Source organism: Lithobates pipiens, unplaced genomic scaffold (assembly GCF_037356315.1).
Source record: "Lithobates pipiens isolate NorthernLeopardFrog02 unplaced genomic scaffold, aLitPip1_a1.2 Scaffold_16, whole genome shotgun sequence".
NCBI classification, from domain to species: domain Eukaryota; kingdom Metazoa; phylum Chordata; class Amphibia; order Anura; family Ranidae; genus Lithobates; species Lithobates pipiens.
Genome location: NW_027507748.1, coordinates 7,879,184 through 8,023,362, shown reverse-complemented (window position 1 = coordinate 8,023,362; position 144,179 = coordinate 7,879,184). Strand labels below are relative to the sequence as shown.

Below are 144,179 nucleotides of genomic sequence, written 5' to 3'. Positions count from 1 at the left end.
CGTGCCATTGTGCCGACGTAGATTTACATGTGGCGGTCCTAAAGTGGTTAATGACCAGGCCATTTTTTTGCGATACGGCACTACATCGCTTTAACTGACAATTGCACGGTCGTGCCTGGCGCTTAGGAAGAGGAGCGGAGGAGACATGCTGGAGTAGCTGCTGCGGTAAGTCCCCTCTGTCAGAGCCACACGCGGGGGGGTTCAGTGCTGCCAGAGCCATGCGAGGGGGTGATGGTACTGCCAGAGCTGCACACGGGGGGTGCTGCCAGAGACGTGTGGGGGTTGGGTGCTGTCAGAGATGCGAGTCGGGGGGTCAGTGGGCACAGTGGCTGCATATGATGGGCAAAGTGGCTGCATATGACGGGCACAGGTGGCTGCATTAAACGGGCACAGGTGGCTGCATTTGACGGGCACAGTGGCTGCATTTGATGGGCACAGTGGCTGCATTTGATGGGCACAAGTGGCTGCATATGATGGGTACAGTGAGCCTGCAATTTAAAGGGGGTTTCATTATTTTTCAAATAATTTTGAGCACCAGCTGCCACTGTTATAGAATACTGTACAAATAATGGAAAAGGTCAAGTGTTAATAGTGAAATAAAACAAAAAAGAAAAGAATACTCTATCATCACCTCTTTATAATGTTCTTACATACCTGTGCCTGGACAGAGAAGAGCCCACAGGAGGAGGACACGGAGGGGACACAGGAGGAGGACACGGAGGGGACACAGGAGGAGGACACGGAGGGGACACAGGAGGAGGACACGGAGGGGACACAGGAGGACACGGAGGGGACACATCGCTGCAGTCGGGGTCTCTGGTCTGTGTGGATGAAGAATGAGAATTTGCAGAAAATAATAAAAGAGGAAGAAGATTCTGCATTGTGTGACTTGTATTTCCTTTTGTTTATATATAAACCTGATGTGTTAATACACCCACAACCAATATTGCTCTGACTGGTAGATGCTGAAGAGATGAGTTCTCGGCTCCTCATAGCTCTGAACATTTCAAATCTCCTCTTTTTTTCTATTGTAGGAGATTATGACCTCAGGAGGGTATCTGACTGTCTTATATAAGAGGTACCAACATCCCTATCAGGAGTTCTATCAATATACCAACGTGGGACTTTTTAGGTAATAATACACAAAAAATTTTGTAAGTTTATTTGATCTCCATAGAAGTTTTGATTAGAATATTGAGGCTGTACAGACTTTTTAAACATGAAACCAAAAATATTCCATCCCTTCTCTCTCTTTGCCCCCCCTGAATGGTATCACATATCTCAGATTTATACTTGGATTTCTAAGAATCCTCAATGTACACAGTTTCATGGACTATATTTCCCACTTCCTCAGGACAGGAGGCGGTCAGTGAAGGAACAACAAGGATGTCCATAGAATCAGCAAATAATCCCATGTAGATAATTTGAGACATATGAGGTTATGAGAATTCCTTATATAGTGGCCTCAGAACTTCTACTGGCAGGATAACTATAGACTGTATCTCTGCTGGTTGTTTGGTTGTTCCGCCACAATAAATGCCGTATCCAATCCAAAAATCCACCATGGTCACTAGTTTGTTCCATGATGGCAGAAAGGAGACAAATGGCCACAACATCCTCTCGGGTCACTCAGGAGAATCCCCTGAAGAAATGGCAAATGGCCCAACTAAATGGGTGTTTGCCTGAACCTATCCTCCAGCTGCAATGGGAATTGAATGATTTAGCAGCAGTATTACTACCGCCACTAAATGTGACAGCTTCTTGCTCAGGGCTTCTGGTTGTTAGGGAGCTGGTGGCTGCCAGTGTCCTTACAACCCACAATGTATCCGCACCCGGCCTATTCAGCAGTCAGCTGACAGGCAGTGCAAAAAAGGTGGAGTCTCCCCAATATTCATACCAGGACCTTCATCAACAATCACATCATCCAGCGATGCAGAATGATGACAGCCACTGAAAAACAAAAACCTGCCAACTGACAGACACATACAATCTTGTTGTTTACTGGCACTGAATTGCATCTCTTGTTCCCACCATTAAGAGCAACCAAAGGCATGGGGTCTCCTGGGTGATGTCATTGCCTAAATGTGGGCCATAATCGGTCAGTGATGTCACACTAACCATGCCTTTGTTTAAATGATGGGTTATTCTCAGCCATTAAATGGATGTGGCCAGGTGACATCACTGGTTCTATCATGTACCTGGTGAAGACTGGAATGTTGTGGTGGCCTCCCTTCCACCTCATGCCCAACACTACTGGAAGACAAAGAGTGTGAAGACAACGAGTAGCATGAGTGCTGGACTAGCTGGCTGATGATGTCCACTCTCCAAGTAGGTAGATCTGCTAGTCGCAGCCATCAGAATAGATGCAGAAGCAGCTTGGCACCAGAGCAGGAGACAGAAGCAGGACCAGGAGACAGGCAGAAGTCAGCAACAACTGGGCAGCAAAGGAACCAAATCAGCAGGGCAGAGCAAGTCCAGGAGTCAGGCTAAGGTCAGTAACAGCTGGTAAAAGCAGTACAGAATGAGCAGGCAAACACAAGTCCAGTAAACAGGCCGGGGTCAGGATAGTCAGGGAAACAGAGTTGAGGCTGGAGCAGAAGTGAAGTCCAAAGGCAAGCCAAGACATACACAGGTAAGCAGATACAGCTGATCAGGTCTCAGGAAAACAGGAACAAGCTGAAGACCATTGAGAATCTGCTCATATTAACAGACCTCAGGATGACAGGCTCAGCAATAACATGCAATGCCAAGCTGCAGCAAGCAAAGCCAGCAGAGTATAAAAAATGGGATTTACCCAATAGATAAAACTACAGTTCTAACACTTTACAAGACTCTGGTTTGGCCACATCTGGAGAATTCCTTCCAGTTCGGGTTACCAGTTCTCTATAAGGATTAGGGATGAGCTTCGTGTTCGAGTCGAACCCATGTTCAATTCGAACATCGGCTGTTGGTGGCTGATGATTGGCTGATGATTTTCCAAGCATGAATCACAGCGCCGTCTGTTCAGCGAGCTGTAATTGGCCAAAGCCAGGGTGGCTTTAGACAATTATGGCTCAGGGGGTTTAGTACACGCCCCACACTATATAAGGCCCGCCTCTCGGCGGAGAGAGATAGACGGAGAGACAGTGGGGGTAATTTACTAAGAGGAATGCGCTGCGCTGGTTCATACCTTAAATTGTGCACCAGATAAATTATTAATTGGGCGTGTGAACCGGCGCAACAGATAATATGCAAGTGCGCGCGACAAATATATGCCATTGATAATAGCGCACACCTTATCATTAACAGTCCATTCACAAGGGGGCAGCACAACTTCCAGCGTGACTTTGGGAGGCAACTTGGACACAACTTGAGTAGGAATCACAGCGCGACTTGGGGCGACATACAACACATGTGCAGGGTGCTGCCTCTGTGCGTTATTCCAAAAGTTCTTTGGTGTGGGCCTTTTTTGAGATGCATCAGATCGCACTGCTGCTATTTACAACATATGTCTCAAGCGTATCTCACGTGGCCAAAACATCAGCCGCTTGGGCACTGCATGCTTGACCAGACATATATCGACCTGGCATGTAGTTCGTTGGCAAGCGTACCTAAAAGACCCACATCAGGTGTGTCACAGCCAACTACTTGCAGGCAATCTGCTATCGGTACACCGACATCCAATTGTACCAGGCAAATTTCCCTGCCCCAGCTGCTGTATCGTCGAAAGAAGTTCACTCCCAGCCATACACATGCCCAGCGGTTGAATGCTAGCTTGGCTAAATTGGTAGCACTTCAACTGCTGCCTTTTCAGTTGGTAGACTCTGCCCCCTTCCGTGAGTTTGTGCAATGTGCGGTTCCTCAGTGGCAGGTCCCCAAATGTCACTTTTTCATGTGGAAGGCAATGTCCTTGCCTCGCTGGACAGGGCGGTCAGTGATAAGGTGCATATTACTGCTGACTCATGGTCCAGCAGGCATGGACTGGGACGTTACCTATCTTTCATGGCGCTTTGGGTGACTCTTCTGGCAGCTGGGATGGATGCAGGACAAGGTGCAGTAGTGTTGGAGGTTGTTCCGCCACCACGCCTCCAAAATGTTACTACTGGTGATTGTGACATACCTTTCTCCTCCACCCCTCCTCTTCTTCTTCCTCCATGGCCTCTTCCTGTGCATTGTCCTTGGAACCAGAGGTGCTCCGTAGGCGTTCAAGGGGCTACGCAAGTATGCAGGCAAAAAGATGCCATGCCGTGCTTGCGCTGGTGTGCTTGGGGGACAGGAGCCACACTGGGTCAGAGATTCTGTCAGCTCTGCAGGGGCAGGCTGAGAGGTGGTTGATGCCACGCTAGCTTAAGCCAGGAATGCTGGTTTGCGACAATGGTACCAACCTCCTCTCCACCCTCCATCAGGGACAACTGACCCATGTGCCCTGTGTGGCTCACGTCCTAAACTTGGTGGTGTGGCGGTTCTTGGGCAGGTATCTGGGCTTACAGCATGTCCTGAGTCAGGCCAGGAAAGTCTGTGTGCATTTCCGCAGGTCATATAATGCCAGTGCTTGGCTGGCTGACCTCCAAAAGGAATGGAACCTGCCCAAGAACTGCCTAATCTGTGACATGCCCACCAGGTGGATCTCAACATTGGCCATGCTGCAGCGGCTACACACGCAGCAGAGGGCCATCAATGAGTACCTGTGCGACTACGGCACCAGGACTGGGTCAAGGGAGCTTGTTTTTTTCCCCACGCCAGTGGGCCATGATTAGGGATGCATGCACTGTTCTGTCACCATTTGAGGAGGCCACAAGGATGGTGAGCAGTGACAGTGCATGCATCAGTGACACTGTCCCTCTTGTACACCTGTTGGAGCACACGCTGCGTGGAATAATGGACAGGGCACTTGAGGCAGAACAGAGGCATAAAGAGGAGGACTTCCTTGCTTCTCAAGGCCCCCTTTATCCAGGCAGTGTTCCTGTTGGCCCACCGTTCACACAGGGTGAGGAGGATTGTGTCCGCATGGAGGTGGAGCTTGGCCCTCAGCTCATTGTCAGGGCTGGCTTAGCCCTTCCTTCTCTGGGCTGGCCACTTAGCTGTCGGCTAATTGCCAGCTCTCTTCTCTCTCAACAGTTACCAGCTATTCCCGATGATGCTCGTCTGACCTGCCTATTAAAAGCCTTCCAGCTCACTTCACCTTTGCCTTCGCATTGGTCACATCACAAGGAACCATCTCCTGCGTTTTGTTTCAACACTGGCTTGCTGACATCCCTCCTGGATTCTTATCCTGCTTGCAGTTGCTCTTATTGGATCCCTGACTTCAGCCCTGGCTGATTACCCGATCTGGTTATTGAACTTTGGACTGGCTGACTACCCGATCTGGTTACTGGACTCTGGCTATGCTTGACTACTCTTTTTCTATTTATCTTTTTATTTTTTATTAATAAACGAGTGTGATTTAATTGTACTCCTGTCTCAGTCTGATTCATGGTTTCTGACACTCATTTACAGGGATCATTTACAGTCCCAAGAAACCCATGGACTTGTACGTGACTTGGAGGAGGTGGCTGCAGATCATGTCCTCCTTAGTGACCCAGAGGACGCTGGACTGAATGCCTCAGCTAGCCATTCCTTGTCCTGGACAATGTGTTGCTGAGGCTTCAGTCAGTCACAGAAGGAGCGATGGAGAAGGCAGCCATCTGACCAATGCGTTCAGACAATTTTTTAGTCCACAGCCCCAAGGTATGATCGGTTCCAGCAACCATCACCAGCATCTGATTTATATGGTGCAAGAATACCTAAGGGCAAGATCAGAGTTGGACACCTTTCCCACCGAAAATCCTCTGGGTTACTTGATCTTGAGGATGGATCACTGGCCAGAGCTTGCACAGTATGCAATTGAGCTACTGGCCTGTCCTGAATCCAGCGTTCTCTCGGAACGCACAATCAGTTCTGCTGGAGGCTTTGTAACCGATCACAGGGTATGCCTGTCCACCGACTCGGTTGATCGACTGACCTTCATAAAAATGAATCAGTCTTGGATCACCACCAGCTACCAAGCACCTAATGCTGATGTAACCGAATATTTTTTTTTTAAATGTCAGATCCCTTCAAGACTGCCTATGCTGATGCTGAGTGACTATCCTGTTATGCTGAGTGACTATCCTCTTCCTCCTCAATGATCATGCTGATAGCTTGGAAGAACATTTTTTGTTCTGGGCACCGTCACCGGTGGCTAAGGCCCAATTTTTCAGCCCCTGTTTAACGGGGGCGTGTAATAAAAGATTTTGATGCAATACTTTGCAGCAGGGCTCATTCCTGCGCTCCAGCTAGAGTATCTGTGAGGGGTTGCACTGTTGTGGCACCAGCACCAGTGCCTAAGGCCCAATTTTCAGCCCCTGTTTAACAGGGGCGTGTAATTGCAATTTTTGATGCAATACTTTGCAGCAGGGCTCATTCCTACACGCCATCTAGAGTTTCTGTGAGGTGTTGCAGTGTTGTGGCACCAGTGCCTAAGGCCCAATTTTTGTGCCCCTGTTCAACAGGTGCATGTAATTACAATTCTTGATATAATATTTCACAGCAGGACCCGTTCCAGCGCCCACCAAGAGTAACTGTGAGGACTTACAGTGTTATGGCAGCAGCAGCACCACCACCACCAAAGACCCAATCTTTCTATCACTGTTCAACAATGGCATGCAATTACAATTCTTGATATAATAGTTGATAGCAGGGCATTCCAGCACCCACCAAGAGTCACTTTGAGGGCTTACAGTGTTGTGGCAACACCAACACCTTAGGTTCAAATTTCTGCAGAGCATATAGGGCAGGCCCCTACTTTCAAATATCCAACTCACAAACGTCTCCTACTTGCAAACAGAAGGAGACAGCAGGAAGTGAGATGAAATCTACACCTAGGAAGGGAAATTCTCTCCTGTAAGAGTTAATATGGGAAAAATGTGTCTCCTCTCCACTCCTCTCCTATCCCAATCCTTGTTTTACTAAAAACCCCAAATTTTCAAAAAACATTTGTCATTGGGACAGAAAGTGAGGTGAAATCTTCTAAAGAGGTGCACAGACAGCAAAAGAAAAAATGTTACAGGGATGATAACCCTTCCATATGTTTTCCAAAAAGCTTAAAAATAGATTTTTTGACTGGAACTACACTTTAAAAATGTACCAGTTCAAAAATTACAAACAGATCCTACTTAAGACAAAAAACCTACACAGTCCCTGTCTTGTTTGCACTGCCTGTATACTGCTGTTCTGAGTATATAGGGCCTGGGGGCCCCATGCCTTTCCTTTTTTTTTATTTGGGTACGGGGTTCCCCTTAATATCCGTACAAGACCCAAAGGGGCTGGTAATGGGCAGGGGGGTACCCATGCCATTTTTCTCAATGATTTTCATCCATATTGCCAGGATTAGACATTACATTAAAACCGCAAGCAGTTTTAAATGACTTTTTTTCCATTAGAAATGTCATTTTGTGCAAAGACTGTTCTAAACACGGGAAACATGTGCCACTTAACAGGCATACTATAGACATCCCCCAGGCACCATATTTAAAGGAATATTACATTTTTTTTCACTTAAAGCATCATTAATCAGTGCTCCCGAAAAAACGGTTGTTTTTAAAACTTTTTTATACATTGATACATGTTCCCTGGGGCAGGAGCCAGGTCCCCAAACCCTTTTTAGGACAATAACTTGCATATTAGCCTTTAAAATTATCACTTTTTATTTTGAACGTTTGAGTCCCATAGACTTTAACGGGGTTCTAAAGTTCACGCATATTTTCGGTCCGTTCGCAGGTTCTGGTGCGAACCGAACCGTGGGGTGTTCAGGTCATCTCTATTGAACAGTGGTAGAAAAATTGGGCCTTTGGTGGTGTTGCCATAGCACTGTTAGCCCTCACAGTTACTCTTGGTTGGCGCAGGAACGGGTCCTGCTTTGAAATATTATATCAAGATTTGTAATTACACGCACCTGTTGAACAGGGGCAGAAAAATTGGGCCTTTGGTGATGGTGGTGTTGCCACAACACTGAAAGCCCTCATAGCTACTCTTGGTGGGTGCAGGATAGGGCCCTGCTGAGCAATATTACATCAAGAATTGTAATTACATGTCCCTGTTAAACAGGGGCTAAAAAATTGGGCCTTAGGCACTGGTGCCACAACACTGCAACACCTCACAGATACTCTAGTTGGAGTGCAGGAATGAGCCCTGCTGCAAAGTATTGCATAAAAAAATGTAATTGCACGCGCCTGTTAAACAGGGCTGAAAAATTGGGCCTTAGCCACTGGTTGTGGCACCCAGAACCAAAAATGTTCTTCGAAGCTATCAGCATGATCATTGAAGAGGGTAGTCACTCAGCATTACAGTATAGTCACTCAGCATCAGCATAGGTAGTCTTGAAGGGATCTGACATTTAAAAAAAAATATTCGGTTACATCAGCTTCAGGTGCTTGGTAGCTGTGGGTGATCCAAGACTGATTCATCTTTATGAAGGTCAGTCGATCAACCGAGTCGGACAGGCGCACCCTGTGATCGGTTACAAAGCCTCCAGCAGCACTGAATGTGCGTTCTGAAGGAACGCTGGATGCAGGACAGGCCAGTAGCTCAATTGCATACTGGGCAAGCTCCAGTGATCCATCCTCAAGACCCAGTAACCCAGAGGATTTTCGGTGGGAAAGGTGTCCAAGTATGATCTTGTCCCTAGGTATTCCTGCACCATGTAAATCAGATGCTGGCGATGGTTGCTGGAACCGATCATATCTTGGGATTGCAGACTAAAAAAAAAAAATGTCTGAACGCATTGGTCAGACGGCCACCTTCTCCACCGCTCTTTCTGTGACTGATCAAAGCCTCAGCAATACATTGTCCAGGACCAGGATTTTCTAACTTTCCAGTCTCTGTGAATGCGTTGCACAGACCTTTCTGCAAGGCCTCCTGGAGATGTCTCATCCTCTGCTCCCTCAGCGATGGCAAGATAAGGTCCGCAATCTTACTCTTGTAACGTGGATCAAGGAGGGTTGCCAGCCAGTAATGATCCCTCTCCTTGATCCGAGGAATACGAAGATCCTTCCGCAGGCTTTGCAGGATCAGGGAGGCCATGCAGCGTAGGTTAGCTGAGGCATTCTGGGTCACTAAGGAAGACATGATTCGCAGCCACCTTCTCCCAGCCACATACAAGTCCACAGGTTTCTTGGGACAGTAAATGATCCCTAAAAGACTGCTGCTGCTGATGCTGAGTTCCAGGCTCCACCTCCATGCTAACACAATCCTCCTCCTCTTCCTGTGTGATCAGCAGGCCAGCAGGAACACTATCTGGATATCTATCACTATCTCAAGGGGGCCTTGAGAGATAAGGAAGTCCTCCTCTTTCTGCCTCAAGTGCCCTGTCCATTATTCCACACAGTGTATGCTCCAACAGGTGAACAAGAGGGACAGTGTCACTGATGCATGCACTGTCACTGCTCACCATCCTTGTGGCCTCCTCAAATGGTGACAGGACAGTGCATGAATCCCTGATCATGGCATGGGGAAAAAAACAAGCTCCCCTGACCCTGTCCTGGTGCCGTAGTCGCACAGGTACTCATTGATGGCCCTCTGCTGCATGTGCAGCTGCTGCAGCATGACCAACGTTGAGTTCCACCTGGTGGGCATGTCACAGATTAGGCGGTTCTTGGGCAGGTTAAATTCCTTTTGGAGGTCAGCCAGCCGAGCACTGGCATTATATGACCAGCAGAAATGCACACAAACTTTCCTGGCCTGCCTCAGGACATCCTGTAAGCCCGGGTACCTGCACAGGAACCACTGCACCACCAAGTTAAGGACTGTCAGGCTAGGAGCAGATAACAGGTAACAGTTCAGGTGTGCTGATTATACAAAGAGTTCAAAGAACAAGAGCACATACCATGAGCAAGACTAAGCAGAGCAGGTCAGCTGGGACTTGTAGTTCACCGATGCAGATGAAGGTAGATGTTTGCTGGACCTTGTAGTTCACTGCTGCAGATGAGGGTACTACAGTAGAATCAGGCAAAGCATAGTCTAGGCAAGCTGGGTCATACACAGGTAGATCAGAGTCCAAATGGTACCAAATCAGAAGCGAGCAAGGAGGGTCAAACAAGCCGGGTTATACATGAAAGACACAGAGCAAATGTAAGCTGGATCAAACACAAATGTAAATTCTAACATGAGCACTGACTGAATGCTGATACAGGTGATTTAAAGGTGAGCTGGCCAATCACTGTTTCCCAGACAAAGGCTGTGTCAGGTGAGTTGTGCTGGGTCCTAAAGGGATTCTAGTACTGACAAGGACGTGAGCCAAACAGGGCACATGGGTCAGTTGTTCCTGTCGGAGGGCGGAGAGGAGGTTGGTACCATTGTTACAAACCACCATTCCTGGCTTAAGCTAGCATGGTGTCAACCACCTCTCAGCCTGCCCCTGCAGAGCTGACAGTCTCTGACCCAGTGTGGCTCCTGTCCCCCAAGCACACCAGTGCAAGCACCATGTGGCATCTTTTTGCCTGTGCACTTGCGTAGCTCCTTGAACACCCACGAAGCACTGCTGGTTCCGAGGATAAAGCACAGGATGAGGCCATGGAGGAAGAAGAAGAGGAGGGGGTGGAGGAGAGAGGTGTATCAGAATCACCAGTAGTATCATTTTGGAGGCGTGGTGGCGGAACAACCTCCAACACTACTGCACCTTGTCCTGCATCCTTCCCAGCTGCCAGAAGAGTGACCCAATGTTCCGTGAAAGATAGGTAACGTCCCTGTCCATGCCCACTGGACCATGAGTCAGTGGTAATATGCATCTTGCCGCTGATCGCCCTGTCCAGCGAGGCATGGACATTGCCTTCCACATGCCGGTAGAGATCCGGAATCGCCTTCGAACTGCATGGCAGATCGACATATATCTGGTCAAGCATGTGGTGCCCAAGCGGCTGGTGTTTTGGCCACACAGGATACGCTTGAGACATATCTTGCAAATAGCAGCGGTGCGATCTGATGCACTCGTCTCAAAAAAGGCCCACACCAAAGAACTTTTGGAATAACGCGTAGAGGCAGCGCCCTGCACATGCGGAGCTCTGCGGTGTGATGCAGTCGGTGTGCTGCCCTTAAGCTGGCCCCTGCCTCATTGGAGATGTGCCTCCTCCTCTCTCCTATCAGGCACCCACATGGAGTTAGTGGCCTCATCATCCCCTCCCTCCTCATCACTGGAGCAAACCTGGCAGTATGCTGTAGCTGGGGGAACATGACTGCCAGATTGCTGTCCTTATTGGGCATCCCCTCTCTCTGGACTCACGTTACTGCCTTCCTTCAGCTGGGTATCATCATCAGAGCCTTCAAAATGCTGGGCATCCTCATGGAGCATGTACCCAACACTGTGCTCAAACTTTTTGGGGGACTCCTCAGGAGGACATGGTGGGGCTAGGGAAGGAGTGACTGATGCCATTGAGCAGAGGGAAGAGGCCACGTTGGCAGCTACTTTGCCAGTACCCTGAGCCTGGATGAGAGAGGATGAGGAGGATGAGGACGGCTTGGTCATCCACTCTACCAAGTCTTTGGCATGTTGCTGCTCAACATGTCCAGCTGCCAAAAAAAAGGACAAGCAACTCCCACGGCCATGTGCTGATGAGAATGCACTGTGTCAATGACCAGCGCTGTTGTCTCTAGACACAGAGCCCGCTTGCCCTCTTTTATTGGCTTGTGACTGTCTGTCTCTCCTTGATGGCCTTTCAGACATACTAATGGCCTGTAGGGAAATATAGCTGCACAAAGCTGGGACGTACAGTGGTGTGAAAAAGTGTTTGCCCCCTTCCTCATTTCCTGTTCCTTTGCATGTTTGTCACACTTAAGTGTTTCGGAACATCAAACCAATTTAAACAATAGTCAAGGACAACACAAGTAAACACAAAATGCAATTTGTAAATGAAGGTGTTTATTATTAAAGGTGAAAAAAAATCCAAACCATCATGGCCCTGTGTGAAAAAGTGATTGCCCCCTAAACCTAATAACTGGTTGGGCCACCCTTAGCAGCAACAACTGCAACCAAGCGTTTGCGATAACGTGCAATGAGGCTTTTACAGCGTCCTGGAGGAATTTTGGCCCACTCATCTTTGCAGAATTGTCCTAATTCAGTTACATTAGAGGGTTTTCGAGCATGAACGGCCTTTTTAAGGTCATACCACAACATCTCAATAGGATTCAGGTCAGGACTTTGGCTAGGCCACTCCAAAGTCTTAATTTTGTTTTTCTTCAGCCATTCGGTGGTGGACTTGCTGGTGTGTTTAGGATCATTGTCCTGCTGCAGAACCCAAGTTCGTTTCAGCTTGAGTACACGAACAGATGGTCGGACATTCTCCTTCAGGATCTCTTGGTAGACAGCAGAATTCATAGTTCCTTTTATCACGGCAAGTCTTCCAGGTCCTGAAGCAGCAAAACAGCCCCAGACCATCACACTACCACCACCATATTTTACTTTTGGTATAATGTTCTTTTTATGAAATGCAGTGTTCCTTCTACGCCAGATATACTTGGACACACACCTTCCAAAGAGTTCCACTTTTGTCTCATCGGTCCACAGAATGCTGTCCCAAAAGTCTTGGGGATCATCAAGATGTGTTGTGGAGAAATTGAGACGAGCTTTGATGTTCTTTTTGCTCAGCAGTGGTTTTCTCCTTGGAACTCTGCCATGCAGGCCATTTTTGCCCAGTCTTTTTCTGATGGTGGAGGCATGAACGCTGACCTTAACTGAGGCAAGTGAGGCCTGCAGTTCCTTGGACGTTGTTGTGGGGTCTTTTGTGACCTCTTGGATGAGTCGTCGCTGCGCTCTTGGGGTAATTTTGGGCGGCCGGCCACTCCTGGGAAGGTTCACCACTGTTCCATGTCTTCGCCATATGTGGATAATGGCTCTCACTGTGGTTCGCTGGATTCCCAAAGCTTTGGAAATGGCTTTATAACCCTTTCCAGACTGATAGATCTCAATTACTTTCTTTCTCAATTGTTCCTGAATTTCTTTGGGTCTCGGCATGATGTGTAGCTTTTAAGGATCTTCTGGTGGACCTTACTGTGTCAAGCAGCTCCTATTTAAGTGATGCCTTGATTGTGAACAGGTGTGGCAATAATCAGGCCTGTGTGTGGCTAGAGAAATTGAACTCAGGTGTGGACAACCACAGTTATAGTATGTTTTAACAAGGGGGGCAATCACTTTTTCACACAGGGCCATGATGGTTTGGATTTTTTTTCACCTTTAATAATAAACACCTTCATTTACAAATTGCATTTTGTGTTTACTTGTGTTGTCCTTGACTATTGTTTAAATTGGTTTGATGTTCCGAAACACTTAAGTGTGACAAACATGCAAAGGAACAGGAAATGAGGAAGGGGGCAAACACTTTTTCACACCACTGTATATACTGATATACTGCAAAGGCAGCGATTTTACCAAGCTGGTATTGAGATGATGGGTATGAGGTTAGCTAGAGGTGTACTTTTCCATTTGTTCTAGTAGCTGGGACATAGAAACCTGCCTGCTTAATACTGGAGATGGCAGGGCATTGATGGCTGAATCTGAGCATGGTTGCAGCCTATACTTGCCCCCACCCTTCATATACTGATACCCCCCCTCCCCCCAAGAAGTGCTGTAAGGAAAACCACTGACACTCCTTGAAATACTTTCATCCCTATTGTTTGAGGTTGATGATAGTTAATCTTGTATAGGAGGGGGAGGGGTGGAAATGGAGGAGCTTGAAGTAGCAGAAGAGTAGAGTGGTTCTTTTACTCTCTATCACAAGTCTTTGTAAGTTGCAATCAGGACAACATTTGGATACTTTACTCATCTCTCTTCTCCTAGTAGAGATTGTGGTCTCCTCAGGTCAGTCAAAGCTCTTCATCTTTGTTAGTGATTGTCAGGAAGGTGGGGGGATTATCAGGGTGGTATACCAATGAGTCCTAGGGGAAGGAAATGAGATGGAAAGGAGGTGGAACTGAACCAGAAATGGGTAATATTGGCATAAGAATAGTTTATTGAGAATACACAAGAAAAAAATAATATGTATGTTAATCAATAATAAAGATCTACTGTATCTTCTAAGGTGGTTGTCAGATAAAAAGAAACAAAAGCTGCATTTAAAAAATAATATATTGTATATAGAAAGTAAAAAAGCAGCTGTTGAATAATACGACTAAGCACAAATAAAATCAGAAAACATTCAGATACAGCCACCAATGGTCACCAATCCTTCAAGTCACTTGTCAACTTTGAGCCGGAGACTTAAGCTGGCCCTAGATGGCTCCCATTTCTACCAATACCTGCTGAATCAGCTGAAATTGGAGAAGTTGGTGGCCTTGTAATGCCGGGTACACGCGTATCAGACTATCTGGCGGACAAACCGCCGGACTGTCCGCCGGACTTTCTGAACGAGCTACCTGCCCACACACGGTACTTTTGCGGCGGACTAGGTCCGGCGGACTTAGTCCGCCGTACTATCCTTTTAAAATGAATGGACTCACCCACACACACGGAGGAAAGTCTGTTCATTTTGAGCGTGGCTCCAGGTAGCCGGGACCAGCGAAGGAAGCGTCGCTGGCCCCATCACCTAGTATGGACTTAAAAGGGAATCCCTACACTGAAAAAACAGCATAGGGGTCCCCCCCAGGTCCATATCAGACCCTTATCCGAGCACGCTACCCGGCCTGTCAGGAAAGGGGGTGGGGACGAGCGAGCGCCACCTCCTGAGCCGTACCAGGCCGCGTGCCCTCAACATGGGGGGGAGCTTTGGGAAAGGGGGGGCCACGCGCCCCCCACCCCAAATCACCTTGTCCCCATGTTGATGAGGACAAGGGCCTCTTCGTCGCTGTCTCTGGTCACAATGACAGGCACGCAGCGGACTAGCACACATACGCCGGATTGTCCGCCGAAATGTGAGTCCGGTGGACATATTGATGTGCAAAACTACTTTTTTAGTCCGCCGGACTTTTGGGTAAAAAAAGTCCGCCGGAGCCCACACACGGGTGGATTATCCGGTGGACTTGAGTTCGTCGGACTTTTCTACCGGATTGTTTGATCGTGTGTACGCGGCTTTAGTTTCAACAGTTGGAGTTCTTTACATACGTTGTGCTTTGTTCTCATACAATTTCCAGGCTGACAATCTGGGGAGACGTTTCAATTCCAGTCATTATAGTAAGTTGGTTCCATTTCCATCTCCATCTGATCCCTTCTCCTTGTCTTCCTCTCACTCCGATCCTTCTCATCCTTCATCTTCCTCAGGTCATTGACTATAAAGATGAGGAGAACAGTGTAGAGGACAAAGACCGCAATGGGGGACAGGAGGTGACGTATCCCAGGCCAAACTTCTCCTAAATGGAGATAATGGGGTACAATGAGAGAGTTGTACAGAATAGTAAATATAAGATATGAAATCCAGTCAGATCTTCAGTACAGCAGTGTCAGTATAACAGGACAGAACACAATATTATAGGGCTGCGCCATCTTTAATGCATCTTTTAGGGTGCGCCCCCCAAATCTCTGTTAGTATAACAGGACAGTCACACTGGTAACAGGGCAGAGATTCTGGTTGTCTTGATAAGGACATAGCCGGCCATTTAATAACTCATCCAGTAAACATGGAGGATAGAAGAAGGTCAGATTATCATCACACAATGACAGCGGGCCGAGTGAGGACATGACTATGTGAGAGAGTCACCAGCCATTGTTCTATGTTTACCCAGTTGGCTCCGAGCGGCCGCATATTTGCATGCAATAGAACCAGCAGTGCTGTGATGAGAGCGCGTGCCGTGTGCGCTCCCGGTACAGTCACCGGCAGACACAGAAAGTTCCCAATCTCTCATTGCAATCCGGAGTCTTCCAATCATGTGGCCTCCATGACAGCCAATCACAGTGGTCACATGGCCAAAAGCCCTGCCCCCACCTACCAGAATAGCAAACCCCAGCGATAGCTAGCACCAAGGGGTTAAACCTTATAGCAGGGTCCCACATACAGCATGGTGGGTTATGTTTTATTGGGTTTGCTGATACCATGGTGTGTTCTTCCCTTTAGTTTTCTATGTAAGGTGTTTTTGACTATATGGCTGTGTGTTAATTGTATAGAATTATTGTTAGATAAGTGATATGTTTCTGTTCTAGGTTCTCAGCGGCAGTCTGTCCAGCTGTGTTTTCATATTTCTTTTGGATTATACCAGTGGCGGCCTGTCTATAGGGGCACACGGGTGTCGCCCCCCCCCCCCCTCCCCCCCCAAGTCACAATTTTTTTTTAAACTGGCCCTTTAAAAAAATACAACAAAAAGGGCCTTAAGTGCACTGTGTTCAGACGCCGGACACAGTGCACTTATGGGAAGCGCTGTGTTTATGCAATCACGAGATTGCAGACGCGGTGCTTCATTTGCTGGCTTTTATCCCGCCTTGCGGAGATTTCCGAAGTGCCGAGTAGCTTCCGTCCGGCGCTCGTAGTATCTATTACTACGGCCGATTGGTTTGATTGAAATCTGAGATGTCACTTCCTGTTTTTTTTCTCTTCCATTGAGCCGGGAGAGAGAAAACCGGAAGTATGAGAGCGGACGCCTCCATCACCGCTGCCAGTGCCCATGTGAAGGAGACACTGCAGGAAAGGACAACACAGCAAGGCAAGTACGAGAAGGGGGGTTTAATGGGACACACGCTGCATTTAATAGGACAAACACTGCATTTGGACACAGGCTGCATTTAATGGGACACACTCTGCATTTGGACACAGGATGCATTTTATGGGACACAGGCTGCATTTGATGGCACACAGGCTGCATCTAAGGAGGGACTCTGCTTGAGGCACCTGATGTAAGGACAGACTCCGCTGGGGACACCTGATGGCATCTGGTGACAAGCTCAGGGCTCCCACTGATCCTGCATTATGACAAGTTGAATGATTTCCTTTTATATTACAATGTAATAATAGAAATAATGCACTTCAATCATCCTGACACCATAACAACCATGGTGCCGGGATGATTTAAGTGCTAACACCAGGTGTTTGGAGTATCTTTATCTGCTGACTGTTAAACTTTCTAGAATACACATATCTATTGTTGTGTAGGATCTGGGCCTGCTGTCCCTCCATCCCTCTCCCTCCATCCCTCGTTCATCTCAGACGCTAACCACACCACCTTAGAGCCACGCCCACTATTTTGCTGAAACCATGTCCATTTTCACCAAGTGGGAGGGGCCAAAAAGTAAGGGTGGGGTCTGGCATCCCTCCATCCTAAAACTTCACCAGCCACCACTAGATTACACAATTTTGTAGATACCGGAGACTCCAGAGTGAAAAGCATAATTGGTGGCACCTTTATTTTCAGTTATGTGAGCTAAAGATGAATATAATTCACATCCATGTAAACACTGGAAGGGGATAGTTAAAAAAAACATTCTCACCATGGGAGGGTGCCTTGTCAGCAGGGACAACCCTAGCAAAGCACATTGTCAAGATGTTAATGAGGACAACAGTCTCTTCCCTGGCTTAGTGGTTGTGGGGGTCTGCAGGCAGGAGGCTTATTCCCATTTAGAAGCCCCCAATAAATTCAGGGGGCACCCAGATAACACCCTCCCTCTTTGTGAATAAGTAAAGGGTGATACCCTACTCAATAACAAACACATTGTAGAGTGTACTGACCGCTCTGGTGGATAGCAGCTGATATATACAAAGGGGCGGGTGTTCTGGGTGATATCATTTACCATACATGGATATGACCATATTTGGTCAATGACATCATGGGATCTCAGCTATTCCTAACCAGCCTGGGGGATCTGACAGATTTCTAATCTATAATGGGTTAAATAAGAGTTAATAGATGGGTCTCAGAAGGGACAGGACACACGTCACTCACCTGGACAAGCATCTTGTGTCTGATTGGTGGATCTCTCACTTTTGTTGTTCTTTGCTGAACATCTGATATTCCAGGAATGGGGTGGTGACACAGGAGGCACAGTGACACGGACTGTCCGCTCTGAGCTGGTGACATTATATACCTCCAATCCTCCTCTCCCAGTCAGGTAGATGGAGGGGTCAATCCCGTTCTCCACCCAGCAGGAGATCTCGGCGCTGCCATTCTGGTGACACCTCACATCCAGGACTGGATCTGATACCGGAACTGAGAGACACAGAGATGGGGAGATCTGTAACATTGTACTATAATGAAATATGATTTCCCCTGTAATACCCCGTCCACCCCAATCCATTACAGTCATAAAAAGTCACAGAAATCCTGAAATATCTTTGCTGCAGAAACTTTTATTGCAAGATCCTAAAGGGGCCAATTGTGTGACTGGGAATCCTAGGCTTTGAGTGATCTCTACAGGAGGGGACCAGCAGCCAGTAAAAATCTACTCCTTCCTATGGGGGGGGGGGGGGGTGGCCGGTCATGGAGCAAGATGGCTGCTTAACCACCCAGATCTGCTCAGTCCGTGACAAACAGCGGTTCCCATCACTTACCAGCAGCAGCTCCCTCTCCCTGATGCACCGGAGGGGAGCCCTCATCCTCAGCGACTGGACGGTATGTCCAAGAAGAAATACCTCAGCCTCCACAAACCGCGCCGCCTCACCGATTATTTCCCACAGCTGGCCATGCAATCATCCAAAGATGCGGGGCTTCATGATTCCTCACAGAACACAGGCGTCATGCAGGGACCTGCAGACAATTCGGAGCCCATGGAAAGTCTCACATCAGAGCCTACCTCTCCCAGCAATCACCTTCAGATAGAGGTAAGCGGACTGCACTGTCCCCAGCACTTTCCCCTGCTAAGGAACCTCTGCTAAAGAAGCAGCACTGGGATGTCCAGACACGCACAAACCCTGAGGAAATCCCTCAGACTCCCTAGCAGCCCTCCCTGCCAGTGACCAGCCAGCATCTGAGCACACACTAAAGCTCATTCTGCTTTCTCTGCAAAGAGACTTTCAGAACTGCGCTCCTCTATTTCTGCATAAATAAAACATAGATGCACATCCAAAAATGATACCAATATGTGCAAACCCAAACAAATACATTTACAACTCCTATACAAACAGTTTTGTTCAAACAAAACAAGGAAAAAGCAAAAAGGTAAATATTCATACATTTAAACCCATGCTGAACCAATACCGCCCTAGCCTCCTTTCCCTGTGGATGCCTATTATGGAGAAATGCAGCATCAGGTGGAGCTAGTAGACAGGACGTCACATCCCACCACCCAACAGTCAGCTGGCGTGAGCCGTGGCTGTGTCTTTCACTTGAAAGTATCTGTTCGTTGTTTTTACTTGGTGGTGCAGAGTTTGTATCTTTTTGAAAAATAAAGAAACTTTGATTTTATTTTTACAAAATCCACTGCACTATGAAACCCTCTTTTTACATTTTATGACTCACCCTTCTGAAAGTCCTTACCCTTAAATGCGGGTTCCATGATTAGATTAGAGTCTGGACCTACTAGTGGAGGAGAGGATCCAAACAGATGGAGGTTTGAAAATGCCGCTCTTGCCCAAATGATCCCTCCTGTCTGTACCTGTCTGGTCTCTGTAATAGAGATCCTACGGTTCTGGTAAGCGGCCATCTGGCATTTTATTATTCCATGGCTACCGGGTGGGACTGTATTGTGAGAAGAACTTCAGGTTTGGATCTCACGGCTAAATATCTACCATTTGGACTATTTGTGAACACCTTATTGACTTTTTTCTTTTAGTACGGTGTTAGTTCACCACGGGTTTAAATTTATGAATATTGCATCTATTTTTTATTTATACATACCTTCAAAGTTGAATATTCCGGTTTTTTTAGATTGCAGCACCTTCATTTATATATCACTTATCAGTATTTAGTATTTTTATATATACTTATTTTCACCAATCCATATTGGGGTTAGCGTGGATTTTTCACATTACACTCCTCTATTTCTACCTTACACAAAAGAAATGATCGGGTAGAGGAACGCACGACTGACCTGGAAAAAGTGGTGACAAAACATACCTCAGTTTATAACGAAATTGTGGACGCCTATGACCATCAAACTGAAGAAATATGATTCTTCCAAGTGATAGTGGCTGATTTAGAGGATCGCTCCAGGGGGAATAATATCAAATTTAGGGGCATACCACTATCTCTGTACGGAGAGATATTGTAATTTATATTAACCACTTGCCGACCACCTCACGCAGATATACTGCAGCAGAATGGCATGGGCAGGCAGAGTAACGTATGGGTACGTTACTCCCCTCCCACGGGCTGGGGCACAATCACACCTCCCGGTGCCTGAGGCGATCCGTGCTGAGGGGGAGGCCACTGATTCATGTTCACCCATTCGCGATCGCTCCTGACAAATGAGAAGCTTCCTCTGCTTCTGAAATGTAAACAGAAGCAGAGGAAGTGATGTCATCTTGCCTCGTGCAGCCTTTTCATTCCAGTGCCCGAGGAGAGAAGACATCAATGTGAGTTTGCACCAACACTACGCTAAAACTAGTACACATAGGCAGATAACCCCCCCCCCCCCTGATCACCCCCCTGCACCCCCTGTCAGTAGTATAGTGTCTGAACGGATCGAGATCTGATCAGGCCTATATTAGCGTCCCCAGAAGTTTAGGGTTCCCAAAAACGCAGCGTTAGCGGGATCAGCCCAGATACCTGCTGGCATCTGCATTTTGCCCCTCCGCCCAGCCGATTGATGGATCTATCAATGTCACTTACAAAACACTAAACACATAACTGCAGCGTTCGCAGAGTCAGGCCTGATCCCTTCGATCGCTAACAGTTTTTTTGGTAGCGTTTGATACAGTTGCTAACAGCCTAGGAGCTTTTTTACCTGTGAGTACAGTAGTGAAGAGACCTACACGTTTCTAAGCATGACAGATAGTGAAGAGGAAGTCACTCATCTGACAGATTCAGGCTCAGAATACGATCCTGTAGAGGACAGCGGCTCCAAGACAGATAGCTCTGACGACGGAGCTGTGGTCCCTGCCAAGGTCAGACATACCAGACCCCGATCTTCTTCTGCTGTCATTGAGGTACAAGAACCGCAGGTCCCTCGTATAGAGCAGAGAATTACTAGTGCCGCTATTCCAGTGGAAACAGTTGATTATACATTACTTGATTTGTTTTCGCTGTTTTTCACCGAAGAGCTCTATAGATCTATTGTGGACCAAAGCAATTTGTATGCTGATCAATACATCACCGCTAATCCCCAGTCCTCCCTTGCCAGAGATTGCAAACCAATTACGGTTTGCAAATTTAAGACCTTTCTGAGCCTATCCTTCGACATGGGCATAGTTAAAATGAGTATGTTGCGGTCATATTGGTCCATTGACCCAATTCACCATATGCTTGTGTTCTCTGCCTCCATGACCAGGGCACAATATGAGCAGATCTTGCGGTTCATGCACTTCAACAAAATTGAACTCTGTCATCCTCGTGGTGACATACTGAGCACAGCAGGGGTACAGCCCCAGGAGGAAGTCAGCGTAGCACAGGGAGGGATGGTGGGAGCCCCTTATAATGAGCACATGGCTGCCATGCACAGCTGCTCCAGTTTTTGCCTGCTCCAGTTTTGATCGCCCGCACTGTACGGGGTCACCGGGATGTGCGGGGTCACTGGAAATCGTTTGGTGTTACCACGCATGTACTCTCACATCCCTGGTGACCCCAAACAGTGTGGGGGATCTATCGAAACTGGAACAGGCAAAAACTGGACCAGCGGTGCATGGCAGACAATCCGCTTCTCTCTTTCATTTTCAAATCTTAACGGAACGAACTGAAGAGAAGCTGATTGGTTGCCATGGGCAACTGCTCCAGATTCTGTTCGCTCCAATTTTGATCAATTTCCCTAAATGTCTTTTTATCTGTTCTAGCAGTCATGTGTGTAAATGAGAAGAATGGTGGGGGCACATCAGGTCACATTGGAGCACATTGGGACACATTGGGGAACATCAGGGCACATTGGGGCACATCAGGGCACAGTGTTTACCAGCCAGCATGCAGAGTAGCGCAAGAACTTCTCGTCCATCCCAGATGATGTCACAAGTAAATGGGGGTAGATGAGAAGCGAGGGGAGGCATTGTGTGGAGGGACAGGGACCAACTACTAAGACCAAATGGCTATCTCTGCTGCAGACAGTCAGTTCAAGGAATGTTCAGAGTGAGGGAGGGGTACCCCAGCTTTGGCAAATAGATTTTCAAAAATGCTAACTGCTCCATTAGCTGGGGGGACAACTGGGATCTTTGGATGTTTCCCGTCACAGAAAACACCCGCTCACTCTGGACACTTGTTGGAGGGCAGGACGGTAGCTCCTTGGCAATATCTCCGAGGGCAGGCCACTCCTCGCTCTTCTCCTGCCAAAAAACATTGGATCTGTGGTGGGGTGCACTGGTGGGGCTGACAAATAGGACATGACAACCTCCTTTGCTGATATGGGTTTCTTGGGGCGCACTATGCTGAAGGTTCCCATTAGGGTATCAAGTGCCTCAGCAAAGACAGAAGATGCTTCGCTGGCAGGAGCTCTGCTCACTTCACTAGATGATGCATGGGAGAGGGGGTCTTCAATATCTTCTTCCTCTTCCCCCAGCCTTACCATCTGCCTTTCCCTCTGACGCACCCCGCCGATTAGTCTGTCCCACCATGTTGTCAGAGCACTACACTGCACAGCCATTTTGCCCTTGATGCGAGGGTCACACATGGCAGCCAGCATCAGTTCTGGGCAAGAGGCGGTCAACTCTTGCGTGCGCCTGCCCAAATCCATCAGAAATGTGTTTAGCAGAGCCAACACATCAGGTTGAGGGCCACCACCAGGCAAAGGTTCCTCAGGTGACTTGAACCGCTCCAATTTGCTCTGAAGGTGGTTGAAGAGTGGGAGCACATGACCAATGCTGGCATCCTCGCGGCTTAGGTGTTCTATGGCAGAGAGGAAAGGTTTGAGGACTGCCACAATCTGCTCGATTAGGAAATTTTTGATTTGTAGGTATCTAAACATTTCTGAGGGTGGGACATGTTTTGCAGAGAGTTGGATAGGGTGTGATAACCCGGGTTTTATAGAAATTATATGCCCTCGTTAATCCTGCTTTTGACCAAGCTAGGAAAGATGTTGGGGAAGACCAGGCCGGGTAGAATATTGGGTTATGCAAGAACGAGAGGAGAGGATTGTGTGAAGATTGGAGGCCAAATCGAGTTTTCAGTCTATCCCAGATTGAAAGGCTGTGTTTGGGAATTGGATTAGTAAACTTCCGACATTGTGATGGAGAAAGCCATAAAGATTTACTGTAGAAAGAGGATCACAGTCGACCAATTCCAATGCCACCCATAGTGGAATTTCAGCTGTAGCATGGTATTTAGTTAATTGTGACAGTTGTGCTGCATAATAGTATTTGGTAAAGTCTGGTACACCCAGACCCCCTCAGATTCTGAGGGAATACAGGGTAGGTTTAATCGAGGTTTGGCATTGCCCCAAATGTATTGTAAAGTTTTCCGTTGTAAAATACGCAAGAAATGTGATGGGATAGCGATAGAAAGAGCCCTAAATAGATATAACATTTTTGGAAGGATAGACATTTTTATTGCTGCAATCCTACCCATCCATGACAGAGGTAAATTTGACCAGTTGGAGAGGAGTTTAGAGAGTTGTGATAGCATTGGCAGGTAGTTTGTAGCATATAGATCCATTGGGTTAGAAGTAAAGTTGACTCCCAAGTAGGATATAGAAATTGGTGACTATGCAAATAGTAAGGAATTAATTATTTGGGTGTGAAGATCAGGAGTTAGTGAAATATTTAGGGCTTTTGATTTGTGTAGATTAACTGAGAGGCCTGATATTCGTTCAAATTTTGAGAGGATATCAAGAAGAGTTGGTGCTGATATTATAGGGGGATGTTAAAAATATTAGGACATCGTCCACAAACATTCATAATTTATGATGGTAGCCGCCAAGTTCTAGACCTTTAATGTTTGGTTTAGTTCTGATAAGTTGGGCTAGGGGGTTCTATTGCTAAAGCAAAAAGAAGAGGGGGAAGGGGGCAACCTTGCCTAGTTCCTCTTTCTATACTAAAAGAATCAGATTTAAGTCCTGAGTATGCAATATGTGCTTTCGGATTATGGTATAAGGTAGTGATCCATCTGAGGAAATGTGGACCAAATCCCCATCGGTTAAAAATAAAATGTAGGTAAGGCCATGATAGGAAGTCAAATGCCTTTCGTATGTCTAATGAAAGGAAACATGTAGGAATACGGCGGGAACGTGCTATATGAGCTAGAATTGTGGCTCGGTGTATACTGTCGTCTGCTTGTCTTAAGGGTCAAACTGGATTTATTCCCTCATGTATCAAAGAACCAATTATAGGTTTGAGTCTGGAAGAGAGAATCTTGGCTAAAATTTTGATATCAATGTTAAGGATAGATATTGGTCTGTAATTAGTCCAAGAAGTGTCGTCCGTATTGGGCTTAGGGATCATGGAGATGGAGGCGGTGAGTGATTCCGTACGGAAATAGTGATCATTAAGAAGAAGGTTAAAGGCATCAACCATGAGGGGTGACAATAGTGAAGTAAATCGTTTGTAGTAAGTGGCTGATAAACCATCAACACCAGGGCGTTTGCGTAGTTTAACTGGTTGCTGACAGCCAGGCGGCACACCTATTGTGGCGAGAGGCCGTCATATGACGGCCTCCCGTTTAAACAAGGAATGCGCACGATCGTGCGTGCACTTCCCTGTTTCTTCGGTGGCGGCGTGTCACGGAGACACCGCTCGCCACCGAAGGGGGTGAACAGCCATTGGTTATGGCTGTTTACCACGTGATCGGCCATGATGAAGCCACGGCCGATCACAGATGGTCACACCCCGGCTGTGCACGGCGCATGCGCGCGATCGCGTTGCGTGTGCACGACGGTGGCGGCGTGTTCCCGGGGAACACTGCTCGTCACCGACACTGGTAAACAGCCATTGGCCGGCTGTTTACCCACGTGATCGGCTATGATCCTTTCACAGTCGATCACTAAAATGTAAACAAACCGCGGTAACGAGATGTTACCGGGTTGTTCTCCTCACACACCGATCGTGTGTGAGGAGGAGATTGCGGTAACATCTCATTACCCCCTAGTGTACACCAATCACACTGATTATTGGGGGGGCAAAGAGGACCTGTCACCACCCCTCATAGTACCTGTCAATCACAGTCCATCAGAGTACCTGTCACAGTCCATCAGAGTATTTGAGTACCTGTCACAGTCCATCAGAGTATTTGAGTACCTGTCTCGGTCCATCAGAGTACCCGAGTTCCTGTCTCGGTCCATCAGAGTACCCGAGTTCCTGTCTCGGTCCATCAGAGTACCCGAGTTCCTGTCTCGGTCCATCAGAGTACCCGAGTTCTTGTCTCGGTCCATCAGAGTACCCGAGTTCTTGTCTCGGTCCATCAGAGTACCCGAGTACCTGTCCCGGCCCATCAGAGTACCCGAGTACCTGTCCCGGCCCATCAGAGTACCCGAGTACCTGTCCCGGCCCATCAGAGTACCCGAGTACCTGTCCCGGCCCATCAGAGTACCCGAGTACCTGTCATGGCCCATCAGAGTACCTGTCACGGCCCATCAGAGTACCCGAGTACCTGTCCCGGCCCATCAGAGTACCCGAGTACCTGTCATGGCCCATCAGAGTACCTGTCACGGCCCATCAGAGTACCCGAGTACCTGTCACGGTCCATCAGAGTACCCGAGTACCTGTCACGGGCCATCAGAGTACCCGAGTACCTGTCACGGCCCATCAGAGTACCCAAGTACCTGTCACGGCCCATCAGAGTACCCGAGTACCTGTCACGGCCCATCAGAGTACCTGTCACGGTCCATCAGAGTACCCGAGTACCTGTCACGGGCCATCAGAGTACCCGAGTACCTGTCACGGGCCATCAGAGTACCCGAGTACCTGTCACGGCCCATCAGAGTACCCGAGTACCTGTCACGGCCCATCAGAGTACCCGAGTACCTGTCACGGCCCATCAGAGTACCCGAGTACCTGTCACGGCCCATCAGAGTACCCGAGTACCTGTCACGGTCCATCAGAGTACCCGAGTACCTGTCACAGTCCATCAGGGTACCCGAGTACCTGTCACAGTCCATCAGAGTACCCGAGTACCTGTCACAGTCCATCATGGTACCCAAGTACCTGTCACAGCCCTTCAAAGTACCCGAGTACCTGTCGCAGCCCTTCAAAGTACCCGAGTACCTGTCACAGCCCATCAAAGTACCCGAGTACCTGTCACAGCCCATCTGAGTACCCGAGTACCTGTCACAGCCCATCAGAGTACCCGAGTACCTCTCACAGTTCATCTAGGTACCCGAGTACCTGTCATAGTTGATCTGAGTACCCGAGTACCTGTCACAGTTCATCTGAGTACCTGTCACAGTTCATCTGAGTACCCGAGTACCTGTCATAGTTCATCTGAGTACCCGAGTACCTGTCACAGTTCATCTCAGTACCCGAGTACCTGTCACAGTCCATATGAGTACCTGTCACCGCCCTTCAGAGTACCCAAATACCAGTCACCAAGCCATGAGACTACCTGTCACCAGGCCATCAGAGTACCCGAGTACCTGTCACCAGGCCATCAGAATACCCCGAGTACCTGTCACTAGGCCATCAGAGTACCTGTCACCAGGCCATCAGAGTACCCGAGTACCTGTCACCAGGCCATCAGAATACCCGAGTACCTGTCACCAGGCCATCAGAGTACCCGAGTACCTATCTCCAGCCCATCAGAGTACCCCAGTACCTATTTGCAGCCCATGTCTCATAGAATATACGTTGGGGTGTTTGCTTTCCAAAATGGGGTCATTTTGTGGGTAATTTCACTGTCCTGGTGGTCCAGGACCTTCAAAAGTGTGATAGGTAGGAATGAAATGAGATGTGTCATTTATGCTCCTAGAACGCCTGAACGTACTACTTCAATGTTCAGCCTCTCTATGTGGCCAGGCTGTGTAAAAGTCCTACACATGTGGTATCGCCATACTTGGGAGGAGTAGCAGAATGTGTTTTGGGTTGTAATTTTTGCTATATACATGCTATGTGTTAGAAATATCTTATAAATTGACAATTTTGTGTAAAAAAAATGTGTTTTAATTTTTTTCCACATATTACAAAAACTTCTGGAAAAAAAATGAACCATTCAAAAGACTCATTCTGCCTCACAGATTATACGTTGGGGTGTTTGCTTTCCAAAATGGGGTCATTTTATGGGAAATTCCATTGTCCTGGTACTCCAGGGCCTTCAAAAGTGTAATAGGTGGTTGAGAAATGAGAAGTGTCATTTTTGCTTGTAGAACGTCTGAAGGTACTACATCAACGTTGGTGCTCTGTATGTGGCCAGGCTGTGTAAAAGTCTCACACATGTGGTATTGCCGTACTCGGGAAAATTAGCAGAATGTATTTTGGGGTGTAATTTGTTGTATGCATATGCTGTGTGTGAGAAATAACCTGATAATATGACAATTTTGTAAAAAAAAAAAATAATAAAAAAAAATCTTCATTTTGCAAAGAATTGTGGGAAAAAATGACAGCTTAAAAAAAACTCACCATGCTACTTACTTAATACCTTGGAATGTCTACTTTGTAAAAAGGGGTCATTTGGGGGGTATTTGTACTTTCCTGACTTGTTAGTGTCTCAAGAAATGAGATACACCTGATGTACTGAAGGCCTGATCAGAAGTGATCAATTTTCAGTGATTGGCACCATAGATTGTAGACTCTATAACTTTCACAAAGACCAAATAATATCCACTAATGTGGGTTATTTTTTACCAAAGATATGTAGCAGTATAAATTTTGGCCAAAATGTATGAAGAAAAATTACTAATTAGCAAAAATTGATGACAGAAACAAAGAAAAAGGCATTTTTTTTTCAGAAAATTTACGTTTTATTTTATTTATAGCACAAAAAATAAAAAACCCACTAGTGATTAAATACCACTAAAAGAAAGCTCTATTTGTGTGGAAAAAAGGACGCAAGATTCATATGGATACAGTGTTGCATGACTGAGTAATTGTCATTCAAACTGTGAGAGCGCTGAAAGCTGAAAATTGGTCTGGTCAGGAAGGGGGTGTAACTGCACTGTATTGAGGTGGTTAAGTGATTTAATGGCAGTTTGTATTTCTATCTCAGTAATAGGTTTCTCTAGTAAGTCTTGTTGAGTTTGAGAGAGTGAAGGAAGGTGAATCGTAGATAAGAGATTGTTTAGGTGTGATTGGTTAATTTGTATAGTTCTGTTAATTTTTTTTTCTTGAATTCATTAAGGATTTTCAGTGGGTTGCAAGTAAAGATATCTTTAGCAATTTTTAGGCGGATAGGTTTTGGGGTGCAATTCGTCTTTTGTAGTGCTAAAGCTGGAAATGTAGTTGGCTTGTTAGCTTTCATGTAAAAGGTGTGTTTAGTTTTGCGTAGTTTTCTTGGCTGATTCTGTTAAAAAAAAGGTAAATTTCTATGCGTTATTTATCATAATTTAGTTTATGTGGGGATGGTGAAGCTTGAAAAGTTTCAGAAGCTTTGTAAAATGCTTCCTCTAGGCGTTTATGAAGTTGTTGTATTTGCTTACGTATATAGCCGCGTACACACGAGCGGACTGTATGGCGTACTTAGTCCGTCGAAACACATTTCAGCGGACAGTCCGCTCGTGTGTGGGCTTCAGTGGACTTTTTCAGCGTGCAGTCTGGCGGACTAAGTATTTCGGATTTTTCGAAATTCTGTCCGTCGTACTTTGGTTTCAGCGGACAATCCGCTCGTCAGTAGGTTAGTTAGACGGACTAAGAATGGCGCATGCCCAGAAAGGATTTACACGGCGGAAGGGTGCATTGCTGTGTATTGGACGTCCTATTTCTAGTCCCGTTGTACGTGCTGTACACGTCATCGCGCAAGCTTTCGACGGACTGTTTGGGTATCCGTGTGTGGTCAAGTCCGTTCAGTCGAAAGTATGACGGACTGTCCGTCGGATTGTATGACGGACTAAGTACGCCATACAGTCCGCTCGTGTGTACGCGGCATTTGAGATGCTTGACTAATACAGACCCCTCTAACATAGGGTTTGAGAGCTTCCCACCGAGTTAAAGGATCTGTATCAGAGGCCTTGTTGTGAATAAGATAGTCTTTTATGGCTTCCTATAAGCTTAATCTAAATGTAGAAGAGCCTGTCATTTATGCACCATGTTTTATGATTGGGTTTCGGAACCAATGAGGAGAGAGTTGTTATGACTGAGTTATGGTCTGACCAAGTACAAGGTATAATATTGGAGTTCAGAATGAATGCAGAGGTGCTAACTGGAACAAAAAGATGATCTATATGGGAAAATTGTTTATGAGGATGAGAGTAATGTGTATACGGTCTTCTTGCAGGATTATGTTCTCGCCAGGTATCACGTAGTGAGTGTTGGTTCAGTAGTCTCTGATAGTTTAGGTGTGGTATGAGGGGTTGGGGGATTTGTCAAGGAATGGGTATATTGTTTGATTTGAGCCTCCTCCAATAATAAGGGTACCTTGTTTATGTGAATCAATCACTGAAAAAAGGTGAGAGGAATAGTAGAGGATTTTTATTAGGAGCATAATAGGAGACTATAGTAACTTCATTATCTAATAACAATCCAGATAAGATTAGGTATCTCCCTTCAGGGTCTTTGAGCTCTTTGGTGAGGGTGAATGGTGTCGTGCGGTGGAACGCTATTAGAACTCCCCTTTGTTTAGTATTGGCTGATGCTGTATAAACTTGTGGGTATTTACGGCTGAAATATTTCGGTGTGGACTGTGGGATAAAATGTGTCTCTTGTAGGCACACCACATGTGCCAATTGTTTGGAGAAAAAAAATTAAAGGCTTTAGTGCGCTTTGGAGGAGAGTTGAGATCTTGTACATTAAAGCGGAGGTCCACCCTAAAGTGGAACTTCCGCTCATTGGAATCCTCCTCCACCTCCGGCGCCACAATTGGCACCTTTCAGGGGGGAGGGGAGTGCAGATGCCTGTACAGTACAGGTATCTGCACCCACTTCTGGCATAGCTATCTGCGGAAAGGGGCGTAGATTACGCCCCTTTCCGAAGGTCCCCCGCTGTCTGCTGGGAAACACACGGATCCCAGAGGCAGCGGGGACCGTCCTTATTGCGCAGCGCGACTCGCGCATGCGCAGTAGGGAACCGGGAAATGAAGCCGCAAGGCTCCACTTCCTGATTCCCATACCCAAGATGGCGGCAGCAGCACCCGAGAGACGATAGAGAGAGATCGGCTTCAGGTGCCGACATCACAGGCGCGCTGGGCGGGTAAGTGTCATTATTTTAAAAGTCAGCAGCTGCAGTATTTGTAGCTGCTGGCTTTAAAAAAAAAAAAAACGGCAGAACTCCCGTTTTAAGCGTTAATATATTCAGGAAAGAGTCTAATTTTTATGTGGAGGTCACACCCCAAACCTCTGACTTCTCATGACTCCCCTCTTATGAGTCCTATGGTGGGTGAGAGCACTATTATACTTTTTATAATCTTCAGATGGTTTTGGAATTCAACTTACATTTAAACATTTTCTTTTTCTTACAAGATTTTTAACCAACTTAAGGGACTGCAGATCAAACCAAAATCAGGTATTTTTTTTTTTTGGTGTATTTCCTTTTCATAAATGAATTTTATTAATTTGCATCGTGGTTCTGAGCCAACTAGAAACTGTGATTTCTGCAGAAAGAGTCAATTATCTAGAAGAGCCTTGTACATCATAGCCCCCTCCTTTTCTAGAACTGCCTAATTACTGTCTGTGCTGGCCCAGCTCCCCTGTCACTCCCCCTCATCTGCTTACATATCATTAAATAGCTGCTAAATAATACTATAGAGCAGTGATGGGGAACCTCGGCACCCCAGATGTTTTGGAACTACATTTCCCATGATGCTCATGCACTCTGCAGTGTAGTTTAGCATCATGGGAAATGTAGTTACAAAACATCTGGGGTGCCGAGGTTCACCATCACTGCTATAGAGAGTCACAACTCTTAGCCCTTGTACACACGGTCGGAGATTTCCACAACCAAATCCGTCGGATTTTGCCCGAAACTGTTGCATACACACGGTCGGACTAAGTTGTCGAAAAATGCGATCTTTCAGAACGTGATGACGTTATTTCGTTACGATGGGACTACATTCAGGCTAGTAGCCAATAGCTTTGATGTAGGAATTTGATCTGAACATGCTTGGCACTTGGTCCGATCAAAATTTGCTACACATGATCGGAGTATGTCCGATCGAACCAGTTGGTCGGGAAATATTTCCAACATGTTGGAAAATTGGGTCCGACGGAATCAGTCCGATGCATACCACACACAGTCGGATTATCCGACAACACGGTCCGATAGGACACATTCCGACGGATTCTCCGACCGTTTGTACAAGGGCTTAATCTGGGGCTGCCAAATCCAATTCAAGATGGTGGCACCCAGCGGCAGTGTCACATCATAGGTAGTCAGGAAACGAGATGCCTAATATAAGCCCCCTAAAAGCTTGAAGGTGCTCCTTGGATTTTGGGCCCCATTATGCTGGTAGGATGCAAAAATAGTCAGACACGTGGTATCCCCATGCTCAAGAGGAGTAGCAAAATGTGTTTTGGGGTGTATCTATAAGTTTGTCCATACTGTGTGTTATAAATATCTTATTAACCACTTGAAGTCCTAAAGGTTTTACCCCTTCATGACCAGGGCATTTTTGATTTTCAGCACTACGCTACTTTAACTGGTAACGCTGTCATTCAACACCGTACCCAAATTACATTTTATATAATTTTCTTTACACAAATAGAGCTTTCTTTTGGTGGTATTTTATCACCACTGGTTTTAAAATTTTTATTATATAAACAAAAAAAAACAAAAGATTAAAAAAAATGAAGGTTTTGAAAAAAATGATATTTTCAACTTTCTGTTATAAAAGAAAATGTCCAATGAACTAAAATGCCATCATACATTGAGCCCAAAATGTATTCTGCTACATGACTTTGGAAACACAAATCCCAATAAGTGTATATTAACCGCTTTAGCCACAGAAGAATTTACCCCCTTCTGACCAGAGCACTTTCTGCGTTTTCTCACTGCATCGTTTTAACTGACAATTGCACGGTCGTTCAACGTTGCACCCAAACAAACTTGACGTCCTTTTTTTCCCACAAATAGAGCTTTCTTTTGGTGGTATTTGATCGCCTCTGCCATTTTTATTTTTTTGCACTTTAAAACAAACAAAAAAAAAAAGCGACAATTTTGAAAAAAAAAAAGCAATAAGTTTTTACTTTTTGCTATAATAAATATCCCCCAAAAATATATATATATAAAAAAACAATTTCCTCAGTTTAGGCCGATATGTATTCTACATATTTTTGGTAAAAAAAATAAAAATCACAATAAGCTTACGATTGGTTTGCGCAAAATTTGTAGCGTCTACAAAATAGGGGATAGTTTTATGGTATTTTTATTAGTAATGGCGGTGATCTGCGATTTTTATCAAGACTGCGACATTATGGCGGACACAATTTTGTGACCATTGCCATTTATACAGCAATCAGTGCTATAAAAATGCATTGATTACGGTGTAAATTACACTGGCAGTGAAGGGGTTAACCACTAGGGGGCAGTGAAGGTGTTAAGTGTGTCCTAGGGAGTGATTCTAACTGTGGGGGGAGGGGCTTCACCTCACATGACAGTGATCACTGATCACAATGACAGAGAGCAGTATTTTCTGTCCTGTCACTAGGCAACACAGGGACATGCTGTTTACAAAAGCATCTCCCCATTCTACCACCCCGTGACATGATCGCGGGCACCCGGCGGACATCAAGTCCGTGGCGGGCGCACCCGCAGCACCGTTTCTTAAAGGGGATGTACCTGTACTCCCTTTTACAGGTCCAGCCATTCTGCTGACGTAAATCTGCGTGTACAGGTCGGCAAGCGGTTAATTGGTTTGTGGGAAAGTTATAGTGTCTACAAACTATGGGATATATACTGGAATTTATGCAGCTCTCACTTTCTGACTGCCTCCCACCTTTGATGAGGTGCTAAAATGCCCGGAGAATACAAAAACTCCCCAAATGCCCCCTTTTTGGAGGGTAGACAGTCGAAGGAATTTGCCCCAAGAGGCATGTTGAACCCAAGGAAGATTTCATTTTTTGTCACAAGTTGGATTCTTCCTTCCTTTTTTTTTCCACAAAGTTGTCAAAATTAATTAGATATTTCTCACACATGCCATGGGTAGATGTGGAATTACACCCCAAAATACATTCCGCTACTTCTCCCAAGTATGAAAATACCACATGTGAGAAAGACTTTTTGGTCGCATACATGGAACCAAAATCCAATGATCACCTTCAGGGCTTTGAAAAGGTGGAATTTCCTCATGTCGCTTCCTATCACGTTTCAGTGGCCTTGAAATGCCAAGAGAGTACAAAACACCACCCCCCCCCCCCCCCAAAAAAAATAACAATTTGGAAAGCAGACATGCCAAGGTATGTGCTAAGAGGCATGGCAAGTATTTTGCAGATCTCATTTGTTGCCACCCACCCCTATGTGCTGCTGAAAGAGGAAGAAAGATTTTTAACACAATATGCAATTTTAAGAGTGTAGAAAGGTATAGAGAGCAGAGCAACAGGTACAACTTATGTAGGGAGATTTGTTTCATCTCTGTGTATCATCTGAGGCTGTTCACTTTACTGGGTACATGAGAGGATTTTCATCCACTTTATGTCTAATAGTTGCTATAAGGCTAGAGTAACGGTCTGATGATAGGACAAACCCATCCTATCTTCTTTACAAGCCGCTGGTTCCATTAATAGTTTAGGTTTTGCTCATCATAGTAGGCATATCCCCCCCCCCCCTCCAGGATCTTCTTGGGTTTGGGAACCAGTGATGGACTATTACCTTGGACCTGTATAGCACCCTGCTGTTAAATAAACATATAGCACACATTGATGAGGTGATCACTCTAGCAGGATTCAGTGTCTGAATCCTCATTAGTCCCTACCACATGGGACCAGGTCTTCCAATATATTACGGATGTAGCACTTATCTAGATGCATTGCTTCCATTGCTACAGTAGAAGGCAGTGAAGTGTTAAAGAATTCAAAGCTCCGAGTTGCACCCATTTTTTTTTTTTTAGTTTATTAACAGTCAGTAGCTACAAAAAGCATAGCTGCGGACTTTTAATAAATCAACACTTACCTGCCTCACGGTCCAGCGATGTGGCCGCCCGGAGGCTAGCTCCTCTCCCCGGCACCATCATGGTAACTGTGGGCACCCGGCCGCGACAGCTTACGGCTTCTTACAGGCCTATTGGCAAGCTGATCTTCTGGGACCCGAGTTGGGTTCCAGAAAATTGCTGGCAGGGAGGGGCCGCCTAGGGCGAGAGGAGTCGCCACCTAGGCGGCCGAAGATAGTAAACAGGAAGTGGTACAGGAAGTCCCACGAAAAAAGGGTACACTCTCCTCCCCCGCCCCCCCTCAAAAAAAAATTGCATGCCAAATGTGGCGAGGAGTGCTTAAAGCGGAAGATCCGCTTTTGGGAAAAATTTCTGCACAGAGGGAAAGAGGGCCATTACCATAGGACTGTAGCCAAAAACTGAGATGTCATGGGGTGGGGGTAGGGGTCTAAGGGGACACTGATGTGTGTCCAAAAGCTTTGCTAGTGGCCGATTACCCAAAAGGTAGCAGACTGTAATCCAGTATCTATGAATTTCCAGCCTGTGCTGTACAATTAACATACAATCTTATATTCCCCCTGTAAACCACCAATACCCGCTATGCAAATGAAGAGCGTCAGGCATGTTTGTAGACCTTCCATAGATACAGCAGAGGAGCGAGTGTTGTCACCCTAGGAAAGGAAGCGTGTTACTGTGGCAGGATCACAGGGGGAAAACAAAAGGGGTGAAAAAAGCCTAAAAAAAATCCCCAAAACAAATGCAGCCCCCCACACCTGAGGATTGGCATCCAGCAATATATTATTTTTCTGGGGTTTAGATACATTTTAAGGCAGAAGAGACACAAAGTGAGGAATACAACCACCTTCAATGGGAGATGTGTACATTTACAACATTACAAATATCAGAAATTTGGAGTAAATTTCATTTTAAAAGCAAAACGTAAAATCTTTCTATGTACAATGGTGGCCTCTAGAATAACAATGTTGTCACACTGATAGCAATATGGAAAGCAATGAATATTCCTTGGCTCTGGGTGCAGCAAATATGAAGGTGCAGAGGATTCCATTTTATAAAAGATATATAAAAACTACAAAATGTTACAATGTAATAAATAATGAGAAGAAAAGGAAAGCTATGGTTGGTGCTCCAAGGCCTTTGAGGTGCGTCGCTCCTTCGGATGACCGGGTGGCAATGCAGTCACCAAAACATTCCACGGTCCGGAATAACAGTAAGTGCAATGAAAAGAAGCCGCCGGCACACTATAAAATACCCCCCCCCCAAAAAAAAGATTAAATGGTAAAACTTTATTGTTCCAGACAAGCAACACAAAGTGATCTTCATTTGTTGTGGAGGGTGGAGAAGGGGCGGGAGCGGCACTTATACATTTATAAGGCAACTGTGAACATTCCTAAAGGGTTAAAAAATTATAAAAACCCTGGGGCCCTTTTTTTTTCTTCTCCTTTTTGGCCCAGAGGGTTTCTCTTATTTCGGTGAGGTCTTGAACCCGTACATGATACTCTTTGGAATATGTATACAGGGATGCACTGATATATCGTCCGTCAAAAATAGGTTTATCAGTGTTTTGTCCATAAAAGAAAAAGAAAAGAAGGATAGTGACATGCGGTGTTCCACTGAGTGCAATGCAAAATCACGCTCCCGTTGGCCGCAATGCAAACATGGCAGCTACATTAATTAAATTAACCACTTCCTGACCACCCGCCATCATACTGCGGCAAGGTGGCTGTAAAGCGCGAACCTCCGTAGGCATACGCCGGTCTGTACATGCCATATATATGCCTCCCTATACTGCATCCGCAGGCATGAACCCGCCCCCAGGTCCGGCGGACTCGAGGTCTAAGTAAACCAGGCAGATCCCCGTTCTGACAGGGGACATCTCATAGATCTGCTGTTCCCAGCGCTCTCTGTGATGGCCCAGGCAGCCCATCCCCCCTACAGTTAGAACACGCTGAGGGAACACAGTTAACCCCTTGATTGTCCTCAGTGTGCCAGTGTCATTTATACATTGATCAGTGCTTTTTTTTTGTATTATGTAATAAATGTCACTGGTCCCCCAAAAAGTGTAATTTGAGGGTCAGATTTATCCGCCGCAATACCACAAAAAAAACAAACAAAAAAACAAATAAACAAAAAAACAAACAAACAAAAAAAAACACAACACCTACACTGGCCCCTAGTGGTTAACTCCTTCACTGCCAGTGTAATTTACACAAGAACCAGTGCATTTAAATAGCACTGATTGCTGTATAAATGACAATGGTCCCAAAAATGTGTCAAAAATGTGCGATGTGTCCGCCGTAATGTTGCAGTAATTAAAAAAATTTAAAAAAAATAAAACGGTGATCGCCGTCATTACTAGTAGAAAAAAAAAACAATATTAATAAAAATGCTGTTTTGTAAACGCTATAACTTTTGCGCAAACAATAAATAACCGCTAATTGTGATTTTTTTTTTTTTAACAAAAATATGTAGAAGAATACGTATCGGCCTAAACTGAGGGGGGAAAAAAAAATTTATATATTTTTTGGGGATATTTATTATAGCAAAAAGTAAAAAATAATGTATTTTTTTCAAAATTATTGCTCTTTTTTTGTTTATAGAGCAAAAAATAAAAACCACAGAGGTGATCAAATACCACCAAAAGAAAGCTCTATTTGTGGGGGGGGGGGGGGGAAGTTCGCCAATTTTGTTTGGGAGCCACGTCGCATGACCGCGCAATTGTCAGTTAAAGCGACGTAGGGGTGAATCGCAAAAAGGGGGGCCCGGTCCTTTGGCTGTAAATTGGTCCGGGGGGGCTTAAGTGGTTAAAGGGTTAAGTAGAGTTGACAAGGACACAAATTAGCACAATGACATTTTTTTTTACAGGGTTGCGGAAAATATGAATTAACTTGCGTTGGCTTTTGTGATCATTTGATGATTGCAGGGGGAACGCAAATGTTACCCACGTCATCCAACACCATTGTGGAAATTAGGGGGGGGGGCGTACTCAGGGAGGAATGTCTTTAAAATTCTATATATATCCATTATTTACACATTGTACATTTATGTTTTTTTCCCTTAAAATAAAATATATATATATTTTTAAAGGTGGCTGAATCTGCGAGGTGGAGATCAGATTCAGACACCCAAATGCAGTGATCTATTACTGCAGGCAGAAGAGAGAGTGAGAGAGCGGCGATAGCCCTCTGCAGACCTCAATAGTGAATGGCAATGGAATGAATGCAGGAACCTGGCTTACGATGTCACAGTGGTTTTTTTTTGTTTTTCTTGGCAAAAATGATACACCTGCTCTATTGTAGACCTCCTATTCTGGATCCAGTCTTATTTCCATCGCTACTTTCTCAAACCCCTCGAATACGGAACAGTTACATCTGCCTCTTATGATCTGGGGTGGCTCTGATCACGAGGTGGGCTCCACCAATGCTCAACGTGAAGCAGAGGTTTACCATAGGATCGTACAAACATCTTACCACCTTTACAGGAACCCCTTTTGGGTCAGATCCAACAGGGGATGGAGGGAATTAAAGTACAAAAACATGAAATAAAAGTATGAACATTGTAAAAAAATAAATAAAAATAAGACTATGGTAAATACTGCATAAGATCGAGATAAAGCCAACTGCTCCCCAGAACAATCAACAGCTGCTGTTCTCCAGGAGATACAAAGATGGAGGCCACACATGGTGAGACCATATTGTGACAAAATAGTTGGCTAAAGAGCTGTGAGAGAAGCCAATACTTTGTGGTGTATCCGTGTCATCCTCCAAATATACCCCATCATCCTCCAAATATACCCCATCATACTCCTCAGTGTCCTCCAGTTACACCCATCATCCTCAGTGTCCTCCAGTTACACCCCATCATCCTCAGTGTCCTCCAGTTACACCCCATCATCCTCAGTGTCCTCCAGTTACACCCCATCATCCTCAGTGTCCTCCAGTTACACCCCATCATCCTCAGTGTCCTCCAGTTACACCCCATCATCCTCCTATTACACCCATCATCCTCAGTGTCCTCCAGTTACACCCCATCATCCTCAGTGTCCTCCAGTTACACCCCATCATCCTCAGTGTCCTCCAGTTACACCCATCATCCTCAGTGTCCTCCAGTTACACCCATCATCATCATCATCTGGGCCAGATTCCTCTTTGCACTTCCTGTCCCTTCCATTTTGTATGACGCCCCAAGTTCAACATCATCAGCATCCCAATCTACGATGTTCCACAGAGGATCTTGATGTCTGACAGAGCAGGGAAGACCCCACTTTCCACAAATACTTCTGCATCCAGGGAGGGGACGAGCTCAGTCATCATTCACAGTCTCACTCCATAAAACGGAAGCACAGATGTCAAGCTGCAGCTTATATGAAATAGTCATTAAAAAAAAAACAAAAAAAAAACACAGAACAAAAACAAAAAAAATATGAAAACCAAGCATGAAAAATGACAATGTGCCTTCTTCCTGGTTGATTGGCTCAGTATTGTCCTTTCTCCATGTCCCCTTTGTATTTGGCTCCAGAAGACGGGAGGACTGGAAAAAAGTCCTACCAACGAGACAAAGTTCCATAGTGCGGATATATCCGAGCCTTCATGTCATGTCCTTCCAGCCTAAAAAGAAGGAAAATATGGTAATTCAGGTATCATGGAGAGCAGGAGGAACATTAGACAACATTTATACACAACAGACACTGGAGGAGAATGTTTTTTGGAGAAAAAATCTGAACACAATCCTGCCGGTTGTGTATTACAGGGTCACCTAGGCTCCCGGCCTCCGACATAAGAGAAGACAAACCTAACATTACAATCACTTTCTGCCTTTGCACCAACATAAAGTGCATTCTATGTATAAAAGGTAAAAAAATAAATAAAAAAAAAATAAAAAAACTAGGGCTGTTACTGATTAAAATAAAAAAATATGAAATTGACTAATTTCGATGAATTATAACGCACATACAGATCCAACTACTTTTAGCTGATCTCCTTGCATTGCAGCTCTGCATTAGTCAGTGGTAAATGTGGTATACACTATATACAATCACCTGACACTAGTTAGTTTCCACAATCCATGACTTGACTTCACAGTTCACACAAATACGTTTTCATTTCAAACTGTAGCACTGACGTAAGTCAGTTTTATTTCCCACAGTAGTGTGACAATCCCTCCACCACCGGTCTAACTAATCACTCTCATCTTATGGCATGGACCCCTGTGCAAACAGGTGGTCATGCAAGCGGGTATCAAAAGGGTTAACACTGACCATAAACTTCTCTCACAATCTCAGCAAGGACGCCGGGTCATCGGTAGAAAGAAAAGATCTCAGTGCCCACCGCTTAAGTAGAAGATTTAATTGTGTTCAAACACAAACTACTCACATAAAGATGATAAAAACACACAGCATGTAATGCCGACAATCGTGTTAGTTCCGTAGGGCAGCAGCGAGTGACGTCATTCCCCCGTATGCGCTACGTTCAGAACATCAACGTCACCGGACTACTCCCCCCTTCCCTTCATTAGCAGATGGTGGCACTTGGGGAAGGGGGTGAGGAGTCCAGTGATGTCACCAGACTACTCCCCCCTTCCCTTCGTTAGCAGATGGTGGCACTTGGGGAAGGGGGGGGAGGAGTCCAGTGATGTCACCGGACTACTCCCCCTTCCCTTCGTTAGCAGACGGTGGCACTTGGGGAAGGGGTGGGGGAGGAGTCCTGTGGCGTCACCAGATCTCTGATGGAACTCCCTGAAGCCGGTGGAGAGGTAAGTACTGATCTAAAGAATGAATCAATTTATCGAAGAATTAATTTTTAATTTCCACAGCCCTAAAAAAAAAACCTCTGTGTGCAACAGCCTCCCCAATACTTACCTGAGCCCCATCTCCATCCAGCGATGTCCACGAAAGCCTGATCTGTTCGGGAACTCGCACTCCCAATTGGCTGCGATTGCCAGCAGTGGGAGCCAATGGCCCCTACTGCTGCCAAAAGCCAATCAGGAGATGGAGGGGGAGGAGTGGAGCTGCAGCTCTGGGCGTGTGAAAAGGGACACAGAGACACGGGGCTTTTTTTTAAATATATTTTTGGGGGATATTTATTATAGCATAAAATATTTTTTTCTTCAAAATTGTCGATTTTTTTTTGTTTATAGTGCAAAAAAGAAAAACTGCAGATGTGATCAAATACCACCAAAAGAAATCTCTATTTGTGGGGGAAAAAAGGACATCAGTTTTGTTTGAGTACAACGTCGCACGACCGCGCAATTGTCAGTTAAAGCGACGCAGTGCCGAATCACAAAAGTGCTCTGGTCAGGAAGGGGGTAAATTGTTCTGGGGCTGAAGTGGTTAACTGGTAAATACACAGTTATGTAACACTGTACCCAAATCACATATATAGAATCCCCCCCCCACAAATCGCTTTCTTTTGATGGTTGAAAAAACGCTTACAAATAAAAATTCTTCATAAATTTAGGCCAATATGTATTCTGCTTCATGTCTTTGGTTAAAAAAATAAATAAAAATAAATCCCACTAAGTGTATATTGATAGATTTATGTAAAAGTTATAGTGTCTACCAACTAAGGTAATAAAATATATATATTTATTACACACACACACTGGAAGGGGAACCTCCGCCCCGGTCTCAAGTCTTTTGTAGACTCTAACAGGTTTTCTTCTAAGACTGTCCTGTATTTGTCTCCATCCATCTTCCCATCAACTCTGACCAGCGTCCATGTCCCTGCTGAAGAAAACCATCCCCACCACATGATGCTGCCACCACCATGTCTCACGGTGGGGATGGTGTGTTCGGGGGGATGGGCAGTGTTAGTTTTCCCCACACACGGCGTTTTACTTTTAGGTCAAAGAGTTCAATTTTGGTCTCATCTGACCAGATCACCTTCTTCCACATGTTTGCTGCCCCCTCCCCCACATGGCTTCTCACAAACTACAAACAGGACTTCTTATGACTTTCTTTCTCCAATGTCTTTCTTCTTGTCACTCTTCCATAAAGGGCAGATTTGTGGAGAGACGACTAATAGTTGTCCTGTGGACAGATTCTCCCCCCTGAGCTGTGGATCTCTGCAGCTCCTCCAGAGTCACCATGGACCTCTTGGCTTCTTCTCTGATGAATGCGCTCCTTGCCCGGCCCGGTCAGTTTAGGTAGACGGCCGTGTCTTGGTAGGTTTGCAGTTGTGCCATACTCTTTCCATTTTCCGATGATGGATTGAACAGAGCTCAGTGAGATGTTCAAAGCTTGGGAGATATTTATTTTTATAACCTCACCCTGCTTTATACTTCTCCACAGCTTTATCCCTGACCTGTCTGGTGTGTTCCTTGGCCTTCATGATGCTGTTTGTTCACTAAGGTTCTCTAACAAACCTCTGAGGGCTTCACAGAACAGCTGTATTTATACTAAGATTAAGTGACACACAGATGGACTCTATTTACTAATTAGGTGACTTCTGAAGGCAATTGGTTCCTCTAGATTTTAGTTAGGGGTATCAGAGTAAAGGGGGCGCCATACAAATGCCCCTCCCCCAAACTTTTCACATATTTATTTGTATCATTTTCCTTCCACTGGTGGAACAAAAAAAAATAATAAGGACACTCCTCAAGAAAGGCCACATGCCGTCACCGAGCTTTAACAAAAACGCAACACAAAGATTGTGAGGCCACATGGAAAAGGTGGTATGGTCAGATAAGACTAAAATAGAATGATTTGGCTTCAATGATATGCCTGCCGGGAATCCATCCAAATAACACCATTCCTACAGTAAAGCATGGAGGGGGGTAATATCTTGGTATTGGGGCGGGGGGGGGGGGGGGTGTATCTTTGCAGCAGGGCCTGGGACACTTGTCAGGATAGAAGGAAGAATGGACGGGGGAAAATTTACATCAAATTCTTGAAGGAAAATCTGCTGCCCTCTGCTGGCAGAACGTCATCAATGAGAAGAAGGTTTACCTTCCAACATGACAATGACCCTAAGCACGCAACAATGAGCACACAGTGGTTGGAAGGAAAGGGGGGAGGAGGAGCACACCGTGGTTGGAGGGAGGGGGGAGGAGGAGCACACCGTGGTTGGAGGGAGGGGGAGGAGGAGCACACAGTGGTTGGAAGGAAAGGGGGGAGGAGGAGCACACCGTGGTTGGAGGGAGGGGGAGGAGGAGCACACCGTGGTTGGAGGGAGGGGGGAGGAGGAGCACACCGTGGTTGGAGGGAGGGGGGAGGAGGGGCACACAGTGGTTGGAGGGAGGGGGGAGGAGGGGCACACAGTGGTTGGAGGGAGGGGGGAGGAGGGGCACACAGTGGTTGGAGGGAGGGGGGAGGAGGGGCACACAGTGGTTGGAGGGAGGGGGGAGGAGGGGCACACAGTGGTTGGAGGGAGGGGGGAGGAGGGGCACACAGTGGTTGGAGGGAGGGGGGAGGAGGGGCACACAGTGGTTGGAGGGAGGGGGGAGGAGGGGCACACAGTGGTTGGAGGGAGGGGGGAGGAGGAGCACACAGTGGTTGGAGGGAGGGGGGAGGAGGAGCACACAGTGGTTGGAGGGAGGGGGGAGGAGGAGCACACAGTGGTTGGAGGGAGGGGGGAGGAGGAGCACACAGTGGTTGGAGGGAGGGGGGAGGAGGAGCACACAGTGGTTGGAGGGAGGGGGGAGGAGGAGCACACAGTGGTTGGAGGGAGGGGGGAGGAGGAGCACACAGTGGTTGGAGGGAGGGGGGAGGAGGAGCACACAGTGGTTGGAGGGAGGGGGGAGGAGGAGCACACAGTGGTTGGAAGGAAAGGGGGGAGGAGGAGCACACAGTGGTTGGAGGGAGGGGGGAGGAGGAGCACACAGTGGTTGGAGGGAGGGGGAGGAGGAGCACACAGTGGTTGGAGGGAGGGGGGAGGAGGAGCACACAGTGGTTGGAGGGAGGGGGGAGGAGGAGCACACAGTGGTTGGAGGGAGGGGGAGGAGGAGCACACAGTGGTTGGAGGGAGGGGGGAGGAGGAGCACACAGTGGTTGGAAGGAAAGGGGGGAGGAGGAGCACACAGTGGTTGGAGGGAGGGGGGAGGAGGAGCACACAGTGGTTGGAGGGAGGGGGAGGAGGAGCACACAGTGGTTGGAGGGAGGGGGGAGGAGGAGCACACAGTGGTTGGAGGGAGGGGGGAGGAGGAGCACACAGTGGTTGGAGGGAGGGAGGAGGAGGAGCACACAGTGGTTGGAGGGAGGGGGGAGGAGGAGCACACAGTGGTTGGAAGGAAAGGGGGGAGGAGGAGCACACAGTGGTTGGAGGGAGGGGGGAGGAGGAGCACACAGTGGTTGGAGGGAGGGGGGGAGGGGAGCACACAGTGGTTGGAGGGAGGGGGGAGGAGGAGCACACAGTGGTTGGAGGGAGGGGGAGGAGGAGCACACAGTGGTTGGAGGGAGGGGGGAGGAGGAGCACACAGTGGTTGGAGGGAGGGGGGAGGAGGAGCACACAGTGGTTGGAGGGAGGGAGGAGGAGGAGCACACAGTGGTTGGAGGGAGGGGGGAGGAGGAGCACACAGTGGTTGGAAGGAAAGGGGGGAGGAGGAGCACACAGTGGTTGGAGGGAGGGGGGAGGAGGAGCACACAGTGGTTGGAGGGAGGGGGGGAGGGGAGCACACAGTGGTTGGAGGGAGGGGGGAGGAGGAGCACACAGTGGTTGGAGGGAGGGGGAGGAGGAGCACACAGTGGTTGGAGGGAGGGGGGAGGAGGAGCACACAGTGGTTGGAGGGAGGGGGGGAGGGGAGCACACAGTGGTTGGAGGGAGGGGGGAGGAGGAGCACACAGTGGTTGGAGGGAGGGGGAGGAGGAGCACACAGTGGTTGGAGGGAGGGGGGAGGAGGAGCACACAGTGGTTGGAGGAGGGGGGAGGAGGAGCACACAGTGGTTGGAGGAGGGGGGGAGGGGAGCACACAGTGGTTGGAGGAGGGGGGAGGGGGAGCACACAGTGGTTGGAGGAGGGGGGGAGGGGAGCACACAGTGGTTGGAGGAGGGGAGCACACAGTGGTTGCAGGAGGGGGGGAGGGGAGCACACAGTGGTTGCAGGAGGGGGGGAGGGGAGCACACAGTGGTTGCAGGAGGGGGGGAGGGGAGCACACAGTGGTTGCAGGAGGGGGGGAGGGGAGCACACAGTGGTTGGAGGGAGGGGAGCACACAGTGGTTGGAGAAGGCGGTGAACGTTTTTTTCAGGGCCTAGTCAGAGCCCAGACTTGAACCCCATTGAAAATCTGTGGAATCACTTGAAGACTGCAGTCCACAAACGGTCACCATCCAATGTAACTGAACCGAAGCCGTTCTGTAAAGAATTGCGGGCAAATATTGCAAAGTTAGTGGAGACAAATCCCAACAGACTAAAGACTGGAAATAAAGCGAAAAGGTGAATCTTTTTTCCAATTTCGTGACCGTTTTTGCATTTCGTTCATTTCTCTCTGACATGTTGCTGTTGGATCTTTCACATGGATGGTGTAGGTTATACTAGTAAATACAGCTGGATAAAACAAAAAACGCTCTGTCTTCATTTCAGGCTGTAGCTGCTGTACGCTGGTTTTATGGCTAAGCAGGAGCAACAGACTTCAAACTTGTTTTGTTTAGTTTGTATTTGTTCATTGAAGTTTTTTTTTTTTTTTTTCCATATTCGTTATGCAACAAATTCCAGAAATGAAATCGGTTCAACATTTCTTTGTTGGTCCAGGTGGATTAGAAAAATGTAGCATACGTACAGACGGTTGCTATATATACTATATTACCAAAAGTATTGGGACACCTGTAATATATTTTATATATATATACACACACACACACACACACTTTAATGACATCCGGAGGGTTCAATATTGAGTTGGCTCCGCCCTTTGCAGCTATAACAGCTTCACCTCTTCTGGGAAGGTCTTCCTCAAGGTTTAGGAGATGTGTCTATTGGAACATTTGACTAATTCTTCCAGAAGAGCATTTGTGAGGTCAGAGAAGGCCTGGCTCGCAGTCTCCGCGCTAATTCATTCAAAGGTGTTCTATCGGGTTGAGGTCAGTACTCTGTGCAGGCCAGTCAAGTTCCTCCACCCCAAACTCGCTCATCCATGTCTTGATGGACCTCGATTTGTGCACTGGTGGGCAGTCATACTGGAACAGAAAGGGGCCGTCCCCCCAAAGTCTTCCCACAAAGTTGGGAACTACCGCCGTCTCACGTGACATCTGAATAAAATGAATGCATTTGACAATTTTGTTATAACTTTTTCCTGGATTGGACGGCACTCATTACTAATGTCCATTCTGAGATTTGTATACATCCAAATGTTGGAAAATTGATTGGTTACAAAAAGCACATGTCTAAAGAGATCCAAATTCAGATTTCCATAAAATAGCGCACAGGGAAGAGCCACGTGGGACACACCCCGTACAAAGACCTTCATCGAGGAATGGGAAGTCAGCAGTCTCTGGCATTAGACCCCAAACACCAAGAGCCAACCTTTGATGGTGCTAGGGACCAAAATGCTGATCCATGTCCATCTGCAAATAAAAAAAAGGGACAGGATGTGTCCAATGGAGAATTTCCAAGGATAAAAGGTTTCTGGCTTCGCACCAAGTGACGAATTCCTCCCAAGCGCCGTGGTCACCTCTGCAGGAAGTCGGCTTCCCAGCTTTTAGGATTGTGGCAGTCTCGCAAAAACCTCAGCTTTGGCAAACTGGATCTTGAGACAGCAGGTCCTGACAACTTGGAGGAGACCAGAGGTCGACACACCAGGTTCTTTAACCACTTAATGACCAGCCTCGTTTTGAGAATATGGCGTTTACATATTTAAAATATTTTTTTTTTTTTTTTGCTAGAAAATTACTTAGAACCCCCAAACATTAAATATATTTTTTCTAACATCTTAGAGAATAAAATGGCGGTCGTTGCAATACTTTTTTTTTTTTTTACACCATATTTGTGCAGCGATCTTACAAGTGCATCTTTTTTGGAATAAATTCACCTTTTTGAATAAAAAAAAAAGAAAAATAAGACAACAGTAAAGTTATACTAATTGTTTTTTGTTATATTGTGAAAGATAATGTAAAATGATACCCCACAAAAATTGCACCCGCTCCTGGAATGGCGTCAAACTTTTACCCTTAAAAAAAATCTCCATAGGCGACGTAAAATTCTACAGGTTGCATGTTTTGCATTGCAGAGGAGTTCTAGAGCTAGAATTATTGCTCTCGCTCTACCGATCGTGGGCGATACCTCACATGTGTGGTTTGACCACCGGTTCCATACGCGGGTGCTGATCATGTATGCGTTCGCTTCTGCGTGCGAGCTTGGCGGGACGGGCGCATTTAAAGCATTATTTTACCTTTTCTTTTTACACTGTTTAAAAAAAAAATGGATCACTTTTATTCCTATTACAAGGAATATAAACATCCCTTGTAATAGAAAAAAAAACGTGACAGGTCCTCTTAAATATGAGATGGGGAGGGGGGTCAAAAAGTCCTCAGATCTCATATTTACACTAAAATGCAATGAAAAAAAAATTTTTTTTAAATAAAAATAAAAACAAAAACTGTAATTTTAAAAAAAATTGTCCCTTTAAGAGCAATGGGCGGGAGTGACGTTTTGATGTCGCTTCCGTCCGTATGGAGACGGGTGGGTGGCCATCTTCCCCTCACTCATATCCATACTGAGCCATCGACAGGGCACCTACGCCGGTAAGCAGCGGAGGGCACCGGATCGCGGCGGGAGGGGGAGAGCCCCTCTCCCGCCTCCGATAAAAGTGATCTTGCGGTGAACCCGCCGCAGGGACCATTTTTATCTTGGTGCAGACCTCCCACTGAAGAAGGGGTTGCCGGGGTTATGGCAGCAAGCTGCTGCCATAACAACTTTATCCTCCTTCCAACAGCCACCGTAAAACTGCGGCGGGCGGTCCGTAAGTGGTTAAGTTGGCAGCTGGTAAATTTAGGGAGGTAGAGGCAGAGCGGGCACAAAGCTGACACAAACACAGCAGAATGTGGAAGCTTCCAGGAGTATTAACTCCTCAGTGCAAACTGTCTTGTTTCTTCCTCCATGGAACTAGCTATGCAGCCAATGCCTTTCATCTCATTTTACAACACTTACTTTTGAAAGATCTCCATGAGGCGTCCGTCTCTACTGAACCAAACCCCCTCCCCAATTCTGGTCCGGGGATGCATAGTGTGTGCAAGGGGGTGCATTGAGACTACATGTCCCATGATTCCATGCACACAGCACCAGAGTGGGAACATAATGCCAAGGAACCTAGCCACAGCGTGCATGCATGTCCTAAGCAAGGCACCCTAGCAGGTACATAAGAACCTCTGCCACATGGTCCATGTGCACCCAAAGCAAGGCACCCGAGTGTGCACGATAAAAAAGACCCGGGACCCCACTCCGAATGTACATACTAAGCAAGGCACCCATGCAAGTACAATAATAAAGTGCCATAAGTACAGCAACCAAGTAGGCACATAATAAGGACCCTGACCACACTAAGCATTCTCACATGGAAACCTAGAAAAGTGACATCAGAAAAAAGCCAGAGTAATCCATCGGATTTGCCCACCCCCCCCCCCCCCCCCCCCCCCACACTTTTTTTTTTTTTTTTTTTTTTTTTTTTACAGTATAGATGTATGTTTGTCCCAAGCATGTTTGAAGACACTTACTGTTATATGTCTCACTACAACAGCTGTAATTGAATTCCAGTCATCAACCACCCTTTCAGAAAAACACTTTCCAAGATAAGTTTTGAAATTTCCTCAAGTTAGGTGGAGGTCATGTCTCCGTGTTCTCGATTTTGGTTTCATGTTGAAACAACTGCCTTCCTGAACCTTATTCACCCGCCTTGATGTATTCAAAAGGTTTCAATCATGTCTCCCCTTTCCTGTCTTTCCTCCGGACCGTACATATTAACTTCCTGACGTCCCTCTTGATATGTTTAATTCCCCAGACTTTACGCCATTTTTGTTTCCCTGTCTCTGGACTTGTTCCATCAATATCCTTATGTAAGGGAGGTCTCCAGAACTGAACACAATATTCTAAACCAAGTCTCACTAAAGATCTATATAAAGGAATCAGGACCTCCTTCCTCCTGCTGGTGATTTCTCTAGTGATATGTAAAGATCTATATAGAAGAATCAGGACCTCCTTCCTCCTGCCGGTGACCCCTCTAGTGATATAAAGATCTATATAGAGGAATCAGGACCCCCTTCCTCCTGCCGGTGACCCCCTCTAGTGATATAAAGATCTATATAGAGGAATCAGGACCTCCTTCCTCCTGCTGTGACCCCTCTAGTGATATAAAGATCTATATAGAGGATCAGGACCTCCTTCCCCCTGTTGGTGACCCCTCTAGTGATATAAAGATCTATATAGAGGAGTCAGGACCTCCTTCCCCCTGCTGGTGACCCCTCTAGTGATATAAAGATCTATATAGAGGAGTCAGGACCTCCTTCCTCCTGCTGGTGATCCCTCTAGTGATATCCAGATCTATATAGAGGAATCAGGACCTCCTTCCTCCTGCTGGTGACCCTCTAGTGATATAAAGATCTATATAGAAGAATCAGGACCTCCTTCCTCCTGCCGGTGACCCCTATAGTGATATAAAGATCTATATAGAGGAATCAGGACCTCCTTCCTCCTGCTGGTGACCCCTCTAGTGATATAAAGATCTATATAGAGGAATCAGGACCTCCTTCCCCTGCTGGTGACCCCTCTAGTGATATAAAGATCTATATAGAGGAGTCAGGACCTCCTTCCCCCTGCTGGTGACCCCTCTAGTGATATAAAGATCTATAATAGAGGAGTCAGGACCTCCTTCCTCCTGCTGGTGATCCCTCTAGTGATATCCAGATCTATATAGAGGAATCAGGACCTCCTTCCTCCTGCTGGTGACCCCTCTAGTGATATAAAGATCTATATAGAAGAATCAGGACCTCCTTCCTCCTGCCGGTGACCCCTATAGTGATATAAAGATCTATATAGAGGAATCAGGACCTCCTTCCTCCTGCTGGTGACCCCCTCTAGTGATATAAAGATCTATATAGAGGAATCAGGACCTCCTTCCTCCTGCCGGTGACCCCCTCTAGTGATATAAAGATCTATATAGAGGAATCAGGACCTCCTTCCTCCTGCTGGTGACCCCTCTAGTGATATAAAGATCTATATAGAGGAATCAGGACCTCCTTCCCCCTGCTGGTGACCCCTCTAGTGATATAAAGATCTATATAGAGGAGTCAGGACCTCCTTCCCCCTGCTGGTGACCCCTCTAGTGATATAAAGATCTATATAGAGGAGTCAGGACCTCCTTCCTCCTGCTGGTGATCCCTCTAGTGATATCCAGATCTATATAGAGGAATCAGGACCTCCTTCCTCCTGCTGGTGACCCCTCTAGTGATATAAAGATCTATATAGAAGAATCAGGACCTCCTTCCTCCTGCCGGTGACCCCTATAGTGATATAAAGATCTATATAGAGGAATCAGGACCTCCTTCCTCCTGCTGGTGACCCCTCTAGTGATATAAAGATCTATATAGAGGTATCAGAACCTCCTTCCACCTGCTGGTGACCCCTCTAGTGATATAAAGATCTATATAGAGGAATCAGAACCTCCTTCCTCCCACTGGTGACCCCTCTAGTGATCTAAAGATCTATATAGAGGAATCAGAACCTCCTTCCTCCCACTGGTGACCCCTCTAGTGATCTAAAGATCTATATAGAGGAATCAGGACCTCCTTCCTCCTGCGGTGACCCCCTCTAGTGATATAAAGATCTATATAGAGGAATCAGAACCTCCTTCTCTCCTGCTGGTGACCCCTCTAGTGATATAAAGATCTATATAGAGGAATCAGGACCTCCTTCCTCCCGCCGGTGACCCCTATAGTGATATAAAGATCTATATAGAGGAATCAGGACCTCCTTCCTCCCACTGGTGACCCCTCTAGTGATATAAAGATCTATATAGAGGAATCAGAACATCCTTCCTCCTGTAGGTGATCCCTCTAGTGATATAAAGATCTATATAGAGGAATCAGAACCTCCTTCCTCCCACTGGTGACCCCTCTAGTGATCTAAAGATCTATATAGAGGAATCGGGACCTCCTTCCTCCCACTGGTGACCCCTCTAGTGATATAAAGATCTATATAGAGGAATCAGGACCTCCTTCCTCCTGCTGGAGACCCCTCTAGTGATATAAAGATCTATATAGAGGAATCAGGACCTCCTTCCTCCTGCCGGTGACCCCTCTAGTGATATAAAGATCTATATAGAGGAATCAGAACCTCCTTCCTCCCACTGGTGACCCCTCTAGTGATATAAAGATCTATATAGAGGAATCAGGACCTCCTTCCTCCTGCTGGAGACCCCTCTAGTGATATAAAGATCTATATAGAGGGATCAGGACCTCCTTCCTCCTGCTGGTGACCCCTCTAGTGATATAAAGATCTATATAGAGGAATCAGGACCTCCTTCCTCCACTGGTGACCCCTCTAGTGATATAAATATCTATATAGAGGAATCAGGACCTCCTTCCTCCTGCTGGAGACCCCTCTAGTGATATAAAGATCTATATAGAGGGATCAGGACCTCCTTCCTCCTGCTGGTGACCCCTCTAGTGATATAAAGATCTATATAGAGGAATCAGGACCTCCTTCCTCCCACTGGTGACCCCTCTAGTGATATAAATATCTATATAGAGGAATCAGGACCTCCTTCCTCCTGCTGGTGACCCCTCTAGTGATATAAAGATCTATATAGAGGAATCAGGACCTCCTTCCTGCCACTGGTGACACCTCTAGTGATATAAAGATCTATATAGAGGAATCAGGACCTCCTTCCTCCTGCTGGTGACCCCTCTAGTGATATAAAGATCTATATAGAGGAATCAGGACCTCCTTCCTGCCACTGGTGACCCCTCTAGTGATATAAAGATCTATATAGAGGAATCAGGACCTCCTTCCTCACTGCCGGTGACCCCTCTAGTGATATAAAGATCTATATAGAGGAATCAGGACCTCCTTCCTCCTGCTGGTGACCCCTCTAGTGATATAAAGATCTATATAGAGGAATCAGGACCTCCTTCCTCCCGCTGGTGACCCCTCTAGTGATATAAAGATCTATATAGAGGAATCAGGACCTCCTTCCTCCTGCCGGTGACCCTCTAGTGATATAAAGATCTATATAGAGGAATCAGAACCTCCTTCCTCCTGCTGGTGACCCCTCTAGTGATATAAAGATCTATATAGAGGAATCAGGACCTCCTTCCTCCCGCCGGTGACCCCTCTAGTGATATAAAGATCTATATAGAGGAATCAGGACCTCCTTCCTCCTGCTGGTGACCCCTCTAGTGATATAAAGATCTATATAGAGGAATCAGGACCTCCTTCCTCCCGCTGGTGACCCCTCTAGTGATATAAAGATCTATATAGAGGAATCAGGACCTCCTTCCTCCCGCTGGTGACCCCTCTAGTGATATAAAGATCTATATAGAGGAATCAGGACCTCCTTCCTCCCACTGGTGACCCCTCTAGTGATATAAAGATCTATATAGAGGAATCAGGACCTCCTTCCTCCCACTGGTGACCCCTCTAGTGATATAAATATCTATATAGAGGAATCAGGACCTCCTTCCTGCCACTGGTGACACCTCTAGTGATATAAAGATCTATATAGAGGAATCAGGACCTCCTTCCTCCTGCTGGTGACCCCTCTAGTGATATAAAGATCTATATAGAGGAATCAGGACCTCCTTCCTCCTGCTGGTGACCCCTCTAGTGATATAAAGATCTATATAGAGGAATCAGGACCTCCTTCCTCCCGCTGGTGACCCCTCTAGTGATATAAAGATCTATATAGAGGAATCAGGACCTCCTTCCTCCTGGCTGGTGACCCCTCTAGTGATATAAAGATCTATATAGAGGAATCAGGACCTCCTCCTCCTGCCGGTGACCCCCTCTAGTGATATAAAGATCTATATAGAGGAATCGGGACCTCCTTCCTGCCACTGGTGACCCCTCTAGTGATATAAAGATCTATATAGAGGAATCAGGACCTCCTTCCTGCCACTGGTGACACCTCTAGTGATATAAAGATCTATATAGAGGAATCAGGACCTCCTTCCTCCTGCTGGTGACCCCTCTAGTGATATAAAGATCTATATAGAGGAATCAGGACCTCCTTCCTGCCACTGGTGACCCCTCTAGTGATATAAAGATCTATATAGAGGAATCAGGACCTCCCTTCCTCCTGCCGGTGACCCCTCTAGTGATATAAAGATCTATATAGAGGAATCAGGACCTCCTTCCTCCTGCTGGTGACCCCTCTAGTGATATAAAGATCTATATAGAGGAATCAGGACCTCCTTCCTCCCGCTGGTGACCCCTCTAGTGATATAAAGATCTATATAGAGGAATCAGGACCTCCTTCCTCCTGCTGGTGACCCCTCTAGTGATATAAAGATCTATATAGAGGAATCAGGACCTCCTTCCTCCTGCCGGTGACCCCTCTAGTGATATAAAGATCTATATAGAGGAATCAGAACCTCCTTCCTCCTGCTGGTGACCCCTCTAGTGATATAAAGATCTATATAGAGGAATCAGGACCTCCTTCCTCCTGCTGGTGACCCCTCTAGTGATATAAAGATCTATATAGAGGAATCAGGACCTCCTTCCTCCCGCTGGTGACCCCTCTAGTGATATAAAGATCTATATAGAGGAATCAGGACCTCCTTCCTCCTGCTGGTGACCCCTCTAGTGATATAAAGATCTATATAGAGGAATCAGGACCTCCTTCCTCCTGCCGGTGACCCCCTCTAGTGATATAAAGATCTATATAGAGAATCGGGACCTCCTTCCTGCCACTGGTGACCCCTCTAGTGATATAAAGATCTATATAGAGGAATCAGGACCTCCTTCCTGCCACTGGTGACACCTCTAGTGATATAAAGATCTATATAGAGGAATCAGGACCTCCTTCCTCCTGCTGGTGACCCCTCTAGTGATATAAAGATCTATATAGAGGAATCAGGACCTCCTTCCTGCCACTGGTGACCCCTCTAGTGATATAAAGATCTATATAGAGGAATCAGGACCTCCCTTCCTCCTGCCGGTGACCCCTCTAGTGATATAAAGATCTATATAGAGGAATCAGGACCTCCTTCCTCCTGCTGGTGACCCCTCTAGTGATATAAAGATCTATATAGAGGAATCAGGACCTCCTTCCTCCCGCTGGTGACCCCTCTAGTGATATAAAAGATCTATATAGAGGAATCAGGACCTCCTTCCTCCTGCTGGTGACCCTCTAGTGATATAAGATCTATATAGAGGAATCAGGACCTCCTTCCTCCTGCCGGTGACCCCTCTAGTGATATAAAGATCTATATAGAGGAATCAGAACCTCCTTCCACCTGCTGGTGATTTCTCTAGTGATATAAAGATCTATATAGAGGAATCAGGACCTCCTTCCTCCCGCCGGTGACCCCTCTAGTGATATAAAGATCTATATAGAGGAATCAGGACCTCCTTCCTCCTGCTGGTGACCCCTCTAGTGATATAAAGATCTATATAGAGGAATCAGGACCTCCTTCCTCCTGCCGGTGACCCCTCTAGTGATATAAAGATCTATATAGAGGAATCAGGACCTCCTTCCTCCCGCTGGTGACCCCTCTAGTGATATAAAGATCTATATAGAGGAATCAGGACCTCCTTCCTCCTGCTGGTGACCCCTCTAGTGATATAAAGATCTATATAGAGGAATCAGGACCTCCTTCCTCCTGCCGGTGACCCTCTAGTGATATAAAGATCTATATAGAGGAATCAGGACCTCCTTCCTGCCACTGGTGACACCTCTAGTGATATAAAGATCTATATAGAGGAATCAGGACCTCCTTCCTCCTGCTGGTGACCCCTCTAGTGATATAAAGATCTATATAGAGGAATCAGGACCTCCTTCCTGCCACTGGTGACCCCTCTAGTGATATAAAGATCTATATAGAGGAATCAGGACCTCCTTCCTCCTGCCGGTGACCCCTCTAGTGATATAAAGATCTATATAGGAGGAATCAGGACCTCCTTCCTCCTGCTGGTGACCCCTCTAGTGATATAAAGATCTATATAGAGGAATCAGGACCTCCTTCCTCCTGCTGGTGACCCCTCTAGTGATATAAAGATCTATATAGAGGAATCAGGACCTCCTTCCTCCCGCTGGTGACCCCTCTAGTGATATAAAGATCTATATAGAGGAATCAGGACCTCCTTCCTCCTGCTGGTGACCCCTCTAGTGATATAAAGATCTATATAGAGGAATCAGGACCTCCTTCCTCCTGCTGGTGACCCCTCTAGTGATATAAAGATCTATATAGAGGAATCAGGACCTCCTTCCTGCCACTGGTGACACCTCTAGTGATATAAAGATCTATATAGAGGAATCAGGACCTCCTTCCTCCAGCCGGTGACCCCTCTAGTGATATAAAGATCTATATAGAGGAATCAGGACCTCCTTCCTCCTGCTGGTGACCCCTCTAGTGATATAAAGATCTATATAGAGGAATCAGGACCTCTTTCCTCCTGCTGGTGACCCCTCTAGTGATATAAAGATCTATATAGAGGAATCAGGACCTCCTTCCTGCCACTGGTGACACCTCTAGTGATATAAAGATCTATATAGAGGAATCAGGACCTCCTTCCTCCTGCTGGTGACCCCTCTAGTGATATAAAGATCTATATAGAGGAATCAGGACCTCCTTCCTCCTGTAGGTGACCCCTCTAGTGATATAAATATCTATATAGAGGAATCAGGACCTCCTTCCTCCTGCTGGTGACCCCTCTAGTGATATAAAGATCTATATAGAGGAATCAGAACCGCCTTCCTCCTGCTGGTGACCCCTCTAGTGATATAAAGATCTATATAGAGTAGGGCAGTGAAAATTAAAGATTAATTCCTCGATTAATCGTTAATTTTTTTGACCGATCAAAATTCTTTTGACCGGTACTCACCTCTCCACTGACTTCCCGGGTCTTCAGGGAGTTCCGCCGGAGATCCGGTGATGTCACCAGACTCCTCCCCGCTTCCCCAAGTGCCTCCGTCTGCTAACAAAGGGAAGGGGGGAGGAGTCCGGTGACTTTGAAGTTTCTGATTAAACGTAACATGTACAGGGAGGAGCTATGCATGACGTTACCCGCTGCTGCCCGTTGGAACTAACACGATTGTCGGCTTTACATGCTGTGTTTTTATCATCTTTATGTGAGTAGTTTGTGTTTGAACACAAAAATTTATTCTTATACTTAAGCGGTGAGCACTTTGATCTTTTCTTTCTACCCATGACCTGAGATTGTGAGAGAAGTTTATGGTCCGTGTTAACCCTTTGGTTCCCGCTTGCATTACCACCTGTTTGCACAGGGGTCCATGCCATAAGATGTGAGTGATTCGTTAGACCGGAAGTGGAGGGATCGTCACGCTACTGTGGGAAAAAAAGGACTTAGGTCAGTGCTACAGTTCGAATTTAAAACGTTTGTGTGAACTGCGAAGTCAAGTCATGGATTGTGGAAACTAACTAGTGTCAGGTGATTGTATATAGTGTATACCACATTTACCACTGACTAATGCAGAGTTGCAATGCAAGGAGATCAGCTAAAAGTAGTTGGATCTGTATGTGCGTTATAATTAATCAAAATTAGTCGATTAAAAAAAAAAATAGATTAATCGAACACAAAATTTTTAATCAGTAACAGCCCTAATATAGAGGAATCAGGACCTCCTTCCTCCTGCTGGTGACCCCTCCAGTGATATAAAGATCTATATAGAGGAATCAGGACCTCCTTCCTCCCGCTGGGGATTCCTCTGGTGTTGCACTCTAGAATTATATTCGCTTTCCCCACTGTCTGGTCGCACAGTTTGCTTATTTTGAGATCATCTGATACAAGTACCCCAAATCATCTTCTTTTGTGCTAACCAACACTGTACTCTCAATGTTGTATCTCCCCTAAGCAAAGCTCCAGAGAAGGCACATGATAGAAACCCATCTGTAAGCAGGACCATGGTTTTAATGAACGCACCCAATCTAGTTACGTACATACAGTGGTGTGAAAAAGTGTTTGCCCCCTTCCTCATTTCCTGTTGCTTTGCATGTTTGTCACACTTAAGTGTTTCGGAACATCAAACCAATTTAAACAATAGTCAAGGACAACACAAGTAAACACAAAATGCAATTTGTAAATGAAGGTGTTTATTATTAAAGGTGAAAAAAAATCCAAACCATCATGGCCTAGTGTGAAAAAGTGATTGCCCCCCTTGTTAAAACATACTATAACTGTGGTTGTCCACACCTGAGTTCAATTTCTCTAGCCACACCCAGGCCTGATTATTGCCACACCTGTTCACAATCAAGGCATCACTTAAATAGGAGCTGCTTGACACAGTAAGGTCCACCAGAAGATCCTTAAAAGCTACACATCATGCCGAGACCCAAAGACATTCAGGAACAATTGAGAAAGAAAGTAATTGAGATCTATCAGTCTGGAAAGGGTTATAAAGCCATTTCCAAAGCTTTGGGAATCCAGCGAACCACAGTGAGAGCCATTATCCACAAATGGCGAAGACATGGAACAGTGGTGAACCTTCCCAGGAGTGGCCGGCCGCCCAAAATTACCCCAAGAGCGCAGCGACGACTCATCCAAGAGGTCACAAAAGACCCCACAACAACGTCCAAGGAACTGCAGGCCTCACTTGCCTCAGTTAAGGTCAGCGTTCATGCCTCCACCATCAGGAAAAGACTGGGCAAAAATGGCCTGCATGGCAGAGTTCCAAGGAGAAAACCACTGCTGAGCAAAAAACATCAAAGCTCGTCTCAATTTCTCCACAACACATCTTGATGATCCCCAAGACTTTTGGGACAACATTCTGTGGAGCGATGAGACAAAAGTGGAACTCTTTGGAAGGTGTGTGTCCAAGTATATCTGGCGTAGAAGGAACACTGCATTTCAGAAAAAGAACATTATACCAACAGTAAAATATGGTGGTGGTAGTGTGATGGTCTGGGGCTGTTTTGCTGCTTCAGGACCTGGAAGACTTGCCGTGATAAAAGGAACTATGAATTCTGCTGTCTACCAAGAGATCCTGAAGGAGAATGTCCGACCATCTGTTCGTGTACTCAAGCTGAAACGAACCTGGGTTCTGCAGCAGGACAATGATCCTAAACACACCAGCAAGTCCACCACCGAATGGCTGAAGAAAAACAAAATGAAGACTTTGGAGTGGCCTAGCCAAAGTCCTGACCTGAATCCTATTGAGATGTTGTGGTATGACCTTAAAAAGGCCGTTCATGCTCGAAAACCCTCTAATGTAACTGAATTAGGACAATTCTGCAAAGATGAGTGGGCCAAAATTCCTCCTGTAAAAGCCTCATTGCACGTTATCGCAAACGCTTGGTTGCAGTTGTTGCTGCTAAGGGTGGCCCAACCAGTTATTAGGTTTAGGGGGCAATCACTTTTTCACACAGGGCCATGATGGTTTGGATTTTTTTTCACCTTTAATAATAAACACCTTCATTTACAAATTGCATTTTGTGTTTACTTGTGTTGTCCTTGACTATTGTTTAAATTGGTTTGATGTTCCGAAACACTTAAGTGTGACAAACATGCAAAGGAACAGGAAATGAGGAAGGGGGCAAACACTTTTTCACACCACTGTACCTTCCTTCCATTTCCAATCAATACATGCCGTTGTCGGACACCACACAGCCTCTCCTCTGAAAGTGTCCCAGTCGGGGTCCTTATTAGTGCACATGTGCGCTGGGACCACCTTTATTGTTGTTGGGAGAGCAGTATGTAAGGCTAGAGACAGATACAAGTTCTGCTCTCATAAAAAATGAATGAGGCCCCCGGTGCACATATATTGGCAGCACTGCAATGATATAAAAACCTCCCTGAAGCTCTTCTCAATTCCGTTGAGCAGAAATCTGTCCCGGATCTTTACTGTAATGGCGGCGAGCGGTGGCGTCACAATCTCGCACTGCGAATTCATGCCCTAGTTTGGGGCAGCCCCCCTGGACTCTACAAACATGTTTTTATTGGTTGTAGAATTATTTTAGATATGGATGTGACACCTTCACACTCACCTTACAGACCAAGAATGAACTCCTGTTCCTGATCGTCACATTGGATGGTGTATTTGCCTCCATCATCTGATGTTACGTTGTCTATCGTGAGGTCTCCATATAGACTTAATGTAAGTCTATTATCATTATCAATGTTCAACAGCTCACCGTCCTTCTTCAAGGTGGTATTGCTAGAAATGATATTGGGGTGAAATGTGACGCTGCCGATGGGCTCCGGGAGACCTGCAGAGAGAAGACATATTTAATCTCAATGCTCTCGGCTGGGATGCGTTTTAAATTTATAAACCCAGCATCTTAGATCCTCCAGCTACACACTATTTTCATGTCATAATACAAAACCTACAAAGTAAACTTATCATTTCTCTCATGTCCCCCCTAATCAGGTTATGCAAAAAAACAAAAACAAAAAAAAAAACAAGAACTCTGTACAGACCTAAAGAAGTATCCCAGAATCCCCCCACCCTGTAAGCCCGGCTACAATCTGGAGTATCCAAATACTGACTTTTTGCAGGAAGTCAAGACTTCAGTCTGGCTCCACCCACTGGTCCAGCAATGTGAATGGGAGCCTCGCAGATCAATAGAGATGTGCAGAATGTGGAAAGGGCCAAGCTCAATTACTGGCATTCTTCTTATTGAAGAGTCTGGGGTGCTCAGGTAGGTACCTCTGCCGGTGGTGCATTTCATTGCTATTATCAGGTTATCCGTCTTGTAGTAAGAGACTGCCCCGGACGTAGCCAGCTGTGAGCAGTCCAGAGCTCCTATGCACTCCTCACACCTCATTATACCCAGGGCCGTCTTTAATATTGATTGGACTCTGGGCAAAAATTTCTTGGCGCCCCCCCATGCAATTATCACTCTCCACATGCTCTGAGACATACAATAAATAGCAGCTAGACTTAAAATCAATTTACTGTATCAAATCAGGCAGAAATTATGATTGGTTGCCAGCAGTCACAGTATATCATTACTGCTCACTGACTGGTTGCTAGAGGTTACAGACCAGATTACGGCTCACTTATTAGTTGCTAGAGGTTACAGACCAGATTACGGCTCACTGATTAGTTGCTAGAGATTATAGCACATCATCCCCTCACTGCAGGGGGGCATGATATACATATCAATGCTGCCTTTATTTACATATCAATGCCGGTTATTTACATGTAAACACAGGGTCTGCAGGTGAGTCATCTGTACACAATAGGGCAGAGCTGGGCAGCATTAGTATCAGCACTTCACACTGAGATATCGGGACACAGCACAGGACTAAAACTTTAAGGTACGAGGGAATTTAAACTAGGATAGTTGGAGAGTATGAAGCAGCTACTTTGGGCCCCACAACAATGACAGGGCCCAGGGCAGCTGCCCCTTTTGCCCTGCCTTAAAGACGGCCCTGATTATACCTGAGCGTTATACATGGTTTATAATAAGGTTGGAGACAGTAAGAGACAGGTCCACCGACTTCAACCTCCACGAATGTGTGGGATTTTTATTCTTTAACATTTCCCATAGCCCTGTATATTCTTCTTCCTGAAGAAGACATCTAAATGTTTATTGAAGTTGTCATCGCTCTCCGTACCACTTCCTGGGGGAGGGAGTTCCATGTTTTTACTGCTACAACAGTAAATAACCCTTTCCTCAATCTAAGGCAAACCCTCCTTTCTTCTCACCTCAAATTGAGGCCACATGTCCTCTTCTGGGACTTTAGAGAGTCCATAGCTTCTCAGTTACTGGAGTCACCTTTGATCTATTGTAACCATATTTCCACTTAAGCACCTCTTCTCCAGAGTGAATAGCTAATCTGTCATCGATCCCCACAGTGGTGTAGTGGTTAGCACTCTCACCTAGCAGTAAGAAGGGTCGTTGGTTCAAATCCCAACCACGACACTACCTGCCTGGAGTTTGCATGTTCTCTGGTTTCCTCCCACAATCCAAAGACATGCAGGTAGGTTAATTGGGTTCTGTCCAAAATTGGCCCTAGTATATGAATGGGGACGTTGGATTGTGGGCTCCATGAGGGTATGGACCGATGTGAGTGTGCAATGTACAGGGATAGGGGTAGACACTCCCTCAGGTTGAACTGGATGGACTAGTATCTCTACTCAACCTTACTAACTATGAAACTATGAAATCTGGCCCCCTCCATGCCCCACAACTCATTTTGTTGCCTTACGCTGAACTTTTTTTTTTTTTTTTATAATCAAGCACTAAGTTTATTGAACATTTGAAAAATCCAGATACAGTACATACAGACATATAACACAAAATGGAGACCGTCACTGTCGAGGGTTTGCCCCTAGTTCAAAAATATACACTGTGAGGAGCAGAATAGCATATCAATAACAATAACTCCCCCCCCCACCCGGACATAATCTTAGCGCACATATACCCCCCAGGCTCATATTCTGCCCAGTCCACACAGGCCAGTCTCGTCCCTGGTAGAGGCGGCGGGGCCCTGACCCAACCATCTGACACAAAACCCGGTGAGTGGACCCTACCATAGCCCCATGACGTGACCAGTCTAATCTATACATGTTTTCAAATTTTCCAACCACCTATCCCACACTTTATTGTATTTGGCAGGGCAACCGCGATGTCTATATACTAATTTTATACATGGCAATTTACTATTAATTTCTGTGATCCACAGTCGGACTGGGGGGAGGAGTCGGACTGGGGGGGGGGGGGGGGGAGGAGTCGAACTGGGGGGGGGGGGGGGAAGAGTCGGACTGGGGGGGGGGGGGAAGAGTCGGACTGGGGGGGGGGAAGAGTCGGACTGGGGGGGGGGGGGGAAGAGTCGGACTGGGGGGGGGGGGGGGGGGAGAGTCGGACTGGGGGGGGGGGAAGAGTCGGACTGGGGGGGGGGGGGAAGAGTCGGACTGGGGGGGGGGGGGGAAGAGTCGGACTGGGGGGGGGGGAAGAGTCGGACTGGGGAGGGGGGGGGAAGAGTCGGACTGGGGGGGGGGGGAAGAGTCGGACTGGGGGGGGGGGAAGAGTCGGACTGGGGGGGGGGGAAGAGTCGGACTGGGGGGGGGGGAAGAGTCGGACTGGGGGGGAAGAGTCGGACGCATCCAATATTTCGCTATCAGTTTCCTCGCAATAAATAGCGTTGAATGCAGGAAAGTTAACAGGCATGTATCAATATTAGTGTCCGGAAATATACCCGGTACACACACTTTTGGGTCCAGTTGGAGGGGTGAGCCCATTTGATCATGTAAGAAGTTGATTATCTGTGCCCAGTATGATTGGATCTCAGGGCACGCCCATATTAAGTGATAAAAAGTTCCAGTGGGACTAGGGCACATAGTGCACCCCGGGCTGTAACCAGATTGGAATTTCGCAAGCCTAGCAGGGGTAAGATGTGATTTATGGATTATGTACAATTGTGTAAGTCGATCGGGCAATTTCAATGATATCTGCTTAATATTCTCCAACATCTCGTCCCAATTGGACCCAAATCCTCCTCCCATCTGACCTTGGCTCTCTTAGAAATCTGTATCACCGCCCGAGCTCTTAATAATTTATACATATTTGAGATCAATTGAGCCGGGTTGTCACCCAATATCAAATCAATCAGGGTTAACGATTGAACGTTTGGGAGGCCTTCAGCAAACTGGGATCTGAGTGCGTGCCGCAGCTGCAGGTAACGGAACTGCATATAATGGGGCAGGTCAAATTCCGCCTGTAACGAGGAAAAAATCACGTACTCCAAGTGGAGACATAACTTGGTGCAAATATATAATACCCCTAGAGGCCGATAGTTCTACCTCAGGGATATGCAGTAGCTCCTGCAGCTGGGGGTTGCACCATAGGGGGGGTATGTGAGTGGTGGAAGTCAGCACCGACGAGCCCCAGCGCAAATTTCCATAACGCTGAACCATTTCTAACTTAATGTCTTTCCTGAGGATTGGATTGAGGACCAGAACCGATTTGCATATTCCCGGCGATGGTGAACCGGTGTTTTGTAAAGGGGTAGAATGATTGATATATCCCTGGAATGCATGTCCTTCTTACTGCATGAGAGTGGTCTGCTGGCTTTGTTAGCTGTGACTTGGCATTGCATGCTATATTGCCAAGTCTGATCTGAAAGCACCCTCAGAGCCTTCTCCATCAGAGTCTCCCAGTGAAGCCCAACCTAATGTGGATAATTTTACATTTCTCAATATTGAACCTCAACTAACGGTCGACCAACCCTCTATTGCAGGGCCCAACAAATTTGCTTAGAATCTAGGAGCTAGCCCAAAAAAGTTAGGAGCCAGTTTTTAAATCAGCTGCCCAGGGTGTCGAGCAATCGGTATTACTCACGCCTGGTTTCAAACATAAGGGGAACAAAAAAAAATATATATATAAGAAGGAAATTAAAACAAACAAAAAAAACAAAACATATTTGCATAATTTTTTAACACGTACCGTATTTATCAGCGTATACCACGCACCCCAAGTTTAGGAGGGAATTTTAAGGAAAAAAACTTTTAGGAGGGAAGTTTAAGGGGGGAAAAACAAAACAAACAAAAAACTTACATTTATATACCCATCAGTGTCATCTGCAGCCTTGTCCACCATTGCAGCCTTGTCCACCACTGCAGCCTTTTGCAGCCTTGTCCACCATTGCAGCCTTATGCAGTCTTGTCCACCATTGCAGCCTTATGCAGCCTTGTCCACCATTGCAGCCTTATGCAGCCTTGTCCACCATTGCAGTCTTGTCCCCCATTGCAGCCTTATGCAGTCTTGTCCCCCATTGCAGCCGTGTCTATTTTATTTGCCATTTGTATTTTATTTTTTTTAAATACCGCCGCCGAGATACAGAGCTGGATGTGTATCTCGGCGGCGTGCGGTAGTTCTCGGCGGGCCTTCGGCTCTTCTCGCCAGCTTTCGGCCGCCGAGAAGAGCCGAAGGCGGCCGAAAGCTGCCGAGAAGAGCCAAAAGCTGCAGAGAACGGCCGAAAGCCGCCGATAATGGCCGAAGGTCACCTTGAAGAGCCAAAGGCGGCTGAAAGCCGCCTAGAGGCTCAGAATTTCGGGGGGTCGGCGTATAACACGCATCCACGATTTTCCCCTGCTTTTAAGGGGAAAAAAAGTGCGTGTTATATGCCCATAAATACGGTAAGTAATTTTTCTCCTTCACCGATGTGCACTGATGAGGCTGCAATGATGTGTTGGCACTGATGGGCACTAATCATCAGTAACCCAATTATCTGTGTACATGTCCCCCATCACACTCCGCGTCCACTCACCGGCAGTAGGGAAAGGGCACCAGATCAAGCCCCTAACTACAACCCCAGCACCCAGCTGTCAGACGATATCGGAGGTGAGTGGGTAGTGAGATCAAGCAAGGGAAGCCCTCAGACAGAATTGGCATGCGAGTCGTGATTATCACAGCCCCATCCACCAGAGAATAACGCCGGTACCCACAAACAAGTGCTCGATCCGGCTCCAGCTAACAGCAGAGATTACTGGCCATTAAGAAGTGTAAAATTACCGCCCAGCCCGACCTCTTAGTCCACGCACCATTGGGGGGGGGGTTACCGAATCCAGTGCAGCCCAGGCGCCAGCTTGCAGATTCCTGGCGCCTGGGATTTGTCGAGTCCTGCCCTATTGTATTAAGGTCTTCCTGTAAGTGCCCGTTCACACAGGGGCGACGCGACTTGCAGCGCGTCTCACAGACGCGACCTGCACACGACTTCAGCGGCGACTTGCAAAATGACTTCTGTATAGAAGTCAATGCAAGTCGCCTGAAGTCGCCCCGAAAATACTACAGGAACCTTTTTCTAAGTCGGAGCGACTTGAGTCGCTCCTATTAGAACGGTTCCATAGTACAGAACGGAGCGCGACTTGTCAGGCGGCTAAGTCGCCTGACAAGTCGCGGTAGTGTGAACGGGCACTAATGATGCTCAAACCTGTGATGAGGTTATTTGCCAGCATAATTTGGCAACTTCAGAAAAACACTGAAATGGCGAAGTTGAGAGGAATTTACCAAGATTGGATCAGCCAAAATCTGGACAGCTGTTCAGGGCAGCCAATTAGCTTCTATCTTTTATTTTCAAAACGCTAAAAGAATCTGATTGGTTATCATGCAAGACTGCTCCAGATTCTGTTGGCTCCAGGTTTAACAAATCTTCCCCCCTTTATTCCAACCTCAATATCATGAGCAAATTAAACATCATTGGCACCAATAAAAGGACCCTGGGGCCCACCATTCACAGAATGAATCCTTTATTACTACTCTCTGGACCAGATTATGTAACCAGTTCCTTATCCATGTACACCTTTCATCTATTCCAACAGACGTTATTTTATAGATAAAACATTTATGGAGGTACAAAATCTACATAAACCACATATACTGGACTTCCACCAACCAATTCCTCACTTCCTTCATAGAATGATAACAGGTTGGTCTGACAAGAACGGTCTTTCCATGCTGGTGGTCACTTATGACACCTCTTATCACAGACACATTTCTATACAGAGTCCCTTATCATTCCTTCAAACATCTTACAAACTAATGATGTTAGGCTGACTGGTCTATAGTTTTTTTGAAAATTGGTACCACATCTATGGCAGATCAGTTGGTGATATTCTAGTCCGTCGAGTGTCTTTAAAAATTAGAAATAGCGGATTGAGATGGGGACAAGTAGGTAAGCATCTTTTTATATCTACTAATGCCAGGAAATCCCCCTGCTGGAGAGAAAGGTCACCACTGACTGCACTGATCACATCTAAGCCTTGTACACACGGTCGGAGAATCTGTCGGAAAGTGTCCTATCGGAGCGCGTCGACAGATAATCCGACTGTGTGTGGTATGCATCGGACTGATTCCGTCCGAATCTCCGTCGGACCCAATTTTCCAACATGTTGGAAATATTTCCCGACCAACTGGCCGGTCGGACCTAATCCGATCATGTGTAGAGCATTTTGATTGGACCAAGTGCCACGCATGCTCAGATCAAATTCCTACATCAAAGCTATTGGCTACTAGCCTGAATGTAGTCCCATCGTAACGAAATCACGTTCTGAATGATCGGATTTTTCGCCAACTTGGCCCAACCGTGTGTATGCAACAGTTTCGGACACAATCCATCGGACAAAATCCAACGGGAAAAATCCAACGGATTTGGTTGGCAAAATCTCCGACCGTGTGTACAGGGGCTAAGACATCTGCAACCATAATAATTTGATCAGCCTCTTGAGATCCAGGGTGGGGTTTCAGAACCATGAAAGTAGAAACCGCAAAACCTATCACTCTTTGGAACCAGAATGATCACTCCTTGAGATGAAAGGATTGAGAGCTTGCAGAAGGCAACTTTTTTGTGGATTCAAAGAAGCCTAACAAAAGGAAGAAATGCTCTAAAATTCCAGTTTGCAGCCATGTGTAAGTGGAGTGTGTCCTCTCATTGTAAAGAGAACTTGTTCCCTGGCTTAGAGGACTTTGAAATTCATGGTTTTTGTGGAACTGGAGGTTGTGCGTAGAAACCGAGGCCTAAAAATGGTGAAAGGAAGGGTTCTTTTAAGTATGTGCGGCAGGATTTTGAGCCTTAGAGCTTTAAGTGGTTACAGGAGTCTCCTAGTCATGGTGACCACCTGGAAATAAACATCCAAGGTGGGACCGAAAAAAAATGTTCCCCTCGTTTCTTGCAGGGCAATTCCAGTGACCAACACTTCAGCTATAAGATGCTGTGCATGTGTATAGAGAAGACCCCAAGATGTGAAAGTGTTGATGGATGGAGTTCAAAGCATCCACTCAGAAGCCAATTTGAGTATACTTTCTGCAACCTATAGTCCTACAATGCACTGCTGCAACCTGCGCTCTCACAGTACTGTTGTGTCCTGTAGTCCCACCGCTCTGTACTGTACTGTGTTGTGCGGCAATCTGTAGTCCCACCGCTCTGTACTGTACTGTGTTGTGCTGGGCGGCAATCTGTAGTCCCACCGCTCTGTACCGTACTGGGCGGCAATCTGTAGTCCCACCGCTCTGTACTGTGTTGTGCTGGGCAGCAATCTGTAGTCCCACACCTGAATCCGCTTTTCTCTGTGCTCACATGGTGACATCACCAACCATACTAAGCATAACTGCACAGAATTCAGCAGCATAGAGGAGGACATAACTCCTGCAGATCACGGTCCTCTGCAACTGTAACACCCCCCCCCCCCCCCGGTCTGCATTTAGTAGACTTTGGCAGCTATCTTCAGCCCTTGTCTGGTCCTCCACCAGGCCCTGCACTTTCTGCTTCCCAGCTTCTTCCTGGCAATAGCACGAGGTAAAAGGGGTGCACTGATGTGAGGGAGGGTGTTGGACTTTTGAATTCTTATGGTGGGTGGAAATCTTGATGTCCAAATGTAAAGGGGGGGGGGGGGTGCTCTGGACATTTATAGATACAACTGGCCACTGGCAACCAGATACAGTCCACAAGGAAATGGAATTCGGTACCCCTGCACTAGGGAGTCCAATCTTCACCCATCACAGATGTGGTAAATTCAGGTGATTGGACACGATTTGGAAAGGCCCACACCTGTCTATAGAAGGCCCCACAGGTACCAGAGCATAAACCAAGCCATGAAGTCCAAGGAATTGTCTGTAGACCTCCGAGACAGGATTGTATGGAGGCACAGATCGGGGGAAGGGCACAGAAACATTTCTGGCCCCAACGAACACACAGTGGCCTCCATCAACCATAAATGGAAGAAGTTTGTAACCACCAGGACTCTTCCTAGAGCAGGCCGCCCGGCCGAACTGAGCGATCGGGGGCCTTAGGGAGGCGACCAAGAACCGATGGGCACTCTGACAGAGCTCTAGCATTTCTCTGTGGAGAGGAGAGAATCTTCCAGAAGAACCACCATCTCTGCAGCACTCCACTAATCAGGCCTGTATGGTAGAGTGGCCAGATGGAAGACACTCCCAGGTAAAAGGCACATGACATCCCGCCTGGAGCTTGCCAAAAGGCACCTGAAGGACTCTCAGACCATGAGAAACAAAATTTAACTCTTTGGCCTGAATGGCAAGTGTCATGTCTGGAGCAAACCAGGCACCGCTCAACACCTGGCCAATACAATCCCTACAGTGAAGCATGGTGGTGCAGCATCATGCGGTGGGGATGTTTTTCAGTGGCAGGAACTGGGAGACTAGTCAGGATTGAGGGAAAGATGAATGCAGCAATGTATAGAGACATCCTTGATGAACATCTGCTCCACAGCGATCTGGACCTCAGACCGGGGTGAAGGCTCATCTTCCAACAGGACAACAACCCTAATCACACAGCCAAGATAACAGAAGTGGCCACGGCACAACTCTGAATGTCCTTGGGTGGCCCATCCAGAGCCCAGACTTGAACCCGACTAAACATCTCTGGAGAGACCTGAAAATGGCTGTGCACCGACACTCCCCATCCAACCTGATGGAGCTTGAGAGGTCCTGCAAAGAAGAATGGGAGAAACTGCCCAAAAATAGGAGTGCCGAGATTGTAGCATCATACTCCACAGAACTTGAGGCTGTAATTGGTGCCAAAGGAGCTTCACCAAAGTATTGAGCAAAGGCTGTGCTACTTATGTACATGGGAGGAGCCCCCGCTACTCGTGCACACGGGGAGGAGCCCCCGCTACTCGTGCACACGGGGAGGAGCCCCCGCTACTCGTGCACACGGGGAGGAGCCCCCGCTACTCGTGCACACGGGGAGGAGCCCCCGCTACTCGTGCACACGGGGAGGAGCCCGCGCTACTCGTGCACACGGGGAGGAGCCCGCGCTACTCGTGCACACGGGGAGGAGCCCGCGCTACTCGTGCACACGGGGAGGAGCCCGCGCTACTCGTGCACACGGGGAGGAGCCCGCGCTACTCGTGCACACGGGGAGGAGCCCGCGCTACTTGTGCACACGGGGAAGAGCCCGCGCTACTTGTGCACACGGGAGGAGCCTGCGCTACTTGTGTACATGGGAATTTTATTTTTTGAATACATTTGCAAAGATTTCAAACAAACTTCTTTCACGTTGTCATTATGGGGGATTGTTTGTAGAATTTCTTTGGAAAATAATACATTTAATCCATTTTGGAATAAGGCTGTAACATAACAAAATGTGGAAAAAGTGAAGCGGTATAAATACTTCCCAGGTGCACTGTACACTCCCATACAAGTTGGTATACTGACCTTTCTTAGTGAGGAGGGCCATTTCCACCTCTTCCAAATCCTCTTTTCTGTTAGTTGGGGATTCATTACCTTGATTGTTCGCTGAATCAAAAAACAAAAAGAAAAAGGATTTATATGCAGAAAATAAGATCACATCAGTCTCTATGGCCACAATGGACTTCACTGAGCAAATTACCAGAAGGAAGAACACCATCTGCCACACGGCATCCAATCCTTTCCTCATACAACCCTGTCTGGCACAGCTCTGCAGTGACCAAAAACAATGCAATGCCGGGTCCCCAATCACACCGGTTAGAGGGAATGGCTTCACTAACCAAAACTGCAGAGTTTATCCTCATAACATCACAGGAAGCACCTCCATGGTTAACAGAGGACAGAATTACAATTAGACTTGGGAAACTGAACATTAATAAATCACTGGGACCAGATGGCTTGCACCCGAGGGTACTTCGGGAACTCAGTCAAGTAATTGCCACACCATTGTTCCTATCAATATGCAAAATTTTATTGCATTTTTTTTTTTTTTATATATATTTAATTTTTAAATTGCAATTGTTTAGAATTTTTTGCTTATTTTTTTATTTTTTAACCACTTGAGACCCGCGCTATAGCCGAATGACGGCTACAGCGCGGATCTCCTTTTCCTGAGGGGCGCGCGCGGCGCGCTCTGTGATCGGCGAGTCTATGAGACTCGCCTGATCACCGATCCGTGCAAGGGGTCGATTCCGACCCCTTATCACGTGATCAGCTGTCAGCCAATGACAGCTGATCATGTGATATAACGGAGCCGGTAATCAGCTATTATTCCTCCTCGCGCTGACAGCCGATCACCGGCAACCATGATCGGGACATCAGTCCCGATCACGGCCAGCCCTGCCAGTACCCACCTGCCCCCTGCTTTGCCTGCCTGAATAAAAAATGTCAGTGCCACCCAGCAGTGCCCACAGTCTGCCTCAACAAAGGTGCTGCACCCCAGTGCCACATATCCGTGCCCATCAGTGCCGCCCATCAGTGCCACCTATCAGTGCCACCTATCAGAGCCACCTATCAGAGCCACCTATCAGAGCCACCTATCAGAGCCACCTATCAGAGCCACCTATCAGAGCCACCTATCAGAGCCACCTATCAGAGCCACCTATCAGAGCCCATCAGTCCCATCTATCAGTGGTACCTATCAGTGCCCCTTAGTGCCACCCATCCGTGCCATCTTATCTGTGCCCGTCTTTGCCCTCCAGTGCAGCCTATCAGTGCCCACCAGTGGAGCCTATCAGTGCCGCCTCATCAGCGCACTTCAATGAAGGAGAAAAATGACCTGTTTGCAAAATTTTATAACAAACTATTAAACATGATTTTTTTGCATCTTTTTTTGTTTGTTTAGCAAAAAATAAAAACTCCGAGCTGTAATTAAATACCACCAAAAGAAAGCTCTATTTGTGGGAAAAAAATGATAAAAATATCATTTGGGTACAGTGTTGTATGACCGCGCAATTGTCATTCAAAGTGCATCAGCGCTGAAAGCTGAAAATTGGTCTGGGACTGAGGGGGGTTTAAGTGCCCCCCTCATGTGTAAAAAAAATTTAACCACTTCACGCCCAGGCCAATTCTGACATTTCTCTCCTACATGTAAAATTCCTATTTTTTTTGCTAGAAAATGACATAGAACCCCCCAAACATTATATATGTTTTTTTTAGCAAAGGCCCTGGAGACTACAATGATGCTCGTTGCAACTTTATCTCGCACGGTATTTGCGCAGCAATTTTTCGAACACTTTTTTTCAGAAAAAAAAAAACAAAACAGTTTCATGCTTAAAAAAATAAATTAAAAAAAAATAATAATAATGTACATGAGGCCCTGCTGACACTGCTCATGTGTAATAATAAAAAAACAGTAAAGTTAGCCCAATTTTTTTGCATAATGTGAAAGAGGAGGATACGCCGAGTAAATAGATACCCAACATGTCACGCTTCAAAATTGCACACGCTCGCGGAATGGCGCCAAACTCTGGTATTTAAAAATCCCCATAGGCGACGCTTAAATTTTTTTTACTGGTTACATGTTTTGGGTTACAGAGGAGGTCTAGGGCTAGAATTATTGCTCTCGCTCTAACGTTCGCGGCGATACCTCAAATGTGTGGTTTGAACACCGTTTTCATATGTGGGTGGGACTTACCTATGCATTCGCTTCTGTGTGCGAGCTCACGGGGATAGGGGCGCTTGAAATTTTTTTTTTCCATTGTTAATTTTAGTAAAATTTTTAGTTTTACACTTAAAAAAAATAAATAAAAAAATAAATAAAAAAAAGTGATGACTTTTATTCCTATTACAAGGAATGTAAACATCCCTTGTAATAGGAATATGGCACGATCGGACATAATTACAGTGAAATATGGGGGGGTCAATAAGACCCCATATCTCACCTCTAGGCTGGGAAGAATAAACATAATAAAACAAAAAAAAACAAAGATCCTGGCTTCCTAGCCAGATCGGCGCCGTTAATTCGAATACAGAGGCCGGGCGTGACGTCATAACATCGCGCCCGGCCTCCGAACGATCATAGAGACTCCGGGGACGATCTGGTCCGCCGGAAATCTCTATGGTTACTTGCTGGGGCCGGCGGATCCTGTGACCGACTCACCGATGGAAGCGGTGAGTCGGTAGAAGCACCGGAGGGCGGCGGGAGGGGGGAGGGGTGCGTCTCCTCCCGCCGCCCATAAGAATGATCAAGCGGCGGAACAGCCACTATGATCTTTCTTATGGTGTAGGGAATCGCCGGCTGAAAACGGCAATATCTGAATGATGTCTGTGGCCTCAGGCATAATTTAGATATAACCACCGAAAGCCCATGACGTCACATGACGTAGTGTGGGCACCAAGTGGTTAAATTAGATTTTTTTTCTTTTTTTATGCCAATTTTAATTGCAATTTTTTTAATATTTTTCATTAACCCTAACCTGTTCAAGGGGAAAAGCCTAACCACAATCCTCTAACCCTAATGGGAAACCCTAACCCGTTCCTCAAGGGGAAAACCCTAACCAGAAACCCCAAACTTGTTCTTCAAGGGGAAAACCCTAACCCCAGCCATAACCCCCAACCCTAAATTTCATGCAACCATGTTTGATCAAGTCGGGGGTGAAGCTCAATGGTGGAGGTCATCTGGTTTGAAATCGAACATATTAGGTCAAATTCTAATTCTACTTTGGCTATCAGCAATCCTCGCGGTGCTTTGGATTGGATCGGGGGCTCATTAGGGGTATATAAATGGTCTATGAAGCACAGCAAGCAATTACAAGTATAAAAAAAAAAAAAAAAAATTAATTTTTTTTTCATCATTTGCCATCCATTTTTAAGTTAGGTAATGTAAAAAAAAAAAAAACACAAGGCACCTGTAAAACGCGTCTGAAACTTTGGTGTCTGAACTCGTTTTTTGCCTTCAAAAGAAAAGCCTATAAAAACGCAACTGCCTAAAAATGACATTAAACGAAGCTGTGTACATGTACACATAAGAGAACATTGGAGGAGTACAGGGGCAGCTGAAAAAAGCATCCAACTGCCTCTGAACGTCCGTTTACCAGCAGCTGTGTACACGGGGCCCGCCGACGCGGCTCATGTGTGCACGGGGCCCCGCCGACGCGGCTCATGTGTGCACGGGGCCCCGCCGACGCGGCTCATGTGTGCACGAGGCCCCGCCGACGCGGCTCATGTGTGCACGAGGCCTTACTGACACTGCTCATGTGTACATGATGCCTTACTGACACGGCTCATGTGTACATGATGTGTGCACGGGGCCCCGCCGACGCGGCTCATGTGTGCACGGGGCCCCGCCGACGCGGCTCATGTGTGCACGGGGCCCCGCCGACGCGGCTCATGTGTGCACGAGGCCCCGCCGACGCGGCTCATGTGTGCACGAGGCCCCGCCGACGCGGCTCATGTGTGCACGAGGCCCCGCCGACGCGGCTCATGTGTGCACGAGGCCTTACTGACACTGCTCATGTGTACATGATGCCTTACTGACACGGCTCATGTGTACATGATGCCTTACTGACACGGCTCATGTGTACATGATGCCTTACTGACACGGCTCATGTGTACATGAGGCCTTGCTGACACTGCTCATGTGTACAAATGTTCCCAGAAAGACGTCACATAACTTCTGTAATACTGCTAGATCTGCTCTGCTGGGGTAATGGAACCTCCCCGCTATACTGCAACTACTGTTTGTAATGAGTGGCCCTTCACTTAAGCAGCTTCCATACCCCAGGATGATGGGGGTGACCCCCTCACTGCTCACACCAGCAGATGTTTTGTACCCCCAGATGATGGGGAGAGATCGCCCCCCCCACTGCCGATAACAGACTTTCTGCATCCCTGGATGATAGAAGAGTACTGATCTGGTACCTACCTTCCAGCTGCATTATGTTGTTGGTAATATGGTTGTCAGTGGAGTGAACCTCGACTTTGTATGATCCCTCTCCTTCCGCATTGTTCACAGTGACAAATCCCGGCTTCAGAGTGATGTTATTGGTGTATAGCTTGAGACTGGAGCCCGCCCACTGAAACAGGGTGATGCCACATTTCTTCCAGGTTAGCTTTGTCACCTTCTCTGTATCAGGCACTGTCAGTGTTACTCTGTCATCCTCAGTTTTAATAGTCACAACGCCATCCGTCTCTGAAGATAAAACATGAAAAATGTATTAGATGTACATAGCGGTAACCAGAGGCAAAACTAGAATCTTCAGGTCACCCAGTGCAAGAAACCATAAAGCTCCCCCCCCCCCCCTTAGCTTCCAGTCCTGGGAGTGCATCTATGGACAGCCTCCCACATGACCCACGGGGGGGATGCATCCAGTTTGCTCTGACTGCTGTGCCCCGATTATCAGTGCAGTCTCATTAGCGTGACTCATAAGTGCAGCCCCCCGTCAGTGCGTGCAGCCCCCCTCCCCCCCGTCAGTGCGTGCAGCCCCCCTCCCCCCCGCCAGCGCGTGCAGCCCCCCCGCCAGTTCCTCCTCAGCAAGACTCTGAGCTGAGGGCCTCTCTCATACAGCCCAGAGCCTGCACTGACAGTCACATGGATGAGAGAGAAGAGAGATGACCTGCTCATTCTCCTCCTGTGTGTACTGCAGGAAGTGTGAAGCCCAACAGCTGAAGGATCTAATTCCCACTTTCCATAGTGCACACAGAAGGTGCAGATCCCCTCTCTCATCTCCCATCTGTGTTGGGGGGGGGGGGGGGAGACTGTCAGTCTCTCCCCCAGCTCAGAGTACTGCAGCCAAAAACCCGCTCCCCCCCCCGAAAGTGGCAGAATGCCAGGGCACGGTTGCAAATGCAGCCTTTGCGACCCTGGTAGAATGGTAAGGAGAAAAAAAAATAAAAAATTCTACTTGAAGCTGAAAATTCATCACTCATTTGGTTTGATTTCAAAGTGGAAGGACAACGATTTCCTGACTACATTACATCCTTTTATTCAGTCCTGCAGTAATAACTAAATGTGATTATATTTGGAATATTGTCAATGTAGGATAATGTAATAATGGAAGATTATTCTTTCATCGCTGGATGTGTCAGATATTCGAAAATGAGACAATAGAGGAAGTGATGACACCTCTCACACACACGCTACATATTATTCCAATTCAACGCAGGGAAAAAATGAATAAAAATACATTCTTATTGCTGTTGCCCCATTACAGCTCGGAGACTGCTGGGGGGAGGCAGCGCTGAAGAGATTGCTGACGGAGGCGCCGGGTCCTGAGGGGAGGAAAGGGAAGAAAGAGCGCCGGCAAGGAAGGAAGGAAGAGAGCGCAAGGAAGGAAGGAAGGAAGGAAGGAAGGAAGAGAGGAAGAGAGCGCCGGGAAGGAAGGAAGGAAGGAACGAAGGAAGGAAGAGAGCGCCGGGAAGGAAGGAAGAGAGCGCCGGGAAGGAAGGAAGGAAGGAAGAGAGCGCCGGGAAGGAAGGAAGGAAGGAAGAGAGCGCCGGGAAGGAAGGAAGGAAGGAAGAGAGCGCCAGGAAGGAAGGAAGAGAGCGTCGGGAAGGAAGGAAGAGAGCGTCGGGAAGGAAGAGAGCGTCGGGAAGGAAGAGAGCGTCGGGAAGGAAGGAAGGAAGAGAGCGTCGGGAAGGAAGGAACGAAGGAAGGAAGAGAGCGCCGGGAAGGAAGGAAGGAAGAGAGCGCCGGGAAGGAAGGAAGAGAGCGCCGGGAAGGAAGGAAGGAACAGAGCGCCGGGAAGGAAGGAAGAGAGCGCCGGGAAGGAAGGAAGAGAGCGCCGGGAAGGAAGGAAGGAAGGAAGAGAGCAACGGGAAGGAAGGAAGGAAGGAAGAGAGCGCCGGGAAAGAAGGAAGGAAGAGAGCGCCGGGAAGGAAGGAAGGAAGGAAGAGAGCGCCGGGAAGGAAGGAAGGAAGGAAGAGAGCGCCGGGAAGGAAGGAAGGAAGGAAGGAAGAGAGCGCCGGGAAGGAAGGAAGGAAGAGAGCGCCGGGAAGGAAGGAAGGAAGGAAGAGAGCGCCGGGAAGGAAGGAAGGAAGGAAGAGAGCGCCGGGAAGGAAGGAAGGAAGGAAGAGAGCGCCGGGAAGGAAGGAAGAGAGCGCCGGGAAGGAAGGAAGGGAGGAAAGGAAGAGAGCGTCGGGAAGGAAGGAAGGAAGAGAGCGCCGGGAAGGAAGGGAGCGCCGGGAAGGAAGGAAGGAAGGAAGAGAGCGCCGGGAAGGAAGGAAGGAAGAGAGCGCCGGGAAGGAAGGAAGGAAGGAAGAGAGCGCCGGGAAGGAAGGAAGGAAGGAAGAGAGCACCGGGAAGGAAGGAAGGAAGAGAGCGCCGGGAAGGAAGAGAGCGCCAGGAAGGAAGAGAGCGCCAGGAAGGGGGGAAGGAAGGACGAGAGCGCCGGGCAGGAGGGAAGGAAGGACGAGAGCGCCGGGCAGGAGGGAAGGAAGGAAGAGAGCGCCGGGCAGGAGGGAAGGAAGGACGGAAGGACGAGAGCGCCGGGCAGGAGGAAAGGAAGGAAGGAAGAGAGCGCCGGGAAGGAGGGAAGGAAGGAAGGGAGCGCCGGGAAGGAAGGAAGGAAGAGAACGCCGGGAAGGAAGGAAGGGAGCGCCGGGAAGGAAGGAAGGGAGCGCCGGGAAGGAAGGAAGGAAGGAAGAGAGCGCCGGGAAGGAAGGAAGAGAGCGCCGGAAAGGAAGGAAGAGAGCGCCGGAAAGGAAGGAAGAGAGCGCCGGAAAGGAAGGAAGAGAGCACCGAGAAGGAAGAGAGCACCGGGAAGGAAGAGAGCACCGGGAAGGAAGAGAGCACCGGGAAGGAAGAGAGCACCGGGAAGGAAGGAAGGAAGAAAGAGCGCCGGGAAGGAAGGAAGGAAGAAAGAGAGCGCCGGGAAGGAAGGAAGAGAGCGCCGGGAAGGAAGGAAGGGAGAGAGCACCGGGAAGGAAGGAAGGAAGGAAGGAAGGAAGGAAGGAAGAGAGTGCCGGGAAGGAAGAGAGCACCGGGAAGGAAGGAAGAGAGCGCCGGGAAGGAAGGAAGGAAGAGAGCGCCGGGCAGGAGGGAAGGAAGGAAGAGAGCGCCGGGAAGGAGGGAAGGAAGGAAGAGAGCGCCGGGAAGGAGGGAAGGAAGGAAGAGAGCGCCGGGAAGGAAGAGAGCGCCAGGAAGGAAGAGAGCGCCAGGAAGGAAGAGAGCGCCAGGAAGGAGGGAAGGAAGGACGAGAGCGCCGGGCAGGAGGGAAGGAAGGACGAGAGCGCCGGGCAGGAGGGAAGGAAGGACGAGAGCGCCGGGCAGGAGGGAAGGAAGGACGATAGCGCCGGGCAGGAGGGAAGGAAGGACGAGAGCGCCGGGCAGGAGGGAAGGAAGGACGAGAGCGCCGGGCAGGAGGGAAGGAAGAGAGCGCCGGGCAGGAGGGAAGGAAGGAAGGAAGAGAGCGCCGGGCAGGAGGGAAGGAAGGAAGAGAGCGTCGGGCAGGAGGGAAGGAAGGAAGAGAGCGCCGGGCAGGAGGGAAGGAAGAGAGCGCCGGGCAGGAGGGAAGGAAGGAAGAGAGCGCCGGGCAGGAGGGAAGGAAGGGAGAGCCGGGCAGGAGGGAAGGAAGGACGAGAGCGCCGGGCAGGAGGGAAGGAAGGAAGGAAGGGAGAGAGCACCGGGAAGGAAGGAAGGGAGAGAGCACCGGGAAGGAAGGAAGGGAGAGAGCACCGGGAAGGAAGAGAGCACCGGGAAGGAAGGAAGGAAGGAAGAGAGCGCCGGGAAGGAAGGAAGAGAGCACCGGTAAGGAAGGAAGAGAGCACCGGGAAGGAAGGAAGAGAGCACCGGGAAGGAAGGAAGGAAGAGAGCGCCGGGAAGGAAGGAAGAGAGCGCCGGGAAGGAAGGAAGGAAGAGAGTGCCGGGAAGGAAGGAAGGAAGAGATCGCCGGGAAGGAAGGAAGGAAAAGAGCGCCGGGAAGGAAGGAAGGAAGAGAGCGCCGGGAAGGAGGGAAGGAAGAGAGCGCCGGGCAGGAGGAAAGGAAGGACGAGAGCGCCGGGCAGGAGGAAAGGAAGGAAGGAAGAGAGCGCCGGGAAGGAAGGAAGGAAGGGAGCACCGGGAAGGAAGGAAGGAAGGAAGAGAGCGCCGGGAAGGAAGGAAGGAAGGAAGAGAGCGCCGGGAAGGAAGGAAGGAAGAGAGCGCCGGGAAGGAAGGAAGGGAGCGCCGGGAAGGAAGGAAGGAAGGAAGGAAGGAAGGAAGGAAGAGAGCGCCGGGAAGGAAGGAAGAGAGCACCGGAAAGGAAGGAAGAGAGCGCCGGAAAGGAAGGAATAGAGCGCCCGAAAGGAAGAGAGCACCGGGAAGGAAGAGAGCACCGGGAAGGAAGAGAGCACCGGGAAGGAAGAGAGCACCGGGAAGGAAGAGAGCACCGGGAAGGAAGAGAGCACCGGGAAGGAAGAGAGCACCGGGAAGGAAGGAAGGAAGAAAGAGAGCGCCGGGAAGGAAGGAAGGAAGAAAGAGCGCCGGGAAGGAAGGAAGAGAGCGCCGGGAAGGAAGGAAGGAAGAGAGTGCCGAGAAGGAAGGAAGGAAGGGAGAGAGCACCGGGAAGGAAGGAAGGAAGGAAGGAAGAGAGCGCCGGGAAGGAAGAGAGCACCGGGAAGGAAGGAAGGAAGAGAGCGCCGGGCAGGAGGGAAGGAAGAGAGCGCCGGGCAGGAGGGAAGGAAGGAAGAGAGCGCCGGGAAGGAAGAGAGCGCCAGGAAGGAAGAGAGCGCCAGGAAGGAAGAGAGCGCCAGGAAGGAGGGAAGGAAGGAAGAGCGCCGGGCAGGAGGGAAGGAAGGACGAGAGCGCCGGGCAGGAGGGAAGGAAGGACGAGAGCGCCGGGCAGGAGGGAAGGAAGGACGAGAGCGCCGGGCAGGAGGGAAGGAAGGACGAGAGCGCCGGGCAGGAAGGAAGGAAGAGAGCGCCGGGAAGGAAGGAAGGAAGGAAGAGCGCCGGGAAGGAAGGAAGGAAGGAAGAGAGCACCGGGAAGGAAGGAAGGAAGAGAGCGCCGGGAAGGAAGAGAGCGCCAGGAAGGAAGAGAGCGCCAGGAAGGAAGAGAGCGCCAGGAAGGAAGAGAGCGCCAGGAAGGGGGGAAGGAAGGACGAGAGCGCCGGGCAGGAGGGAAGGAAGGACGAGAGCACCGGGCAGGAGGGAAGGAAGGAAGAGAGCGCCGTGCAGGAGGGAAGGAAGGACGGAAGGACGAGAGCGCCGGGCAGGAGGAAAGGAAGGAAGGAAGAGAGCGCCGGGAAGGAGGGAAGGAAGGAAGGGAGCGCCGGGAAGGAAGGAAGGAAGAGAGCGCCGGGAAGGAAGGAAGGGAGCGCCGGGAAGGAAGGAAGGGAGCGCCGGGAAGGAAGGAAGGAAGAGAGCGCCGGAAAGGAAGGAAGAGAGCGCCGGAAAGGAAGGAAGAGAGCGCCGGAAAGGAAGGAAGAGAGCGCCGGGAAGGAAGGAAGAGAGCGCCGGGAAGGAAGGAAGAGAGCGCCGGGAAGGAAGGAAGAGAGCGCCGGGAAGGAAGAGAGCACCGAGAAGGAAGGAAGGAAGAAAGAGCGCCGGGAAGGAAGGAAGGAAGAAAGAGAGCGCCGGGAAGGAAGGAAGAGAGCGCCGGGAAGGAAGGAAGGGAGAGAGCACCGGGAAGGAAGGAAGGAAGGAAGGAAGGAAGAGAGTGCCGGGAAGGAAGAGAGCACCGGGAAGGAAGGAAGAGAGCGCCGGGAAGGAAGGAAGGAAGGAAGGAAGAGAGCGCCGGGAAGGAAGAGAGCACCGGGAAGGAAGGAAGGAAGAGAGCGCCGGGCAGGAGGGAAGGAAGAGAGCGCCGGGCAGGAGGGAAGGAAGGAAGAGAGCGCCGGGAAGGAAGAGAGCGCCAGGAAGGAAGAGAGCGCCAGGAAGGAGGGAAGGAAGGAAGAGAGCGCCGGGCAGGAGGGAAGGAAGGACGAGAGCGCCGGGCAGGAGGGAAGGAAGGACGAGAGCGCCGGGCAGGAGGGAAGGAAGGACGAGAGCGCCGGGCAGGAAGGAAGGAAGAGAGCGCCGGGAAGGAAGGAAGGAAGAGAGCGCCGGGAAGGAAGGAAGGAAGGAAGAGAGCGCCGGGAAGGAAGGAAGGAAGAGAGCGCCGGGAAGGAAGAGAGCGCCAGGAAGGAAGAGAGCGCCAGGAAGGAAGAGAGCGCCAGGAAGGAAGAGAGCGCCAGGAAGGAAGAGAGCGCCAGGAAGGAAGAGAGCGCCAGGAAGGAAGAGAGCGCCAGGAAGGGGGGAAGGAAGGACGAGAGCGCCGGGCAGGAGGGAAGGAAGGACGAGAGCGCCGGGCAGGAGGGAAGGAAGGAAGAGAGCGCCGGGCAGGAGGGAAGGAAGGACGGAAGGACGAGAGCGCCGGGCAGGAGGAAAGGAAGGAAGGAAGAGAGCGCCGGGAAGGAGGGAAGGAAGGAAGGGAGCGCCGGGAAGGAAGGAAGGAAGAGAGCGCCGGGAAGGAAGGAAGGGAGCGCCGGGAAGGAAGGAAGGGAGCGCCGGGAAGGAAGGAAGGAAGAGAGCGCCGGGAAGGAAGGAAGAGAGCGCCGGAAAGAAAGGAGGAGAGCGCCGGGAAGGAAGAGAGCACCGAGAAGGAAGAGAGCACCGGGAAGGAAGAGAGCACCGGGAAGGAAGGAAGGAAGAAAGAGCGCCGGGAAGGAAGGAAGGAAGAAAGAGAGCGCCGGGAAGGAAGGAAGAGAGCGCCGGGAAGGAAGGAAGGGAGAGAGCACCGGGAAGGAAGGAAGGAAGGAAGGAAGGAAGAGAGTGCCGGGAAGGAAGAGAGCACCGGGAAGGAAGGAAGAGAGCGCCGGGAAGGAAGGAAGGAAGAGAGCGCCGGGCAGGAGGGAAGGAAGGAAGAGAGCGCCGGGAAGGAGGGAAGGAAGGAAGAGAGCGCCGGGAAGGAAGAGAGCGCCAGGAAGGAAGAGAGCGCCAGGAAGGAGGGAAGGAAGGACGAGAGCGCCGGGCAGGAGGGAAGGAAGGACGAGAGCGCCGGGCAGGAGGGAAGGAAGGACGAGAGCGCCGGGCAGGAGGGAAGGAAGGACGATAGCGCCGGGCAGGAGGGAAGGAAGGACGAGAGCGCCGGGCAGGAGGGAAGGAAGGACGAGAGCGCCGGGCAGGAAGGAAGGAAGAGAGCGCCGGGCAGGAGGGAAGGAAGGAAGGAAGAGAGCGCCGGGCAGGAGGGAAGGAAGGAAGAGAGCGTCGGGCAGGAGGGAAGGAAGGAAGAGAGCGCCGGGCAGGAGGGAAGGAAGAGAGCGCCGGGCAGGAGGGAAGGAAGGAAGAGAGCGCCGGGCAGGAGGGAAGGAAGGGAGAGCCGGGCAGGAGGGAAGGAAGGACGAGAGCGCCGGGCAGGAGGGAAGGAAGGAAGGAAGGGAGAGAGCACCGGGAAGGAAGGAAGGGAGAGAGCACCGGGAAGGAAGGAAGGAAGGAAGGAAGAGAGTGCCGGGAAGGAAGAGAGCACCGGGAAGGAAGGAAGGAAGGAAGAGAGCGCCGGGAAGGAAGGAAGAGAGCACCGGGAAGGAAGGAAGAGAGCACCGGGAAGGAAGGAAGAGAGCACCGGGAAGGAAGGAAGGAAGAGAGCGCCGGGAAGGAAGGAAGAGAGCGCCGGGAAGGAAGGAAGGAAGAGAGCGCCGGGAAGGAAGGAAGGAAGAGAGCGCCGGGAAGGAGGGAAGGAAGAGAGCGCCGGGCAGGAGGAAAGGAAGGACGGAAGGACGAGAGCGCCGGGCAGGAGGAAAGGAAGGAAGGAAGAGAGCGCCGGGAAGGAAGGAAGGAAGGGAGCACCGGGAAGGAAGGAAGGAAGGAAGAGAGCGCCGGGAAGGAAGGAAGGAAGAGAGCGCCGGGAAGGAAGGAAGGAAGAGAGCGCCGGGAACGAAGGAAGGGAGCGCCGGGAAGGAAGGAAGGAAGGAAGAGAGCGCCGGGAAGGAAGGAAGAGAGCACCGGAAAGGAAGGAAGAGAGCGCCGGAAAGGAAGGAATAGAGCGCCCGAAAGGAAGAGAGCACCGGGAAGGAAGAGAGCACCGGGAAGGAAGAGAGCACCGGGAAGGAAGAGAGCACCGGGAAGGAAGGAAGGAAGAAAGAGAGCGCCGGGAAGGAAGGAAGGAAGAAAGAGCGCCGGGAAGGAAGGAGGAGAGCGCCGGGAAGGAAGGAAGAGAGTGCCGAGAAGGAAGGAAGGAAGGGAGAGAGCACCGGGAAGGAAGGAAGGAAGGAAGGAAGAGAGCGCCGGGAAGGAAGAGAGCACCGGGAAGGAAGGAAGAGAGCGCCGGGAAGGAAGGAAGGAAGAGAGCGCCGGGCAGGAGGGAAGGAAGAGAGCGCCGGGCAGGAGGGAAGGAAGGAAGAGAGCGCCGGGAAGGAAGAGAGCGCCAGGAAGGAAGAGAGCGCCAGGAAGGAAGAGAGCGCCAGGAAGGAGGGAAGGAAGGAAGAGCGCCAGGAAGGAGGGAAGGAAGGACGAGAGCGCCGGGCAGGAGGGAAGGAAGGACGAGAGCGCCGGGCAGGAGGGAAGGAAGGACGAGAGCGCTGGGCAGGAGGGAAGGAAGGACGAGAGCGCCGGGCAGGAGGGAAGGAAGGACGAGAGCGCCGGGCAGGAAGGAAGGAAGAGAGCGCCGGGCAGGAGGGAAGGAAGGAAGGAAGAGAGCGCCGGGCAGGAGGGAAGGAAGGAAGAGAGCGCCGGGCAGGAGGGAAGGAAGGAAGAGAGCGCCGGGCAGGAGGGAAGGAAGGAAGAGAGCGCCGGGAAGGAAGGAAGGAAGAGAGCGCCGGGCAGGAGGGAAGGAAGAGAGCGCCGGGCAGGAGGGAAGGAAGGAAGAGAGCGCCGGGAAGGAAGAGAGCGCCAGGAAGGAAGAGAGCGCCAGGAAGGAGGGAAGGAAGGAAGAGCGCCAGGAAGGAGGGAAGGAAGGACGAGAGCGCCGGGCAGGAGGGAAGGAAGGACGAGAGCGCCGGGCAGGAGGGAAGGAAGGACGAGAGCGCCGGGCAGGAGGGAAGGAAGGACGAGAGCGCCGGGCAGGAAGGAAGGAAGAGAGCGCCGGGCAGGAGGGAAGGAAGAGAGCGCCGGGCAGGAGGGAAGGAAGGAAGGAAGAGAGCGCCGGGCAGGAGGGAAGGAAGAGAGCGCCGGGCAGGAGGGAAGGAAGAGAGCGCCGGGCAGGAGGGAAGGAAGAGAGCGCCGGGCAGGAGGGAAGGAAGAGAGCGCCGGGCAGGAGGGAAGGAAGGAAGAGAGCGCCGGGCAGGAGGGAAGGAAGGGAGAGCCGGGCAGGAGGGAAGGAAGGACGAGAGCGCCGGGCAGGAGGGAAGGAAGGAAGGGAGAGAGCACCGGGAAGGAAGGAAGGGAGAGAACACCGGGAAGGAAGGAAGGAAGGAAGAGAGTGCCGGGAAGGAAGAGAGCACCGGGAAGGAAGGAAGGAAGAGAGCGCCGGGAAGGAAGGAAGAGAGCACCGGGAAGGAAGGAAGAGAGCACCGGGAAGGAAGGAAGGAAGAGAGCGCCGGGAAGGAAGAGAGCGCCGGGAAGGAAGGAAGGAAGAGAGCGCCGGGAAGGAAGGAAGGAAGAGAGCGCCGGGAAGGAAGGAAGGAAGAGAGCGCCGGGAAGGAGGGAAGGAAGAGAGCGCCGGGCAGGAGGGAAGGAAGGACGGAAGGACGAGAGCGCCGGGCAGGAGGAAAGGAAGAGAGCGCCGGGAGGGAGGGAAGGAAGGAAGGGAGCGCCGGGAAGGAAGGAAGGGAGCGCCGGGAAGGAAGGAAGGAAGAGAGCGCCGGGAAGGAAGGAAGGAAGAGAGCGCCGGGAAGGAAGGAAGGAAGAGAGCGCCGGGAAGGAAGGAAGGAAGAGAGCGCCGGGAAGGAAGGAAGGAAGAGAGCGCCGGGAAGGAAGGAAGGGAGCGCCGGGAAGGAAGGAAGGAAGGAAGGAAGGAAGGAAGGAAGAGAGCGCCGGGAAGGAAGGAAGAGAGCACCGGAAAGGAAGGAAGAGAGCGCCGGAAAGGTAGGAATAGAGCGCCGGAAAGGAAGGAATAGAGCGCCGGAAAGGAAGGAATAGAGCGCCCGAAAGGAAGAGAGCACCGGGAAGGAAGAGAGCACCGGGAAGGAAGAGAGCACCGGGAAGGAAGAGAGCACCGGGAAGGAAGAGAGCACCGGGAAGGAAGGAAGGAAGGAAGAGAGCGCCGGGAAGGAAGGAAGAGAGCGCCGGGAAGGAAGGAAGAGAGCGCCGGGAAGGAAGGAAGGAAGAGAGTGCCGAGAAGGAAGGAAGGAAGAGAGTGCCGAGAAGGAAGGAAGGAAGGGAGAGAGCACCGGGAAGGAAGGAAGGAAGGAAGGAAGAGAGTGCCGGGAAGGAAGAGAGCACCGGGAAGGAAGGAAGAGAGCGCCAGGAAGGAAGGAAGAGAGCGCCGGGAAGGAGGGAAGGAAGAGAGCGCCGGGAAGGAAGAGAGCGCCGGGAAGGAAGAGAGCGCCGGGAAGGAAGAGAGCGCCAGGAAGGAAGAGAGCACCAGGAAGAAGGGAAAAAAGAGAGCGTCAGGAAGGAGGGAAGGAAGGAAGAGCGCCAGGAAGGAGGGAAGGAAGGACGAGAGCGCCGGGCAGGAGGGAAGGAAGGACGAGAGCGCCGGGCAGGAAGGAAGGACGAGAGCGCCGGGCAGGAAGGAAGGAAGAGAGCGCCGGGCAGGAAGGAAGGAAGAGAGCGCCGGGCAGGAGGGAAGGAAGGAAGGAAGAGAGCGCCGGGCAGGAGGGAAGGAAGGAAGAGAGCGCCGGGCAGGAGGGAAGGAAGGAAGAGAGCGCCGGGCAGGAGGGAAGGAAGGAAGAGAGCGCCGGGCAGGAGGGAAGGAAGGACGAGAGCGCCGGGCAGGAGGGAAGGAAGGAAGGGAGAGAGCACCGGGAAGGAAGGAAGGAAGGGAGAGAGCACCGGGAAGGAAGGAAGGAAGGGAGAGAGCACCGGGAAGGAAGGAAGGAAGGGAGAGAGCACCGGGAAGGAAGGAAGGAAGGAAGAGAGTGCCGGGAAGGAAGAGAGCACCGGGAAGGAAGGAAGGAAGAGAGCGCCGGGAAGGAAGGAAGAGAGCACCGGGAAGGAAGGAAGAGAGCACCGGGAAGGAAGGAAGGAAGAGAGCGCCGGGAAGGAAGGAAGGAAGAGAGCGCCGGGAAGGAAGGAAGGAAGAGAGCGCCGGGAAGGAAGAGAGCGCCAGGAAGGAGGGAAGGAAGAGAGCGCCGGGCAGGAGGGAAGGAAGGACGGAAGGACGAGAGCGCCGGGCAGGAGGAAAGGAAGGAAGGAAGAGAGCGCCGGGAAGGAGGGAAGGAAGGAAGGGAGCGCCGGGAAGGAAGGAAGGAAGAGAGCGCCGGGAAGGAAGGAAGGAAGAGAGCGCCGGGAAGGAAGGAAGGAAGGAAGGAAGAGAGCGCCGGGAAGGAAGGAAGAGAGCGCCGGGAAGGAAGGAAGAGAGCGCCGGGCAGGAGGGAAGGAAGGACGGAAGGAAGAGAGCGCCGGGCAGGAGGGAAGGAAGGACGGAAGGACGAGAGCGCCGGGCAGGAGGGAAGGAAGGAAGGAAGAGAGCGCCGGGAAGGAGGGAAGGAAGGAAGGAAGGAAGGGAGCGCCGGGAAGGAAGGAAGGAAGAGAGCGCCGGGAAGGAAGGAAGGGAGCGCCGGGAAGGAAGGAAGGAAGGAAGGAAGAGAGCGCCGGGAAGGAAGGAAGAGAGCGCCGGAAAGGAAGGAAGAGAGCGCCGGAAAGGAAGGAAGAGAGCGCCGGAAAGGAAGAGAGCGCCGGAAAGGAAGAGAGCACCGGGAAGGAAGGAAGGAAGAAAGAGAGCGCCGGGAAGGAAGGAAGGAAGGAAGAAAGAGCGCCGGGAAGGAAGGAAGGAAGAGAGCGCCGGGAAGGAAGGAAGAGAGCGCCGGGAAGGAAGGAAGAGAGCGCCGAGAAGGAAGGAAGGAAGGGAGAGAGCACCGGGAAGGAAGGAAGGAAGGAAGGAAGGAAGGAAGGAAGAGTGCCGGGAAGGAAGAGAGCACCGGGAAGGAAGGAAGAGAGCGCCGGGAAGGAAGGAAGGAAGAGAGCGCCGGGAAGGAGGGAAGGAAAGAAGAGAGCGCCAGGAAGGAAGAGAGCGCCAGGAAGGAAGAGAGCGCCAGGAAGGAAGAGAGCGCCAGGAAGGAAGAGAGCGCCAGGAAGGAAGGAAGAGCGCCAGGAAGGAGGGAAGGAAGGACTAGAGCGCCGGGCAGGAGGGAAGGAAGGACGAGAGTGCCGGGCAGGAGGGAAGGAAGGAAGAGAGCGCCGGGCAGGAGGGAAGGAAGGAAGAGAGCGCCAGGAAGGAGGGAAGGAAGGAAGAGAGCGCCGGGAAGGAAGGACGAGAGCGCCGGGCAGGAGGGAAGGAAGGAAGAGAGCGCCGGGCAGGAGGGAAGGAAGGAAGAGAGCGCCGGGCAGGAGGGAAGGAAGGAAGAGAGCGCCGGGCAGGAAGGAAGGAAGGAAGAGAGCGCCGGGCAGGAGGGAAGGAAGGAAGGAAGAGAGCGCCGGGCAGGAGGGAAGGAAGGAAGAGAGCGCCGGGCAGGAGGGAAGGAAGGAAGAGAGCGCCGGGCAGGAGGGAAGGAAGGGAGAGCCGGGCAGGAGGGAAGGAAGGACGAGAGCGCCGGGCAGGAGGGAAGGAAGGAAGGAAGGGAGAGAGCACCGGGAATGAAGGAAGGAAGGGAGAGAGCACCGGGAAGGAAGGAAGGAAGGAAGGAAGAGAGTGCCGGGAAGGAAGGAAGGAAGGAAGGAAGAGAGCGCCGGGAAGGAAGGAAGAGAGCGTCAGGAAGGAAGGAAGAGAGCGCCGAGAAGGAGGGAAGGAAGAGAGCGCCGGGAAGGAGGGAAGAAAGAGCGCCAGGAAGGAGGGAAGGAAGAGAGCGCCAGGAAGGAGGGAAGGAAGAGAGCGCCAGGAAGGAGGGAAGGAAGGAAGGAAGAGAGCGCCGGGCAGGAGGGAAGGAAGGAAGGAAGAGAGCGCCGGGCAGGAGGGAAGGAAGGAAGAGAGCGCCGGGCAGGAGGGAAGGAAGGAAGAGAGCGCCGGGCAGGAGGGAAGGAAGGAAGAGAGCGCCGGGCAGGAGGGAAGGAAGGAAGAGAGCGCCGGGCAGGAGGGAAGGAAGGAAGAGAGCGCCGGGCAGGAGGGAAGGAAGGAAGAGAGCGCCGGGCAGGAGGGAAGGAAGGAAGAGAGCTCCGGGAAGGAGGGAAGGAAGGAAGGAAGGGAACGCCGGGAAGGAGGGAAGGAAGGAAGAGAGCGCCGGGAAGGAAGGAAGTGAGCGCCGTGAAGGAAGGAAGGAAGTGAGCGCCGTGAAGGAAGGAAGAGAGCGCCGGGAAGGAAGGAAGGAAGGAAGGAAGAGAGCGCCGGGAAGGAAGGAAGAGAGCGCCGGGAAGGAAGGAAGGAAGGAAGGAAGAGAGCGCCGAGAAGGAAGGAAGGAAGAGAGCGCCGAGAAGGAAGGAAGGGAGAGAGCGCCGGGAAGGAGGGAAGGAAGGAAGAGAGCGCCGGGCAGGAGGGAAGGAAGGACGAGAGCGCCGGGCAGGAGGGAAGGAAGGAAGGAAGAGAGCGCCGGGAAGGAGGGAAGGAAGGAAGGAAGAGAGCGCCGGGAAGGAAGGAAGGGAGCGCCGGGAAGGAAGGAAGGGAACGCCGGGAAGGAAGGAAGGAAGAAAGCGCCAGGCAGGAGGGAAGGAAGGAAGAGAGCGCCGGGCAGGAGGGAAGGAAGGACGAGAGCGCCGGGCAGGAGGGAAGGAAGGAAGGAAGAGAGCGCCGGGAAGGAAGGAAGGAAGAGAGCGCCGGGAAGGAAGGAAGGAAGGGAGCGCCGGGAAGGAAGGAAGGGAACGCCGGGAAGGAAGGAAGGAAGGGAGAGAGCGCCGGGAAGGAAGGAAGAGAGCGCCGGGAAGGAAGGAAGAGAGCGCCGGGAAGGAAGGAAGGAAGAGAGCGCCGGGAAGGAAGGAAGGAAGAGAGCGCCGGGAAGGAAGGAAGGAAGAGAGCGCCGGGAAGGAAGGAAGGAAGAGAGCGCCGGGAAGGAAGGAAGGAAGAGAGCGCCGGGAAGGAAGGAAGGAAGGGAGAGAGCACCGGGAAGGAAGGAAGGGAGAGAGCACCGGGAAGGAAGGAAGGAAGGAAGGAAGGAAGGAAGAGAGTGCCGGGAAGGAAGAGAGCACCGGGAAGGAAGGAAGGAAGAGAGCGCCGGGAAGGAGGGAAGGAAGGAAGAGAGCGCCGGGAAGGAAGAGAGCGCCAGGAAGAAGGGAAAAAAGAGAGCGCCAGGAAGGAGGGAAGGAAGGACGAGAGCGCCGGGCAGGAGGGAAGGAAGGACGAGAGCGCCGGGCAGGAGGGAAGGAAGGACGAGAGCGCCGGGCAGGAGGGAAGGAAGGACGAGAGCGCCGGGCAGGAAGGAAGGAAGGACGAGAGCGCCGGGCAGGAGGGAAGGAAGGACGAGAGCGCCGGGCAGGAGGGAAGGAAGGACGAGAGCGCCGGGCAGGAGGGAAGGAAGGACGAGAGCGCCGGGCAGGAGGGAAGGAAGGAAGAGAGCGCCGGACAGGAGGGAAGGAAGGAAGGAAGAGAGCGCCGGACAGGAGGGAAGGAAGGAAGGAAGAGAGCGCCGGGCAGGAGGGAAGGAAGGAAGAGAGCGCCGGGCAGGAGGGAAGGAAGGAAGAGAGCGCCGGGCAGGAGGGAAGGAAGGAAGAGAGCGCCGGGCAGGAGGGAAGGAAGGAAGAGAGCGCCGGGCAGGAGGGAAGGAAGGAAGAGAGCGCCGGGCAGAAGGGAAGGGAGGAAGGACGAGAGCGCCGGGCAGGAGGGAAGGAAGGAAGGAAGAGAGCACCGGGCAGGAGGGAAGGAAGGAAGAGAGCACCGGGAAGGAGGGAAGGAAGAGAGCGCCGGGAAGGAAGGAAGGAAGAGAGCGTCGGGAAGGAAGGAAGGAAGGGAGCGTCGGGAAGGAAGGAAGGAAGAGAGCGCCGGGAAGGAAGGAAGAGAGCGCCGGGAAGGAGGGAAGGAAGAGAGCGCCGGGAAGGAGGGAAGGAAGAGAGCGCCAGGAAGGAGGGAAGGAAGAGAGCGCCAGGAAGGAGGGAAGGAAGGACGAGAGCGCCGGGAAGGAAGGAAGAGAGCGCCGGGCAGGAGGGAAGGAAGGAAGGAAGAGAGCGCCGGGCAGGAGGGAAGGAAGGAAGGAAGAGAGCGCCGGGCAGGAGGGAAGGAAGGAAGGAAGAGAGCGCCGGGCAGGAGGGAAGGAAGGAAGGAAGAGAGCGCCGGGCAGGAGGGAAGGAAGGAAGGAAGAGAGCGCCGGGCAGGAGGGAAGGAAGGAAGAGAGCGCCGGGCAGAAGGGAAGGAAGAGAGCGCCGGGCAGGAGGGAAGGAAGGAAGAGAGCGCCGGGCAGGAGGGAAGGAAGGAAGAGAGCGCCGGGCAGGAGGGAAGGAAGGGAGAGCCGGGCAGGAGGGAAGGAAGGACGAGAGCGCCGGGCAGGAGGGAAGGAAGGACGAGAGCGCCGGGCAGGAGGGAAGGAAGGACGAGAGCGCCGGGCAGGAGGGAAGGAAGGACGAGAGCGCCGGGCAGGAGGGAAGGAAGGAAGAGAGCGCCGGGCAGGAGGGAAGGAAGGAAGAGAGCGCCGGGCAGGAGGGAAGGAAGGAAGAGAGCGCCGGGCAGGAGGGAAGGAAGGAAGAGAGCGCCGGGCAGAAGGGAAGGGAGGAAGGACGAGAGCGCCGGGCAGGAGGGAAGGAAGGAAGAGAGCACCGGGCAGGAGGGAAGGAAGGAAGAGAGCACCGGGAAGGAGGGAAGGAAGAGAGCGCCGGGAAGGAAGGAAGGAAGAGAGCGCCGGGAAGGAAGGAAGGAAGGGAGCGTCGGGAAGGAAGGAAGGAAGAGAGCGCCGGGAAGGAAGGAAGAGAGCGCCGGGAAGGAGGGAAGGAAGAGAGCGCCAGGAAGGAGGGAAGGAAGAGAGCGCCAGGAAGGAGGGAAGGAAGAGAGCGCCAGGAAGGAGGGAAGGAAGAGAGCGCCAGGAAGGAGGGAAGGAAGAGAGCGCCAGGAAGGAGGGAAGGAAGGACGAGAGCGCCGGGAAGGAAGGAAGAGAGCGCCGGGCAGGAGGGAAGGAAGGAAGGAAGAGAGCGCCGGGCAGGAGGGAAGGAAGGAAGAGAGCGCCGGGAAGGAGGGAAGGAAGAGAGCGCCGGGAAGGAAGTGAGCGCCGGGAAGGAAGGAAGTGAGCGCCGTGAAGGAAGGAAGAGAGCGCCGTGAAGGAAGGAAGGAAGAGAGCGCCGTGAAGGAAGGAAGGAAGAGAGCGCCGGGAAGGAAGGAAGGAAGAGAGCGCCGGGAAGGAAGGAAGAGAGCGCCGGGAAGGAAGGAAGGAAGAGAGCGCCGGGAAGGAAGGAAGAGAGCGCCGGGAAGGAAGGAAGGAAGAGAGCGCCGGAAAGGAAGGAAGGAAGAGAGCGCCGAGAAGGAAGGAAGGAAGGGAGAGAGCGCCGGGAAGGAAGGAAGGAAGAGAGCGCCGGGAAGGAAGAGAGCGCCGGGAAGGAAGAGAGCGCCGGGAAGGAAGGAAGGAAGAGAGCGCCGGGAAGGAAGAGAGCGCCGGGAAGGAAGAGAGCGCCGGGAAGGAAGGAAGGAAGAGAGCGCCGGGAAGGAAGGAAGGAAGAGAGCGCTGGGAAAAAGGGAAGGAAGGAAGAGAGCGCCGGGCAGGAGGGAAGGAAGGACGAGAGCGCCGGGCAGGAGGGAAGGAAGGACGAGAGCGCCGGGAAGGAAGAGAGCGCCAGGAAGGAGGGAAGGAAGAGAGCACCAGGAAGGAGGGAAGGAAGGAAGAGAGCGCCAGGAAGGAGGGAAGGACGAGAGCGCCGGGCAGGAGGGAAGGAAGGACGAGAGCGCCGGGCAGGAGGGAAGGAAGGAAGTTAGAGAGCGCCGGACAGGAGGGAAGGAAGGAAGGAAAAGAGCGCCGGGCAGGAGGGAAGGAAGGAAGGAAGAGAGCGCCGGGCAGGAGGGAAGGAAGAGAGCGCCGGGAAGGAAGGAAGAGAGCGCCGGGAAGGAAGGAAGAGAGCGCCGGGAAGGAAGGAAGAGAGCGCCGGGAAGGAAGGAAGGAAGGAAGGAAGAGAGCGCCGGGAAGGAAGGAAGGAAGGGAGAGAGCGCCGAGAAGGAAGGAAGGAAGGGAGAGAGCGCCAGGAAGGAAGGGAGAGAGCGCCGGGAAGGAAGAGAGCGCCAGGAAGGAAGGAAGGAAGAGAGCGCCGGGAAGGAGGGAAGGAAGAGAGCGCCGGGAAAAAGGGAAGGAAGGACGAGAGCGCCGGGAAGGAAGAGAGCGCCAGGAAGGAGGGAAGGAAGAGAGCACCAGAAAGGAGGGAAGGAAGGAAGAGAGCTCCAGGAAGGAGGGAAGGAAGGAAGGACGAGAGCGCCGGGCAGGAGGGAAGGAAGGACAAGAGCGCCGGGCAGGAGGGAAGGAAGGACAAGAGCGCCGGGCAGGAGGGAAGGAAGGACAAGAGCGCCGGGCAGGAGGGAAGGAAGGACGAGAGCGCCGGGCAGGAGGGAAGGAAGGACGAGAGCGCCGGGAAGGAAGGACGAGAGCGCCGGGCAGGAGGGAAGGAAGGACGAGAGCGCCGGGCAGGAGGGAAGGAAGGAAGTTAGAGAGCGCCGGGCAGGAGGGAAGGAAGGAAGGAAGAGAGCGCCGGGCAGGAGGGAAGGAAGGAAGAGAGCGCCGGGCAGGAGGGAAGGAAGGACGAGAGCGCCGGGAAGGAAGAGAGCGCCAGGAAGGAGGGAAGGAAGAGAGCACCAGAAAGGAGGGAAGGAAGGAAGAGAGCACCAGAAAGGAGGGAAGGAAGGAAGGACGAGAGCGCCGGGCAGGAGGGAAGGAAGGACAAGAGCGCCGGGCAGGAGGGAAGGAAGGACAAGAGCGCCGGGCAGGAGGGAAGGAAGGACAAGAGCGCCGGGCAGGAGGGAAGGAAGGACAAGAGCGCCGGGCAGGAGGGAAGGAAGGACGAGAGCGCCGGGCAGGAGGGAAGGAAGGACGAGAGCGCCGGGCAGGAGGGAAGGAAGGACGAGAGCGCCGGGAAGGAAGGACGAGAGCGCCGGGCAGGAGGGAAGGAAGGACGAGAGCGCCGGGCAGGAGGGAAGGAAGGAAGTTAGAGAGCGCCGGGCAGGAGGGAAGGAAGGAAGGAAGAGAGCGCCGGGCAGGAGGGAAGGAAGGACGAGAGCGCCGGGCAGGAGGGAAGGGAGCGCCGGGAAGGAAGGACGAGAGCGCCGGGCAGGAGGGAAGGAAGGACGAGAGCGCCGGGCAGGAGGGAAGGAAGGACGAGAGCGCCTGGCAGGAGGGAAGGAAGGAAGGAAGAGAGTGCCGGGAAGGAAGGAAGGAAGAGAGTGCCGGGAAGGAAGGAAGGAAGAGAACGCCGGGAAGGAAGGAAGAGAACGCCGGGAAGGAGGGAAGGAAGGAAGAGAGCGCCGGGAAGGAAGGAAGGAAGAGAGCGCCGGGAAGGAAGGAAGGAAGTGAGCGCCGTGAAGGAAGGAAGGAAGAGAGCGCCGGGAAGGAAGGAAGGAAGAGAGCGCCGGGAAGGAAGGAAGAGAGCGCCGGGAAGGAAGGGAGCGCCGGGAAGGAAGGAAGAGAGCGCCTGGAAGGAAGGAAGATAGGAAGAGAGCGCCGGGAAGGAAGGAAGGGAGCACCGGGAAGGAAGGAAGGAAGAGAGCGCCGAGAAGGAAGGAAGGAAGGGAGAGAGCGCCGGGAAGGAAGGAAGGAAGGAAGAGAGTGCCGGGAAGGAAGAGAGCACCGGGAAGGAAGGAAGGAAGAGAGCGCCGGGAAGGAAGGAAGGAAGGAAGAGAGAGCAAGGAAGGAGGGAAGGAAGGACGAGAGCGCCGGGCAGGAGGGAAGGAAGGAAGGACGAGAGCGCCGGGCAGGAGGGAAGGAAGGACGAGAGCGCCGGGCAGGAGGGAAGGAAGGAAGGAAGAGAGCGCCGGGTAGGAGGGAAGGAAGGAAGGAAGAGAGCGCCGGGCAGGAGGGAAGGAATGAAGGAAGAGAGCGCCCGGCAGGAGGGAAGGAAGGACGAGAGCGCCGGGCAGGAGGGAAGGAAGGAAGGAAGAGAGCGCCGGGCAGGAGGGAAGGAAGGAAGAGAGCGCCGGGCAGGAGGGAAGGAAGGACGAGAGCGCCGGGCAGGAGGGAAGGAAGGACGAGAGCGCCGGGCAGGAGGGAAGGAAGGACGAGAGCGCCGGGCAGGAAGGAGGGAAGGAAGGAAGAGAGCGCCGGGCAGGAGGGAAGGAAAGAAGAGAGCGCCAGGAAGGAGGGAAGGAAGGACAAGAGCGCCGGGCAGGAGGGAAGGAAGGAAGTTAGAGAGCGCCGGGCAGGAGGGAAGGAAGGAAGAGAGCGCCGGGCAGGAGGGAAGGAAGGAAGAGAGCGCCGGGCAGGAGGGAAGGAAGGACGAGAGCGCCGGGCAGGAGGGAAGGAAGGAAGGAAGAGAGCGCCGGGCAGGAGGGAAGGGAGCGCCGGGAAGGAAGGACGAGAGCGCCGGGCAGGAGGGAAGGAAGGACGAGAGCGCCGGGCAGGAGGGAAGGAAGGAAGGAAGAGAGCGCCGGGCAGGAGGGAAGGGAGCGCCGGGAAGGAAGGACGAGAGCGCCGGGCAGGACGGAAGGAAGGACGAGAGCGCCGGGCAGGAGGGAAGGAAGGACGAGAGCGCCTGGCAGGAGGGAAGGAAGGAAAGAAGAGAGCGCCGGGAAGGAAGGAAGGAAGAGAACGCCGGGAAGGAGGGAAGGAAGGAAGAGAGCGCCGGGAAGGAAGGAAGGAAGTGAGCGCCGTGAAGGAAGGAAGGAAGAGAGCGCCGGGAAGGAAGGAAGAGAGTGCCGGGAAGGAAGGAAGAGAGCGCCGGGAAGGAAGGAAGGAAGAGAGCGCCGGGAAGGAAGGAAGGAAGGAAGGAAGGAAGAGAGCGCCGGGAAGGAAGGAAGGAAGAGAGCGCCGGGAAGGAAGGAAGGAAGGAAGAGAGCGCCGGGAAGGAAGGAAGGAAGGAAGAGAGTGCCGGGAAGGAAGAGAGCACCGGGAAGGAAGGAAGGAAGAGAGCGCCGGGAAGGAAGGAAGGAAGGAAGAGAGAGCCAGGAAGGAGGGAAGGAAGGACGAGAGCGCCGGGCAGGAAGGAAGGAAGGAAGGACAAGAGCGCCGGGCAGGAGGGAGGGAAGGAAGGACGAGAGCGCCGGGCAGGAGGGAAGGAAGGAAGGAAGGACGAGAGCGCCGGGTAGGAGGGAAGGAAGGAAGGAAGAGAGCGCCGGGTAGGAGGGAAGGAAGGAAGGAAGAGAGCGCCGGGTAGGAGGGAAGGAAGGAAGGAAGAGAGCGCCGGGCAGGAGGGAAGGAAGGAAGGAAGAGAGCGCCCGGCAGGAGGGAAGGAATGAAGGAAGAGAGCGCCCGGCAGGAGGGAAGGAAGGACGAGAGCGCCGGGCAGGAGGGAAGGAAGGAAGAGAGCGCCGGGCAGGAGGGAAGGAAGGAAGAGAGCGCCGGGCAGGAGGGAAGGAAGGAAGAGAGCGCCGGGCAGGAGGGAAGGAAGGACGAGAGCGCCGGGCAGGAAGGAGGGAAGGAAGGAAGAGAGCGCCGGGCAGGAAGGAGGGAAGGAAGGAAGAGAGCGCCGGGCAGGAGGGAAGGAAGGAAAGAAGAGAGCGCCGGGAACGAGGGAAGGAAGAGAGCGCCGGGAAGGAAGGAAGAGAGCGCCGGGAAGGAAGGAAGAGAGCGCCGGGAAGGAAGGAAGAGAGCGCCGGGAAGGAAGGAAGGAAGAGAGCGCCGGGAAGGAAGGAAGGAAGAGAGCGCCGGGAAGGAAGGAAGGGAGCGCCAGGAAGGAAGAAAGAGCGCCGGGAAGGAAGGAAGAGAGCGCCAGGAAGGAGGGAAGGAAGAGAGCGCCAGGAAGGAGGGAAGGAAGAGAGCGCCAGGAAGGAGGGAAGGAAGAGAGCGCCAGGAAGGAGGGAAGGAATAGAGCACCAGGAAGGAGGGAAGGAAGGAAGAGAGCGCCAGGAAGGAGGGAAGGAATAGAGCACCAGGAAGGAGGGAAGGAATAGAGCACCAGGAAGGAGGGAAGGAAGGAAGAGAGCACCGGGAAGGAAGGATGAGAGCGCCAGGCAGGAGGGAAGGAAGGACGAGAGCACCGGGCAGGAGGGAAGGAAGGAAGGAAGAGAGCGCCGGGCAGAAGGGAAGGAAGGAAGAGAGCGCCGGGCAGGAGGGAAGGAAGGAAGAGAGCGCCGGGCAGGAGGGAAGGAAGGAAGGAAGGAAGAGAGCGCAGGGAAGGAGGGAAGGAAGGACGAGAGCGCCGGGCAGGAGGGAAGGAAGGACGAGAGCGCCGGGCAGAAGGGAAGGAAGGAAGAGAGCGCCGGGCAGGAGAGAAGGAAGGAAGAGAGCGCCGGGCAGGAGGGAAGGAAGGAAGAGAGCGCCGGGAAGGAGGGAAGGAAGGAAGAGAGCGCCGGGAAGGAGGAAAGGAAGGAAGAGAGCGCCGGGAAGGAAGGAAGGAAGAGAGCGCCGGGAAGGAAGGAAGGAAGAGAGCGCCAGGAAGGAAGGAAGGAAGAGAGCGCCGGGAAGGAAGGAAGAGAGCGCCGGGAAGGAAGGAAGTGTGCGCCGGGAAGGAAGGAAGAGAGCGCCGGGAAGGAAGAGAACACCGGGAAGGAAGGAAGAGAGCGCCGGGAAGGAAGGAAGGAAGGAAGAGAGCGCCGGGAAGGAAGGAAGGAAGAGAGCGCCGGGAAGAAAGGAAGGAAGGAAGGAAGAGAGCGCCGGGAAGAAAGGAAGGAAGGAAGAGAGCGCCGGGAAGAAAGGAAGGAAGGAAGAGAGCGCCGGGAAGAAAGGAAGGAAGAGAGCGCCGGGAAGAAAGGAAGGAAGGAAGAGAGTGCCGGGAAGGAAGGAAGGAAGAGAGCGCCGGGAAGGAGGAAAGGAAGGAAGAGAGCGCCGGGAAGGAAGGAAGGAAGAGAGCGCCGGGAAGGAAGGAAGGAAGGAAGAGAGCGCCAGGAAGGAAGGAAGTGTGCGCCGGGAAGGAAGAGAGCACCGGGAAGGAAGGAAGAGAGCGCCGGGAAGGAAGAGAGCACCGGGAAGGAAGGAAGAGAGCGCCGGGAAGGAAGGAAGGAAGGAAGAGAGCGCCAGGAAGGAAGGAAGGAAGGAAGAGAGCGCCGGGAAGGAAGGAAGGAAGGAAGAGAGCGCCGGGAAGAAAGGAAGGAAGGAAGGAAGAGAGCGCCGGGAAGAAAGGAAGGAAGGAAGAGAGCGCCGGGAAGAAAGGAAGGAAGGAAGAGAGCGCCGGGAAGAAAGGAAGGAAGGAAGAGAGCGCCGGGAAGGAAGGAAGGAAGAGAGCGCCGGGAAGGAAGGAAGGAAGAGAGCGCCGGGAAGGAAGGAAGGAAGAGAGCGCCGGGAAGAAAGGAAGGAAGAGAGCGCCGGGAAGAAAGGAAGAGAGCGCCGGGAAGAAAGGAAGGAAGGAAGAGAGCGCCAGGAAGAAAGGAAGGAAGAGAGCGCCGGGAAGAAAGGAAGGAAGATAGCGCCGGGAAGAAAGGAAGGAAGAGAGTGCCAGGAAGAAAGAGTGCCAGGAAGGAAGGAAGAGAGCGCCAGGAAGGAAGAGAGCGGTGGGTCAGGAGGGGAGGAGTGCTGAGCGAGGGGGGAGGAGGCGCTGGGAGGAGTGCCGAGGGGAGCATATATTAACACAAAGCAATTCCATACCTTTTATAGCAATTACATCTTTTTTCCCATCAGACTGGAGAACCTTCAGAACATAATAGTGGTGTTCCTCAGGCTTCACATCATGTATAGTCAGACGTGTTTTAACTTTTCCTTTTGGCTGATCCTTTGTCGGGAACTTCACGGTGATGCAGGGGGAACGCTCTGAAAAAAATGATAAGGGATCAGTGATTTAACAGTTACATAAAAAGGACCCCAGGGATGGTGGGGACCCTTCAGGTAAAAGCTTTTCAAAGAACACAGAACAGGTTATACTTACCTTCTCTGTGCAATGGTTTTGCATAGAAAGGCCCCAATTCTCTTCTGGGGTCCCCTATTGTTGCTCTCTACCCCCCTCTTCTCAGCTTCCTATGGGGGCACATGTGAGCTCACCACCGTAGCTGGGCTATGTGCATCTATTGACACACACAATACAGCTCAGCCCTGCACCCGCTCTCAGAATTAGACTGAAAGTAGCAGGAGACAACGGCTCCACCTCTGCTGCCTCAGTGAGTGTAGAGCTGCTGCCGTTACTGAGATATATGTCGGCCGTTTGAAGAGGTATACGTACAGGAGCCGGTCGGCAAGTGGTAAAAGGTAGATTATGTGTATAAACAATGTTACTTTGTATCTACCCATCTCCTGTCTGATCAGTTTATAAACAACGTCACTTAAAGAAAGCAACATTGTTCATAAACAATGATCAGACAGGAGATGGGGAGATACAAAGTAACATTGTTTATAAACATTGATCAGACAGGAGATGGGGAGATACAAAGTAACATTGTTTATAAACATTGATCAGACAGGAGATAGAGAGATGTCATTTTTATAACCACTTAACACCCGCCCTGCATTGTACTCCGGACTGCTCTAGGGAAAGCGATGTACGGATACATTGCTGTCCACTTCCAGGTTTACACATGAGCGAGCACCCCCCCCCCCTCCCCCAGCTTCCACTGGAACTGTACACATCGAGACCCTGTCAGCAAGTCCTGGTCAAAGATTGATGGCCAGGATGTGCCGATTGGCTGTGTCCAATCACATCACAGAGCTGTGTACAGAGGGCATGATCTGTCAGTTTCTCAGAGATCTTCCCTGCCCGTGTCATTAGTACAGTGACAGTGTATAGCAGGCATATGCAATTAGTGGACCTCCAGCTGTTGCAAAACTACAAGTCCCATCATTCCTCTGCCTCTGGGTGTCATGCTTGTGGCTGTCAGAGTCTTGCTATGCCTCATGGGAGTTGTAGTTCTGCAACAGCTGGAGGTCCACTAATTGCATATCCCTGGTGTATAGTATCACTGAATTAGTGCCACTGTGATGTCAGTATCAGAGTATCAGTTAGTCTCCTCCCCCCCCCCCCAGTTAGTGTCAGATTGTCCGCTGCACTATTGGATGTGATTTGAACTGCATACGATTTAGCAAATTTCTCAATGCCGCCGATTTTCACACACGTGGGGCGGTGGGGGGGGGGGGGGGGGGTGGTTGTCGCAGTGCAGATAAAGAGTCCTGTGTGGGTTTACGTCTGGTTTGGGTGCGATTCCAGGCAAAAAAGAAAAAATGAAAAAAAAAAAAAAAATTGCACCTGGACAACACCTGAACTGGTGGTGAACAGAACCAGACTGCCACATTGAAACCACGACCGCCCATACGCAAGCGGAACTGATCACCGCCATTCGTAGTACAAAAAAAACAAACACTTTGTAGACCCCAGAAAAAACTTTTTGTATGCAAACCAAATACATACATACACATATATATATATATATATATATATATATATATATATATATATATATATATATATATATACATATACATACACACACACACACACACACACACACACACACTTATTGGGATCTTTTTATTTTTGTAGCGGAATACATATTAACCTAAATGTATGAAGAAATTGGATTTTTAAAATATTTTATTGAATGTGTTTAATAGCAGAAACCCCAAAAAACGTTCAGTCCTTTTGTTTATATCACAAAAAATAAAAAACCCCGGGTGATCAAATAACACCAAAAAAATAAAAAATAAATAAAAGCTGTGTAAAAAAATAAAACAGTAAAAGTGTCATGTGTGTACAATGTTGATGAATGCATGATCGTGCAATATGTCAGTTAAATTGGCACAGTAATGAATAGCAAACAATGGCCTGGTCATAAGGGGGAAGTGGGGTGGGGGGGGGGTAAAGCCTTCTGGAGCTGAAGTGGATAAACAATGTTCTTTGTATAGCTCCCTCTTGTGTGAACAATGTTTATAAACACTACATCTGATGCTGGTCCATTCTACAAATGATATATTTACACAGCAACTCCTATCTGTCATTGTAAGAAACTGCCTTAAAGCGGCGCTCCACCCTAAAGTGGACCTTCCGCTCATTGGAATCCCCCCCCCTCCGGCGCCACAATTGGCACCTTTCAGGGGGGAGGGGGGTGCAGGTACCTGTACAGTACAGGTATCTGCACCCACTTCCGGCATAGATTCTGCAGAAGGTACGCCCCTTTCCACAGAATCTACGCCCCTTTCCGAAGATCCCCCAGCTGCCTGCTGGGAAACACACGGATCCCAGAGACAGCGGGGACCATCCTTTTGGCGCATCGCGACTCGCGCATGCGCAGTAGGGAACCGGGAAATGAAGCCGAAAGGCTCCACTTCCTGATTCCCATACCCAAGATGGCGGCGGCAGCACCTGAGAGACGATCGAGAGATCGGCTTCGGGTGCCGATCACGGGCGCGCTGGACAGGTAAGTGTCACTATTTTAAAAGTCAGCAGCTGCAGTATTTGTAGCTGCTGGCTTTAAAAACAAAACAAATAAACAAAAAAAACGGGGGACTCCCGACGGACTCACGCTTTAAAGTACTGGGGAGGAAGTTGTGGAAATTTTTATTAATGTATGTTGTCAGATGCCCCCCCCCCCCCCCCCCCCCAGTGTCAGTTTTGCTGTAATACACTCATGTGAGGGTATTCACACATACAGACATTGGTAGAAGACCATTGGATGCGGAAACCTTCCCGTGGACACGGGCAATCTGTTTGCTCTTTTAAGGATGTTTATGTCTCACCAAGGGACTGGCCACTCCATGGCGACCGCATCTAAACTCCTAAAGGAAGCAGATCTGCCTACATGGGAACCATAGTATAACCATACAAAAACGATGCCCCACTGAGCCATGATGGAGTACGGCTCGTGTCACTGGTAGCAGCTGGAATGTGCACACGATCGTGTTCAGAGCCATGCAAGTGGTGCTCAAATTGTGAGTCCTTTGTGTCTCACAAGACACTTGCCACATGACTCTGCACATGACCGACATCTCAATTCTCCCGTAAAGTGCGGGAGACTCCCACATTTCTGCGGCGGCTCCCGCACACCCGCAAGAGCCTCCCGATCTCCAGGAATGATCGGTGGAGCTGGCAACAACCTGTGATCACAGACCTCCTTTGTATAGATTTTTAGCTGACAGCCGCTTCTCCTCCTCTCCCTCCCGCGGCTGTCAGCTAAAAAGCTATACAAGGAGATCGGTGATCCCAGCTGTCCCTCCTGCTGCACACCAATCATCCCCTGCTGCTCCTCCCCCGGCCCCCTCTGTGTCCTTCACCATCCCCCTCCTTATTCTTCTCTGGTCCCCTCCATGTCCTCCTCTGGCCCCACACCTCCCCTCCCCGCAGCCGGCTCCCCTCCTCTCCTGCCGACTGCGGGGGGGGGGGGGGGGGTAACTAGTAATAGGACACAGCAAGTGAGATCGCTCCTGTGTCCTGTGATTACTGAGCAGAGTGACCTCTCTTTAATCCGCTCAGTTTATGAATGGAGAGGAGCTTCTGTCTCCTGTTCATACATCTTTAGTGCTGAGAAAGGGATTGGGGAATCCGTGTCCTCAGTCCTTTCCTCTGTCACAAAGGGGAGATGTCAGGGGCCTATTTAGACCTCTGATATCTCACCAAAGCCCCCCCAAAAAATATAGAAAAAAAAAATAAAAAATTTGTAATAAACTACTGACACCACTTTCCTGCCCTACCAACACCGTCACTGCCCCAACAAGCGCGCTTTTCCCGGCATTATACAAGAGAGCTGCCATTGTGTTTATTAGAAAATGGAATCATTTGCTTATAAAGAGAAACTTTATATAATCCACAATGGACAGGGGGAGGGGGAGGGGGGGGACGGGACACACAACGCACACCCTAGGCACTTCTATGAACGGTAGAGAGACATACAACGCACGCCCTAGGCACTAATATGAAGGGTAGAGGGATACACAACGCACACCCTAGGCACTTCTATGAAGTTTTGGTAAGAGGATTTACCTCGTACAGTGAGTGTTATCTCTGTGTTCCAATAACCATCATTCACCAACGCCTCCGCCCTGTAGAGCCCGGAGTCCTCTATACGCAGGTCTCTTATGGTCAGCACTCCATTGGTTCTATCAATAGTCACTCTGTCCTGAGCCAAGCCGTGGCTCAGTGTCTGAATAGGCACACAGAACAGTGGTTTGGCTTCAGTACCCCCCCCCCCCATAACAAGCTGCCTGCTGTGGGGGGCACTCGGCAGGGGCCAGGAGTACCCTGAGAAGAGGATCTGGGTTGCTCTGTGCAAAACCATTACACAGAGGAGGCAAGGAGGACATTTTTTTTAAATAAAAATAATAAACACAGTAATAGCATTTTAAATTGTGTACACAGCATGGAGGGGTGGAGGACTGGGCGTGTGTAGCACAGCCAGTGTTGTCCACTTGCATTCTTCTGTATGTAGCGCCGGCTCCTGAAGAGCATACACTAGGTTTTGAAATGTAAAGTTACACCTAAACTGCAGTTTGCTTTGGGTTTAATTGTTCCAAAATTGGACCTCAGCATCAGTCTGACTGGACTATAGGATGTTCAGCCTGGTCATAGGGGGCGCTGTCTCTTCTGGCAGGCATGGAAACAGTCTGGTTGGGTGCTTTAAGGTTACTTTCTCTTGGAGCCCGCCCAGTGGGAGTGTCACTCTTGCTGTGCTTTCTTTACTTAAGATGCGGAGGTCACGTGGTTCTGGGTTCCGGTCCAGAAGTATGTTCTGACTCCATGGTCCTGGTCCTCCTGACCAGCCCCCAGGAAGGGGGGCCTGGGGTGCAGATCCACCTGACTTTACATCTCGGGGCTGGCTAGCCCGAGGCAGGGAAACTAATGAAAGGATTCGGAGGTGGTCCGGTGCAGTCTCCGGTTGTGGAGAGGCCCAGCAACTTCGTAGCTATCCGGGGGAGGACTCTTCAGAAGAAGGCCACGCACGGGTTGGCTTCTTAGCAAGAGCCCGTAGGGGCTGAAGGACCTACGTGAATCCAGTCTCATGGATATCGCCAAGCTGGCTGAAAGATCCAGGTGCCACACGAGTGTTCTACAAGTCCTAGTTTCCTACGTGTTCTACAACAAAGTCTGTGGCAGAGACTTATTCCTGATTTAAGCTCCCTGTTGGCTGCTAGGCCTTGTAAGAGAGGGACTGTCCAACTAGAGTGATCATCCAGCTGTGAATGGCTAATCTCTGGATTTAGTCAAAGTAAGAGAGTTCTTTATTATTGACTTTGGACACTAAGAGTACCTGAACTTTTCTCCTAACCCTCTGATCCTATACTAAGAGACTGTTCCTTAACTAAGTTTTTTGCAAATAAAAATCCCTTTAAGCGGATCTGTTGTCAGTCTCTAAAGCTTCTGGGCCGTCTACCATGGGAAACCCCTAGACACAAATCAAGGTGAAGAAGGGAACGGTAAGCCCAATCAAACCAGCAGCTCCTTTGGGGGTCAGCATGTACTATAAAACTAAAATCTGATGCAAGTCGGAGAGATTTTTTTCTCCTCGAGATCTCATCCACATCAACACAACGCCGGTCTCCACAAGGGCAATCTGTGGGTCCTGTACAATTAGAACAGGTGAGAGTTGCAGAGCATTGCTGTGCAGACATTTTCAGCAGGTCTCTGTCTGTGTCTATATACATCACAGCTGAACGGTGGTGTACAGAAAATCAATCAAGTGCCTTTAACCACCTCAATACCGAGCACTTACACCCCCCCCTTCCTGCCCAGACCAATTTCCAGCGCTCTCAGTTTGAATGACAATTACTCAGTCACGCAACACTGTACCCATATGAAACTTGTGTCCTTTCCCCCCACAGAAATAGAGCTTTCTTTTGGTGGTATTTAAGCACTAGTGGGTTTTTTTATTTTTTTGTGCTATAAATGAAGAAAAATAAAAAAAAATTTAAAAAAAATTAAAAATTGTGAAAAAAAAATGCTTTTTTCTTTGTCATAAATTTTGCTAATTAGTAATTTTTCTTCATAAATTTTGGCCAAAATGTATACTGCTACATATCTTTGGTAAAAATAACCCAAATTAGTGGATATTATTTGATCTTTATGAAAGTTATAGAGTCTACAAACTATGGTGCCAATCACTGAAAACTGATCACATCTGATCAGGCCTTCAGTATATCAGGTGTATCTCATTTCTTGAGACACTAAAGCTGGCCATACACCTACAGATTATCTGCAGATTTTCTATGGTTAGATGGAAAAAGTGCAACAGATTTCTCCATGTTCGCTAAACTGTGTGGATGGAGGAATCTCCCACTTTTTCCAGCCAACCATAAAAAATCTGCAGCTAAACTATAGGTGTATGGCCAGCTTTAGAAGTCAGGAAAGTACAAATACCGCCCCAAATGACCCCTTTTAGAAAGTAGACATTCCGAGGTATTAAGTTGCATGGGGAGTTTCTTTATTTTTTTAAGTTGTCATTTTTTCCCCACAATTCTTTGTAAAATGTTATTTTTTATTATTTTTTACAAAAAAAATAAATAAAAATGTCATCAGGTCATTTCTCACACACACAGCATATGTATACAACAAATTACACCCCAAAATACATTCTGCTATTCTTCCCAAGTATATCGATACCACATGTGTGAGACTTTTACACAGCGAGGCCACATACAGAGGACCAACACTGAATTAGCACCTTCAGACGTTCTATGAGCATAAATGACATCTCATTTCACAACCACCTATTACACTTTTGAAGGCCCTGGAGCACCAGAACAATGGAATTGCCCACAAAATGACCCCATTTTGGAAAGCAGACACCCAAACGTATATTCTATGAGGCAGAAATGAGTCTTTTGAATGGTTCATTTTTTTCCCGAAGTTTTTGGAAAACATGGAAAAAAAAAAAAAAAGAAGAGAAAAAAGAAAAAGCATTTTTTTTTTTTTTTTTTTTTTTTTTTTACACAAAGTTGTCAATTTATAATATATCTCGAACACGTAGCATGTATATAGCAAAAATGACACCCCAAAACACATTTGGCTACTCCTCCCAAGTATGACAATACCACATTTGAGACTTTTACACAGCCTGACCACATACAGAGGCCCAACATTGAAGTAGTACCTTCAGGCATTGGAGCATAAATGACACCTCATTTCATTCCTAGCACACTTTTGAAGGCCCTGGAGCACCAGGACAATGGAATTACCCACAAAATGACCTCATTTTGGAAAACAAACAACCCAACATATATTATATGCCGATGGGCTGGTGACAGGGACCATAATCGCAAGGCAAGAGCCTGGCATTCAGTCCCCTCCAAGAGCCTCTGTCCCAGCTAGATCTGTCACGTCTCCCCTTTTGGCAGGAGACTAACACAGGAGGAGACACCAGACGGGTTTACTCCGAAGTTAGTCAGCGATTCCAGTCCTCTAATGCTGGTATCCACACAGTACCCCAAACAAATTGTTCCAGAGTATTCCTCACCCAGCCAACCTCTGCCTCGCTCAGAGAACATATCCGCCGCTGGGAAAAGGCCTGGACTGGCCCTTCTCCTTGGAGTCTTTTTAGCCGCTGGAGAGAAGACAGGGTGACTGGGCTAACGCCATCAAGCTGTTGGGGATCTGGGCCGACCGCCCAGCATCCCTGGGGTATACCAGTGGAGAATGAAGTCCCATCCACCAATATCAGCTCAAGCTGCAGTTGTGTGTAGAGGCCAGTAGCATTCTGTCCTTAGGCCTGCTCCTCCCTGAATCTCTGAAATCCACTGGGAGAGAGGGACCATCACCTGCTCACCTTGGGCCTCCAAAACTGCCACGAGTGTGGAGCAGGGGTCTGTAGTACTCTGTCCTGCTGTAAGTACTTGGGCAGGTGATGAGTAATCCATAACATCCGCTGATAAACAGTCCATTAAGTCCATACATTTTGTAATCTGTGGCTGGAGAGATGAGCCGACTGCCCCAGCTCCCTGGAACTCCACATTTGCTGCCGGTGCTGGGCAGGGTTTGATAGCACTCTGCCCTGTTGCCAGCATTTCTGCTGGGGACTCCACATCCTCCGCTTTGGCTAACTGTTGGGGCAAGAGGCTGGATTCCTCCACTCCCAAACTGTAGTTGCCATTGGGGAGGTGAGCTGGCCGCTTCCCTTTCCCTCATCTGGCTCCTGGGACGACATGTCTGTGGTACTGTCTCCCAGGTGCATGGATCTTTGGGGAGGAAAGACTGCTTTCTCCACCCTGTCTGATTGCTGAGGAGGGACAACAAACACCTCCTCTCACTTCTCCCCCTGTATCTGCTGCTGGGAAGTTATCGCCACCTTCTCACCCGGAGCCTCCGGAACTGGCACAGGTGTGGGGCAGAGGTCTTGGATCCTCTGTCCGGTGACCAGCACCTCAGCTGGGGAAGTTCCTTGTAATTCCAGAGATACGGCTGTTGGCGCTGGGCAGAGCACAGGGAAGTTTGGCCCTAATACCAGCTCTTCTGCTGGAGGTTCATCAGGTTCTTCTTCCTCAGCAGAAAAGTCTATCAAATCCCCTGTCTCTGCAACTGGTGTCTGGGAATAGAGGTTCACCATCTCCTGTCCGTGGAACCCAGAAGATGCTATCGGTGCTGGGCAGAGGTTAACAAAGCTCTGCCCTGTTGTCAGCACTTCAGCTTTGGGGATGGCAATCTCCAGATTTTCCACTGCCGTTTCTCTGGCATGCTACTGGACAGGCACATTCCTCCATCCAAGATCATCCCATGCAGAAACAGGATCATCAAGGTCAGTCAGCACTTGCTGCATCCGCCATAAGACCTCCGTGTCCATAGCTGTGGGGGCAGGTTGGCAAAGCACACTGTTACTCTGCCACATTGCCGACTCTTCAGCCAGGATTTCAGAGTTGTCAACGGGTATTTCCTGATAGTCCCAGGCAAAGGGAGTCCAGCAGCCGTCTGTAGGCGATCTCCAGCTCCCATTCCTGAACTGCCGGAAACTCCAAATCTTCCAGTGCCCAGTGCACTTCCGCGATGTTCAGTAACCCTTCTCTGAAATCCATGATTTCATCCAACCGCCACTCCAAATCACTCCCAAAGTTAGAGTCCCCTGTCAGCTTCACATACAACTGTCCCAGGCCGCAGTAGCTTAAGCCTTCCGTTGGGATGTCATATCCAGGGACATGCTTGGGATACATGCCACCGGAGGGCTCTGTAACTCTCATCCAGCTTCATCTCTGCCCAGACCAGCCTGCTTAATTCAGCTGTCTGCTCCTTGTGCGGTTTTTCTCCAAAAAACAGCACCCGCAACCCATACTGTGACCAGGACCTTTCCTGGTTGGAGGGGAGAACTTTTCCCTGGTGATGCTGCTCACGGGCTAGCGCTTCCTTCCAGAGTCCGCAGCGAATAGAATCAAACCATCCCAGCAGGACCTGCTCTGATACTGGTCCTCTGTGCTGTAGCTGCATCTCTCGCAACCTCCTTCTGAACATCTCTTCCATGGCGGCTGGTATCTGTACCTCTCCTCCTCTCCTGCTATCTGGACCTTGGATCCAGGTGGAGGTTTGGATGTCCCAGACTGCAGGAAGTGTCCCACTGCTTGCCAACAATGTGACGGATCTAATCCCCCCACACTTCGATTGAGTGTTTCCGTCAGTATACCGCTTCCTAAGTCCTGGAACACGAGTCCAATGGATCTGGCTATAGGAACCCCCAAGAACTAGACAACACCAGTCTTGGAGTACATCAGGAATAGCCTTTATTTGAGATCTCACACAAAATATATGCAGCAGGATGGCTAAAACCTAACTTAATTAGCATGAGCTAATTAAGTAATCAACACTGGACTCCTTCATTCAATTGCAGGGTAATTAGCACAAACAACAAAACAATAGGTGAAATACTATTTAGAATCTGTGTCAAGCCAGACTAGACTCATTTACATTATACAAGACAACAGACGGGTGGCTGGAGGTGATGATATTAGCATCTAAGAGTTTGTGTCCCAATAGTGTGCTTCAGTCTATTGCTAACATGGCATTTACATATCCAGAGTCTGTGGACCTGAATCCAAGTAAAACCACCTCAGGGGTTCCTAGGCATACAGCTCACAAAGAGCACCGTTCCCCCAAATGCCAGGGCCCATGATCGGTCGCCAAGAGGCTGGCATTCAGTGCCCTCCAAGAGCCTCTGTCCCAGCCAGGTCTGTCACAGACACCTATGGAGATTTTTAAGGGTAAATATTTGTCTCCATTCCACGAGCGGGGCGCAATTTTGAAGTGTGACATGTTGGGTATCAATTTACTTGGCGTAACATTATCTTTCATGATGCAAAAAAAAAATTGGGCTAACTTTACTGTTATCTTATTTTTTCATTCAAAAAAGTGTATTTAAAAAAAAAAAAAAAAAGAAAAAAAAAAAAGAAAAAAAAAAAGTGCGCTTGTAAGACCGCTGCGCAAATACGATGTGACAGAAAGTATTGCAACCCCCGGCAATTTTATTGTCTAGGGCAGCGATGATGAACCTCGGCACCCCAGATGTTTTGGAAATACATATCCCATGATGCTCCTCTACACAGCAGAGTGCCAGAGAATCATGGGAAACGTAGTTCCAAAACATTTGGGGTGCCAAGGTTCGCCATCACTGCTTTATAGGGTGTTAGGAAAAAAAAAAAAAAGTATAATGTTTGGGGGGGTTCTAAGTAATCTTCTAGCAAAAAAAATAAAAAATAAAATAAAAAAAGTGTTAACTTGTAAACACGGAGTCTGAAAAAGAGGCTCGGTCTTAAAGTGGTTAATAAATGTGCTCCAGAGACTCCAACACCCCCACAGTTGCTATGGAGCTCTCCGGAACCCCCATAACGCTAAGGCACCACCACACCCGTAAAATCCCCCTTGCCCGTAGCTCCTGGAACTTACCCAAGCGAGGGTCTCTCTCCACATCGGGTGCATTTCCTTAAAAAGTAACAAAAAATAAATATATATATATATTAGTAAAGTTGTGAAATATTTTCCATCCATCAATAATCATCACATGATCCCACATTATCATCTACACATGAACAGGAACTAAGGAAAACAGAAATAAAGTAGAAATGTAAAAATAACTCCTGACAGACGGGGTTTTTAAAGGGGGCAGAATTTACCGCTAACACCGGGAGGCGCAAAGTTTCATTTGGTAGCTGCAAAGGGCGAGGATTTTCCTCATGCACATCCTGAGTTAAGGGGGTAAAATTATTCTTCGGAATATAGATATGGATATATATACACAATGTGAGTTGTATAAAAATGCTGCAGAGATCTTCCCGGTAGAAGCCCTCGAAGACCAACAATGTAGCGGTACGTAGCCGGCCATCGAGTGGTTAAAGAGATTCTGGCACAGGGAGGTGAAAACCACTTACCGACCGCCCAGCTGGGAAAATACATCAATACTTTGACGGAAAATACCGGGGCTATGGCCGCAGCTAGATGCCCCAACCCCGATCTTTAAAGTTAAAAGCGATCCCTGCGGTGCATTCGCCACGGGATCACTTTTAGAAGTGTTGGTTTTAGGTGCCCCCTCCCCCCACCCACCCATTCCCGGGCTACTGATTGCTGAGCCCAAGAACCATCCAGCTCCAACAGTGTCTTCCCATAGAGATAAGCAATGGCAAGATGGCCAATCGCTCTTCTCTATGCCCTTGGAGGACTGGAGAGATGTCATGACATCACTTCCGGTTCTCAGGCTATGTAAAAGGTTTCCCCCCCCCCCCCCTTTAACCTCTTGCCGAGCAGCCGCCGCAGTTATACTGCGGCAATATGGCTCGACTGCACGAATCGCCTTTATGTAACGTCAGTAACAAACGGCCACTAGGGGGCGCTTGCTCCCCCCCCCCCCCGCTCACTCTGAGCCGATGCAAGTTCTTGGCGGTCGCGATCACCAGTGGGCTCCTCGCGATCACTCGGGGCACGCTGAGAATCGGGAGCAGTGTTTGTAAACATTTTCTGGTTCTCTGAGGAGTGAACTGACAGAGTATGAACAGTGATCTGTTCGTTTCCCTACACAGTCCCCTCCCCCCTTCATTTAGAACGCACACTAGGACACACATTTACCCCTCCTCTGCCCCCTAGTGTTAAACCCTTCACTGCCAGTGACATTTTTACATTAAATCAATGCAATTTTAATAGCACCGATCGCTGTATTAATGACAATGGTCCCAAAAATGTGTGAAAATTGTCTGATGTGTCCGCCATAAAGTCGCAGTCACAAAAACAAAACAAAAAAAAAACAAATTTTTTGCAGATCTCCACCATTACTAGTAAAAATAAAAATAAAATGCCCCCCCCCCCCCCCAGATCTGCACCACCTCAGACCTGCACCCAGCCAACCACCCCCCCCCCCCAGATCTGCACCACCTCAGACCTGCACCCCCCCAGACCTGCACCCCCCCAGACCTGCACCCAGCCACCACCCCCCCCCCCCAGACCTACACCCCCCGACCTACACCCAACCCCCCCCCCCCAGACCTACATCCCCCCCGACCTACACCCAAATACCCCCCCCCCAGACCTACACCCAGCCACACACCCCCCCAGACCTGCACCCAGCCACCACCCCCCCCCCCAGACCTACACCCCCCGACCTACACCCAACCACCCCACCCGACCTACACCCAGCCACACCCCCCCAGACCTACACCCAGCCACACCCCCCCCCCCCCAGACCTACACCCAGCCACACCCCCCCCAGACCTACACCCAGCCACACACCCCCCCCCCAGACCTACACCCAGCCACACACCCCCAGACCTACACCCAGCCACACCCCCCCAGACCTACACCCAGCCACACCCCCCCAGACCTACACCCAGCCACACCCCCCTGTGATACTTTACGTACATGGGAGGAGCCTGTGATACTTGCGTACATGGGAGATCTCCACCATTACTAGTAAAAATAAAAATAAAATGCCACCCCCCCCCCAGACCTGCACCACCTCAGACCTGCACCACCTCAGACCTGCACCCAGCCACCACCCCCCCGACCTACACCCCCCCGACCTACACCCAACCCCCCCCAGACCTACATCCCCCCGACCTACACCCAACCACCCCACCCGACCTACACCCAACCACCCCCCCACCCCCCAGACCTACACCCAGCCACACCCCCCCAGACCTACACCCAGCCACACACCCCCCCAGACCTACACCCAGCCACACACCCCCCCAGACCTACACCCAGCCACACACCCCCCCAGACCTACACCCAGCCACACACCCCCCCAGACCTACACCCAGCCACACACCCCCCCAGACCTACACCCAGCCACACACCCCCCCAGACCTACACCCAGCCACACACCCCCCAGACCTACACCCAGCCACACACCCCCCCAGACCTACACCCAGCCACACACCCCCCCCAGACCTACACCCAGCCACACACCCCCCCCAGACCTACACCCAGCCACACCCCCCCCCCAGACCTACACCCAGCCACACCCCCCCCCCAGACCTACACCCAGCCACACCCCCCCGACCTGCACCCAGCCACCACCCCCCCGACCTACACCCCCCCGACCTACACCCAACCCCCCCCAGACCTACATCCCCCCGACCTACACCCAACCACCCCACCCGACCTACACCCAACCACCCCCCCACCCCCCAGACCTACACCCAGCCACCCCCGAGACCTACACCCAGCCACACCCCCCAGACCTACACCCAGCCACACACCCCCCCAGACCTACACCCAGCCACACACCCCCCCAGACCTACACCCAGCCACACACCCCCCCAGACCTACACCCAGCCACACACCCCCCCAGACCTACACCCAGCCACACACCCCCCAGACCTACACCCAGCCACACACCCCCCCAGACCTACACCCAGCCACACACCCCCCCCAGACCTACACCCAGCCACACACCCCCCCCAGACCTACACCCAGCCACACACCCCCCCCAGACCTACACCCAGCCACACCCCCCCCCAGACCTACACCCAGCCACACCCCCCCCCCAGACCTACACCCAGCCACACCCCCCCGACCTACACCCAACCCCCCCCAGACCTACATCCCCCCGACCTACACCCAACCACCCCACCCGACCTACACCCAACCACCCCCCCACCCCCCAGACCTACACCCAGCCACCCCCCAGACCTACACCCAGCCACACCCCCCCAGACCTACACCCAGCCACACACCCCCCCAGACCTACACCCAGCCACACACCCCCCCAGACCTACACCCAGCCACACACCCCCCCAGACCTACACCCAGCCACACACCCCCCCAGACCTACACCCAGCCACACACCCCCCCAGACCTACACCCAGCCACACACCCCCCCAGACCTACACCCAGCCACACACCCCCCCAGACCTACACCCAGCCACACACCCCCCCCAGACCTACACCCAGCCACACACCCCCCCCAGACCTACACCCAGCCACACACCCCCCCCAGACCTACACCCAGCCACACACCCCCCCCAGACCTACACCCAGCCACACACCCCCCCCAGACCTACACCCAGCCACACACCCCCCCCAGACCTACACCCAGCCACACACCCCCCCCAGACCTACACCCAGCCACACACCCCCCCCAGACCTACACCCAGCCACACACCCCCCCCAGACCTACACCCAGCCACACACCCCCCCCCAGACCTACACCCAGCCACACACCCCCCCCCAGACCTACACCCAGCCACACACCCCCCCCCAGACCTACACCCAGCCACACACCCCCCCCCAGACCTACACCCAGCCACACCCCCCCCCCAGACCTACACCCAGCCACACCCCCCCCCCAGACCTACACCCAGCCACACCCCCCCCCCAGACCTACACCCAGCCACACCCCCCCCCCCAGACCTACACCCAGCCACACCCCCCCCCCAGACCTACACCCAGCCACACCCCCCCCAGACCTACACCCAGCCACACCCCCCCCAGACCTACACCCAGCCACACCCCCCCCAGACCTACACCCAGCCACACCCCCCCAGACCTACACCTAGCCACACACCCCCCCCAGACCTACACCCAGCCACCCAGCCCCCAAATCCACACCACCCAAATCCACACCACCCAGACCTGCACCCACCCCCCAGACCTACACCCAAATCCTCCCCCGACCACTATTCATGTGTGTGAGAACAACAGCCATTTATCATCACTCAATCACCGTCCACGAGGGGGGGCGGAGGGCTCAATATGGCCACCATTAGACTACAAAACTTTACAAGTATAGGTCCAACTTACCTTTAAAGCAGGGGATACGAGAATGGACATTTCTGAAAAAAGCCACACGGGATTCTAGAATGTAGATAAAAAAAAATGACATCAGTTTATGAGCGGTTAGGCCCTTCATGGAGGGAAGCTTCAGGTTTCTATGTTTAAGGCAATAACAAAAGGTGTTTATAACCCCTTCAGGCACCTTGATGCAGCTTTACTCAACTCCAGTCGTGAAGGCGCCTTGAGGACTGGAGTTGAGAAGCACTTCCTTAATCTACCTGTACCTCAGTAATTTTAAGGTGAAATACGGAGGTTGTGGGCAGCAGCTATCTGCCATAACCCCCGGTATTTTCAGGAACGGCACGCGTTTCTCTTTCAGATTTAAGTGGTCTCAGCGGCGGAGTCGCTGCGATATCACTTTTATCAGGGGCGGTAGAGGGGCTCGCCGCACTCCGGTCGTCTCTGCAACTTACCGGATATGTCGGTAGCAGCAGAGAGGATTGCGTCCGTTCCCCCCTCCGCCTGGATGCTGAGTGAGGGGGAATAACGGCCCCCCACTTGGCTCCATAGCATTGGAGGGCGGAAGCAACGTCAAATGTCACTTCCACCCAATGCTCTGAAAAAAGGAGAATTTTTTTTTTATTGCATTTCAGTGCAAATATGAGATATGAGGTCTTTTTGACCCCCCAGATCTCATATATAAGAGGACCTGTCATGCTTTTTTTCTATTACAAGGGATGTTTACATTCAGATCCCCTCCTTTCTTCTCCAGCTCTCCCAGGATTGGCTGCTCCACACCTCAGCATGATTGGGCAGGCTGAAGTCATGTGGTTCCTTTCCTGAGTTTTGACTGGATGTTTCTAATCATGGGGTGTGATCCACAGATTAGCATGAGAGGAGGAAATGCATGTATAGTGCAGAAAAATATATATAAAGCTGCGCCAACCCTCTAATACATATAATATGAAGTAAAAAATAAAAAATAAAATAAAAACTATAATTTAGCAGAAAAATAATTAACCACTTGCTTACTGGGCACTTAAACACCATTCTGCCCAGACCAATTTTCAGCTTTCGGTGCTCTCACATTTTGAATGACAATTACTCAGTCATGCAACACTGTACCCAAATGAATTTTTTGTCCTTTTTTTCCCACAAATAGAGCTTTCTTTTGGTGGTATTTGATCACCTCTGGGGTTTTTATTTTTTGCGCTATAAATGAAAAAAGACCGAAAATTTTGAAAAAAAACACATATTTCTTTGTTTCTGTGACAGAATTATGCAAATTATTAATTTTTCTTCAGAAATTTTGGTCACAATTTATACTGCTACATGTCTTTGGTAAAAATAACCCAAATTAGTGGATATTATTTGGTCTTTGTGAAAGTTAGAGCGTCTACAAGCTGTGGTGCGAATCGTACAAAATTGATCACATCTGATGTACTGGTGGCCGATCTCGCTTCTTGAGACCCGAACAAGTCAGGAAAGTACAAATACCCCCCAAATGACCCCTTTTTGGAAAGTAGACATTCCAAGGTATTTAGTAAGAGGCATAGTGAGCTTTTTGATGTTGTCATTTTTTTCCCACAATTCTTTGCAAAATTAAGATTTTTCATTTTTTTTATTTTTCTCCACAAAATTGTCATTGTAATAGGTTATTTCTCTCACGTGGCATGTGTATACCACAAATGACACCCCCCAAAAAATTCTGCTGCTACTCCTGAGTATTACAATACCACATGTGTGGGACTTTTTCACAGCCTGGCCACATAGAGAGGCCCAACATGCAGGTAGCGCCATCATGTGTTCTAGGAACATAAATTACACATCTAACTTGTTGACTATTACACTTTTGAAGCACCAGGACAATGACATGTGACACTGATGACAGATGGCACTGATACGTGGCAATGAGGACACTTATACGTGGCACTGATGACAGGTGGCACTGATGACAGATGGCACTAATATGTGGCACTGATGACAGAGGGCACTAATATGTGGCACTGATGACGCGTGGCACTTATACGTGGCACTGATGACATGTGGCACTAATACATGGCACTGAAGACACGTGGCACTGAAACGTGGCACTAATATGTGCCACCGATGACAGATGGCACTAATATATGGCACCGATGACGCGTGACACTGATGACAGATGGCACTGATAAGTGGCATTGATGACACGTGACACTGACAACAGATGGCACGTGACACTGACAGGTGGCACTGATGACAAATGGCACTGATACGTGGCACTGATGACAGATGGCACTATGTGGCACTGATGGCACTGACGACACGTGGCACTGGGGGCAGGTGGCACTGGGGGCAGGTGGCACTGGGGCAGATAGCACTGGGGGCAGGTGGCACTGGGGTGGATGGCACTGGGGGCAGGTAGCACTGGGGGCAGGTAGCACTGGGGTGGATGGCACTGGGGGCAGGTAGCACTGGGGTGGATGGCACTGGGGGCAGGTAGCACTGGGGTGGATGGCACTGGGGGCAGGTGGCACTGGGGTGGATGGCACTGGGGGCAGGTGGCACTGGGGTGGATGGCACTGGGGGCAGGTGGCACTGGGGTGGATGGCACTGGGGCAGATGGCACTGGGGCAGATGGCACTGGGGCAGATGGCATTGGGGCAGATGGCACTGCTGGGGGCGGATGGCACTGCTGGGGGCGGATGGCACTGCTGGGGGAACTTTATTTATTTTTTTTACTTTTTTTTTTTATTTTTTTTTATCCACAGGCAGAACGGCTGCCGCTGCAGCCGTTCATCTCTCCCCTCTCGCACTGTCTGTGCGAGGAAGGAGAGCGGCGCCGAGAGATGATCTCATATGTTTACATATGAGATCATCTCCCATTGGACACGCCGCTCACGCTGTAAACGGCCGCTGTGATTGGCCGTTTACAGCGATCTGTGTTTGCCTGTCCCCGGGGGACACGGCGAACACAGAACTTCCGCGATGCGCGCCCGCGGGGGCGCGCATTGCGGAAGTAAACATCACGCCGTCCAGGGACGACAGCCCGGACGAAGGCGCCTGCTCTACGGCCGTCATTCGGCCATAGGGCGGGCGCGAGGAGGTTAATACAATTATGCAAAAACACCTCAAATATTGTGTAGATAACAAAAAGAGCCAAAAAATGTCAAAAGAGAAAAGTCCAATCTAAGAAGAGTTCATAGGTGAGTCCAAATAACGAACGTTAGTGTTCTTAAATAACAGCACCACAGTGGTTCAACACTTTCCAAAGCGCGTGAAGTGCCCGTCACCATATGTTGAATGCGCTTACCAGAAAATATATAAAATGAAGCATATATATATGGTCGGTGGATCACATCCAGGTTAACCTTCCTTCACTGGGTCAGCACTCCATCTCTTAGCGGTATTTCCAGGATAGCAATCTATTCCGTGGTCTCGAAATAAAGAACTCAGAGGCCCACAGAAAAGAAAGGGACTGACATAGCGTAATAACGTAGGAACAGTTTAATAAAGTAAAAGTAATGCACTTACAAGTACGTAGATAAAACAGAGCATATAGGAGCAATGTAAAAAGCCGGCCGGCAAACAGGAGCCCGTCCTCCTCTCCTACAACGTGGTGGCGTCACTGCGTGCCTTCCCAGACGCGTTTCGTCATACCTGACGTTGTCAATGGGGAACGGGCAGCGCAGTGACGCTCCGCCTAATAAAGCTAACGAAGGGAACCAAGCCTCGTTTTGAGATGCAAGACTCAGTCAACATGCGCCATTATAGATAATGGCAAATAGCCCTAAAACGAGCGCGGTCTATCCAGGATTGAAATATTACATCAACTCGTAACTAACACGCTTATCATTTAATAAATAGAGCATCATAGATGAAAATCATATCCATCAGATATATTATGTGTTCGAAAAGAAAAGAAACATTGAAATAATGCATATATGTGCTGGTGTAACACAAGTAAAAAGCTGACAATATATAAATCGCATATCGCTTCGCAATCGCATATCGCTTCGCGGTGCACGAAAGAAAAAAAAACAGTTAAGTTGTGAAACGAAGGGATTACATCCAGTCCTTCTAACGGGATTGGCGCAAAAAACATATGCAGATATGGTGCCATATGCCTAACATATGCTGACAATATAAAAATCGCATATGTATTCGCGATGCACGAAAGAAATAAACAATTAAATTGTGAAACGAAGGGGTTACATCCAATCCTTCTGAAGGGATTGGCGCAAAAAACATATGCAAGTATGGTGCCATATGTATGACATATGTGTATTAATGGTCATCAAAAAAAGGGGATAAATGAATAAAGAAGGATTGTTGGAGAAAATTATTTCGCACAAATCCATAGGTGTAATATTTCTCTAGATGGAAAGAGAAAATGAAATAGATGTTTATGAAAAATAGGGAGTGGTCAATGTGCATAGATCGAGCCAAAAAAAGCATAAGTTGGATCCCCGCACATGGACCAAACCCCACAATAGCACGAAAATAGATTAATCTAATCTGCACGATCTGTAGGTCGTCTATAGTGAAGAAAAAGAATAAAAACAAATCCATATATATACATGTATAATAAAAATAATAATAATACATGTGCCTAAAACATATATCTGGAAATAGCGCACATATCTAAAATGTATGAACCAGTCCAGCATCTCAAAACAGGCAAGGCCAAAAAATATTGTTACATATATGGAACTAGTGTGACTTTCGAAATGCAAAAATTACATAGATTAGATGTATAAATAAAAATATATGAATAGAGAGTCAAGCCCGAATAAATAAATAAAAATATATAGAGAGAAAAATGATTAACTAAGAATTATCAATGAAGGCATTGACATCGGTGTCAATATTAAGCCCAAAAGGGGTGTAAGTTTTGAGACGGTGGACCCAAGACATCTCAAGTTTAGAAATTTCTCTTACTAAAGAGCTACCCCGCCAATGAGGCTTCTATTTGTCGATCCCCAGGAAAAAAAAGAGTCTTAGAGGGGTCTTTATTATGAAATTTCAAATAGTGTTTAGACACAGAATGGTTGGGGAAACCAATGATAATATTGCATATATGTTCATTGAGTCTCACCTGTAGGGGGCGCTTCGTGCGTCCCACATATTGCAGCCCACAAGGGCACTGCAACATGTACACCACTCCCAAGGTGGCACATGTGATGCACGGTTTGATACTGTGATCTAATCCAGTAGCCGTACTACGAAAAGTAGTGGTCCGTCTCTGAAGGCAGGAGTTCAAGGAACAGACCCTACACTTTCCACATTTGTAAAATCCTGTGAGCTGATCAAAAAAACCCCTACCTCTAGCTGGAGGGTCTATAACATTTGGTGCCAGGCGATTACGGACTGACGATGCCCCTCTAAACACTATTTGAGGCCTCTCACTAACCACATTTTTCAAGGTAGCATCACCGCTAACAATGTGCCAGTGTTTGTTTATCAATTTTTTTATACTCTTCTGTTGGAGAGAGTAAGTGGTTATGAAGGGGACTTTTCCTTGAGTGTCATTTACACGTGGGCCCCTTTCGACCAGCAAATCGGCACGGTGGATATTGGTCACTTCATTAAGGGTCTTAAGAAATCTTGTTGATATCCTTTTTCTAAAAATCTGGAGGTGAGAACTTCGGCCTGTGCCAAAAATTCCTCAACTCCAGAGCAATTACGCCTCAATCTAATGTATTGACTCTTGGGAACTGATCGAAGCCAGGGGATATGATGGCAACTATCAGTCGGAATGAAAGAATTCCGATCAGTGTCTTTAAAGAACGTTGAGGTGACAAAACGATCCTTTGCTACAACAATATTAAGGTCTAAAAAATTTATTCTCACCTGGCTTATCTCATAACAGATGTATGCCCCTTTCGTTATCATTCAAGGAATCCATAAAATGTCTCAAATCTCGTTCATGGCCATCCCAAAGGAGGAGGATGTCATCTATGTACCTAGCCCACAAACCAATCTGAGGTATATTATGGGCATAGATGAAATCCTCCTCCCATCTGGCCATAAAGAGATTAGCCAGGCTGGGGGCACACTTTGCCCCCATAGCAACTCCCATTGTCTGTCTGTAGTATTGGCCCCCAAACCAAAAATAGTTGTGGGAAGCCGCAAACCGCAGAAGAGACATCAGGAAAGACACCTGTTGGGTGGAAAGCCTAGGGTCTCTGTCAAGATATGAATGAACCGCCTCAAAACCCAGGTTATGAGGAATACTTGTATACAGGGAGGTCACATCTGCCGTGACCATCCATGTATCGGGCCCTGCAGACAAATTTTCCAAAAGGTTAATGACATGTCTAGAGTCTTTAACATAGGAGGGGGTCTTCTGGACCAAAGGCTGTAAAAATGAATCTAAGTATCTGCCCACCCGGGAAGTGATGGAATCGATACCACTAATGATGGGTCTTCCCTGGGGGCAGACAGGATTCTTATGTATTTTTGGAAAATAGTACAAAATCGGTGTACGTGGAGCCCTAGGGATCAAAAAAAGGCTCTCTTTATGGTTCAAAAGACCCGCTTCCTGTCCTGTCTTTACCAGCTTTTCCGATTCCCTAGTGTAAGTAAGTTTTGGATCAGAGGGTAATTGGGTGTAAGTATTAGTGTCACTCAAGATTCTACTGATCTCAGTCTCATAATCAACCCGGTCCAATACCACAATTGCACCACCCTTGTCGGCTGGTCTAATAACCAGCTCTTTATTCATACAGAGGGAATCTAAACCTTCCTGTAAATCCTTTTTCATTCTACTTTTTTCACTTCCATTGTATCTAAATCCCTTAAGACAACATCCCTGAATACACGTAATGCAGCAGGAAGGGTGCCAGGAGGGTTAAAGAGTGAGGCGTTAGCCAAGCCTGAATGCACAACCTGCGGGACTTGATGAGTTGTTGTATTAGAATTATACGTATTGGATGACCCCATCATATATCTTCTAATATTAATTTTTCTCACAAATTTGTGTACATCCATATATGTTTGAAATTTATTTAATTTAGCTGGGGGTACAAATTTCAAACCTTTGTCTAGAATCAGTAATTCTGACTCTGACAAAGCCTTTGAACTTAAAATTAAAAACACCCTTACCAATTGCATTCTGGGCCTTTTTAATTGTTCGGACTCTCCTCCCCCCTCTGGTTCCTCTCCTCTTTCTCCTAATCTTTTGACGCCTTGTGTGGGTTTGGGAAAACCCAAGCCAACACTAGTGGGTGCATTTAAGCCCAAAAGACCCTCAATAGGCTGTTCAGCCGTAGGAATCCGATAAGGTCTAGTTCTCAGAGGTTCTTGAACTGGGGCAAAGGAAGTTTGTGGATGGCCAAAGGAGGCCTGTGAATGGCCGTCCCCAATAGGAGCATTAAGATCACTTAATGGAAAGAAATAGTTACCTGTGGGTATGCCATAATCCCACTCAGAGTATCCTCCCATGTTGTCATATGGGAAAGGATTGTAGTCCCAATTGCTACTACCATATAAATTCCACCCATCATGATGATTATTTGGGGGGCCTCTTCCTCTTAAGTTAGAATATTGTACCCACCCCCTACCTCAGGGTGGATAATTATTATTATAAGGGAGTGTATAATTAACATTCCCATTACCATGGCCATTAAATGGTCTCGTGGTGCCAGAAGATTTAAATTGGCCCCTAGAGGGAATTATACCCCTATTGCTACCACGTCCTCTCCGAGGGGAAGGGTATGTGTGATTTGTTGTATTGGTCTGAACCTTATTAATAGGTTGGAGACGCTTCCTGATTAGAAGGTTGTACAGAAGGCCCTGGCTGTGAAGTTGACTCAACCATAGGGCCTGCTGTCTGTGTAGAACTTACTTCCATACCTTCTTGTGTAGAAGCTGCTTCCAACAGTTTCTTTTGCCACTCAAAGATAGTATGGTTGTTATAATCAGCTAAATCTCTATTGTACTTTTTCTTTTTTTTTTAACCCTTTGATCTCTATCCTCTTTTTCAAGAATTTTTAAAAGGTTCTGCGATTTTTCTTGATAGTCTATGCTTCCTCTCACAGAAGATAGCTTATTCAGGATTTCTTTTATTTCATCATCCAATTTAGATAGTTTGGAGATTTTCCTATTGACCAAAAATCTCAAAAAAAGAGACACCTGCCTCATTAAAATATTTAAACCACTCCTCTAGATTGGTGTCCCCTTTCTGGGGTGCTACCTCCCACCTTAGGCTTCTCGGAACCATAGCATGTTTAATGTAGGTTTCAAGATAGGCTATATCCCATTTGGTGTGATTTTCGGTAATCATGAGATTTTTTCAATCTCATGAAACTTCCTCCCAAATCATCCTCATCATCTCTATAAAGTTCAAACACTCCATCAATGTTAACCACTTTGGTGGCTCTAAAATCAAAAATATCCATAACGAATATGTGAAAATACCCAGTAAAGGTTAATTAGACCCAGCAGCAGTAAAAATATCAGAACAACACAAAATAGGAAAAATGTAAACCGCGCTAGGAAAAATAGTGTAAAACTAACAGACTAACAAAATAGGCAGCAGCAATAAATGCGATATGGCACTCAACAGTATAGAAAAATATATATAAAGCTGCGCCAACCCTCTAATACATATAATATGAAGTAAAAAATAAAATAAAAACTATAATTTAGCAGAAAAATAATTAATACAATTATGCAAAAACACCTCAAATATTGTGTAGATAACAAAAAGAGCCAAAAAATGTCAAAAGAGAAAAGTCCAATCTAAGAAGAGTTCATAGGTGAGTCCAAATAACGAACGTTAGTGTTCTTAAATAACAGCACCACAGTGGTTCAACACTTTCCAAAGCGCATGAAGTGCCCGTCACCATATGTTGAATGCGCTTACCAGAAAATATATAAAATGAAGCATATATATATATATATATATATATATATATATATATATATATATATATATATATATATATATATATATATGGTCGGTGGATCACATCCAGGTTAACCTTCCTTCACTGGGTCAGCACTCCATCTCTTAGCGGTATTTCCAGGATAGCAATCTATTCCGTGGTCTCGAAATAAAGAACTCAGAGGCCCACAGAAAAGAAAGGGACTGACATAGCGTAATAACGTAGGAACAGTTTAATAAAAGTAAAAGTAATGCACTTACAAGTACGTAGCTAAAACAGAGCATATAGGAGCAATGTAAAAAGCCGGCCGGCAAACAGGAGCCCGTCCTCCTCTCCTTCAATGTGGTGGCGTCACTGCGTGCCTTCCCAGACGCGTTTCGTCATACCTGACGTTGTCAATGGGGGAACGGGCAGCGCAGTGACGCTCCGCCTAATAAAGCTAACGAAGGGAACCAAGCCTCGTTTTGAGATGCAAGACTCATGTGCAGTCAGTGCAGTCATGTGACAGGAGGGCCAGCAGAAGACACGGATGGTTTGATTATGGGGAGGTGTATCTACTCCCCCTACTCAGAGCTGGGCACAGAAGCTCCAGTCATTGGATTATTGTCATGGTGTGTGGAGGGTATGACAGTGGGCAGTATGTACAGGAGAGGAGTGTGGAGGATATGACAGTGGGCAGTATGTACAGGAGAGGAGTGCGGAGGGTATGACAGTATGTACAGGAGAGGAGTGCGGAGGGTATAACAGTATGTACAGGAGAGGAGTGCTGAGGGTATAACAGTATGTACAGGAGAGGAGTGTGGAGGATATGACAGTGGACACTATACATAGGAGAGGAGTGTGGAGGGTATGACAATGGGCAGTATGTACAGGAGATGTGTGGGGTGTATGACAGTGGGCAGTATGTACAGGAGAGGAGTGCGGAGGGTATAACAGTATGTACAGGAGAGGAGTGTGGAGGATATGACAGTGGACACTATACATAGGAGAGGAGTGTGGAGGGTATGACAGTGGGCAGTATGTACAGGAGAGGAGTGTGGAGGACATGACAGTGAGCAGTATTGTAGGCGTGTGGAGGGTTTGACAGTGGGTGGTATGTACAGGAGAGGAGTGCGGAGGGTATGACAGTGGACACTATACATAGGAGAGGAGTGTGGAAGGTATGGCAGTGGGCGGTATGTAAAGGAGATGAGTGCGGAGGGTATGACAGTGGGCAGTATGTACAGGAGAGGAGTGTGGAGGGTATGACAGTGAGCGGTATGTACAGGAGAGGAGTGCGGAGGGTATGACAGTGAGCGGTAAGTACAGGAGAGGAGTGTGGAGGGTATGACAGTGGGCGGTATGTACAGGAGAGGAGTGCGGAGGGTATGACAGTGGGCGGTATGTACAGGAGAGGAGTGTGGAGGGTATGACAGTGGGCAGTATGTACAGGAGAGGAGTGTGGAGGACATGACAAACAGTACAGTGCATCCGGAAAGTATTCAGTGCTTCACTTTTCTACATTTTGTTAGGAGTTGTTTGAAATCTTTGTATGTATTAAATATAAGAAAGGAATATAATCCCATGTACATAAGTATCACAGGCTCCTCCCATGTACAGAAGTATCACAGGCTCCTCCCATGTACGCAAGTATCACAGGCTCCTCCCATGTACGCAAGTATCACAGGCTCCTCCCATGTCCGCAAGTATCACAGGCTCCTCCCATGTCCGCAAGTATCACAGGCTCCTCCCATGTCCGCAAGTATCACAGGCTCCTCCCATGTCCGCAAGTATCACAGGCTCCTCCCATGTCCGCAAGTATCACAGGCTCCTCCCATGTCCGCAAGTATCACAGGCTCCTCCCATGTCCGCAAGTATCACAGGCTCCTCCCATGTCCGCAAGTATCACAGGCTCCTCCCATGTCCGCAAGTATCACAGGCTCCTCCCATGTCCGCAAGTATCACAGGCTCCTCCCATGTCCGCAAGTATCACAGGCTCCTCCCATGTCCGCAAGTATCACAGGCTCCTCCCATGTCCGCAAGTATCACAGGCTCCTCCCATGTCCGCAAGTATCACAGGCTCCTCCCATGTCCGCAAGTATCACAGGCTCCTCCCATGTCCACAAGTATCACAGGCTCCTCCCATGTCCGCAAGTATCACAGGCTCCTCCCATGTACGCAAGTATCACAGGCTCCTCCCATGTACATAAGTATCACAGGCTCCTCCCATGTACATAAGTAACACAGGCTCCTCCCATGTACATAAGGATCACAGCCTTTGCTCAATACTTTGGTGAAGCTCCTTTGGCACCAATTACAGCCTCAAGTCTTGTTGAGTATGATGCTACAAGCTCGGCACTCCTATTTTTGGGCAGTTTCTCCCATTCTTCTTTGTAGGACCTCTCAAGCTCCATCAGGTTGGATGGGGAGGGTCGGTGCACAGCCATTTTCAGATCTCTCCAGAGATGTTCAATGGGGTTCAAGTCCGGGCTCTGGCTGGGCCACTCAAGGACATTCACAGAGTTGTCCCGTAGCCACTCCTTTGTTATCTTTGCTGTGTGATTAGGGTCGTTGTCCTATTTGGAAGATGAACTTTCGCCCCAGTCTGAGGTCCAGAGCGCTCTGGAGCAGGTTTTCATCAAGGATGTCTCTGTACATTTCTGCATTCATCTTTCCCTCCATCCTGACCAGTCTCCCAGTTCCTGCCACTAAAAAACAGCCCCACAGCATGCTGCTGCTACCACCATGCCTCACAGTAGGGATGGTATTGGTCAGGTGATGAGCGGTGCCTGGTTTCCTCCAGACATGACGCTATTCAGGCCAAAGAGTTCAATCTTTATTTCATCAGACCAGAGAATTTGGTTTCTCCTGGTCTGAGATCCTTCAGCTCCTTTTGGTAAACTCCAGGCGGGGCTGTCATGTGCCTTTTACTGAGTGGCTTCTGTCTGGCCACTCTACCATCCAGGCCCGATTGGTGGAGTGCTGCAGAGATGGTTGTTCTTCTGGAAGGTTCTCCTCTCTCCACAGAGAAATGCTGGAGCTCTGTCAGAGTGACCATCTTGGTCTCCTTCCTGACTAAGGCCTTTCTCCCCCAATCGCTCAGTTCGGCCCGGTGGCCCACTCTAGGAAGAATCCTGTTGGTTCCAAACTTCTTCCATTTATGGATGATGGAGGCCACTGTGCTCATTGGGACCTTCAAATGCTGCAAAAACTTTTCTGTACCCTTCCACCGATCTGTGCCTCCATACAATCCTGTCTCCGAGGTCTACAGACAATTCCTTGGACTTCATGGCTTGGTTTGTGCTCTGACATGCACTGATACCTATGGGACCTTCTATAGACAGGTGTGTGCCTTTCCAAATCATGTCCAATCAACTGAATTTACCACAGGTGGACTCCAATCTAATTGTGGAAACATCTCAGATGTTCAGTGGAGACAGGAGGGACCCGAGATCAATTCTAAGTGTCATGGCAAAGGCTGCGAACCCCACGTGCCATGGGAGGAGCCCCGCAATCCCCACGGGCCATGGGAGGAGCCCCGCAATCCCCACGCGCCATGGGAGGAGCCCCGCAATCCCCACGCGCCATGGGAGGAGCCCCGCAATCCCCACGTGCCATGGGAGGAGCCCCGCAATCCCCACGTGCCATGGGAGGAGCCCCGCAATCCCCACGTGCCATGGGAGGAGCCCCGCAATCCCCACGTGCCATGGGAGGAGCCCTGCAATCCCCACGTGCCATGGGAGGATCCTGTGATGGGACTATGGAATAACTTGTTGATTGGGGGTAGGAAGAAGCTGGGAGTGATGCCTGTCAGCGGAAGGTATGGAGTGGCCTGTGCTATGTATGCATGCTGGGTGTGAAAACTGGTTAATTAAAGTTATAGGTCATCCGCAGGTTTGGAAATAGTTGTTCATTGATATAAGTTGGGGGGGAGGGGTGTAATAGGAAGTGTCTAGGAAGTAATGTTCTGGGCAATGGAGAGTGTGAAATGGACGATGTCCATCAGCATTCAGGTCTCTTTCACATTTGCTTTTCAGATGGTGGTACGTATTGCCACAATCTGTAGTGGATTGCTTTTAAGAGGGTGGTATAGCAGCAGCAGCCGACAGGCATTCAGGAGGTGCTGGCGCTGCCTCCTGCTTTGGCGTTTGTACTTTTGGTTTAAAATTACTGAATAGCCATTTGACATTGCGAGACCCACACCACACCACACCACACCACACCACACCACAGCTGTGAGCCAAGCGATCGGCTCGCAGTTGCAGAGCAGACCCAATGAACTCAATGGTTGAGTTTGAGAGGCAGTCCTGCCAATGCATTAGGTAAAAAAATGCCACAGCTGCAACTGGATGGGTAGGATTTGGATCCATAAGCAAAGTGCTGTAAAAAGCACAGGTAAGCCACCCCCCACTGGCCGCTTGTGAAAGAGCCCTTAGAAGTAGGGGGTGGAGTATAAAAATGTCTGGAGGAGGTGGCGATATCTGTAGGATGAAGGGAGAGGTGGTCTCACTGGCCCCTCTCATAGGAGGTTTTTGAAACCCTTTTAGGCTTCAGGAAAAATGAAGTCCAGTACACAGAAAAATACAGACAGAATCACTACCCAAAGTAGAGTTCCGCACAACCACCAATGGTGGTCACCTCCGACATCCTTGGCCATGTCCAGACTGATGCAGTGGATTCTGGGAAAATCGGACTGACCCCGTGCTCATAATAGACCTCACACTGACAGTATATAGATGGAGAGATCTCAGGGAACATGCTGGTAGGAGAGGGATCGGCCTGTACTTGTACACATGAGGACCACATTACAGATAATAATCCTCACCACACCACTATTCATGTTTGGAGTGAATGAGAACGGCCATTTATCATCTCTCAATATGGCCACCATTAGGGTGCAAAGCTTTACAAGTACAAGAATAAGCTTACCGTTCTCGTTGGTGATAAAAGAATAGATCGGGTTCATACAGCCATCTAAAATAGAGAAAAAAAAAAAAATATTATATATATATATATATATATATATATATATATATATATATATATATATATATCAGTTTATGAGAAGTTAGCCCAGTTGTGGAGGGAGGTGGAATGTTTGTGTGTTGAATACCTTCCCCTTGTGGGAACCTGGCTCTTTAGGAGATCATAACACCAGAGGCATTACATGGGCCTTTTGATTGTGTGATCACTGTGATTGGAAGACTGACTTATGAGCTCCCAACTGTTGCTTGGTGACCAGGATTGGTCAGTGACACAGTCACAGTGCTGGCATGCCGACTGCGCATGCTCCCAGCGCAGCAATGCCGGCTGAACGCATCTATGCGTCAGCAGGTGATAAGGCCCACCTCTGTACTGCCACTTATACAGATGGCTAGGCAGTAAGCAGCAATAATTAAAGAACGGCATCGGGAGGGGCAAACTGGATGACTGACGGCATTGGGGGGGGGGGGGGGGGGCGCTGGCCGATTGACGGCATTTTTATGCATTCAAATATTATTCATTTTTAAAAATGTATCTTTTTTTCCCCAAAATGGTAACATTTGTAAGAATAGGATTTTTATAACCGCTTAATTGTAAAATCCTTTTCTTTGAAGTACACCAGAGGACACAGAGACATAGTAGTTACTATGTGGGTTATATGGGCCACCGATAGGTGATGGACACTGGCACACCCTAAATTAAAAAGTGCACTCCCTTTATAACCCCTCCCACTACCGGGAGTCCTCAGTTTTGTAGCCAAGCAATACAAGAGTATACCAAAGAAGGGAGGGACCCCTGTGTCCCCTGATGTACTTAAAAAAATAAATAAAAAAAATGTACAGGTAAGCTGTTATAAAAATACTATTTTCTTATCGTACATCATGGGACAGAGAACCATAGTAGTTACTATGTGGGATGTCCCATAGCAATGCCAACTGAAGGGAAGGGAAACAACAAAAGTAGGGCAATAAGAGACTGGAGGACTTATACTGCAGCCTTACAGATCTGAGCCATGGAGGCTTGGTGATGCACCACCCAAAAAGCACTAACAGCCGTGGTGGAGCGCGCTTTAATATGAAAAGGAGGAATTTTCCTCTTTAAACCATAAGCTTGAACAATCACTTGACGAATCAATTTAGAAATGGTAGATTTCGACCGCCTGTCTTCTTTTAGGACCGCCTGGCAACACAAATAAAACATCCGTTTTACGAATCTGAACGGTCACTTTCAAATAGACCTTGACCGCTCTGACCACATCAAGAGAATGTAGTGACCTTTCTTCCACAGAATGAGGTTCTGGAAAAAATGAAGGCAGAACAATATCCTGGTTTAAATATTGAATAGCATGGAGGAGGGCTAAACCTACACGTTCAAGCTGATTATTCTATTTGGCATATTTTTTGTGTATTACCCTGTGATACCCGCCATTATTATACACTCATGATCGGTATATACACCTGCCATATTTGGATTAACCTGGTGAGTATTACTACTACTGATGCTGTTATATGCCTATGTTGTATAGTTCATTTTTTAAGTTAATAAAATTCTTCCTTGCTTATTAATATTTTCTCAATATAGGATATCCTATTTTTAGGTATTCATAGATATCCTTTGCACTCCACCTATTTGGCTTAATGTGTGCCAATACTTTATATTACAAACTAAAAGGAGAAAAAAATAAATAAAAATTATATATATATATATATATATATATATATATATATATATATATATATATATATATATATATATATATATATATATATATATATATATATATATATATATATATATATATATATGTATGATTTTGGTTGGTTTGTCTCTCCTTTCATTTTTAGAGATGCTTTGATATTGGCTACCTTCATTGTGGTCAATACAGCTCACCCTCAAAAATAGGATTTTTGTACTCACCGTAAAATCCTTTTCTCTGTAATTCACCGACCGACACAGCTCCTCTCTGTAACTACATGGGTTGTATAGCCTGCCATTAGGAGAAACTAGGCAAAATTGTTGCACAATACACAGAACTTTAATCCCGCCCCTAGGGGGGCGGGCCCCGTGCTATCAACCCTCCTCCTGCTGCTAGCAGCTTCAGTACGTCAACAAGCAGTGTAACGTAGAAAATAGGAGGGGCGGGTGCTGTGTCGGTCGGTGAATTAGAGAAAGGGATTTTACGGTGAGTACAAAAATCCTATTTTCTCATATTCACCGACTGACACAGCTCCTCTCTGTAACTTCATGGGACGTCCCCAAGCAGTGCCAAACGAGGGGTGGGAAAAACAGCATTAAATCTTCATCCACCATGAAAAGTGGGAACTAGTGAAACTAAACCCACACAAAAAAACAGCAGTGTGTGGAAACTCCACCATATAACCGGGTATCCTCAACAGGAGCGATCCCAAAGACCACAACATTGCGGAAGTAATGCAACAGTGCATTAACAAAACAGTACTGTTTTTATAAAAAAAAAAAAAAAAAAACAGGAAAAAATTAAATTGCAACTACATGGCCGCCTGCAAAACTCTGCGGCCAAAACAGGCATCAGCCGATGCACTGACATCTACCTTGTAAAACTTGGTAAACATATGGACAGACAACCAGGTCGCCGCCTTACACACCTGAGCGACAGACGCTTGGTGTCGGAAGGCCCAAGATGTTCCGATTGCTCTTGTAGAGTGGGCCGTGACTGGAAAGGGAGGCACCGGCCCCTTCAAGGCATAGGCTTGGACTACAATCTGTCTGATCCACCTGGAAATGGTGGCCCGACGAGACTGCCATGCCCTTCTTAGGACCAGCCACCGAAACAAACAGCGAGTCTGACTTCTGAAAGGGAGCCGTGGCAGACAAATACACCTTCAGAGCCCTAACCACATCGAGTGCATGAAGGGCCACCTCTTTGGGGTGCTTCGGCTTAGGACACAACGATGGTAATACAACTTCCTCATTGATATGAAAGGTCGAGACCACCTTCGGTAGAAACACCACCTTATCCCTGTGGATGACCAGATAAGGCGACTTTTGCAGGACAAGGCCCCCAGTTCCGAAACCCTCCTGGCCGATGTGATGGCCACCAGAAAGACCACCTTCTGCGAAAGGGTCAACAGAGGAATCTCCCCGATATTCTCAAATGGCAGCTTCTGAAGTGCCAACACCAGGTTCAAATCCCACAGAGGCAACGGAGGACGCACCGTAGGGACTACATGTCGTACCCCCTGAACAAAAAGGTACTCACCAATGAGTGAGACGCTAGGGGTCACTGAAAAAAAAAGACAGCCAAAGCTGAAATTTGCCCCTTGATGGTGCTCAACGCTAACCTCTGGTCTACACCTTGCTGAAGAAAACAGCAGGATCCTGGATATAGAGAAGGCACGTGGATGCCACCCTTTCTCCTCACACATGGAGATATAGGCCTTCCAAGTACGATGGCATTTCTTCCCGGAAGAAGATTTCCGCACTCTCAGCATAGTCAAATCACCGAGTTCAACAGACCCCGGTTCCTCAACACCTGGCTTTAACAGCCATGACGTTAAAGCCAGCGATATTAAAGCAGGGTGGCAGATTGGACCTTGAAATAGGAGGTCCTCTCGCAACGGCAGTCGCCAGGGAGTGTCTGCCACCAGGTGCACCAGGTCTGCGTACCAGGGCCGCTGAGGCCAATCTGGGGCAATCAGGATTACTGGAATCCCATCGGCCTCCACTCTGCGAAGCAGACGTGGCAACAGTTTCAGTGGGGGAAAGGCGTAGATCAGCTGGTACTGATCCCCCCGAGCCACCAGCGCGTCTGACGCGTCAGCCCACGGATCTCTTGTCCTGGACACGAATCTCGCAACCGATTGAGCCGGGAGGCCAATAGATCCACCTCTGGTGTGCCCCATTTCAGGCACAGCAGCCTGAATATCTCCGGAGTCCAGCATCTGTCGACTCAGATAGTCTGCCTGCCAATTTTCCACCCCCGGGATGAAAAAGGCCGACAGGGCCGGTACGCGTCGCTCTGCCCGCCGAAGTATGTGAGCGACCTCCCGAGCAATGGCAGAGCTTCTTGTTCCCCCTTGGTGATTTATGTATGCCACAGCCGTGGCGTTGTCTGACTGTATCCTGGTCGGACGCCCTTGAAGACACGTCGACCATGTGTGGAGACACAGCCTGATCGCTCTCAATTCGAGCAGATTGATCGGCAACTTGGATTCCTCCGCCGACCAGAGGCCCTGAGCCGACTGTCTGACTGGGGTGTAGTGATGGGGATTCAGACTGGCGTCCGTAGTGACCACCGTCCATTTCAGAGGAAGGAACGATTTTCCGGCCTGAATCCCCGGGGACCTCAACCACCAGATCAGGGAATCCCTGACTGGCTGGCTCACCTGGATCTGCTGATCCAGGGACAACGGAGATTTGTCCCATTTTGTCAAGATCTCCTTCTGCAGGACTCTGGTGTGGAACTGGGCATAAGGTACCGCCTCGAAGGAGGCAACCATGAGCCCCAGCACCTGCATGCAAAAGCGGAGTGATGACCACTTGCGGTTCATCAGTAGTTTGACCGCAGATCTGAGAGTCAGCACTTTGAGGGGAGAAAGACCCTCGCTTCCCTGGAATCCAACAGTAAACCCAGGTACTCCAGACGCTGGGTCGGCACAACCACAGTCTTCTTTAGGTTCAACAGCCACCCAAATTCTTGCAGAGTCAGCATGGTGATCGCCACATCCTCCTCTAATTCTGAGGTGGAAGAAGCTCTCAGGAGGAGATTGTCTATGTAACCCTCAATCACGATCCCGCATTGTCGCAGCAACGCCAATACTGGAGCCAGTACTTTGGTAAAGACACAGGGGGCTGATGCCAGGCCAAAGGGAAGAGCCACAAACTGGTAATAGGCTTCCGACTGCCCAACGCAGACATTTTTGATGCCAAATACATATGGGCAGGTATGCATCCTGGATGTCCAAAGACGCCAGGAAGTTTCCTTGATGGAGTGCAGCGACTACTGAGCGAACTGATTCCATTCTGAACCTCTGCACTTTTACAAAGTGATTGAGGGCTTTTAAGTCCAAGATTGGATGTACCTCTTCCTTCTCGGGAACCACAAACAGATTGGAGTAGAACCCCTGGAATCACCCCCCGATTCAGCAAGTCCCTTACTGCCCCTGGCAGGGCCTCCCGGCGAACCGGGGACGTGGGTATGTTGGAAGGGAAGAATCTGTTAGGCGGCCAGGAGAGAAACTATCTTGTAACCTGCGGAAATCAGATCGTAGACCCATTGGTCTGATAACCGGGAGGTCCAACGGGATGCAAACTCCGGAAGATGACCCCGCACCCTAGACACGGGTGGGGGCAAACCTTCATGCGGTAGCACTTTTGTTAGGCTTGCGGTTCCAGGGACGCTTCTGACCGTCCGTGGGCATCCTGTTTGGCTGGGGTCGTTTTGCCGAAGCACCGGGCGGACGAAAAAGCCGCTTGTGAGCGGAAAATGAGGGCCCTTGCCTGCGCTGTGGCTCCTTATCCTTCCTGGCCTGTGGGAGTAGTATACTCTTACCACCCGTGGCATTTTTAATAAGGTCATCCAACGAGGCTCCAAAGAGCCGTTCGCCAAGGAAGGGAAGATTCATCAGGGTTTTCTTGGATGCCTGGTCTGCGGACCAGCATTTCAGCCAAATAAGGTGCCTCAGCACTACGGCTGACACTGAGGCCCTGGATAGCAGAGGGAGAGTATCCAGGGCAGCTTCACAAAACGTACTTAAAGCCATGCACTAGTTGGTCTGCCAACTCCACGCAGACAGGGGAAGCGTTCTGCTCTCCCAATTCACGGGGCAAAAGTTTTGCCCACTCAGTGTCTGCGACATCAGTGCGGATGCCAGTACTGGTCGCACGGGTGCAAAACAACCGAAAAACAATGAACGAGCCACTGCTTCGGCTTTCCTGTCCGTGGGATCCTTGAATGCAGGAGTCCACTCAACTGGGATCGTGGTTACTTTATTTAACCTGGATACTGGGGGGTCCATGACCGGAGGAGCCAACCACTTTTTGAGAAGTCATTCCTCAAAGGGGTAACGCACCGACAAGCTTTTGGGGACCGAAAAAGTCTGTTGCGGGCGACCCCCTTCCCTGTAGATGAATTTGTCAAAATAAGTCAGATACGGGAACACCTTAGGTGAACGTGCTGGCTTGTGGGACCCAAAAGGGACCGGTACATCAGCAGAGGAATGCGCTGGCTCCTGAAACTTCATGGTATCACGCACAGCTGTGATAAGTGCTCCAACAAGCGCCTTATCGCGCCCGGACGGGGAATCATCCTCACTGTCCGAATGGTCCTGATCAGCCACGTCTGATAGGTCAGAGCAGGGGTCTGCAACCGCAGCAGGGCCCAAGTCTGCATCAGAGCTCTCCCCCGAGGGGGGGGGGCCTCTTACGTGCACCTTTCCTGCCACGTGCCGCCTCTATCTTAGCAACATAGGAGTCAAGGAACGCCGCCAGGGTGTCCATGCGCACCGCACTAACCGCAGGTGACCCGGTTGCTATAGCCTGGATTTCAGGGAAGAAACACCAGTTTCCGATACCATGCTGACCCTACCCTGTCTGCCACCTGCAAGGGGACTTAGGACAGTGAAGGTCCCACCCTCCTGCTGCCGCCGCGTGGGGGGGGTATTTAGCGCTAGACTCACCACCCTGGGGCGTTCTGTGAATGCCAACAATAGTGCCTGTAGTCCCTAGGAGGTTCCCAGATGCAGAGGGGAGAAAAAAACTGTCAGCAGCAGCTCTAACAGCGGTGCAACGATCTGCAGAACAGCTTCAGCGTTCAGCACAGAGCCATCCAGTGTCCCTCACACACATTGGATACAGGTAGTAACAAGAGAAAGCACATGTCATGCTGTCACAAGAGGCCAGTGGTGAAGAAAGCATTCAGGCTTTCACAAAATGGCTGCCAATGTAATCAATAGGAATCCTAAGGAAAATGGCTGCTGAAGCTCCCCAGGGGAATCTATAGCTTTCCCAAATCCAAGATGGCCATCGGAACGGCGCCATGCGGTGAACAGAGCAAAAATAAAAACGAGCTGCCTGACAGACAACTCCACAAAAACTTCTTTTTTTGGGGATCCCCAGACCTGGACCAGGACTGAACAGCAACCGAAAGAGCCCCCGCAGGTGAGAAACAGCGACACACACACACACAAACACACACACCGCCCGCAGCTAATGCAGACATCCCCCTCAGAAGGGGAAGGGAGCGGTGATAGGGACTTGGTAGAGAAGATAATGAGGTGAGGTGGCCCCTGAATCAACCCCCCAGGGAATGCCTAGCTGCTCCCCCCACCGAAGCAGGGAGAGCCGTACTTACCAGTCCTGAAGAGCTGGGAGACATTCCATCACAGACCTACTCCTGCGCAGTTACAGGGTAGCTGCTGGCCCGGTATACTGTGATCCAGACAGCAGTAGCACGGTCATATGTATACCCCGGAGCATTGAAGCTCACTGACCGCCTCTTGAGCACGAGGTATGTCGTGGCCTGCCGAGCCGTAGCTGCAGCTGCGGCTTGCTCACGCTCGATGGCCGGACTGGGTAGACTACAAGGATTTCATTAACCGGCCTGTCACCCAGCCGGCAGTTGATAGAAGATCCCAGGATCTCTCATCTTGCGCAAAAAGCAGTAAAAATATGGACCGAGAGGCCCGCAGGGTTTCCTAGGTCATTCTCCTTGCTAGGCAAAACAAAAACTGAAGCTGCTGGCAGCAGGAGGAGGGTTGATAGCACGGGGCCCGCCCCCTAGGGGCGGGATTAAAGGTCTGTGTATTGTCTAACAATTTTGCCTAGTTTCTCCCTAATGGCAGGCTATACAACCCATGTAGTTACAGAGAGGAGCTGTGTTGGTCGGTGAATATAAGCCCTTGTACACACGGTCAGACATTCCGACAACCAAATCCGTCGGATTTTGTCCGAAACTGTTGCATACACACGGTCGGACAAAGTTGTCGGAAAATCCGATCTTTCAGAACGTGATGACGTTATTTCGTTACGATGGGACTACGTTCAGGCTAGTAGCCAATAGCTTTGGTGTAGGAATTTGATCTGAGCATGCGTGGCACTTTGTCAGATCAGAATTCTCTACACATGATCGGAGTATGTCCGATCGGAGCATTTTGTCGGAAAATTTTGGAAAAGTTGGTCCGTCGGATATTCTGACAGAAACAGTCCGATGGAGACCACACACAGTCGGAATATCCGACAAAACGGTCCGACAGGACACATTCCGTCGGAATCTCCGACCGTGTGTACAAGGGCTAAGAGAAACTACAGTTTAAACAGGTAATAGCTCTCCATAGCCTTTACCTGACTGCACGAGACAGACACACACACAGACAGACAGACAGACACACAGACAGACACAGACAGACAGACAGACAGACACAGACAGACAGACAGACAGACACAGACAGACACAGACAGACACAGACACACAGACAGACACAGACAGACACAGACAGACACAGACAGACAGACACACACAGACCCAGACACAGACCCAGACACACACACACACAGACCCAGACACACACACACAGACCCAGACACACACACACAGACCCAGACACACACACACAGACCCAGACACACACACACAGACCCAGACACACACACACAGACCCAGACACACACACACAGACCCAGACACACACACACAGACCCAGACACACACACACAGACCCAGACACACACACACAGACCCAGACACACACACACAGACCCAGACACACACACACAGACCCAGACACACACAGACCCAGACACACACAGACCCAGACACACAACTCCACTTACCTTTCTCGCCGCAGGGTTTTCTGTGGTAAACCAACAGGCCCAATCTTCACCCTTCAAACCTTCAGGAGTTGGGGATCCTCGAGGAAACCCACAATCCTGGACCTGTAATAGCACCACCGCCAGTAAAAGACACCTTGAATGGATCCGGCTGCATAGCTAGCCCCAGCAAGGATTGCTTCCAGTGGAGCACAGCACATCTTTATTTGTGACCAACACCTTAGACAACGGTGAAAAAACGGAGGTACTCCCAGTAATGGGAGGAGTTGTATACGGGGTGCAGTTTGTCTTAGGGCGTGCCAGCGTTCATCATCTCACATACTAACTACTATGGCTCTGTGTCCTGTCATGTACGATAATATACATGTCCCTTGTATTGAAAAGTTTGGGGACCCCTACATCAGAATATCAAGAACACGCAGTCGAAAATTTCAATTTTAAAATGTATGGCCACCTGCAGAGATGAGGGTGTCAGCCATTGTTGGGGTTCCTTCATTACACATTGGAAATGTTTGTCTAATATAACCCGACTCATTACTATGACACCCCCTCCCCCCGCTCTGTATGTATTACTGAATAATGTATCCTGTGCTAGTAGGAATAACAGGTTTTTGTTTTTTTTTCATTTTTGTTAGATGAAAGTAGTAAAGAATATCACATTATACTTACGGTCACGGAATTCATAACACACACCAATGAGGACAATCAGAACCGGAACCAGAACCAGAACTACTATAAGAGCAATGACCCATCCAGGTATAGATTTTTCTGTAGGACAGAAGAGAAGGAGAGATTGGTGTTTGAGCCTCACAGAAATTGTCACAGACTTATTGCTACTAATAAAAAGATGGCAAGAAAATCAGGATGGATTAACAGCCAATCACAAGAGGTGGACACAGCCTTCCCCACAGTACGATAGGAGAATGATTGGCGCCGCCATAAATGGCCGTTGATTGGCCAGTCTGGCTGCACGTAATTTGTCCCCGCCTACCCTCCCCTGTGTGGCTTTCTTACACTGCATCAGCTCCCCGACTTGGGGTGGGGGTCCGGCTGTGACAATAGGAGGAGGAGGAGGGAGAGGGGAAGCCTCAGGCGGCGGCCAGGACAACAACAGGTAAAATTAAAGTGCGCGTGCCGAGCTCTCTGACATTTTGCAGGTGTTGTTGGTATACAGATTGAAAAAGGCAGAAAGGATAGTTATTTGCTGCATGCGCCTGCAGGCCATGGCTATTGCATTACATCTGATGACATGTCATGAGAACCCAAAGCCAAGCACTAGGCAGATACAAAAGCACAACAGTCATGGATTTCAGTACATTTTAAAACATCATTCATGTAGATTTTTATACCAGTTTAAAAGTATTTCAACTTTATTTGTCATCAGCCTCTTGTAGTTTCTCTACAGCAAAGCTTAAAATGGAAATGAAAGAAGCAGCACCAGAAGGAAATTAGATTGTGTGCAGACATTGAACAGACAGTGAGAAAGCAAAGTGCCAGAGAGATAGGACCAGTGGGTCTATTAAAGGCACACAGGTACCACCCCCTCTCTCCAGCCAACGCCCCCCCATGACTAATGGATATCCACCCCCTCTCTCCAGCCAACGCCCCCCCATGACTAATGGATATCCACCCCCTCTCTCCAGCCAACGCCCCCCCATGACTAATGGATATCCACCCCCTCTCTCCAGCCAACGCCCCCCCATGACTAATGGATATCCACCCCCTCTCTCCAGCCAACGCCCCCCCATGACTAATGGATATCCACCCCCTCTCTCCAGCCAACGGCCCCCCAAGTCGGACGCTGGGCACTTGAATTTCAGCAGCGTCTGGGGATGCACCTGATTGGAGCCATAGTCTCTAATAGACTTTAAAAAAGGTGAACTTGGAGCGCAGAGCATTGTGCTCAGAGTCCACCCAAGTGTGTTAGAATAGCGAATGACTATTCGCTATTCTAACACTAAAATCGCCTCTCCGACAATCACGTAGGTGCGTGTCTGATACCCACCACCTGATTGGCTCAAAGGACAGTCGCTACGATTGGATGCCTATCAGGAGGAGGGGAGGAGACGACGCATGTAGGACCATAGCTCGCCACTCTCTGACCCGCTGCAAGATCCCACAGCTCGCCGCCATTACCCGCTGTCTAACCCACCACCGAGATAGGGCAAGTGCTGAGCAGGTGGGGGGGGGGGGGTGTTCACAGTGGTAACTTTTGAAGAGGCACAGTGGTGGAGTTTCATGGGCACAGTAAGGCTGCAATTGATGTTTTTTACAGTTTGTTAGCACCCCCTCCAAAAAGTTTTTAGCACCAGCCACCACAGGATGGGACCATTGTGCCGCTTCTCCTTACTTGTTGATTGACAGGCTGAGGATATGTACATTACAGTGTGGGCTTCAAGGAAGGCCATTGAATGAGGCTGGCTGTCGCTCAAACTGGAGGGCTTATTTTGTTTTAAATGGGGTGTGTGTGTGTGAGTGAGATATATAGATATATATATTATAATATTTTATTGAGAGCTGGAGGCGTGTCTGTAAATCCAGGAAGTGAACAGGCAGGAGCTTCAGCTGCCCACAATTAAAATGGTTGCAGCCAGACTCCATGGAGCGAGATTTCTGCAGCATATTTGGCCAGTACAGAATCGCAGTATATATACACTGCGATTCTGTACTTGCCAAATATGCTGCAGAAATCTCCCTCCACTGAGTCTGGCTGCAACCATTTTAATTGTGGGCAGCTGAAGCTCCTGCCTGTTCACTTCCTGGATTTACAGACACGCCTCCAGCTCTGCAGCTCTCAATAAAATATTATAATATAAATATATATATATATATATATATATATATATATATATATATATATATATATCACACACACATATATACATATACACATACACACACACAAAGTGGTTGGAGGGACGCTTCAGAATGGCAAAGATGTTTTTATTACAAATTATGTGAGCAGACTGCAGTTTAAAGCGACATTTAAAAAAAAAAAAAAACAATTAATTAATAAATAAAATTTAACCACTTATGGACCGGCTCCTGTACATATATGTCGGCACACTGAAGAGGGATATCTCAGTAACAGCAGCTGCTGCCGCAACCGAGATATCCATCTTTACAGGAGCCAATCCTCTTTATGATAATGGTGGTCTACACGGCAGATTTGCTGCAAGATCACCGTTATAGGCAGCAGAAGAGCTGCCACCCCCCACTCCCGCCGCTCTCCCGTGCCCTTCGCCGCTTACCGGAGCCGTCGGTAGCGGCAGAGGCGAACAGGACCTGTCATGTCCTAGATATAGAGATGAGTGAGGGGGGGAATATGGCCCCCACCTGTCTCTATACCATAGGAGGGAGGAAGCTCCGTCAAAACGTCAGCTCCGCCCACACCTCTTAAAAAAAAAGGAACATTTTTCTGTTATTTTTTTCAAAATGACAAATTTTTATTTTTTTGCATTTTTGTGTAAACGAGCTATGAGGACTTTTTGACCCCCAAATCTCATATATAAGAGGACCTGTCATGCCTTTTTTTTTATTACAAGGGATTTTTACATTCCTTGTAATAGGAATAAAAGTGACAAAAAAAAAAAAAAAAAAAAAGTAAAAATAAATAAGAATAAAATTTTTTAGCGTGCCCCAACGAGCTCGCACGCAGAAGAGAGCGCATACGTGAGTAGCACACGCATACAAGAATAGTGGTCAAACCACACATGTTTACATTCATTGTAACAGGAAGAAAAGTGACAATTTTTATTTAAAAACTGTGTAAAAATGAAAGGTTAAGAAATTATTTATTTTTTTTTTTTTTTTTTTTTTTTAAACGAGCCCGTGTGCAGAAGCGAGCGCATACGTGAGCAGCGCCTGCATATGAAAACGGTGTACAAACCACACATGTGAGGTATTGCCGTGATCGGTAGAGCGAGAGCAATAATTCTAGCCCTAGACCTCCTCTGTAACGCAAAACATGCAACCTGTAGAATTTGTTAAACGTCGACTATGGAGATTTGAGGGTAAAAGTTTGACGCCATTCCAGGAGTGTGCTCAATTTTGAAGTGTGACATGTTGGGTATCAATTTACTCAGCGTAACATCATCTTTCACAATATAAGAAAAAAAAAATATTGGGACTAAAATTTATTGCGGTCTTATTTTTTTATTTAAAAAAAGTGTGTTTTTTCCAAAAAAAGGGCGCTTGTAAGACCGCTGCGCAAATACGGTGTGAAAAAGTATGGCAAAGACCGCCATTTTATTCTCTAGGGTGTTAGGAAAAAAAATACATAAATGTTTGGGGGTTCCAAGTAATTTTCTAGCAAAAAAAAAAAAAAAACCTGTCTTAAACATGTAAACACCTAAATTTCAAAACTAGGCTGGTCCTTAAGTGGTTAATGGTTACCAGTTTAGGGTTAGATGGCTGGAGCTGGAATTATTGCTCTAACAATCACAGCGATGCCTCACATGTGCGATTTATGCGGGTTTATTTAGCAAAAAATAAAGACCAAAAATGAAAAAAAAAAAAGTTTTGGCTATGACATTTTGTAAATGAGTAATTTTTCTCTTTCACTGAGGGGCACCGAATGTCTGTTTACACTGAAGTACAGAATGAGGAGGAGATCAGGATCACACACAGGTAGAAGTATGAGATGATGGGGGTGATGATCATAGAGAGGAGAGAGGTGAAGTACAGAACAATGAGGAGGAGATCAGGATCACACACAGGTAGAAGTATGAGATGATGGGAGTGATGATCATAGAGAGGAGAGAGGTGAAGTACAGAACAATGAGGAGGAGATCAGGGTCACACACAGGTAGAAGTATGAGATGATGGGGGTGATGATCATAGAGAGGAGAGAGGGGATGTACAGAACAATGAGGAGGAGATCAGGATCACACACAGGTAGAAGGATGAGATGATGGAGGTGATGATCAGAGAGGAGAGAGGTGAAGTACAGAACAATGAGGAGGAGATCAGGGTCACACACAGGTAGAAGTATGAGATGATGGGGGTGATGATCATAGAGAGGAGAGAGGTGATGTACAGAACAATGAGGAGGAGATCAGGGTCACACACAGGTAGAAGTATGAGATGATGGGAGTGATGATCATAGAGAGGAGAGAGGGGGATGTACAGAACAATGAGGAGGAGATCAGGATCACACACAGGTAGAAGTATGAGATGATGGAGGTGATGATCAGAGAGGAGAGAGGTGAAGTACAGAACAATGAGGAGGAGATCAGGGTCACACACAGGTAGAAGTATGAGATGATGGGGGTGATGATCATAGAGAGGAGAGAGGTGAAGTACAGAACAATGAGGAGGAGATCAGGGTCACACACAGGTAGAAGTATGAGATGATGGGGGTGATGATCATAGAGAGGAGAGGGGTGAAGTACAGAACAATGAGGAGGAGATCAGGGTCACACACAGGTAGAAGTATGAGATGATGGGGGTGATGATCATAGAGAGGAGAGAGGTGAAGTACAGAACAATGAGGAGGAGATCAGGATCACACACAGGTAGAAGTATGAGATGATGGTGGTGATGATCATAGAAGAGAGAGGTGAAGTACAGAACAATGAGGAGGAGATCAGGGTCACACACAGGTAGAAGTATGAGATGATGGGGGTGATGATCATAGAGAGGAGAGAGGTGATGTACAGAACAATGAGGAGGAGATCAGGATCACACACAGGTAGAAGTATGAGATGATGGGGGTGATGATCATAGAGAGGAGACAGGTGAAGTACAGAACAATGAGGAGGAGATCAGGGTCACACACAGGTAGAAGTATGAGATGATGGGGGTGATGATCATAGAGAGGAGAGAGGTGAAGTACAGAACAATGAGGAGGAGATCAGGGTCACACACAGGTAGAAGTATGAGATGATGGGAGTGATGATCATAGAGAGGTGATGTACAGAACAATGAGGAGGAGATCAGGATCACACACAGGTAGAAGTATGAGATGATGGGGGTGATGATCATAGAGAGGAGAGAGGTGAAGTACAGAACAATGAGAAGGAGATCAGGATCACACACAGGTAGAAGTATGAGATGATGGGGTGATGATCATAGAGAGGAATGAGGTGAAGTACAGAACAATGAGGAGGAGATCAGGATCACACACAGGTAGAAGTATGAGATGATGGGAGTGATGATCATAGAGAGGAGAGAGGTGAAGTACAGAACAATGAGGAGGAGATCAGGATCACACACAGGTAGAAGTATGAGATGATGGGAGTGATGATCATAGAGAGGAGAGAGGGGATGTACAGAACAATGAGGAGGAGATCAGGGTCACACACAGGTAGAAGTATGAGATGATGGGGGTGATGATCATAGAGAGGAGAGAGGTGAAGTACAGAACAATGAGGAGGAGATCAGGATCACACACAGGTAGAAGTATGAGATGATGGGGGTGATGATCATAGAGAGGTGAAGTACAGAACAATGAGGAGGAGATCAGGGTCACACACAGGTAGAAGTATGAGATGATGGGGGTGATGATCATAGAGAGGAGAGAGGTGAAGTACAGAACAATGAGGAGGAGATCAGGACCACACACAGGTAGAAGTATGAGATGATGGGGGTGATGATCATAGAGAGGAGAGAGGTGAAGTACAGAACAATGAGGAGGAGATCAGGGTCACACACAGGTAGAAGTATGAGATGATGGGGGTGATGATCATAGAGAGAGGAGAGAGGTGAAGTACAGAACAATGAGGAGGAGATCAGGGTCACACACAGGTAGAAGTATGAGATGATGGGGTGATGATCATAGAGAGGAGATGGGTGATGTACAGAACAATGAGGAGGAGATCAGGACCACACACAGGTAGAAGTATGAGATGATGGGGGTGATGATCATAGAGAGGAGAGAGGTGAAGTACAGAACAATGAGGAGAAGATCAGGATCACACACAGGTAGAAGTATGAGATGATGGGGGTGATGATCATAGAGAGGAGAGAGGTGAAGTACAGAACAATGAGGAGGAGATCAGGATCACACACAGGTAGAAGTATGAGATGATGGGGTGATGATCATAGAGAGGAGATGGGTGATGTACAGAACAATGAGGAGGAGATCAGGGTCACACACAGGTAGAAGTACGAGATGATGGGGGTGATGATCATAGAGAGGAGAGGGGTGATGTACAGAACAATGAGGAGGAGATCAGGATCACACACAGGTAGAAGTATGAGATGATGGGGGTGATGATCATAGAGAGGAGAGGGGTGATGTACAGAACAATGAGGAGGAGATCAGGATCACACACAGAGAGAAGTATGAGATGATGGGAGTGATGATCATAGAGAGGAGAGAGGTGAAGTACAGAACAATGAGGAGGAGATCAGGGTCACACACAGGTAGAAGTATGAGATGATGGGGGTGATGATCATAGAGAGGAGAGGGGTGATGTACAGAACAATGAGGAGGAGATCAGGATCACACACAGAGAGAAGTATGAGATGATGGGAGTGATGATCATAGAGAGGAGAGAGGTGAAGTACAGAACAATGAGGAGGAGATCAGGATCACACACAGGTAGAAGTATGAGATGATGGGGGTGATGATCATAGAGAGGAGAGGGGTGATGTACAGAACAATGAGGAGGAGATCAGGATCACACACAGAGAGAAGTATGAGATGATGGGAGTGATGATCATAGAGAGGAGAGAGGTGAAGTACAGAACAATGAGGAGGAGATCAGGGTCACACACAGGTAGAAGTAACCAATCAGTATGTAGGAGGTGGAGTCACACCTCTGACTCTCTGATGACAGGTATACAGAGGAAGTGATATATACTCTATAGCAGGGATATGCTATTAGTGGACCTCCAGCTGTTGCAAAACTACAAGTCCCATCATGCTGTGAATCTGGGCGTCATGCTTTTAGTTGTCAGTCTTGCTATGCCTCATGGGAATTGTAGTTCTGCAACAGCTGGAGGTCCGTTAATTGCATATCCCTGCTGTATAGTATGTGTGATTAGGAGTCAGGAAAGATGTCGGTGAGTATTGTGGGTGAGATTTTCTTTATAGACATCACTGGCCGTCGCCGGGACTCACCTGGAGGAATATAGGGGATTATTATATTTGAATTCTTCTCACACACTTCATTTCCCACAACACAGGTCAGAGTCACATCATGTTCGGGTCGGGGTTCGGAGTACGATTGTTCGTTGCCCACGGATCCTGTCCAGGTAAACCATTCATAGGTGACACCCGGAGTGGAGCTTTCACAGTATAGTAGAATATTCTCCTCAGTAGTTCGATCGGTGATGTTGGGCTCATCAGGACAAGCTGAAAGAAAAGAATATGACATGAGAGGATGAGATCTCCATCACCCGCTCCATCTATACCCAGACTTCCTTCCCTCTGTGGAGTACATTTCATGTCTATGGAGAAGGTGGCATAATGGGATCTGTAAACCAACATCCCGACCTTTACAACCCAGAGGAACCCTTGAAATTATTTTCAGGTCTCGGAGAACCTGAGATAAAACAAAACTATTGTAGGCGATTAAAGTGAATGTAAACCCTTACAACCAACTTTGACCTACAGGTGAGCCTAGATTAAGACTTACCTGTAGGTGGAAGAAATATCTCCTAAACCTACACGGTTTAGGAGATATTTGCCGAAAGACAGGCACCGCTGTCTACAGCGCACTGAGCGCACCGCGGTCAACGGCGATATGCCGCGAGTGGCGGCTCCCATGCGTATGCGCAGGAGTGACATCATCGTGGCTTCACCGAATGACAGCGGCGGAGCGAGACCCACCGAGAAGATGGACGCTCCGGACTACAGAGGACAGCGGTGACTTCGCTGGCTCCTGTGTCAGGTAAGTGACACATAATGTAAAACAAAACAAGATAAAGTTGGCGCACAAATGAATGGTCTCTTTAAGAGCGTTTGACTATCTCGTGGGATGTTTGTTTATTTAAATAAATGTCCTGTAGATGGTCTCAATGTGCGGCTGTTAACCCATTATGGACTTGGCAAAAAATGGATGCAGCAGAAAAAACGATCAAAAACAGCGCATCAAAGGGACTAGTAGATTGATGTGAAAAAGACTTTAAAATGTCATTTATTAAATGTAAAAAATAAACACAGACATCTGATCCCTGCAGGATCTCAAACACATAAAAAACACCAATTATAAAACGGACAGATGTTTGATAATGAAAAGCTCCTCAGATCTCTCAATTATAACTTTGGAAAGGTCAAAACCAACGACCAATGTGCACAGCTTTCGAATGCCTAATGAATGCAATCAATCATCTGAAAGAACCCAAAAAGTCAGTGTAAACGAATGGAACAACGTTTCTAGGGACACTCACTTCATAGGTGTTCAATGGGCTGCAGAGCTGATGAGTCCAGTCTGATGACCGAGGGGGAGGTGTTTATTTCAGCTCCATCTGAAGCGTTCGGCTTGGAGGCAGAGGTGTAATGCTGCACGCTAGGTGGTAAGGATCAAGCTTAGTCACCAGATGATATCAGCTGTACACATAGGCAGCTTGGAGAACGCTGCACTGCCTGCAGTGCGGCTTGTCCGAGCGGCTGTGGATCACATGAGAGGCTTGTCACGTGGAAGGCTGTGAAGGGGAAGGTTGCTATGCCGACTCTCCTGCTTACATGTTTCGCGCTCCTGCGCTTTGTCAAAGCTGGAGCGGCATACAGCAACCAGAAAGATAAAGGCATCGGGTAGTGTGTAGGGGCGGGGACTGTCGAAGTCTCTCAGGTTAACCCCTAATGTGTCACTAAGCCTCCTGCAGTTAAAACCTTATTAGACAGGGGTCTGTGTCAGTGAAAGAACTGTTAGAAAACATCTAATAGGAAATGTGGATTGAAACATATGGTTGACACAGTGGTGTAGTGGTTAGCACTCTCACCTAGCAGCAAGCAGGACGCTGGTTCGATTCCCAACCACGCCACCACCCGCCTGAAGCTTGTATGTTCTCCCTGTGCCTGTGTGGGTTTCCATGGGGATATTAAAGGATATACAGAAGGGAGAAGAATGCTATGGATAAAAGGACACTGTAAGTTAAAAAAACACTGTAAGTTAAAAAAACTCAAGGGGGGGAAAAAAATGCGGAGACCAAGGGCAAAAAAACAAATTATTTAAAAGATATATTTTATATTATTATTATTAAGTCCTTTCCTATAGGATAGTTAGAATAAATATATTAGCTACTCTTCGTTCATAAAAAAAAAAAAAAAAAAAAAAAAAAAAAAAAAAAAAAAATAAAAAAAAAAAAAAAAAAAAAAGGAAAATGAAAGAAAATGAAAATATATTTTCTATAAAAAATGTAGGGTGGCGGTCATGAACGATGAGTAGCGACTATATCTGAGTAACCTATATCAAGAGGTTATGCTGAGGATGTCAATGTCTTCATTGAGGCCATCAGGCGAGAGAGACCCCATAAGATATATCCAGAAGGTCTCCCTGCGACAAAGGTGGGAGAATCTTTCGTTGGCCGTTAGGGTACCCTTGGGGATAGCCTCAATTGCAAGGACCTCCATTTCTTTAAAGTTTTTATCATGACAATGGCGAAAATGGCGTGGCACGCTGTGTTGAATGCAGCCCTCTTTAATCAGGCGGCGATGTTCGCCCACCCTGACTCGTAGGGCCCGCATAGTGCGGCCTACATAAAGGAGGCCACAGGGACAACGTAAAACATATATTACGTATTCTGTAGAACACGTGATGAATTGTTT

The 144,179-nt window shown here is 49.3% G+C and overlaps 1 protein-coding gene and 1 long non-coding RNA gene across 2 annotated transcripts; both read right to left on the bottom strand.

Moving 5' to 3' along the window:
• Positions 1-38,646: 38,646 nt before the first annotated feature.
• Positions 38,647-106,532, bottom strand: LOC143981469 (uncharacterized). The gene is made up of 7 exons (XM_077479349.1): positions 106,509-106,532; positions 99,639-99,798; positions 95,327-95,488; positions 72,762-73,028; positions 68,363-68,443; positions 58,229-58,450; positions 38,647-38,753 (listed from the first exon to the last, which is right to left on the bottom strand). Exons 1-6 carry the CDS (start codon positions 106,530-106,532, stop codon positions 58,230-58,232), a joined length of 915 nt encoding a protein of 304 aa, XP_077335475.1. The 3' UTR covers positions 38,647-38,753; position 58,229.
• A 4,315-nt stretch (positions 106,533-110,847) lies between these two features.
• On the bottom strand, positions 110,848-134,164 carry LOC143984203 (uncharacterized). Its single transcript, XR_013274720.1, has 3 exons — positions 134,132-134,164; positions 124,604-124,648; positions 110,848-110,906 (listed from the first exon to the last, which is right to left on the bottom strand). It is a non-coding gene; the product is annotated as an uncharacterized LOC143984203 (long non-coding RNA).
• Positions 134,165-144,179: the final 10,015 nt, after the last annotated feature.

Excerpts from the sequence above, each read along its gene's own strand:
- LOC143981469 (XM_077479349.1), bottom strand. The coding sequence starts at position 106,532 with ATGTGGAGAGAGACCCTCGCTTGG. Across the intron at positions 95,489-99,638 it reads GATAACACTCACTGTACGAG|AGCGTTCCCCCTGCATCACC; the intron begins GTAAATCCTCTT and ends CATTTTTTTCAG. Across the intron at positions 58,451-68,362 it reads GGCCCTCCTCACTAAGAAAG|GTCTCCCGGAGCCCATCGGC; the intron begins GTCAGTATACCA and ends TTCTCTCTGCAG.